This window comes from Lampris incognitus, chromosome 8 (assembly GCF_029633865.1).
Source record: "Lampris incognitus isolate fLamInc1 chromosome 8, fLamInc1.hap2, whole genome shotgun sequence".
In the NCBI taxonomy this organism is placed as follows: Eukaryota; Metazoa; Chordata; class Actinopteri; order Lampriformes; family Lampridae; genus Lampris; species Lampris incognitus.
This window is the reverse complement of record NC_079218.1, coordinates 28745517-28889695: the sequence shown is the minus strand read 5'-3', so window position 1 is coordinate 28889695 and position 144179 is coordinate 28745517. Positions and strand designations below refer to the sequence as shown.

The 144179-nt window shown below is 46.2% G+C and overlaps 2 protein-coding genes across 4 annotated transcripts; one reads left to right on the top strand and one right to left on the bottom strand.

Moving 5' to 3' along the window:
- Positions 1 to 684: 684 nt before the first annotated feature.
- On the top strand, positions 685 to 7585 carry arhgap35b (Rho GTPase activating protein 35b). The gene is made up of 6 exons (XM_056285380.1): positions 685 to 4407; positions 5237 to 5378; positions 5751 to 5828; positions 6006 to 6137; positions 6347 to 6452; positions 6609 to 7585. Exons 1-6 carry the CDS (start codon positions 685 to 687, stop codon positions 7018 to 7020), a joined length of 4593 nt encoding a protein of 1530 aa, XP_056141355.1. The 3' UTR covers positions 7021 to 7585.
- A 26757-nt stretch (positions 7586 to 34342) lies between these two features.
- On the bottom strand, positions 34343 to 103921 carry LOC130117201 (cell adhesion molecule DSCAML1-like). 3 transcript variants are annotated; one of them, XM_056285373.1, is made up of 34 exons: positions 103663 to 103852; positions 93713 to 94033; positions 88458 to 88604; positions 60805 to 60951; positions 60315 to 60593; positions 58584 to 58859; positions 57711 to 58007; positions 56788 to 57060; positions 54265 to 54549; positions 53943 to 54062; positions 53594 to 53770; positions 52738 to 52937; positions 52459 to 52555; positions 52078 to 52206; positions 51789 to 51956; positions 51236 to 51306; positions 50882 to 51122; positions 47931 to 48116; positions 47514 to 47669; positions 45012 to 45173; positions 44332 to 44369; positions 43536 to 43689; positions 42756 to 42873; positions 42423 to 42586; positions 42195 to 42293; positions 41650 to 41838; positions 39358 to 39645; positions 38899 to 39054; positions 38726 to 38756; positions 38412 to 38530; positions 37552 to 37704; positions 35631 to 35831; positions 34885 to 35196; positions 34343 to 34776 (listed from the first exon to the last, which is right to left on the bottom strand). In XM_056285373.1, the coding sequence occupies exons 1-34, from the start codon at positions 103850 to 103852 to the stop codon at positions 34343 to 34345; spliced, it is 6378 nt and encodes a 2125-aa protein (XP_056141348.1). The 3 variants fall into 3 exon arrangements, with proteins under 3 accessions (XP_056141348.1, XP_056141349.1, XP_056141350.1); XM_056285374.1 differs by lacking the exon at positions 44332 to 44369 and having other exon boundaries at positions 45034 to 45173; positions 103663 to 103921; XM_056285375.1 differs by lacking the exon at positions 44332 to 44369 and having other exon boundaries at positions 45034 to 45173; positions 47970 to 48116; positions 103663 to 103708.
- Between the last annotated feature and the right edge of the window lie 40258 nt (positions 103922 to 144179).

The window sequence follows — 144179 nt, the reverse complement described above, 5'->3', positions numbered from 1 at the left end:
AAGGAACAGTTGGCAACCCTACTCAGGAACTTCAGTGAGGATATGAAAGTTATAAATGTTGCTCTGTAGACAGTTTGTTGAATCTGGGAATGACCATATCCATGTCAGGAATAGATGGTTTCAGGATGCACTGAATTAAGTGTGGTCATTTATAAACTCATCACTCAATAGTCTAAAGGTAAAGTTACTGCTGTTGATTTTAAGCACATGTACAGATCTACAGCTAATTGGTTGTAAACCACCAATCTCCTCCTTGGTATGGTAAATGTTATTTTAGAGCCCAGCATGCATTTTGAAGTATGTTCATAGTCATGCCTTTATTTTCTTTGTCATGTGGGTATCTGTTTATTGTTTACAGAGGATTTTTTTTTCTCCTGGAATAATTATTATTTTAAAACAAGATGGCAATTTTATTTAATGGCCTATTCTAATATATTGTTCTTGCTCTTTTTTGTTTTTTGTTTTTTTGACAGGGCCAGAGCCATATAAGGAATGACTGAGACAAACCTCTGTTAATGCTGAGCTGCTGCATTGCTGTTTATCAAAGTAGGAGCTCAATAAGAGACATTTAAATATCTAAAATCCTCCTATATCTCTTCTGTGCATCAACTACTTTATGGACAAACATCAAAGTGTACTCCACTGTACAGTGCCTGTTTATGGCAGGATGAGTGTCAGCAAACGATGATGATGGCGAAGAAGCAAGATGCCCGAGCGCCAATTTACAACCTTATTGTGGTGGGTTTGTCAGGAACAGAGAAAGAGAAGGGCCAATGTGGGGTTGGCAAATCCTGCTTGTGTAACCGCTTTGTGCGGCCAAGCGCTGATGACTTTTATCTGGATCATACTTCAGTATTGAGTACCAGCGACTTTGGAGGACGAGTGGTTAATAATGATCACTTCCTGTTCTGGGGAGAGGTGTCTCGGGTTCTGGAGGAAGGACCAGAGTGCAGAATGCACGTTGTGGAGCAAACGGAATTCATTGATGACCAGACATTTCAGCCACACCGTAGCACTGCTATGCAGCCCTACATCAAACGGGCAGCCGCAACCAAGCTGGCTTCAGCAGAAAAGCTCATGTACTTTTGTACAGACCAGTTGGGCCTGGAGCAAGACTTCGAGCAGAAGCAGATGCCAGAGGGCAAGCTACAGGTTGACGGATTCCTGCTTTGTGTTGATGTCAGCCGGGGCATGAACCGCAACTTTGACGACCAACTGAAATTTGTCACTAATCTATATGGTCAACTTAGCAAGACCAAGAAGCCCGTTGTGTTAGTCCTCACAAAATGTGATGAAGGAGTTGAGCGCTATATCAAAGATTCACATACATTTGCCATCACTAAAAAGAGTCTGCCAGTGGTGGAAACATCTGCACGTTCAAATATCAATGTTGATCTCGCCTTCCTCACCTTGGTGCAACTTATTGATAAGAGCAGGGGTAAGCCCAAGATAATTCCTTACTTTGAAGCTCTCAAGCTCCAGAGTCAGCAAATAGCTTCTGCCAAGGATCGGTATGAATGGTTAGTCAACCGTATAGTGAAGAATCACAATGAAACATGGTTAAACACCAACCGACGCATGAACACCTCTGCAGAGTATAAAGACTATGTCTTCTTGGAGGGAACAGCAAAATGCAAAAAGCTCTTTCAACAGCATGTCTACCGTCTGAAGCAGGAGCATATTGAAAGGCGTCGTAAAATATACCTAAGCACTCTTCCTTTAGCACTTAGTTCTTTGGTGCCTGACCTGGATGAGATTGACCAGCTGAGCTGGTCTGGGGTACAGAAGGTTCTGGAGTCCAAACAGCACTTTGCCCACTGGTTTGTCGTTCTGGAGGATTCGCCCTGGGAGGACACATCTCATATTGATAACATGGAAGATGAGCGTATCCCCTCAGACCTGCTGGAGACCTCTGCAGCAGAGGCTATATTTGATGCCCATCTGGAACATTTACGCAATGAATGCAGACGGGCAGAGATTAGGCATGAGTTCAAACAAAAATTGGCTTCCTCACCCTTTGTCACACCTGGTAAACCTTGGGAAGAGGCCCGTAGTTTTATCATGAATGAAGAATTTTACCAGTGGCTGGAAGAGCCAGAGTACCTGGACCTCTATAACCGCCACCAGAAGGAGATCATTGACCACGCTAAAGAGGACTTTCAGGAGCTGTTGCTAGAGTACTCTGAGCTTTTCTATGAGCTTGAGGTGGATGCCAAGCCAAGCAAGGAAAAAATGGGAGCCATCCAGGAGGTTTTAGGGGAAGAACAGAGGTTCAAGGCCCTACAGAAGCTTCCAGCTGAGAGGGATGCTCTAGTGTTGAAACACATCCACTTTGTTTATCACCCTACCAAGGAGACCTGCCCCAGCAGTCCTCACTGTGGAGACTTTAAGATTGAGCAGATTTTGGCTTCGCATTTCCCTACATGCTACCCCTTTTTTGACATGAAATCTCACTTTGGGGACATTAAGGCTGACAGAATTAACCTTGTGATATTGGGAAAGGATGGACTGGCCAGGGAATTTGCCAATGAGATTAGGGCTCTCTGCACGAATGATGACCGGTACGTGCTAGATGGGAAGATGTATGAGCTCACTCTGCGGCCTATTGAGGGCAATGTGCGACTTCCTGTGAATTCTTTCTACACTCCCACCTTCACCCCCCTCGGATGCCTATGTCTGTATAATTCAAAAGAGTCCCTCTCATATGTGGTAGAAAGCCTTGAAAGACTGAGGGAATCAACACTAGGTAGAAGGGACAGCCAGCTAGCTCAGCTACCAACATCTTTGCTTTTAGTTACCAAAAGAGGTGTGGGGACATATGCAGATATTGGCGGAGAAACTGCCTTAACCTTAATAACACAGGGACAGCAAGTTGCAAGGAGATTGCAGTGTAGCTTCTTAGACCCTGCCTCCCCTGGAGTGGGCTATGGCCATAATGTTAATGAGACTCAAATTAACCAAGTGCTAAGGAGCCTCTTGGACGTTAGAAGGAGCACTTCTTTTAGTAGCAGCTCCCCACCACTCCCCCCAGAACCTCTAGGTCTCCGAGACTCTCCTCACCAACCCAGTCCAGAGGCAGATGTTCGCATCGTAATGTGCTTAATGTGTGGAGACTCCTATGATATTGAGCAGCTCTTATCCCCCTTCCTAATGCCCCAGCATTGCCGGCCCTTGTCTAATAGTGGTGCCTCTATAATGCTAGAGCAGACAGTTGGAGGACACAGGCTGGTTATAGAGCTTTCTCTGCTCTCCTACCATGCCTCCTTCTCTTTGCGGAAGAGCAGGTTAGTGCATGGCTACATTGCAGTGTACTCAGTCTCCAGAAAAGCCTCCCTGGAGACCCTTTGTGCATTTTTGTGTGAAGTTCAGGACATCATCCCGGTACAGCTGTTGGCTGTTGGGGATAACCAGGCAGAGCTTACAGACAGTGACTATGCCCGTGAACAGCTGGTCCAGGGGGAGGAGCTGGCCCATGAGATTGAGGGTCGCTTCAACAGTATTGTTTGTGGGTCGGGAGGGGTGGTGGGAGGTATGCACAGGATTGAGATGTTCCAGCCTTTCCTCATTGAGGTGGTTGAGAAAAGAAACATTGTGGAGGCAACTCACATGTATGATAATGTAGCCGAGGCCTGCACCAATGAGAACGTGTACTCCCCACGCTGCAGTTCTCCCAGTCCTGTCACCATGTTTCTGGACTCTGAGGATGACGTGGAGCCCTCTCCACCCTACTATGATGGCACACTCACCTCTCATAGTGGGGGCTTCAACTTACCTGACTTGGATTCTAGTGACATCTCTGTCATTTCTGATATTAGCTCCTTTGAAAGCAAACTGAACAACAAAGTATCTCCCCAGGTGAGAGCTAAACCAACTGTCACTTTTGACTTCCGAAAGGTTGGTCGTAACCCATACACTGATACAGTTGGCCATCGTCGTTCCTTGCCAACGGCTGTTACCTGGGTGCCTGGTGGGGATGTAGGCTATGATCCCTCAGACTATGCTGAGCCCATTGATGCTGTTTCAAAACCCCGTCCTAGTAATGAGGAGATCATCTACTCTGTGCCACATGATAGCACACAGGGCAAGATTATCACCATCCGTAACTCCAACAGGATGAACTCCAATGGCAATGGATCTGACAGTGAAGCTGACAGCAGTTCTTTGGAGCGAAGAAGAAAGTTCTCAGCAGCAGGAGTGAAGCCTCGCCTTTATCGTGACCGTTCCAAGCGCCTGGGCAAGTTCAGCAGCTTTCGTACAAGCTTCATAGGCAGCGATGATGAAATGGGAGCTCTTCCTAAATCCAAGGAGGATGAGTTTGGAACCCTAAAAGGAGAAAATCTTGTAAATGAGGAGAGTGAGGACCCAAAAAAGAGGAACATTCTGAAGAGTCTGCGGCGAACAGCCAAGGTGTGTATGCCTCCTTTTAAACAACTAATTAGGTAACAGATATTTTGTAATGCTGATTAATTGGACATAGTTTGTTGTATGGATGTCATATTGAAATAGTGATAGATAATCCACTCATTGTTGTGGGCTGGTGGGTTTTCTTTATTTTTTTGCTTCATTGTTGCCATATTTTTTTTGGGGGGCGGGGGGGTCCCCCCCCTTTTCTCCCCAATTGTATCCGGCCAATTACCTCACTCTTCCGAGCTGTCCCAGTCGCTGCTCCACCCCCTCTGCCGATCTGGGGAGGTCTGCAGATTACCACATGTCTCCTCCGATACATGTGGAGTCGCCAGCCGCTTCTTTTCACGTGACAGTGAGGAGTTTCACCAGGATCACGCTATTCCCCCAGTTTCCCCCGCCCCCCCCAAACAGGTGTCCCGACCGACCAGAGGAGGCACTAGTGGAGCGGCCGGGACATATACCCACATCCGGCTTCCCACCTGCAGACACGGCCAATTGTGTCTGTAGGGATGCCCGACCAAGCTGGAGGTAACACGGGGATTCGACCTATCGATCCCCGTGTTGGTAGGCAACGGAATCATATTAATTTTGTTGGCAGGCTTTTTGCATCTTTACAGCGTGAGTCAAAACTGTAGGGTGCTCTGAGCATTGATAAATGCATTCAGCCATTGATTCCGTCTGAGAAACACTTGGCAACCTTAGGTGCTGCCAGTGGTGTAAGACAGAAAGCATTTTCCATTTTTGGACAAATGAATGCCACTTGGCAACAAGATAATTAGCCCTATTAGAGTCATGCATTATTGTGCATCCTCCTTTCTTTGCCCTTCAGAAAACAAGACCAAAGCCCCGTCCAGCTATTCCCAAGCCCATGGAGAGCAATTACTTTGGGGTCCCCCTTGTGAATGTGGTATCCCCAGACAGACCAATCCCTTTCTTCATTGAGAAATGTGTCCGTTTTATTGAGACAACAGGTAAGTTGTTTCATTGATACATTTCCCCCTTTTCCCCCATTATTTGCTGTATGAAACTGTTTTTGTCGAGTTGGATGCTGTGCTGCATGTTTCAGGAGTCAAGTCAATTCATTTTATTTTCTGAAGGCGGCATACAGGGTCAGATGAAAATTGGGATGCAGAATAAAAATTGCATTATTGGTGTTATGATTTATGATTCATCATTTACACACGTGTCTTTGTAAGTCATCCTAAATGCCTACAATGTGCTGTGAATGTCATACAAGTTTTTATTCAATAACGAATGTACTAGAATTCTTGAGTGTTGGTATTGTTGTTTTCCAAAAAAGGCCAACACTGTTCAGTTTTCTCTCTCTCTCTCTCTCTCTCTAGGTCTCAATACAGAAGGTTTATACAGGGTAAGCGGGAACAAGTCAGAGATGGAGAGCATGCAGAGGCAGTTTGATCAGGGTGAGTGTGTTTCTCTGACCTGTCTGAGCCAACATTTAATTATGTGGTTGGCTAATCAATACATAGACTAGAGGTGACAAGGGAAATTGTGACGTACTGAGTATATTTAGCCCAGTCACAATGGCAAATAACTTCAACGCTCCCCTTCTTCTAATTTCCCTTCCCTTCCTTTTGCAGACCACGGATTAGACTTGGTTGAGAAGGACTTCTCCATCAACACTGTGGCAGGAGCCTTGAAGAGCTTCTTCTCTGAGCTGCCTGAGCCCCTGGTGCCTTGCGCCCTGCAGGTGGACCTACTGGACGCTTTCAGTAAGCAAACACCGCTGGGCTGGAAGGGTGTTAACCGAAAACATAATAAGAATGTTGTTTTTTTAGGAGGGAAGGGAATTGGAGAACGTTTTTGGGAAATATTTGCCAAGAATAATTTTCATAGTAGATGAAGTTAGTCTCTGATCACTGCACGTGATAATGCCAGGGTCTGAGCCAGATAGCTAATTTGGCATTCCTTGTTCCTGCAGAGATCAATGATAGAGAACAGAGGCTCTATACCATGAAGGATGTCCTGAGAAGATTCCCCAGGGAGAATTATGATGTCTTCAAGTATGTCACGAGCCACTTACACAAGTGAGTACATTCTAGTTTACTGTTTCGTTTAATTAGTGTGCGGTTTCTAGTTTACTGTTTTGTTCAATTAGTGTGCGGTGTGGTAGTAAAGTTTATTTGTGCAGCTCTTTGCTCTGCCGTCATCATTAATGGGTAAATTTATGTGTGTACTTCTAGAGTAAGCCAACTGAGCAGAGTGAACCTGATGACCAGTGAAAACCTGTCCATCTGTTTCTGGCCCACTCTCATGAGACCAGACTTCACCACTATGGATGCCCTGACTGCCACCCGCACTTATCAGACAATCATCGAGACCTTCATCCACCAGTGTGCATTCTTCTTCTACAACCAGCCCCTCCTCGACTCCCCCACGGGCCTAGCAGGCCTTCCCGCCTCGCCCACCACTACCCTGACGGGGGGCTCTGCCTATTCCTGCTACCGTTCCTCTCCACCCCATACCACCACGCACTTCAGCCCCCTGCAGCAGTCCCCACCCACCACCCCACAGTCCCCTTTGCAGTCCTTGCTGCCCCCTTTGCACCAACACCCCCATAGCCACCACTCCCCTGCTGAACAAGAGACACTGTGAGAGACGCTAAAACCACGTGTGCCCATGAGGATGCTGGACCTTATCACCAACACATACAAAAACACACACTTGTTCACACACACATACACACACACACACTACATTTTTTTTGGGAGGGGGGGTCATGGATAACTGAGGTAATGGAGAAAAGAGTCGAGGAGCATCTCAGAAACATGCCACTTGTAGTAACCATCATTAAGTGTGTCAGGTCAGGCTGTGGTGAATGACTCTTTCCTCTGCCCTCTAAGTCCCTGATAGCCTGGAATCTGATATTGGGCCTTCCTCAGATTAAGAGGAAAACAGGCGCTGTAAGTAACAATGAGCATTGCTCCTGTCAGCCTCCACTGACCCCGACACTACCAAGAAATCCCAACCTTCCATGTTGAGCTGGAAGACATGATTTGTGGCCACTATGGTTTCATTTGTGTGTAATTATTATTATTATTTTTAACTTTTTTTTTTTTTTTTTTTTTGCTCATGAAAGTACTGCCACTGGATTTACAGACTGTTCCTCTCTAGATCCTTTGAGCAGCAGTTTGCCCCATATAGCGGAAATGTCTCTGTCAGCCTGTGGGGTCTCTACTTGAGGGGTCAGAATGGGTTAGGGGGACATTCTGAGGGGTAGGGGGGTGGGATGTGCACATCCAGGGATGCACTTTAATGATCACTGTTTTTTTTTTCTCCCCAAAATGGGGATGTTTAGGACAGACTGTTTCTTTTTGTGGTTTAAGTTCACAGCTCAAACAGCCATACCCATTGCTTCAACAAAGCATTGGCAGGTCAAACTTTGTTTACATCAAACTTGTTTTTGTATCCACATACTTATCTGAAGCACTTTTTGATAGTGTAGTGTTAATTTCGATGATATGCCACATTGATCAATTGTCCATGTTGTTTGTGTAGTGGTTGAGTGTGGCACTAGTGCAGGCTTGTGAAACAAGATCCTTTTGTAAAAACTTGTGTTCTTAAGGTTGATCCAGAGATCCCTGTTTTAAGTTGATGGGAATTCTGAATCGACTTATAATCCTTGTTCATCCCAGCCGTGTCAAATATTGTTTCCTTTGAGCTTGTCCTCTTTCCAGCTGTTGTTGCTAGTCAGGGTGGTTACATTTACTTCAGTGTTACTTCAGCAGGTTGAGGTAATGAAGTTGGAATACCACTGAGAAGACTTGTCTCGCCATCAGTAAAGTTATCGATTTTCATTCGGCCAAGTTGGGCCTGAAAGAGGCTGAGCTTCAACTGTGTGACTTAGTCACACCATAACATGACTCTACATCGCCATCTGGTGTCTATGAAATCAGCAGGCTTGAACGGTGATAGGTGGCTGGATGTGCTGCTGTGGCTGCCTATCAAACCAAGCTTCTTTGTACTCATCTAATATTAAGGACCTTTTAACTCAGTTTGGTATTCTCAAAGCACTGTCACTGCTAGTCCTGCTACTTAATACGACCAGTACAAATGAAACCTGTGTGAAGGGGACTCATTCAGTGTGGGGCCACCAAGCATTTATTACCTGTTCTAGTAAAATAGTTTTGTGCTGCCATATTGTCTTCTCTGTCGTGGAAACAAAACTGCACAGCACAGTTCCAGTGGTAGCACTGTTAAATGAATGTCCCAAATATTTTCAATGCATTTCACAGGGGGAGGGGGGACAAGGGAGGATTCACCATGAGACATGGTAGCCCTGGATGACTGTGGTTTGTTTATGGTTTTCATTGGCATCTCTGTCCAGATTAGCTAGATTATTGGTTGTAGTTATATTTGGGATCATCACTTACTGGTACTTAACGGAATCTCAATGCTGTCAGAAGTCAGTCGTCTTTTTTTATCTTTGGCCAAAGGTGAGGGCTCTGCTCACACGTTTCAGAGCTGTAGACTGTAGCATTCTGATTGATAGAGAAGGTGGGTGAGGGAGGGGGGAACATCAACCAACTGTCCCACTAAAATGTGATCAATGGGAGGATATAATCATGCTGCATCACTTCACTTCTGACACAAAATTGGCAAATCTGCCACTCAATGAGCAAAAAGTGAGTGCATACTATTCTGTAATGGTTGTTTATTTGTATGTTGGGGAGGGGGGGTCCTAACACCTCCCTTTAGTCAATGGTAGAAAACATTTCTAGTGTGTTATTTCAATGATTGAAAGTCGATTTTTACGATTTTGTGAGTGGTTTATGGCCATTTAAGTTTAGTGCATGATTTAAGAACACGCCAAGGGAGGTTTAATGCCTTCCTGTTTAAAACACGAAATAAGTATGAGAGAATAAAAACATTACAAAAGTGAAATAGCTTAAAACAGAAAGGTAAAGTACTGTGCATCCAGAGCAAACCATGAAATTGGTCTGACCAAGTGGTGTCTGAAGATGAAGGCCTTATGTGAACTGTATAATAGTTAATAAATTAAATCTTGTAAAATTGTCCTCAGCCCTCTTGTGATGCCTGTGTGTTTGGGTCTTTTGAACAGACCGAAGTGTGTTTTGAAATTTTAATGGTTCAATTGAAATTGGGAATTACCAGCAAGGGGTCATTTTAACCAAAATCGTTATTTTAACTGTCAGTTCACTATACTTTTTTTGAAGCGTGGAAAGTTTACTAAGGCTGTTTTATCTATATTTTTCATGATTGGTTCCTAAGGTAAACCACACTAGATACTATTTAATTGACAAACACTTGACCACCACATCATTGCTGTGTAATACAACCTAATCTGCAGACTATAAGCTTTGACAATTTATCCAAGAAAAGGTTTGTTCAATGCAAAGCACATCCACAAATTCAACATATTCAACATTCTCTCATACGTGCAAATTCCTAAAATTAAATTAAACAATGAATAACTTAGGGCTCTGGGTCTTGCACAGAACCCACACATAGAAAGTACACCTATGCTGTCGTAACCAGAGGCTGTAGTAATTAGGGTTTGATGCAGGTGACTTTGAAAAAGCATTAATTATTCACAGGCTATCCGTCATGTATGACTGCTCCCTCTAGCTGGAATACTTTCATCACAGTATCTGTTTTAGCCTGTGGAGGGGCCGAGCTGTTCAGATGCTCTGCTGCTATCTTGTGGTCGTGTAAGTGTACTGCAGCGAATAGAGAGGGCCTTTTGTGTTGCACCCCGTTCTTCTTGCTCAGCCGATTCTGTCGTAGCGACCATTTGTGGCTTCCATCTGATAACACGTGCGTCTGGCTCAGTCAGTTTGCGTCCGATCAGTATTGTCAATGTCCCTTTTTGGACGCAAAGCACCTAATGAGCCTGGTTTCAACCAAGGGCGTCGCCTGATCTGGGCCTTCCATGCCACTTACGACTAATTTTTCAAATAAACCTTCTCAGTCAGAAACTGGCTGTCTAGTAAGTAGAATTTGTGCAAGTTGTTTGGTTGGCGTGAACATTCTCACACTAAAGATAGAAAAAAACTGCATGAAAACTGTCCATTTTAGAGGTTCCATCCATGCTTATCCTGCTCTCAGGGGAATGCTGGAGCCTATCCCAGCAGTCATTGGGCAACAGGCGGGGAGACACCCTGGACAGGCCGCCAGGCCATCACACAGGGCCGAGACACACACACACACACACACACACACACACACACACACACACACACACACACACACACACACACACACACACACACACACACACTTTCATACATAGGGCCGATTCACCTGACCTACATGTCTTTGGACTGTGGGAGGAAACCGGGAGGAAACCGGAGCACCCGGAGGAAACCCACGCAGACATGGGGAGAAGATGCAAACTCCACACAGAGGATGACCTGGGACGACCCCCCCAAGATTGGATTACCCCGGAGCTCAAACCCAGAACCTTCTTGCTGTGAGGCGACTGCATTAACCACTGTGCCACCATGCCACCCATTTCAGAGGTTAATTTTTCAGAATTTTCCACACCCCACCTGCAAGTTCAGCCAACACCCTGGCTTCATCCTACCCCAACACTCACAAAATGACATCATGTCTCATCTTTGGCTGTGCCATCTGACCCCCCCCCCCCCCGATTTATTTATTTTTTTAATCTCTATTTATTTGCTTGTGTTTTGAATTTGATTGTATTTTTAAAAAAACAAAAGTTATTTTTTAAAAATAAAAATCTCTCTCTCTCTCTCTCTCTCTCTCTCTCTCTCTCTCTCTCTCTCTCTCTCTCTCTCTCTCTCTCTCTCTCTCTCTCTCTCTCTCTCTCTCTCTCTCTCTCTCTCTCTCTCTCTCTCTCTCTCTCTCTCTCTCTCTCTCTCTCTCTCTCTCTCTCTCTCTCTCTCTCTCTCTCTCTCTCTCCAGCTGTATGGGCTCACCGGTGTGATTCTCTCCCTTTGACTTGCTGCATTGTCTTATTGCTGAAGCCATGACTTGGCCTGTACCCCTAGAAATGTCCTTTCAAAATTCAAATTGCTTTATTGGCATGACCATAACAAAATACAGTATTGCCAGTATTGCCTTTCTGTTAGTCTGTTTATGATTATTTTTTTGGGGGGGGGGGGCAGACTGGGTAAGTTGGTGTACCCTGTGCATTGTACATATATAGGTTTGCATTTTGTTAAGACCCTCGGTGAGAGTTGATTGCCTTCTTCTACATTTATGATTGGTAGTCAGTGTAGCCTTTTGTTCGTGTTGATTTCCTAGTAAGAAATCTTATAAGATTAGTTAGTGTTGCTTCTCTTTTATTTAGTGCTCTGATTTGGCAACACCTGTGCCCCACCTGTAGTGATATAACGCCATGAATATACACTGGAACTACACTAGGTGTTATGTACTACCCGGACTGTTATTATGGTTACACCACTACCATGTATGGTTATTACGTCTGCCTACTGAGCCACGATTAAACCTGAGTTCTATAACCCGTTGTGGTCATTGATCCTCGACCAATACTATCCCAAGTATTACTTCATGGTGGCAGCGGTAAAGTACTCTCTATGAAGAATGAAGATAGACTGATAAAATTGTCCGTGGATAATTTCTGTCATCATTCAAGCAAGAGTGCGCCGGAGCTGAGCTAGCCGCAAAGCTAACCAGCTAGCTAGTAACAGGAGACGTCATGGCATCGCATCTACCGACGATGAATTGGTCAGACCCGGACCTGGGTGAGGCAATTTCATTGTATAAACAGAAAATGACTCTGTATTTAGAAGATGAAGAAATAAATGGCGCAGCTAAACAAGCTAGGAAAATATGTCGTGGAATCGGAGATGAAGGATTAAAAAGACTGAACGCCAGTGGTCTCACCGATGATGAAAAGAAAAAGCCTGCCAAACTATGGGACTTCTTTGAAAAACAGCTAAAGTTGAACGTAAATTTCAGAATCCATAGACTGCAACTGATGCAACACAGACAGAAACCAGATGAGAATATTGATGATTTTGTGACCAGAGCCAGAACACTAGCACAGAAATGTCAGTTTTCAGACGAAGAGCTTAACGAGCGTATGATTGAGCTTATTATTGCGAGCACTCCCCATGATGCCCTGAGGAATGATCTATACAGCAAACCAAAAGGATATTCCTTAGCAGAGGTTCTGGCCGAGGGACAAAAAATATGAAGCCCTGACAGCAGGCAATGAACAGTTAGACAAACTTAGCCTGTCACACAATGAGAGAATCCACGCTGTGGACAGGGACCGCATATGTCATAACTGTGGGAGAAGCCACAAACCACGTCGATGTCCTGCATATGATGATGAATGCAATGCGTGTGGTGCAAAAGGTCACTGGGAGCGGTGCTGCAGGAAGGCCAAACGAGAGCGCCAGGAACACTCCAGCCAGAGCAGGAGCGGGGGAAGTAAGTCCCACACACCACAAGACAAACAGCACAAGCGCAAAACCTATATCGACAAAAAGCAACAGAGCAGGACTCGCATACATGCTGTAGAGAGTAGCAGTGAAACAGACAGTGAGAACGAAAGTACTTACCAGAAACAGTTCCGCTCCATAACTATCAGTGAAAAGTGCATGCATAGCATAGACAGCAAGCCGGCCAGAGAGGAGGCGTACACAGTCCTGAAGGTGACACCACCTGACCTACCTGGTCGTGGATACACACTACGTCTGAAGATAGACACAGGTGCGTCAGGCAACACACTCCCATTGCGTACCTTCAAGCAGATGTACGGTGAAAATGCATGCACCCAGAAACGACTGAAAAAAACCCAACAGGAGGCTATCTGCATACAGTGGTCACGCCATCCCCTGCCTAGGCACCATTGACATTCCATGCCAGTACAAAGAATCCAAATGGATCAATGCAAAGTTCTATGTTGTAGACGTACCAGGGCCAGCCATAGTTGGGCTGCCAACATGTGAACTGTTAAACCTAGTGACTGTCAATGTAGATGCAGTGACCGAGAAAGGACATGCAAACCAGAAAAAAGTCAACACAAGACAGACAAAACCCAAAATGACCATATCTAACAGTGCAGACCTAAAGACAGCATACCCAGACCAGTTTGACAAAATTGGCAACTTCAGTGGAAAGGCCAAGCTCTTCCTGAAAAAGGATGCTGAACCATTCATAGACCCACCACATAAGTGCAGCATTCACATCAAAGACAAACTGAAAGATGAACTGAATAACCTAGTCGAACAAGATGTGTTAAGAAAAGTAGAACAGCACACAGACTGGTGCTCGAGTCTGGCATACAGCACAAAGAAAGACGGTTCCCTTCGCATATGCTTAGACCCCCAAAAGCTTAATGCCAGCCTTAGGAGATGCCCACACAAGATTCCTACTGTGGAGGAACTGAACCCGAAGTTTGCAAATGCAAAAATATTCAGCAAACTTGACGCAAAAGCTGGATATTGGTCAATACACCTAGAGGAAGAGTCACAACTGCTAACCACATTCCGAACTCCATTTAGTAGATACTGCTGGAAACGTTTGCCATTTGGTCTCAGTGTCTCTCAAGATCTCTTCCAGGCAAAGATGGACCAAATCCTAGAGGGGCTCAACGGTGTCGTCAGCATAGCCGATGATATCGCAGTCTACGGAGCAAGCGAAGAGGAGCATGACAGGAACCTGACCAACCTGATGGAGAGAGCAGCCAAGACAGGTATTGTGTTCAACAGTGACAAGTGCACAATCAAACAGACAAGCATCTCATTCTTTGGCAATCCCTAGCTTCTGATCTATTCGAGATCGATGGACATCAGTATTTACTGATTGTGGACAGATATTCTAAGTTCCCTCTAGTGGATGAAATGCCCATGCCTGTGTCCAGCCGGGCAGTTGCACAAAAAATGGAAATGTACATGTCTCTTTTTGGAAGGCCTGACGAGATACTTACAGATAATGGACCCCAGTACACAGGGCACGCGTTCCAGAAATTCACGGCTGACTGGGGAATCAGGCACGTGACAAGCTCACCCCACTATCCAAAAAGCAATGGATTCATTGAGAGGCATGTGCGACACATCAAATCCATTGTGAAGAAAACCATGAGACAAGGAGGTAACATACAAGTTGCCTTACTACAGGTCAGAGCAACACCCATCGACAGTAAACTACCATCACCAGCAGAACTGATCTTCGGAAGGCCAGTCACCACCCTGCTGCCGAGTCGAGGGGACCCAGGCAAGGAGGAAAACCGACTGCACCTGGAGCAGAGAACAGCAAACATGAAGGAACATCATGACCGCAGCAGCGGCAGAGAACTACCTCGACTCGGTCCTGGACAGCACGTATCTGTCCTAAACAAGGAAAAAGGGACTTGGTATCCAGCCACCGTCATACAAAAGTGCGATGAGCCAAGGAGCTACATTGTGCAAACATCAAATGGGAACAAACTCAGACGTGGCAGGAGCCACCTGCAGGAAATTCACCACCCCCATGCACTGAGGAGCGCAAGAACCCGCTTCACAGAACCTCAACGGGACACTCATGCAGCTGGAACTTCTTCCAGCCAAACCTGTGAAACACACAAGACAGTACGCACAAGATATGGAAGAGCTGTTTCCAAACCAGCTCACTACAATGACTATGAGTAGAGACAATCACACACAAAAGGAGGGCTCTGAACATGTTTATATTTTGATACTGTAAAAATTGAAAACTAAACAGGGGGGATGTAGGGATATAACGCCATGTATATACACTGGAACTACACTAGGTGTTATGTACTACCCGGACTGTTATTATGGTTACACCACTACCATGTATGGTTATTACGTTTGCCTACTGAGCCACGATTAAACCTGAGTTCTATAACCCGTTGTGGTCATTGATCCTCGACCAATACTACCTCAAGTATTACTTCACCACCCTCCCATCTCTTTTGTGTTGTATAGTTCTTGTATCATTTGTATCATTATAGTAGTAGTAGTAGTTCTTGTATCATTTGATTAGTACTGGTCTTATGTGTTAATTGTAAACATGTACGTCTCGATGCATCCTCAATAATCCAGGTATAGAAATCCCAGAAAGGTTAAATCATTTTGTCTGGACATCAAGTTTAGTGGGAAAACGTTTCAGACTGCAGGTACCCCCACCCTTATAAACAGCACAGTTGCATAATGACTGAAACCGGAGATCTGACATCAGTTTGATATGTAGCAAGCATCCAGTCAGGATGTTATGTAAACTTGTACGTGTGAGTAGGCACAACAATTCATCATCATCATTATCGGCGGTCACTCAGGGTGGAGTATACTTTCTAGGTCCTTGTGGGTCTTCAGGTGGGATCCTTGCGGGTGGACACCTGCGTGTGACAGCTTTATATGTGGAGAGGCTGATGTGCCTGCAACCAGGGGCGGACTGGGAATGAAAAATGTCCCTGGACTTTTTGACTCAGACTGGCCCACCAACCCCCACCCCCCAACGATACACCCACACAAACCACACCACACTTTATGTAAACAACATTACTGAACAATATTTATAACAATAACTTTATTTAAATAGATGTAAAATAGAACAAGGGGAACGTGTTGCTCTTAGAAGCAGGCTGGCTAGAAGGAGCACATTTTGGTACAATGGCACTGGCAGCAAGGTGGCAAGAATCTCTGGAACCATCTGACCAGTAAAAGAAATAACACAGGAAGAAATGTGTTGGTGAAAAGACTGATAAAAATAAACATATTTCCTACCGGCAGCATGGAGGCGCGTGGTTAGCGCCGTCGCCTCACAGCAAGAAGGTCCTGGGTTTTAGCCCCAGGGTAGTCCAACCTTGGTGGGTCATCCTGGGTTGTCCTCTGTGTGGAGTTTGCATGTTCTCCCCATGTCTGCATGGGTTTCCTCTGGGGGCTCCGGTTTCCTCCCACAGTCCAAAGACATGTAGGTCAGGTGAATTAGCCGTACTAAATTGTCCCTAGGTATGAATGTGTGTGTGTCGGCCCTGTGATGGCCTGGCAGACTGTCCAGGGTGTTTCCCCGCCTGCCGCCCAATGACTGCTGGAATAGGCTTCAGCATCCCCACGACCCTGAGAGCAGGATAAGTGGTTCAGGTAATGGATGGATGGATATTTCCTACCTCCTTAAATTAGCAATTTCTACAGCAGCTTACTTCTCTCAGCAATGTCATCTATAACCAGGTCACTGTCCAGGGCCATTAAGTCTCACTAAGTAGCCATGAGCATAAACGCCCCCAGGTGCTGTTGAGGTAGAGTGCCCCTGAGCATTCTCTTGATGAATTTCGGAATAGAGAAGCTCCGCTCGCAAGCTACATGGGTTACTGACAGGGTAAGTAGGAACATGTAACCAAGGCCCAGGATGTGGTATGCGTCGGTCAATAGGCTGTAATGACTAAGAACACAGTAGCAACACACCGGACACTCCTTGCAAGATGAGCAGCTCTTGTTCACCATCTCCACCTCGTCTTCATTTCCTTCAGGTCCATGATCCTCCATAGTCCTGCTTGTATAGTCTTCAAATCCCATTTGTTTTAACCTAGTGTAAGGGTACAGATAGTGGCTATTTACTGGCTTGCTTGTCTCGCTCAGGACAGGTTGGCCTACCGGTGGTGACGGAGGCGGGGCTAGAGATGCGCGCAAGAGAAAGCGGAAAAGGAGAAAAAGGAAGCGCGTGTTCTGTTCGAGCAAGGCGGCGGTTAAGACGAGCGAGGGACTAAACAATAGGCTGTGGTATAAATACAGTTCGGGAAGACGGTTTGGCTGCTAAGCGACGCGTGGGTAGTAAATGAAGGGGTTTCGGGCTAAGGGGGCCCATAGAGCGTTGTTCCGGGCGGGAGGCTAGCGGTGTAGCGGAGGCTAGCGGTGTAGCGGCTAGCAGCACAACGGTGGGGCTGTGTCTGAAGCGTACAAGTGCAGCTGGCCGGGGGAGTTCCGAAGCAGAAGGCGGCAGTGTGGCCCTTCGATAGTCAAATTAAATCCCTTGTCGAACGGAAGTCGTCGTAGTTACAACACGATTAACCTGGTAATATATCATTGCTTGCGGAGCGGGAGACAGACGTACGCCATCTCACGAGCACGCGCTTGCAGCGTAAAGGAGTCGGCGGTACCAGGAACCGCTAGAAGAGTCCCTGCCATCCAAACGTCATCTCAGCGATTCACCCTGCCTCATCCGGCTGTACATGGTGTGACCTTGTGAGTTCCTGTCCTACGTGGCCTGGCATTTGGATTTTTATGTTTTTTGACCCTCATCAGAAACCGAGGTATGTTTTTGTTTTTTCTAACTCAACTGTGAATTCGGGGGAAGACCACAGTCACAACTAAGACTGATTTATATTAGTGAGCGGAGATCTGGTGAGAAGGTCCCGACGAACTGTGCGTAAAAAAAAACTGTTTGGATGTTCTTTTAATTTTTGTTAAATTTAGTGAAAGCGGGTTATTTTGTAAACCAGCTGTGTGTCATTGAGAAACTGTCAAACAATTTTGTTTTACTAAAACGCGTTTCGCCTCTGGTAGGTTTATGGTTTATTGATTCTGTGTATACATTTTGCGGAGTTGCTACTGCCCTGGAGAGGGGGGGGGGGGCGGAGGGATGGTGCTAAGCTAAGGGTTATGTCAGGAGCGCGCCACACTTCATAGGCATGTGCCGATAAGACCAAAACATCCTGAAGCCCACCTTGCCATACCTGTGTTGGCTCATATGGGATCAGAGGGCCAAGCCAGATAGGTAAAACACACCTACTATCGGTAGGTACTGGGGCTAATTGTACAAGGGGGCACAGATTTAGATTTGGCGTTCTAGACGTCTGGGGCAGGCCTGTACTAATTACACTCCTACATAGCGGGGCTCCTTCCCTGCTACACTAGTCCGCTGTTCTGCCAAACTCATGAGCTCACTCTGTAAATTGGCCACAGTTGCTCTGCTATGAAATTTGATCAAATCGTTGCTTAGTTCTTGAAGGGCTGTCTGTGGAAGGCCACTGTCGTTAGCTGACTAAAGCTTTTAGGGTTCAGAAGAGCCATATCGGCGTACAAAGTGCCATTACACAGAAATCGCCGATGGATGCTATCTCAGGGCTCCAGACTAACTTTTCCCACTAGGATCACTGGTGCTCCTTACTGAAAATTTTAGGAGCACCATTGAAATCGAAACGCAACGCAACACATTGATATTTTTCCGTCTTAACTGTATCGCTGATAAAGGCTTTGGTAATAAATAGACCACTTACAGAAATAACAATATGCTGTTTTATTTGAAATGTCACAAAGTGAGGTAGTGCTTAAGAGCAAAAAACAATAAGATAAATAAAATGTAAACTTTAAAGTGCTTTTTGTAAACATAGGCACCAAATAATACATTTATAAATGTAAACATAAGGTATGTGGTCAGTAACATAACTGTCATTACAGCACAAGAACCACAACAAAACAAGTGAACACTGAACTCATACAGTATGCCTCTCCTTCCCTTCACTTTAGCTTAGAGCACATCCCCCTGAGGACCACTAGGAGGCTCTAAGGGCCAACCCTTGTAATTCAGCCTTCTAGCTCTTACCCTGATTGAGCCACATATGTACAGCCTCCTTGGCATCAAACTCACTGTGGCACTGTAATAACCCTGGAACAGTAAAATACTCACTGTACCTACAAATAAATATTTTAGTAATAAAGTGCAATAAAAATGTCACTCGCATATCTGAACAAGCTGTATTATACTGTACGTAACCACCTATTTACTATAAAGTAATGCTTTTTTACATTATCATCACTCCTTCACTTCTTTGCACTATATCTTGTTGACATGTCACGTAAATGGTTTCAGCTGTACAGTGGTGCTTGAAAGTTTGTGAACCCTTTAGAATTTTTTATATTTCTGCATAAATATGACGTAAAACATCATCAGATTAAAAGATCAAATATTACATATCTGTGAGTGGCAAAAGTATGTGAACCTTTGCTTTCAGTATCTGGTGTGACCCCCATGCAGCAATAACTGCAACTAAACGTTTCTGGTAACTGTTGATCAATCCCGCACATCGGCTTGGAAGAATTTTAGCCCATTCCTCCGTACAGAACAGCTTCAACTCCGGTATGTTGGTGGGTTTCCTCACAGGAACTGCTCACTTCAGGTCCATCCACAACATTTTGATTGGATTAAGGTCAGGACTTTGACTTGGCCGTTCCAAAACATGAACTTTATTCTTCTTTAACCATTCTTTGGTAGAACAACTTGTGTGCTTAGGGTCGTTGTCTTGCTGCATGACCCATGCTCTCTTGAGATTCAGTTCACTGACAGATATCCTGACATTTTCCTTAAGAATTCGATGGTATAATTCAGAATTCATTGTTCCATCAATGATGGCAAGCCGTCCTGGCCCAGATGAAGCAAAACAGGCCCAAACCATGATACTACCACCACCATGTTTCACAGATGGGATAAGGTTCTTATGCTGGAATGCAGTGTTTTCCTTTCGCCAAACATAACACTTCTCATTTAAACCAAAAAGTTCTATTTTGGTCTCATCCTTCCACAAAATTTTTTTCCAGTAGCCTTTTGGCTTGTCCGCATGATCTTTAGCAAACTGCAGATGGGCAGCAATGTTCTTTTTGGAGAGCAGTGGCTTTCTCCTTGCAACCCTGCCATGCACACCATTGTTGTTCATTGCTCTCCCGATGATGTACTCATGAACATTAACATTAGTCAATGTGAGAGAAGCCTTTAGTTTCTTAGAAGTTACCCTGGGTTCCTTTGTGACTTGGCCGACTATTACACACCTTGCTCTTGGAGTGAACTTTGATGGTCGACCACTTCTGGGGAGGGTAACAGTGGTCTTGAATTTCCTCCTTTTGTACACAATCCGTCTGACTGTGGATTGGTGGAGTCCAAACTCTTTAGAGATGGTTTTGTAACCTTTTCCAGCTGGATGAGCATGAACAATGCTTTTTCTGAGGTCCTCAGAAATCTCCTTTGTTCTTGCCATGATACACTTCCACAAACATGTGTTGTGAAGATCAGACTTTGATAGATCCCTGTTCTTTAAATAAAACAGGGTGCCCACTCACACCTGATTGTCATCCCATTAATTGAAAACACCTGACTCTAATTTCACCTTCAAATTAACTGCTAATCCTAGGTTCACATACTGTTGCCACTCAGATATGTAATATTGGATCATTTTCCTCAATAAATAAATGACCGAGTATAATATTTTTGTCTCATTTGTTTAATTGAGTTCTCTTTATCTACTTTTAGGACGTGTGTGAAAATCTGATGATGTTTTAGGTCATATTTATGCAGAAATATAGAACATTCTAAAGGGTTCACAAACTTTCAAGCACCACTGTTTAAAGTCATTCCTAGTGTATATTTCTGAAGATTGTGTGTTCTGTGTACGAGTACAATGAGCCAATCCGGAGTCAAATTCTTTACATACCTTGAACATTTGCGTGCTGGACTTCCACGTGGCCAGTCAAAACATTCGCTGGCCTCCGTTGCTGCAGGATCCGTGCATACACAATCTCGCATATCTTGGTTGACACATCCGTGTTGCCATCAGTCATGAATGAGGGATACATGGAGTCCGCTATTTTTTATGTTTTATTTTTTGCCTGTCTTCTTTTTAAGTGTATCAGTTATCACTCCAATAAACTGGGCACATGCCGTGTCGTTGCTGTATGTGGGGTTAACTTTAACTCCGTTCTTTTTTTAATAAGTCCTGCAGCCCTGCAGTTTGTGCTTCAGGCTGTTGTGCTTAAAGATGGTGTCGTGCTTGAACGTTGCGGTGCCGGTTGAGGGGTCGGCAAACATGGTTTTCCCCGCAAAAGTGGGTCCACACTGAGGACAATACATGCAGTACATGGTGCCTTTTTTTCTTTTTTCTTTTTTTTTTTTGCTGAATCGCAGTCATGGCAGCCATCCCTGTCGGAAGGCATATGTCTTTGCCCTTTTCACACCACCTGCTGCTTCTGGTCTGAACCTAGATGGTGTTGAGTTGTATTTTGTTTTTCTGTGGAGTTTGAATTAATTGTGTTTTAGTACAACAATATAACTAGTGTTCCTGCAAATGAAGTCTGGTGGCTTTGCAGAGCAGCTGTTTCTATTTTTAAAATGATGTTATTAATTCACAGAAATGTCTATCTCTGAGGGACTCCTTCATAATGTTGTCCGACATAACAATATGAGCCGTTAAGGTACAGCCGTGCACATTTGCCCTCTGGAATTACATGCAACCCATTTCGTGGCTGCACAAACTCATCCACAAATTGTTGTCCGCATTAGTCACTAGACACAAAACGTTGGAAAATATGAGAAACTGTGTGTTACAGTTTTAAAAATACAGAAATTAATTTCCTTTTAAGCTGCAGTTCACTGTTAAATGCCGCATGTTACTCTGAACAGATACTCTCAGTGCTGCTGTGTTTTAGCTGTACGTAGCTGTAAGCTCTATTAGCTTTGTTAGCGGTTAGCTTCGTTAGCTGACATTAGCTCAGTTAGCTGTTAACGCTATGGAGCCATTGAGGGAAGCTCTGTCAAACACCGCAGGACTGTGTTGGCCACTGGCTACAAACAGCTAACAGCTAGCAGCCAACTAGCTCTCTGCAGCCTATTTCAACAGAGACTAACGTTAGCCACCCTTGTTGAGAATGAGTTTACAGCATCCTTTTCGGATTTTGACGTGACCTAGCAACTTCACTGCGATCGTAAGTACATAAAAAATACAATATAAAAACTGCGTTACATTCAATTACATGTGTACTTACCCCTTACCTCAGAGTTGGGGTTCTCAGGTGTATTGGTGGTTGTTAAAAGCGACGCAGCAGCGCCCTCTTGCTTTAACCACCGCAAAATGCAGAGGCCCTGCCAGCAAACTGACTGTGACTGAGGGGATAGGTGGACCGGTGCCGCGGGAACATTTCAGAATCTTCATCAGTCTCCTGCTGAGTAGCAAGCTAGTGATTGTGAGTGACCATAGTGACAGCATGAACAGACACGCTCTGATTAAAATTAAATCGGCATAAAGTTTAGTTTTCATTTGCAAAGCAACAGTTACTCAAACATACTGTACATACAAAAGTCCCCTCCGTCCCAGAGCGTCCCGGGGAAGATCTCTGATCATCCCAAACACATTTTCTATCGTCCCCGGGACAACGGGATGCCATTCATCTCGAGCCCTGGCAGCCCAACTGCTATAGATGTTGCAATCTCTTCCAGACACCTCAAGATCACTGTTAGACTGACAATCACAGCATTCACTGAATGCAGCTGGCATGCCCATCGGGTTTTAGACAGCTGAACAAATTCACTCTCCACTAAGCCCAGGACTTTCTCCATGTCAGTGAACGTCTGATGATTTACAAGAGAAATGCTGAAGAAACAATACAAACGCTCCAATTTTTCAAAAAGATCAGTGGCTTCTGGCTCAGCCCTGCAAGTGTGGCAGAGCACCAAATTCAGCTCATGTGCATAGCAATGCACATACACTGCTTTGGGATGTTTCCCACGGAAATGAGCCTGAACTCCACCGACTGGACCGCTCATAACCGATGCTCCATCATAGGCTTGAGCCACACATTGATGATCATTCAGTCCATTGGATTCTAGCACATGTTCAATTACATCTGTGACTGATGGTGCATCAAAACCCTTGAGGTTGCAAAGTTCAAGGAAACGATCTTTGACTGTTCTGTCTATGATTAGTAAGAGGTTGTGTACAAAGAGGCGGCATGGTGGCACAGTAGTAGGGCTGCAACTAACGATTATTTTGGTAGTCGACTAATCTGTCGATTATTTTTTCGATTAGTCGACTAATCTAACGATTATTTCTTTCACACCCTCCATCTCTGCTTCCTGAGGGCGCGGATCCTCTTCCGGGCTCCAGTGCATGTTTTACCTCACATGCTTAAGTCTGCACACCTGTGAATGTCGCCCTGTGTCTCTGCCTTAACATAACACGATCCCATAGTGAATTAAAATAATGACTCATGAAACATTTGAATTTGGAACTTGTTTTGGAGCTACTTGTTTAATCAAATGCATCATCAATCATAATGAAAACTAAATAAATACATTAAATAATACAAATGAAAGTAAATGCATTATCAATCATAATAAAAACAAAGTAAATAAATTAAATAATGCAAATTAAAGTGCAAGTCAAAACGTAAAGATAATGTGCAAATAATGTTTTAAAAGTAACTCAAAATAGCAGCCTCTGCCCCAGCACCGCGGTTCTGATGGGAATGTTAACCTGGTCCAGGAGGGGGACATGGAGCCACTCACTAGGCTCCACCATCTCCAACAGGAGGGGAGGATGAGTCAGATCAGACAGACTTGTAGGTCTTTTGTTTGCTGTGTGTGAGTGAGAGGAGCTGTGTGTGTGTATATGTGTCTTACTCTGATCTCCTGCAGTTCATAAACGCTTTAAATTGCAGTGCAGGAACGTGAGCATGTCGACGTACTCTGGAGTGAGGCTGGCTCTCTTCTTTGAGGCGATGTTCCCAGCTGCTGAGAAGAGACACTCAGAGGGAGTAGAAGTAGCTGGAATACACAAAAACGATTTGGCTTGTGATGCAAGGGTTGGATACTTTGCCTCATTCAATTTCCACCAAGACAGGGGACTTTCTGTCTTTGAGAGGGGCTGCTCTCCGAAGTACATCAGCACTTCATTACTGATCGCTTGGTTGCGTGCATCCTGTTCATCATTGGTCTCACTGTCACTGTCTGTTGAGTCACATCCAAGCAGTGAATCGAGAGCTGAAACAGACCTATTTGGAGTTCCCTCAGCTGAGTCTGTGGCATCCTTGTCAGCTGATGCTGCTGTGGCTTCTTCATTCCCACTGGTGTGCTGGTTATTCACAGTACTCCCATCCTTGGACTGTAGGGCCAGAGCTTGTACTTTATTCTGAACAGTAAACCTCTCCTCTGGTGTCAGGAATTTCAGTTTTCAAAATCGTGGGTCTAGTGCAGCTGCAATGATCTGTTTGCTTGGGTCATCATCTGCGATGGTGACCTCTCTTGACCAGCGTGCAGTGGTCTCTGAAGCAGCCGCCTGGAAGGCCTGCACAGGAGCTGTATCATAGGCAGTGTGGGTGGACTTCAAAAGCCCTCTGACTAGTGGAGGCAGGGCGGAGACTGTCACATAGCTTTCACCACTCAAGTAGACAGTGGCACATTCAAAGGCCTGGAGAGCTTTGGCCAGTTCATCTAGCAGGGTCCACTGATCAGCTTTGAGGTCTAGGTATTGTTTCCCTCTCTGTGTTACTGCCGGGTCAGACAGAGTCGCAGTCAGTGGCCATCTCTGTTCCAGCATGCGAGTCACCATATAATAGGTGCTGTTCCACCTGGTAGAGACATCTTGGACAAGTTTGTGTTCCGGGGTCCCCATCTGTTTCTGCTTTGTCTTAAGCTTGCTTGAAGCCAGTTCACTCCTTTTAAAGTGCTCGACGAGACACCTCGCTGCTCCCAGTGCTTTACTGATCTGAGGGTGTTTCAGTGCACGATTGATCACCAACTGTAAAGTGTGGCCTGCACAGCGGATAGACACCCACCCATGTTTTTCCTGCAAGATGTTTGCAGCCAGTATGACATTGGAGCCATTGTCATGAACAACTGCCACAATCTTGCTTGGAGGGATCTCAAACCTTTCCACAGCCTGCTCAATCCATGCAGCAATGTTGGGTCCAGTGTGCCGTTCTTCGAGTGGCATGGTTGTAAGGCAGAAGCTAGTGAGCTCCCAGTCATCACTTATAAAGTGACAGGTGATGCCAAGATATGCCTCTGTCGCGACACTGGTCCAGGCACCAGTTGTCAGGGCAATCTTGTTCTTGGTTTCTTTAAGAGCATCTTTAACCTTACCAAAAGTAGCTTCATACTTTCCCTCCATAAGCTTAGTAAAATGAGTTCTGGAAGGTACGGTGTAACCTGGATGGAATGTGGTGACCATCTGCTTAAATCCCCCATCTTCAACCATGGATATTGGTCTCATGTCATTGACAAGCATGTTGAGGATGCTCTCTGTTAAGACTCCAGCCATTTGAGGGGTGCATGAGCCTCTCTTCAGGATTAACTCATCCACACGCCTTTGCTTAGTACTAAAATAGAAAGAGAACAAAACAGAAAGCTGTATTAATTATCATCACAAGTTGTAGGCTATGGTATCAGTTTATCTTAGTGTACTGCACAATACCAATTAAACCAATTAAATGAATAAATATCTTACAACTGAATTATTGATATGCTCCAACCCAGTCTAACTAGCTAACGTTACGACAAGCTACAGCTGATTAGAGCGCACTGGGAAAGCTAGTTGACTGTCTAGGCTACAGACAGCTCACGTTAGCACCGTGTCGTGTTTTTGCAGACTGCAGATTGACTAGCTAAGTAAGATAGCTAGCTAATGTTAGATGGTGCTAACGTTCCCCGTCTCTGCAGTCTTGCCTGAGCTTTAGCCCAAAAAGTTCAATTTCTTTCAACTGAAAAAAAAAAGAAACCTAGAGCCCATAGCGCAGTAAGTTAGTGCAGAGTAAGTGAATGTTAGAACTCGTTAACATTTAGCTAACGTTAGCAATCTTAACTTAGCTAGTTAATACTCCAGTCTGCAAAAACACGACACTCGGTGATAAATGACGGAGCTAAACAACTCTAAGCTGTAGTGTGCTATGCTGCAAGCTTGGCACTGTTTAGCTAATGTTACATACAGCTCGTTGGTGGATACGCAGAATCCACATAACTGAAATAGCGTTCGCTTAGCAAGCATCACCCTTGAGACGTTCTGTTTTCCAACATGTAACTTAAGCTAACGGAAACATTACGATACTGTGGCTAACTAGCTAAACTTACCCATGATCCGAAGTAGCAATCATCGTGGCTCCAGGGTGCTTGCGTTTCAAATGCTCGTGCATCGCCGTAGTGCTGCTGTGGAATGCCAATTCGGCTTTGCATATTCTGCATTTAACTGACTTCTTTGGCTTGTCATCTGTGAAATACTCCCAGACTTTTGATAGTCTCGGTCTCGCTGGTTTTTGCTCTTCATTAGCCTCATTCGCTCTCCTTTCCGCCATCGTTCATACGCTTTCTTCTTCTCTTCGTCGTTCGTGCAAAATGCAGTTATATCAGACGATGGAAGCGATACTGCCCCCAGCACTTCCTATAGGGCATTGCAGTTACAAATGAACATTGTGCGGTTTTGAGTTAACGTTACTGGCTCTGATTGTTTTTATACGACGCGTCGAAGCTAAAATTCTGCGTCGACGAGTTTTTATGATCGACGTCGTCGATTATGTCGACTAACCGTTGCAGCCCGACACAGTAGAGCGGTCACCTCACAGTAAGAAGGTCAAGTCAATTTTATTTGTATAGCCCAATATGACATATTACAAATTTGCCTCAGTGGGCTTAACAGCAACACAACTTCCTGTCCTTAGACCCTCTCATGGGATAAGGAGCAACTCCCTAAAAAAAAAAATCTTTAACCGGGATAAAAAATAAGAAACCTCAGGGAGAGCAACAGAGGAGGGCTCTCTCTCCCAAGACGGCCAAAATGCAATGGATATTGTGTTTTGTGTTTACACAATTTACACAATACAACTTTGACGGAGGACAAACAGAATTATAATGGACTTCTAAAATTTATGAAGAATATGATGCGCAGAATGCCAAGCAGTGTCCAAATGCCACCGGAACAGTCCAGGACCCAAGCCATGTAACCAGCATCATCATGTAAGAAAAAAAAAGGATTTATAAGATATATAAAAAGAAAATGTGAGGAGGGGAATGCAAAGCAGCGTCAAAGTGGCGACCACCATCACCATGGAGACCGGGGAGGAGAACTGACTGCACGTGTACACAAGGGAGACTCACATGACACCATTCACACAGAAAAAGAGAATGGAGAAGACATCATTCAGAGAGAGAGAAAAGACATGTGAGAGAAGAGAACAGTTAGAAATAGTCAGTCAGGTCCTGGGTTCAAGCCCCGGGGTAGTCCAACCTTAGGGGTCGTCCCAGGTCGTCCTCTGTATGGAGTTTGCATGTGTGCAGGTTTCCTCCGGGTGCTCCGGTTTCCTCCCAAAGTCCAAAGACATAGGTCAGGTGAATCAGCCGACTAAATTGTCCCCAGGTGTAGGGATGCCCCCCGAAACCCGGTTCTAAACGGGAACCGGTTCTAAATTAGTAAAAACCGGAGCATTTTTAAGATCCGACGTTTTCGGTTCTGCTATCGGTAGTCGGTAGGTACTCAAGAAATCATGAAGTGAGATTTATATTGTGGCAATTGTGTTTTTCGAGGAATTTAAACGTCGCGAACATAATCTTGTTCGCCGTTTTCTCCATCTCTCTGTCTCTCTCTCTTACTGCACGAGGGGCGGGGCTGTGCTGTGCTCCACACACTCGCTCACACACGCACAGACAGCTCTGCTCAAGTGCTCATCATGGCGGAGAGAACTAAACGTTCAAAAGTTTGGGTATATTTTTCAAAAGTCGATGACAACAACGCTCGTTGCTACAAGTGCAACAAATCATTTGCCAGTAAGGGTGGCAATACAAGCAATCTGTCAAAACATCTTTTGTCGAAACATGGTATTAATCTGCAGAAATGCGGAGTTTTCCACTGCTTTGCTCGTAGTGTTCCATCCACGTCCACTGAAGGGAAGCTGTATGAGCCATAGATACGGAGTTAGCTAGGCTAATAAAGAATTATTACGAATAGGCCAATAAATAAAATATAATTGCTTAGCTAATTGTTTAGCTACAAATATATAAGCCATTGATACGGAGTTAGCTAGGCTAATAGCCGGGGACACTATAAGTCAGGAGAGATCACGACTCCTGCCGGAGAAGACAGATATGTTGATTTTTCTGCAGAAGAACTGTTAGGATAATGTTCTAGGTTCTTGTTTGTTTGAACTTCCGTTAGCCTTTTGCTGTAAAAATTTATTTTTAATATATTTTTTATCTTTATCTACTTTTATTTTTTATCTTATTTGTTGTTGTTGAATGTTGATTATAAAGTCTATAATTCAGACGCATTTAAAACATTGCTGCTGCTGTTGCTGCTGAATAAATATTTGTTTATATTTATATAAAGTTATATAACAGAATAATAAAGCAATGTCGATTCTGTTCTCAATTGTCTTTTTTTCTTGCATAATAATCAAAAAGAACCGATAAGAGTATCGATAAAGTACCGAACCGATAAGCAGTACCGATAAGAGTAGTAGTATCGATAAAATCCTAACGATACCCATCCCTACCCAGGTGTGAATGTGTGTTTGTGCAGCCTATCCCAGCAGTCATTGGGTGGCAGGTGGGGACACACCCTGGACAGGCCGCCAGGTCATCACAGGGCCAACACAATGAATAAATATGGGGATGCTGGACAACCCATATGGATGCCACGTTTTAAATCAAACCTCGGCAGGGTTCCTGCGGGGTCTTAAAAAGTCTTAAATTTGATAATCAGAATTTTAGGCCTTAGAAAGCCTTCAATTTGATCTAAAATATGTCTTTTGGTCTTAAATATAATTTTGATAGGTGTTAAAAATATAACTTTTCTGACAGGTTAAATGTGTTTGAGGGAAATGTCCGGGCTGAAACGTAAGCACTACAGTAATAGTCATTTCCGCTCCAATAATCCGTATTGAAAGAAAACAACATGGAACCAATAGTCATTACTTTGCAGCTCCCTGGTCAATTCATCGGAGAAGACCGAACTAGTGTTTTGTTTTTGTATCCTGTAGCGTGTGTCATGCTGTCAGTCCGAGCCAAGAGATAAATGAATGTTAAAGTCTTTTAACTTCTGTCTGTTACTTCTCTAACTTCATGAGGAAGTGCTGATCCGGGGAGGGCTGCAGACTACCACATGCCTCCTCCAATACATGTGGAGTCGCTAGCCGCTTCTTTTCACCTGACAATGATAGGCAAGGCCAGCGGGGGGAGCCAGTGGGTGGAACAGTACCAGTGACTGCCACCACAGGTGGAAGTGGAGGCTCCGGGAGGGAAACGTGGGACTTGAACAGTCAGTCACTGCAGACTACCACATGCCTCCTCCGATACATGTGGAGTCGCCAGCCACTTCTTTTCACCTGACAGTGAGGAGTTTCACCAGGGGGATGTAGCGCATGGGAGGATCACGCTATTCCCCACAGTTCCCCCTCCCCCCGAACAGGCGCCCCGACCAGAGGTGCTAGTGCAGTGACCAGGACACATACCCATAACGCCTACAGACACAATTTATTCTCCTCTACTCGTCTCTTCCCACTTTAACTTGTGTCATGTCACTCAGCGCTGACCATCAGACCTTTACACACACACACACACACACACACACACACACACACACACACAGTTAGTTTAGAGACCTGCATTTATTTTGACAAGCGGTTATTTTACGAAGACATTCACACACGTTACGTTTCTTTGTCGTGCTTCACATAGGCTTAAATTTAAAATTATATTTGGGGCTCTACTCAAACGTTCAGGGCTTAAGCCCCAGCGAAATGACCTGGCGACGCCAATGTCTTGCTCCACTCCACTGTTTATCCAAATGTCACCACTTAGCAGAGATGGGAAAGGGGCGTGGCCCAGGAAACATTAGAATGGACTGGACCAAAAATATTTAGCTGGGAGAGAGAGGCTGACAGATTTAATACCCAACTGCAGTGGGCCAGCAGCCCACTCGCCTGGGCCAGTCGGACACAAAACAAATAAAATAATTTAGGTGGGGGCTGGGGTTATTTATATTTTGCGTTGCATCGACCCCAATTGTCAAGCGGCCCACTGGGAAAACTCCCAGTGCTCCAGATGGCCAGTCCACTATTGCCTGCAGCCACCACATGATACTTGGCAGGGGGTGGCCAGAGCCCAATGGCATGGAGCACCGAGATGATTGGGGACCACCCACTGCAGCCTTCATCCACCGTCAATGACATTGTGACCTGGAGACATGTTCTGCCAGTTACACCATTGAGGTCTTTGTTGGATCACGCTTCACCTATCTGCCTTGAGCTACCCTACTAAGAGCCAAGCTCTGGACAGCATAGCTCTTGGGATCATTGGTACATGCAAGCTTCTCCACCACAGCGAGTTGGTGTTCCATGAGAAGGCACCACAATTAAAATCCACCAACACTAACTTTTTGTACTACAAGTGTCTTGTCTTTTTCTCATTCACCAGTCTCATTGTTACACCTGGCTAGTTGTCATGCTACCTCCTAGTTAATTCTCCCTAGACCCAACTAGGGGATGCAACAAGAATCCATTCACGATGTTATGTAAAATATACTAAGTGTGCAGTCAGTACACACATAATTTCAAATCAGGAATTTAAGGCAATAATCTTGTATCGTCTTCATTCAATAAAGTCACACAACAGGGTTCATGAGTGCCACTTAATTCTGCCCTGGTCAGTGCTACAAAGTAGCATGATGGGCCGCAATGCCAGGTCAGGGCTCAAATCAAATCAAATCAATTTTATTTGTATATCCCAGTATCACAAATTACAAATTTGCCTCAGTGGGCTCAGACAAGTGTTCCTCTGTGCCTTCTCAAACACAAAGACAATTCATAGGGTTTCCGGTCCTCAGATAAAGGTTTGTTATAACTCATCTGCAGCTGCAAGGTGCTTGAACAGATGACTATACAGCCGAGGTAAGGGCTCACATACTTGCTGCTGATGCTTTATATTTAAGCATTGTTGTGTCCGACAGCAGAGGACACGTAATGGTCTTCAACCAGAAGTTAATCCGTTGATGGAGACATATCCTAGCTTGCTCTGATATTTGCATGGTATCCTAGATGCCTCCATATCTCTCTCCTCTCTCCATCTTAGGTTTTTCATACGAGGATTTCCATTGTCCTGTCTTAGCTGGAAAAACTGCTTTCAATTCTTCTATCTGGTCACTGATGTACAAGCGACCTGTTGGGTGTTTTCAGGTTGTGTTGGTTAAAAATGACAGAAGCCATGGCATATGAAAGATAGCTTTATTGCACAAGGTGTTAGAATGTTTTTTGTTTGTTTGTTTTTTTTTGTTGGTTTTTTTGTTGGGTTTTTTTTTTTTTTTTTTTTTTTTGTTTTGTTTTTTTGCTTTCATTTGATAGAAAATGTTCTTTTGGAACACAAGCAATTGCTATAACAAGCAACTCAAACAAATGTTTGGGATACCCTCAACATGTTTTTTTTTTTTGTTGGAATTTTTGATTTTCATTCATTTTTTCTTTCAATTTTCCCTTTTAGCAAGCATGCAATGACTTTTTTTTGAGGATGAACAAAATACAAAATAATAAAAAAAGTAAATAGGACAAATGACAACATCAAAAAACCTTTAAAAAAAGAATAAAAATTCAACAAATTAGTATCAAAAACTTAAAGGGAAAGAAAATGTATTTTTGCCCATTTCAGATGTAAAATATTTCCATTGTTAATACAATTTGAATTTTGAAATTAGGGCATTGCACCCTGATGTATGCCCTGGTTTGCCCTGACGAAAATAGCTCTTCATACAAAACGCTGCTTTATGTACACGAGTTGCTGTAGAAACAACGAAGGGAGAGACGACGGGTCCGGTGTGTTTAGGTTTGTTAATTTTGACTTTAATTACTTGAACAGGGAGAGGTGATGGGAGCTTGAAAGCCTCAGGTTTACCTGATCCGGCCTAGTTTATTCACAATGTAAGTTTGGGTGACCAAAAAGAGCTACAAGTCCCTGATTTCATCTGGCTGAAATGGCCTTCGCCACAGGCCAAATGCCCAAATACTGTTTGGCCTCTGGAAGCGAGGTTTTAAACTAAAAAAATGAAATAAAAAATTAACAACAAATTAAAACAGATAGTACAGATCGAAATGAACAGACGGACTAGTACACCCCCAATAAATAAAGGAATAAATAAACAGACAAGAAAATTAATACATAAAAACAAATCACAAAACGCTATCCTGGAGATAATCCAAACGACACTCCAGTAGGTTCTTGTGTTAATGTACATTAGCGCAATAATGATGGGGTATGGAAATGGAGAAACAGGGACGGTAATACAGTACTTTGGACAGGGCAACTACAGAGATATTCACTGAGTGCACATTATATCATTTTTTTAAAAACTGGACTCCCTGACAAATATTCGCTTTCAGCTTTAGTATATCATTTTAATTCTCCCACATGATTGGGACTCTATGGACTGGTTGTCCATTTCTGTATAAGAGCAGGGACGGGCTGAACGACACCTGGACTGGCCAAGAGCTCAGTAGATTGTTATAATTGTGTTGCTGAGTCTGTGACCGCATGCATCGGTCAGTCTCTCTCATCTATGCCACCAGCAGAAACATCGATGACCTTACTTAATTCTGTGGCCATTGTCCAGCAGCCACTTTCCGTTCATCTCCAACACAGACTCATCTGGAGATGCAACATGGTGGGGCTGAAAGTAAACTGCACGGGAGAGCTGTGAGCAAATGCCAATGTGCCGAGTCGCAGAGGGAGAGGCAGACTACAGTATCTTATAGCGTTGATCAACCTGAATACACTTATACTCCTTTACAAAGGTTCGGTTTCCGAATCTAAGTCACCAATCACTAGTAAGCATGATGAAGAAATTAAGGGGGAAAAGAAGATTATCGTTTATGACTGGAGTCAAATTTTGCTGCTGGTATAATCGAAAGTCATGGAACCCATGTGTGATGATGGCACCAGTCAAAACACACAGAGGCATGAGTGGCTGACTGTTTTTCTGCAGGACGGCGAGTTGTTGGCCTGCTCAGCTAATGCAAACCGAACTCTGCCATTTTTGATAAGGCCTCCTCTCGAGGAGTGAAGGTAAAAAGAGGTGACCGATCTTGCTTTCCCCATGTAAGTAAAGGGGCCTCGAAACGGGTGCTTCCCTCTCATAGCCAGTCTACATACAGTACCATACAGAACATTCCTTATAATATAGTACACTTTCTCCCTCCTGAGTCCAACCTCTTATTAATTGCTCTTCACATGACAGCGATTGTCTCGTTCTTAAATCTGACATTGATATTAAAATTGTTGTGTACATACTACTATACTTTTGTAGTATATACCATTTATACTTCATCATAATTTCACTTAAATGTCAATAATATACCTACATAGAAATATATAAGTAAAATCTTTATAATACCAAATATTTTCTATTTGTATTGCGAGAAATGAAAGCTGGGGTCGTTTGGAGTTGTCTTGATTCAATCAGAAAAGCTATCAGAACTGTTGATTTGGAGAGAAGAGAGATGCGTGGAGGATGTCAGAATGACAGTAGAAATTTCGGCTCAAATTTCCATGAGCATAAATCTGATTCCTGCCTGGACATAAAAAAATGTTAAAAAAAAAAGATGTAGAGGGTGAGAGCTGAAAAGAAGACAGTTAATCGGTAGTCCTGCCAATTGACCTAACGTTGAGAAAATATGGAGGACGACGTGTGTGTGTGTGTGTGTGTGTGTGTGTGTGTGTGTGTGTGTGTGTGTGTGTGTGTGTGTGTGTGTGTGTGTGTGTGTGTGTGTGTGTGTGTGTGTGTGTGTGTGTGTATGTGGGCATGTATGCTCGCACGCGCACCAAAGAGCACGACTGCCCAGCTTCATAACATGGGCTTCACCATCATAAACACAGAGCTCTTAACTCGACAAATAATAGTCAACATTTCCAAATGACCATGTATTAGCCTCCTAGTTTCCTCAGTGTATGACTCCATGTGAGCTGAGCTAAGCTGACCTCCAGCTTTGTGGAACAGTTAGCTGGAGTCTGTTTTATTCTGTCCCAGGTGAGCATGAATCAGGAAGGTTACTGGATCTCTGTCTTAGAGAAAGCCTTTCCAGAGGAAAACTAGGCAGGACACCAGGCAGTTAGCCATTAGTTGGGTCTAAAGAAAGATGCTTGCATGCCCTTTCTGGCCCAGAATGCAGAGTACCAGAGTGGGGCTGGCTGAGGGGTGGGACAGCAGTGCAAGTCTGTGCCAGAGAATGGACTACACCAACGTATATGACTTGGAGTAGGCGCCCACACTCTGTTTCTGCAGTCTCCCCAGTGCTGAGGAGCTGCTTTCTAGCAGTGAGTCTCTGGAGCCCCCCACCTTGTTACTGTTGGTGGGGTTGCTGCTAGTGCTGGAAGTTGAAGCTGTGGCTGCAGTGTTGGAACCGGGCATGGTGAGTGTCCTCTGGGGCAGGGTGGCAGTGCCCGAGCTAACACCCAAGCTGCCCAACCCAGAGTGGCCAAGCGTCAGGGCCTGTTGCTTGGCAGGGTCTAGAGTCATGTGGCGGCCCTGGGTGTGGTACGCCCGCTGTGCCAGGCTGCGGATTGAGGCTTCTCGTGGTGGCACTGCCGGGCATGGATCATGCAGCTCCCCTTGCTTACGGAAGAATGGATCTGTTTTCATGTAGAGGGGTAGGTTGCAGAATTCGCCTGAGAAAGACAGAATTATGTCAGAGACATTAAATGTAAAAAAGGAAATTCAATTGAAAGCAGACTTTTGTGATGTTCTGTGTGCGGTTCCCCTCTGATTATGTTTACTTTTGTTGGCGCGGTGGGGAATCGGCACTGCCACATTTTTGCCACGGTCATAGTCCTGGGGTTTGGGTGGTGAGGCAGTGAAGCGGCAAATGCCTGGTTCAGAGGGTGTGCTGAGGGAGGTCATGCTGTCTGCTGGGTCATTGGTACCCGTGGTCATCTGGTCAGATGAGCTGTCAGATATGAAGCACTCTGTGATGGTGAATTTAGCATGCTGCAGGTGCTCCTCTAGCTTGGCATGCTCGTAGGCCCTGGCCAACTCCTCATAGGTGGAAGACGCGCTCTCTGTTGACACCATACTGTTACGGCCCTTATCTGCAAAACAAACAAATATCCCATGACATGTGGCACAACTATTCAATAACCTTGCCTCAACCATATTGTTCTTTCGCTTATGCAACAAACCAGGAACGTAACAACTGGGATATTGATCCTATCTCTTTAGAGAAACAGGTGAATTTTAAACTGCTTTAAATACCTTTTAACTCCCAAGAGTTCAATGATCTTGGGTGTGAAAAGCTCTGCAATATGAAAGTTCTTGATTGAAAGATGAACATCTTTTACTGTTTTTAAGTCTAGTTTAAAGGCAAAAGGTTTTCAAGTATGAAGTCTGAATCTTCTTTAAATACACAAGCAAAAATCCATTCTACGAAAAAAAAAAAAAACCCACTTTATTACCAGTTGCAACAGCAATAGTAGTAGCAGTAGTAGTAAAGTACTCTTATGTCAGTGGCGCTACCTTTACCCACCTGTGTCTTGGGAGAGACTAGCACTGTAGCTGTCACTCTCAGTGGCGGTGATGCCATGAGATCCCATTGTGCGCCAGTCAGAGGTCAGAGTTCGGGCGGAGGCTGTAGACTGGCTCTGACCTGGTCGGCTCAGCGTCCACTGGCTGGAGTACCTGTTCCTGGAGCTGTGAGCTGACTTTATACTCTTCCTGGAAACAGGGTCTGGCACAGAAAAATCAGGATATACAGTGGCTTGCAAAAGTATTCATACCCCTTGAACTTTTCCACATTTTGTCACGTTTCGACCACAAACATAAATATAATTTATTGGAATTTTATGTGAAAGACCAACACAAAGTGGCACACAATTGTGAAGTACAAAGAAAATTATACATGATTTAAAAAAAAATTTACAAATAAAAAACTGAAAAGTGCGGTGTGCAAAAGTATTCAGCCTCCCTGAATCAATACTTTGTGGAACCGCCTTTTGCTGCAATTACAGCTGCAAGTCTTTTGGGGTATGTCTCTACCAGCTTTGCACATCTAGAGACGGAAATGTTTGCCCATTCTTCTTTGCAAAACAGCTCAAGCCCAGTCAGATTAGATGGAGAGCGTTTGTGAATGGCGGTTTTCAGATCTTGCCACAGATTCTCAATTGGATTTAGGTCTGTACTTTGACTGGGCCATTCTAACACATGAATATGTTTTGTTTTAAACCATTCCATTGTAGCCCTGGCTTTATGTTTAGGGTCGTTGTCCTGCTGGAAGGTGAACCTCCGCCCCAGTCTCAAGTCTTTTGCAGACTCCAACAGGTTTTCTTCCAAGATTGCCCTGTATTTGGCTCCATCCATCTTCCCATCAACTCTGACCATCTTCCCTGTCCCTGCTGAAGAGAAGCACCCCCAGAGCACGATGCTGCCACCACCATGTTTGACAGTGGGGATGGTGTGTTCAGAGTGATGTGCAGTGTTAGTTTTCCGCCACACATAGCGTTTTGCATTTAGGCCAAAAAGTTCAATTTTGGTCTCATCTGACCAGAGCACCTTCTTCCACATGTTTGCTGTGCCCCTCTCATGGCTTCTGGCAAACTGCAAATGGGACTTCTTATGGTTTTCTTTTAACAATGGTTTTCTTCTTGCCACTCTTCCATAAAGGCCAAATTTGTGCAGTGCACGACCAGTAGTTGTCCTGTGGACAGATTCCCCCACCTGAGCTGTGGATCACTGCAGTTCGTCCAGAGTCACCATGGGCCTTTTGGCGGCATCTCTGATCAGTGCTCTCCTTGTTCGGCCTGTAAGTTTAGGTGGACAGCCGTGTCTTGGTAGGTATGCAGTTGTGCCATACTCTTTCCATTTCCGGATGATGGATTGAACAGTGCTCCGTGAGATGTTCAAAGCTTGGGAAATCTTTTTATAGCCTAACCCTACTTTAAACTTCTCCACAACTTTATCTCTGACCTGTCTGGTGTGTTCCTTGGACTTCATGATGCTGTTTGCTCCCCAATATTCTCTTAACAAACCTCTGAGGCCGTCACAGAACAGCTGTATTTGTCCTGAGATTAGATTACACACAGGTTGACTGTTTAGTCATTAGGTCAACATTCGATCATTCAGCAATCATCAGGCAACTTCTGAAGGCAATTGGTTGCACTCAGAGAAAAGGGGGCTGAATACTTTTGCACACCACACTTTTCAGTTTTTTATTTGTAAAAAAAATTTAACATCATGTATAATTTTCTTTGTACTTCACAATTGTGTGCCACGTTGTGTTGGTCTTTCACATAAAATTCCAATAAAATATATTTATGTTTGTGGTCGTAACGTGACAAAGTGTGGAAAAGTTCAAGGGGTATGAATACTTTTGCAAGCCACTGTACGTTGTAAAACACCACTGCATCTCATGCTACAAAAATAATTATTTCACTCAAAAGAAAAATGCTTACTTGTGCCCGGGCGGATGTCTGACATGTCGATCAAAGGCCCTGTATTCTGGATGAGGGCTTGGTGGTGCAGAGACACACCTGTGCAGAAGTTCTGGGGATTCACTGATTGGCTGAACTCGGTGTCAGTGACTGGCACTGCTGCCTTGTCCTCCCCTATTACAGGGAAGAGAGAAAACAATATAAACGTTGTTCAAAAACACCTTGGTTGACATACTAGAACAGCCATTCCCAAATTTAAGAATTCCATGGCACACTCAAAAATCTGGAAAAAAATCTGCAGCCCTCCAGCCCCCATTATACAGCAACTGCTGTATTATAACAATAACACAGGAGTAATATCTGGCCTGTTTCACGGTAACATTTTTCCTTCATCAACAGAGGCAAGTGTTCAATTGAAAGTCACATCTGGTCTTGTGAGCTCAGTGTAGCACAAATGAATAATTCACATCCATATAATCCAGAAACTGACAAATGAGCGTAAACTTTTTCAAATTTAGCACACATTTAACATTGCCACATCCATATCCTATGCAAAAGCCATTTGGCACTGGATTTAAAAACACATTTCCTGTGTTACACAAATTTGAAATAAAACATGTATTTATTTATTTTTTACAGTAGCAGGAGAATTTTCAGATTCAAAAATTTAATCCTATAATTTTAAGGGATTAAGATGTTTTGACAGCATGCAGTGGCTGGTCTTCCTGCAACGCCTTTACAGGCCACAAGAGGGCTGCAACTCACAAATCCGCACTACTAGACAGCATTAAAAAGAGACACTCACATTGATTTGGTTTTTTAATTGATATTATATTGTTCGATATTGTCTTTTGTTCTGACTGCAGTATGAAGCCACGAACCTATCTGCTTGATGCCCTCCTTGTCCTCGATAAGCAACTGAACCCGCGGGATGTCAATATGAAGCCTTGGGCCTTGAGGAGGACCTTTTACGGGAGTGTCCATGCTGCGGTTGTTTTTACTGTGCACACACACACACGCACACAAAGGAGATTGTTTTCTATTACGTTCATAGATTGACTTAAATTTGCTTGCTTTCTGAACTTATGTTCTTTATTATTTATCACCACTGTAACTTGCCAACAACAATTCATCCTCTGAAGGCTGACATAAAACCTGATGAAATATCAATATCAAACTGAAGTGAGGTTCTTACCTAATAAGCATCTCTGCAAGGCTCTTAGCATCTGTAGAGACAGAAAAACCTTGATCAGGCTGCAGCTGAGGGTGATTATCATCATTTCAACGTGTCTCAATGCGTTACATTCATTGCCTCACGCAGTAATGTTTGTCTCTACTTCCCACTTCTTGCCTCTCCCTTTCTCTCACCTCGGAGTCGTTTGAGCCTCTTTTCCTTGCGTTTCTTGCGGATAATGAAAAGCAAGGCAACACCAAGAGTAACCAGGATAACGGGAGAACCGATAGAGAACAATTTTTTCACGTCATCCCCCTCTCCACGAGCTGACTTAATGGGAGGGATGGTACCTAAAGTTGGAAAAGGAGAAAAATAGGGAGAGACAGAATTAGAAATGGGCACAACAATAAAAAGTAAAAAGGACAGTGAAAGTGAGGGAGAGATGACAGCGAGAATGGTTTGGTTGGTTTTCGGCAATAGACACTTGTAAGGACCATCCTAGAGAATGACAGACAACCCTTTAGGTAACTGTCAAGCTTCTTGTCATCATGTGAATTTGACTCTTGCAAATTACAGAAGGGTGACCTTGTTTTTTTTGTGAAAACTAAAGGGGTGAGACTGAAATAGTGACAAAGTAAATTAGAGATACTTACTGCCATCATAGTCAGTGGTGGCAAACTGGGAGCTCTGGTTGCCACACCCAGCGCTGTTGCAGGCCTTCATCTTAAGCTCATACCAGGTGGCTTCACGTAGCTCGCTGAGGAAGAGCTGACTGGTAGAGTTTGCCTTCAGGCTCTGCCAGGCCCAGGTGCCCTTGGGCCTGAAGTCAAGCATTAGGGCAGTGATGGGACAACCACCACTGGTCCACCCCTGCAAGTTAAGCCCTGCGTGGGTGGAATTGATGTGAGTGAGCAGCGGTTGGTCCTTGTTGAACACAGGCTCTGTAGAGAGGACAGGTAGACGACAGACAAGGACAGGTAATTAGGCAGGGTACTGTCAAATACAATAATACTCTCACCTCTTGGCCACTTCGTTAATCTGGGACATTGTTGGAAGTTATAACATTTGAGAAACACTCTCAGTAACACTGGGATATCAGAGATAAGAATGAAAGCCACTTTATTTGACATTGTATTCTTATGAAATTTGGTCTCTGCATTTAACCCATCCTATTGTATAGGAGCGCCTGGGTACCAACTCCAGTTCTTCTTTCCATTGCCTTGGTCAGGGGCACAGACAGGAGTAGTAACCCTAACATGCATGTCTTTTTGATGGTGGGAGGAAACCAGAGCACCCGGAGGAAACCCATGCACACGGGGAGAATATGCAAACTCCACACAGAAAGGACCTGGGACGGCCTGGGGCATCAAAATATATCCTAGTTAGAGTGAGATTTTAAAATTTTTAATACTCCAGCTAAAACTGTTCATTGCTTACCGTCAGTGCTGATAGATGGGGTCTTACGATGACAGAAAATCACAAGATAACATGTTATTTGTTTTTGTGCTTGCTGCAGTAGCTTCTGTTTAAAGTTGCTATTTTTGGATTTCTGTTGACTTTGGGTCCCCCTGTGGACAACAGCGGTTTCAAAGAACTACAGTTGTTGCAAAGCTTTACACTCACCCTCTGGTAACTCGTGCATTTGTTTTGAAAAGAATGTGAGCGATTTAGTGGTGTTTTGGAAAAACAGGCGTTTTGCAAGATATACAGCAATGAGGTAATGTGGCTGACTAAATTGTTTTGTCACATTTTGCCGGTAATCTGACCCCAGGGACAAACATTTGGAATCATTATATAGCAATATCTAGTCTTCTCACGGATGGTCTCATTTGCTTATGTCGGTCATGAAAATTAAATTGGGACTGATAAATAATGGATGAAAAACTCATTGCAGCTTTAAGTTAACTGGCAAACAACACACACACACACACAACAAAAAACCCAAACCAATAACTGCATAGCAATAATTTGGCACACCTGCATGTTATAGTATTGATTCTTGCTTTCAAAATGAACTTTCTCTCATGTAACGTTAAAGCAACCCCCCAGAGTTTAAGAAAGATACTTTTTCTTCATGGCCATCAGTGTTAATTCATCAGCATGTCCATTTTTTTTTTTTACCCACTTAGTTCTTTCGGGGTCATACTTTGGGCATACTTCTACCCAAAGTATGCCCATCGCAGCATACTTTGGGTAGAAGGCTGGAGATACCCTGGACAGGTCACATGTACACCACAGGATGGACAAATAAAATTACAATCACGATAACTTATATCTACGGGCAACTAGTGTTTACAGTTCAACATATGTGCATGTTCTTGGACTGTGGGAGGAAACAAGACCTAGATGAAAATGCACATGAACACAGGAAGAACATACTACAAACAGAGGGGCCATCTAACCTAGGGCCCTCTTGTTGTGGGGTGAACACTAAACCACTGAGCGGTGCAGCCACTTAGTTCGGGAGATTTGTGCGATCTCTCCCTTCTGAAACAACGTATGAGCAGGAAGAATTTTACTCTTATTGTGGTGCCACAGTTTGGAAAGAAAGAAAGCCACTTTATTTTGTCATTGTAAAGGTTAGAATGAAGTTTGTTCTCTGCGTTTAACCCATCCTGTTGAATAGGAGCAGTGGGCAGCTGCAGCGCCCGGTGAACAACTTCAGTTCTTCTTTCCATTGCCTTGCTCAGGGGCACAGGCAGGAGTATTAACCCTAACATGCATGTCTTTTTGATGGCGGGAGGAAACTGGAGCACCCGGAGAAAACCCACACAGACACAGGGAGAACATGCAAACTCCACACAGAAAGGACCTGGGACAGCCTGGGGTTCGAACCCAGGACCTTCTTGCTGTGAGGCAACAGTGCTAACCACTGGGCCACCATGCCGCCCTACGGGAAGTATCTCTCCCTAGTCCACTGCATTTCCTCTTTGACCTTTCCTCACCTCTTCCGTGGGTCTTGGCCTCAATGATTTCACTGATCCGTCCAGAGCCCACACTGTTCTTGGCGGCCAGCTTGACCTTGTACCAGGTACCACAGCGCAGATTGTCCAGCCTGAAGGAGCGTTCACTGGAGCTGATGAAGACATCCCTCCATTCCTCCGTGTTGTCAACAGAATACTGCAGTACAAAACCTGCAGATGCATACAAATACGGTTTTAAGGGTTGAATACAGGAATCACTGCTGTGGCACAAATACTCTACGTATCAGAAGACACTGATTTTGTTTTACTGCTGCTACAAAACTTGGACACTAGAGGGAAACAGATGTCTGTACATAAATTCATAATGGTCTCTTGCCAATTTTACCCAGAATCACAAAGCTTGGTGTTCATTTTAATAGGGTAAATTCATACTGCTATGACCAGAAGGTGAAGCACACCCAAAGAGACCCACAGAGCTACTAAGGAATGACAGTGAGGGTGGTCGTGTGTCGTTTTGCTGTGGTCTGTCCCCATAAAGTTAAGTGGCTTGGAAGGTGTCGGCTCACCTCTGATGGAGCTTCCACCATTGTCCCCCGGGATCCAAGCAAGGGTGATGGAGGAGGTGGAGGTAGTGGACACAGTCAGGCGTGGTTGGTCAGGAGGAACTGGATATACCCACACAGACAGATAAGTGAGTCCGTGACAGAGCAACCACACAAAACAATCACATAAAGACACAGGAAATCCATAAAAAGTCAATATTATCCAAACCCAGTGTCTGATTTTCTTCTCACCCTGCACCAGAAGATTGACTATGATGGTGTCAAATCCCAAGGTGTTGGTGGCTGTACAGGTATAGTACCCAGAATCCTCTGCCTTGACTGAACGCAACACCAGCGTACCATTGGACAAGATCTGACGTTGACTATCTGCTGTCACCGGGATGGCAGAGTCCTCACTGACAAGGGCCACATAGATTACACACATTAGTACCTGCATCCTAGAGTAACGTCTCAGGACAGTTTGTGGTGTAGTGCATTCATGTGCATATATCTGACGCACTATCTGTAGAAGTGAGCAATGATGTTGAAACTCTGCTGAAGTGGTGTGTGATGAGTTCTTGACACCTGTCTTTGGTCCATTTGATGTCAGGGTCAGGTTCTCCAACCGAGCCACAGGGCAGACGCACCTCCTTCATCCAGGGTGTGGTGACTGTGCCCCCGAAGGACAGGATCTTAGCTGGGGCTGTGCGCGTGCGCACACACACACACACACACACACACACACACACAACATACAGGTATTATAAACAAAAAGTACAAATAAACCTCTAATTTCTAACAGATACAAACACAACCATAAAAAATTCTCGCAGCTGAAGTGAAAATTTGCAGCCTTGTCTCTACAGCTCTCACACACCCTGATATCATATCTCTCCAAAACAAGGATGTCTAGCTCCCCGTGTGTGGTGTGGAGTTGGGAAGTCCACCTTCGTCTGGTGGAGAAAAGCCATAAAGCAGCGGTTTAACACAGCTCCTTCCTCATACTTTTTCTCTGTCTATCAACCGCCTACTCCACAGATCCTCCCCATTATCGACTCTCACCTCCCTACCCCTCTCCCCACGGGTCAGTTTATTGGATCGGCCCTGTTCATCACCACATAATTAACAACAACGCTTCTTACAACACAGCCAGCATTCAATCAATACTACAGCTGTCAATCAATAGCAGAGAGAGAGAGGGAGAATAAGACTGATGGGAACAAACTGTGTAAAGGAAACTATCTTTGCTTCATAGTCATCTTTTTTTCTTTTTCTTTTTTTTAAATAATGTGCTCCCTTGTAACTTTCATACAAAATCTACTCCACCCTTCCCCTCCACTCCAGGGTTCTCCTGGTGCACCCTACCTTTCCCAGCAGGCTCCACTGTGACCTTTTCGCTGATGTTGCCACGGCCGGCAGTTGTCACGGCTGCGGCCCAGATGTGGTACTGTTTGCCGCGTGTCAGGTGGGTAATGCGGTAGAACAGCATCTCTGGGTTGGCCTCGTACTCGCTGGGGGCCTGGTGCAGGGAGCACATAACTTCGTGTCAGTAGTAATATGGGGTCGCTTGTAAACACCGGGTACATGGTGGGTCACGTAAGGTAAGGTCCGTTAGGTATGATATTACAAGTTAGCAAACATGCACACACGCCTTCAGGAAAGGCATCCTCACGCTAATAAACACGTGATGGGCATAGATACTCGAGGGCACAACTGCTACTCACATCCGCTACCACACACCCGCTACCACACATGCTCAAATGTGCACCTGCTATTATTGTCTCTCACATCTCTATTTTCATTCTTGGAACGGTTCATCTTTCAATGTACAGAGTTCAGTTCCTTAACCGTATGCCCCCCCCATCCATCTATCTATCTATCTATCTATCTATCTATCTATCTATCTATCTATCTATCTATCTATCTATCTATCTATCTATCTATCTATCTATCTATCTTTGCCACTCTGTCTACCTAGCTGAAGAGGAGCAAATGATAGAAGAGGACAGGGGAGGGTGTGTGTGTGTGTGTGTGTGTTTGTGCGTACTAGTACATAAGAACATTCCTCCAGTACAGCATCAGGCAGTGTTGTGGTGATCCAGGGAATGATACGGGGAGATAATGAAAAGGGGGAACAAAAGCACTCTCATCTCAGTGTGACTGATATCTTCCTCTGTTCCTCCCTCCTTCCCTGTCTGTCTCTGTTTTTCCCTCTCCACTCATCTCTTCCTTCTCTCGCTCTCGCTCACTCTTCCTGCCTCTATGGGTCTCTCCTTCCCTCCCTCCCTCCCTCTCTTTTCCATGCCAATGCTCATCTGCATGGCGCTCATGCACAGAGAGGGAGGAGTATATGTGAATAATAAGAAGGCGAGGTTCTTCCCTGATGTCAGGTTTGTGTGTGTGTTGGTGTGCATGCATTTGTATGAGCATGGTCTAACTGTAGATGAGGTGCCGCTGGTGTGTGTATAAATAGAAAATGTTAAGTATATGTGTGTGTGTGTGTGTGTGTGTGTGTATACGTGTGTGAGCGCCCAAGCTTCAGATGTGGCAGTGTGCATGTGTGAGCTTGTTCGCTACTTCATTTGCATATCTACGTCTCATCACGTTGCCAAGACAACCTCATCTGTTCATCTGGGAGGGCAGGAAATAAAGCAATGGTGCAAACTGAGTGAAAGAGAGACACAACGAAAGACAGACAGACACACACACACCCACCTAAGGTTCATTGAACAATGGTGGTTACTAATATTTTATCCTTCAATCAGTACTAACTGGAAAATCCCCAACAAATTTTTCTGTCATGAGGTAGCATGTTACTTAAATACATATAACATTCCCAACCCACCTGTCTTGGGTGACTTACCGGCTGACCGGAGCCTGGGCTGGAGCAGTAGATAGTATACTTGCGAATGACCCCATTTGGTTTGTGGGGAGGCAGCCAGGACACAACCACACTACTGGGAGAGGATGGGACTGCCTTGATTCCAGCCGGTGGACCAGGAACTAGAAAACACATGCCAACAAAAACAAATAAAAAAGGCTGTCATGTGTTTGTGTGTGGGGTGGGGGGGTGGGGGTGTTGTGGTCTAGTAGGGAATCAAATGAGCAGTGTTGTTTAAAGATTGCCATTTTTATCCCGCCCACTAAGCCGCTCCGGGAAGACTTGGGGAAGCTCCCTGTGAGTTGCCAGCGGTGACATATGTTCATTCAGACACCGGTCAGCAGTTCTGACTCTGATACCCGTCACTCTCGAACACACCCGCAGATTATACACACTTGTAGAGACTGATCCCTCTGCTAGCCACTTGAGCTTGTCACTAGACACCACTTAATACTCTTGATTACAAGTAATCAAGCTGAGACCTTAAGAAGAGTTTCGATGACTGCACCAAATACAATATATTAGGAAAACAGGTCTATGGGGGGGGGGGGGGCTGAAACCTGACATATTATGGATCTCTTATTCTATCACTGGAGGCTCACATGCAGCCCCATGCCTACTCAGTGCTCACTATAAATATGTGTACTTGACAACGGGCCTTTTCTAGGGTCTCCAGATGGGGACAGTAAGAGGTCTATGGGCCCCTTTTCCTCCATCCATCCCCCAATCCATCTCTTCGTCCTATATGGGGCCTCCTGCTCCAGTCATCCAGTCAGTCAGTCAGTCAAGCCAGCCCATCCCCTCGGGCTCTCTCATTCTGCACATTACACAAGCTGGGATAAAAACAAGGGCCGTGGAGGGGGTACATGAGGGAGGCAGGTTTTAAGGGAGGGTCGAGGGAAGGCTTTAGGTGCAAACTCCTGGGGGAGAGGCGGGGGGGGGCATGAAGGCAGTCATCATTATCATAACCGGGGCCTTCATGTCAAAGTGTGGTGGTGGGAGGGGGGGAATTAAGCCCCATCTGGTGCCCAAAATCTGCCCGGGACTCCAGACAGACAGTCTGCTCCATGGCTAGCAGGGCCAACATGATGGGGCGGAACAGAGCGCATTGCTGTTGTCTGAACAGCTCAACCTACATGAAGCCACAGATGACCACACGGGATGCAGGGGCAGATGTAGAGGTGTCAACCAAACAATACGCACAACACTGCACTGGAGCTTACTGTATATACGTTGGCTCTGAGAATAAATCTCACAACACCGCGGTCAAATATCTGTTGTCCATGATGTGACTTTCCTGGCTTTTTTCCCCTGATTTTCACACGCTCACTCACTCTCACATCTAGCGATGCTATTGCCTCGCTCTTCTCTCAGTTCAGCTAAATTCTATTCAATTCAGTCCAATTCAGTTAATTCCAATGAGTTTTATTGGCATGATCCACGTGTAAATATTGCTAAAGCATAGATCATAAAATTGTCATCTTATTTCAAGTAAATTGAACAGTAAACCAACAGATTCTTCATGGAACAATGTTCTGTATAGTAAAGGATGATTTTAAGAAAAATAACAGTAAAATTCATATGCCTGTTAGGTAACAGAGATAAAAGAGTTTGTTTCTTTGATTATCACATGGCATTACATTTTGTGCACAGATATCACATGATTCAAGGTTTTCTCCAAGAAGAATACACACAAGAATACACAATCAACTCTTGGAACTTGATTATTTTTCAAAGACTTTTAACAAGTATTTGTTTCTAATCAGAACCTCTCATTCTCAGTTGGCGTCCCCCAGCCTCTCCAGGCCCCTCCTGTATCTCCTTCCCTTCAAGGGAGTGAAGGAGATACAGATCAGGCTGTAATCCCGGCTCCATGGTGTAAGCACTAAATTAATTCTCTCTAATCCAGGAGGAGTTAATCCCTCTGCCTATGGCTGCAGGTCTGGGTTGGTTGGTGGCTGGCCCCTGCATGCTATGGGCTCAGTGAAGAGCTCCTCTCCCTGCGTCTCTAGCCCGCCCTCAGCCCTGAGCCATGGACCCAAAGCCTCTTAATTCTCATTAGCACTGGTAATGGAGCTTCCCAGCATAAATGAGCTTTAGTCATGGGCTTGAGATACACCCCAACACTCTTTTTTTATCTGCCCCTATTCACCTCTCGTTTCTCTTTACCCCAATTCCCTTCCATAGAGTCAATGCCCTCAAAGCACTGGGTGTGTATGTGCATGTGTGCGTGTCTGTGTGTGTGTGTGTGTGGGGGGGGGGGTCCTGCAAAAATACTGATGATTCAGATGTTTTTTTCTAAAATGCAATGAATGAATGAGTGAAAGATTGAATAGACAGATGAGCAAAATAAACAAATACTGAGGTTTTTGTCTTTGTATTTATTTGTTTGCTGATGTGCACATAAAGTGTGTGTGTGTGCGTGTGTGTGTGTGTGTGTGTGTGTTGCCAATTGTACTCACGGTCCTCGCGGGTTTGTATGTAGAGGACGTTGCTGCGGACCCCGTCCCCGGCCTGTGTGTAGGCCAGGACCTGAACACTGTAGTTGGTGAACTTCTCCAGTCCCCGGAGCTCTACCTGTTCGCGGGTGGTGGTGATGTTCTGCATCTCTCCCCATTCTGTCCAAAAACCAAAACGGAGATGGGGAAAGGGACAGACAATCTTTTTAGGAAGTATTGTTGGTTTTACTGAAAAAAGAGGAATTGAAATGCAGTGTGTTTCAGGAGTTTAGCTGAATAGTGAGACACTTAAAATGCATTACAAATAAAATATTAGGGGCGCAGGTAAACAGACACACACACATACACACACACACACACAATATAAGAGAGGAGGGTAGCGGAGGGGTTGGTCAATAGAATGAGATAGGTGATAATTACTCTGCATTGGCCACTGGGCCCGGCCCCCACAGCACCCACCTCCGTCAGGGAAGAGGGACCAGAACACGACGCGGTAGCCTTTCAGCACACCGTGCAGCGTCAGCCGTGGAGGCTCCGCCCACGTGATCACCGCCTCGTCCGACGTCACCGAGATGGCTCTTACATTCTGGGGCGGCTCGCTGGGCACTGGAGACGGCACAGGGCATGGGATTAGTAAAACAGAAGTCCAACGCTTCAAATGTACACAATACATCCTACCCACTGGTAGGGTTCTGCGGTTGTCAGACAGGATTTCTTTGTTATCGACGATCAATTGTATACCATTTGTAAACGCCGTCGGAAACAAGCCTGTGTTTGTTTTTGATATATGCGTTTGACTTCGTCTGTCAGGCAGATTATTCATAATAAGATGCTTATTGTGCAGATTTTCCCTACCTACTTGCATCACTATATTGTCGCTTTTTTTGGGGGGGGGGTGATTTCCCCCCCCTTTTCCTCCCAAATTGTATCTGGCCAATCACCCCACCCCACTCCACCGAGCCGTCTGGGTCACTGCTCCACCCCCTCTGCCAATCCGGGAAGGGTTGTAGACTACCACATACCTGCTCCGATACATGTGGAGTCGCCAGCCGCTTCTTTTCACCTGACAGTTAGGAGTTTCACCAGGGGGAGGTAGTGTGTGGGAGGATCATGCTATTCCCCTCCAGTTCCCCCGACCCCCCCCCGAACAGGCGCCCCGACCGACCAGAGGAGGTGCTAGTGCAGCGACCAGGACACATACCCACATCCGGTTTCCCACCCGCAGACACGGCCAATAGGTTGTTTGCATATGATGTCACGAGCTACAGATGGAGGACAGGAAGTGGTTTTCTACATAGGAAGCACTATCACAAACTTTCAAAATGCCTGTGTTTGGCGTCATTAACTGAAAACCACAAGGAGTTATTATTGAGTACCAAAAGTTGTTGTTCACGAGGGGGGGAAAAATGCAAGAAATTGACCGAAAACGCCGGAAAAAATGGCTTGCGAACTGTCGTCTGCGGTCGGGAGGAGCAGAGTCGGATAATCCGCGTGAGTGCAGTGACCAATTCGTCAAAAAAAATCACTCTTCATAACATAAGGATCATGTCAAACATATCTTACTTTCTGTTTATACCTTTCTCTCATCATATCGTCTAAACTAGCACAGTTCGGGCTAAACTAGCTCCATCTCGTCCATTCAGCTTTTCACTTCCTGCCCTCCATCTGAATCTCGCGTGTCATCAGAATCACGTGACTGCAAACAAGCTATTGTGTCTGTAGGGACGCTCAACCAAGCCGGAAGTAACGCAGGGATTTGAACCGGCGATCCCCGTGGTGGTAGGCAACGAAATAGACTGCTACGCTACCCGGACGCCTGTTGTCACCTTTTTAAATGAGACAGCAGTCTCAATATATTGTGTCTTCCGTGTATAAATAAAGGTTAACCAATCAATAATTCACTCCCTACAGTTCTCACTTGGCACAACAAGCCAGTCAGTCGTTTCTAAAACACCTGTGAGGATCGTCTCTATAAAGCCCATTTGTTCATCCCCGGGATTTATAACACAGTGGTGTTTGGGGGAAGGTGTGGAACTGAGAAATGGCAACCTGAGGAGTACAGGGGTGCCCTTTGGGTTAATGCAGATAAACGGGTGGAGGGGTTGAGAGATGTGCAGGAGACGAGGCTAAAATATTAGAGGATGTATTCAATGGTGACACACATGTTGCTGGAACAGCCTCAGAGCATATATGTCTCCAGCATCACTGTTAATGTTATCACTGCCATGATCAGGGTCACCAGCTGGTTTGTCCAAATGTCTGTGTTTTGTTTTTTGTCTGTTTGAAAGAGCAGAATGGATTGATAAGGAAGAGGGATTATCATGTGTGAGGAAAAAGGGGATAACTATTTTGGTTGGGCATGAGTGAGAAAGAGAGAGGGGGGGGGAGAGGGGGAAGACAGAGAGAGAGAGAGAGAGGGGAGAGAGAGAGAGAGAGAGAGAGAGAGAGGGTTCTTTGGAAGGCTTTCAGAGTAATGGGGTTCCTTGTTCCTCTCTCTCTTTACCAGCCTAATGAGGGTGCTAATTAAAGTACAAGGAATGATGGGGGATGTGCAGCAAATTTATTCCTGCCATTTTGTGTGAGTGTGTGTCTGCGTGTGCAGCTCTACGAGTACGTTAGCACAAGGTTTGCTCCTCTTCTTCACAGCCCTTCCATTAGGTTCTGGCGTGTTGCTGTTTACCATTCTCTCTTACGAAGGACCGAGATGTGCCGTGACAATCCTTCCTTCTGACTCTCACACCCTCCTACCCTCTCTCATTTCCACCCCTACTTCTTTTTACATCATACCCCCCCCCAAACAGAACTGTTAAGTGTTGTCATCATTTAAGGGCTCTAAGACCACATCTACATCCATTTATTTTTTCCCCTATGGCAAAATGAATACAGTTTTTGGATCCTGTTTGCCAGTCATTCTGCTTTTGAAATATACTGAGTGATATAAGCTGAAGTGGCATATGACAAGGTTATTTCTTATGTCAATGTTAGTGATTTTAGCATGGTGCTGCTGTCTCATCATCGGGCTACAAGAGGGATCACTGGGAGTGTTGTGCACGTATTGTCAGTAACAAAGCTAAGCTAAGGTAACAAATGCCAATTATTTCTTAAAGTACCTTCCAAACCCATCAAAATCCACCTTAACCAGTGTAGAAATACATAATATCCTCAATGGCAAAAAGAGTCAGTAGTAGCATTATAGACCCCTATGCATTTTTTACTTTGGACTGAAACGGGTCGGATTTGAAACCCCTTTAGGTGTGAAATTTACGTCACACTTTAGAGATCTATGCTATTCTCCCATCCTCTGTCACTCGCCTCCCTCTTTTCCTCTCCTCCCCCATCACCCATTCATTCCTCTCTGCCGTGTCGCCTACCATCCTCCAGGGTTGTAGCGTTGATCTCGGTGCTGGAGGGCCCAGTCCCGGCTCTGTTGAAGGCCTGGACCACTACCCCGTATTGGGCAAACTTCTTCAGGTTGTCCAGGGTGTACACCTCGCTGTCACCAGTAGCCTTCATCTCCACAATGCTATACTGGCCATTGCTGCCTGGTCCATTCTCCCTGTAGCCGATCTGATAGCCTCGGATCACGCCGTTCTGTAGCTCCTTTTTGGGAGCCTGAGGGGTTGAGATAAAAGAGAAATGGAGTTTTACCATTTTATTTTAAACATTTTTAAGGATATTGGTGGGGTAATTGGAGAGTAATGATTCAGTAGTATCACGGCTTTTACCCTCCATGTGACCCGTATGCTCTGAGATGTCATTGGCTGGAGGACCACATCAATGGGTGGGCCGTCGGGCTCTGTTTGGAGCAAAGTGGGAATGAGATGCTACCCTGCAAATTATGGTTGCTGTTGTCCATTTGGCACAGTGTGATTGACAAAAGAATGAGAGGGACAAGAGCCTAGCTATGGGTTAAATAGTGCCACTGCCTAGTGGTGACCTCGGGAGAGGAATAGGCTACGGGAGTAAACCCCTACAGAAAATCAACGTCTACAGTGCTGTTGTTTGTCTTGCCCTTTTGTATCTGTCTAAGCCAGTGAGTACTGCTGGCGTCGTGTATGACTGCTGGCGTCGTGTATGGCTGCTGCTTCTCCCTCTCATAGCCCCCCTTCCCATCCACCCCTGTATGTTTGTGCTGTGTTTATTTGTTGTCTTGTTCCACCTCGTGCATTGTAAAGCGATTTTGAGTGTTAGATACGCGCTATATAATAATTGATTTATTATTATCAAGAGAGGAGGCAGGGCTTTTTATTTGGTGAATGACATAAACCCATCACTTACGTGCTTCCTCGGTGCTGATGGTGAGCTCTTTGCTGGGCAGGCTACGACCAATCTTGTTGAAGGAGTACATTCGGATGCTGTAGACACAGGCTGGGTGCAGTTCCACTATGTTAGCCTGGTTGTTGGTGGGGGAGATGTTCCTGGTTGTGTACATGTGGTCCCAAGAATCTATTGAATACAGAGAAACAACAGAGCCTCATCAGCCTGTGAAATCTGCTTTATACATTTGTTTAATATCCTTTCCAATAAAGTGTGAGTGTGGCGCTCACACGTTGAGCTGAAATCCCACCTGACTTGTTCTTGTACTCGATGTCGTAGCTGGTGATGATGCTGTTGCCATCAAACCTTTGGATCCAGCGCAGGTTCATGCTCCGGTCCTTCACCTCTCTCACCTCCAGCTCAGGTGGATCTGGGGGCTCTGTGTGTGTGTGTGTGTGTGTGTGTGTGTGTGTGTGTGTGTGTGTGTGTGTGTGTGTGTGTTTTGGGGATGAAAGAGACAGGTTTAAGGAAGTGAGGACTTTTTATCCATGTGGAATTGTAAGCCAATCCAGCCGTGTGTGTGCATGTGTGTACTCTATATGTTTAGTGTGTGCATGTGTGTGTCCATGTGTGTATCTTTTGTCATTTGTGTGTGTATCTGTGTGCCAGTGTCTGCTTGTGTGTGGCATACCTTGAACAGTGAGCTGAATAAGGCCTCGACCCTCTCCATAGGAGTTGATGGCGTGACAAGAGAAAAAAACAGAGTCTCCCCGTTCTGCTGGGTTTAGCTGGGGACACCAACACATATGACCAAGGGTCAACATCTGGTCCAAAAACTACCAGCACACAATAAAAGTGACATACAACTTTATGAACAAAAAAAACATTTTCCTTGTCCTCTATTATTTTTCGATATCGGGGTCAAGCTGACATATGTGAGATTAAGTGGGATCTGTGCGGTGCATCTGACCTTGAGGGTGGAAATGACTTCATCTCCTTTCTTGTTTATGGTGATAGAGTAGCGGGGGTTCCTCTCAGCATCAATGACGGTGTCTCCTCTTTCCCAGCGGATGATTATGGGCTGCTCGCCTCGTGCTGTGCAGTTCAGCTCCTTGGTCTGGCCCTTCTTCGCCATGGTGGTGTTGGGATGGCTGGTGATCATGGCGGGAACTGGGTGGAACCACAGACACGTGTCAACGTGATGAGAAGCATGATACAGAGCAAGGAAACAAGGGAATGGGGGTGTTGTATTAAAGGCAGAGAACATATCAGAGATGTATAGACATCTCTATTTCTGCCCCCTTGCCCCTCTCTGTTTTCATTTCATGCTTCAAGCCCCATTGGCCCTAACCCCCCCCATCCCCAACACACACACACACGCTCTACTCTCCTCTTCTCCTCCATTCTCCCATAGCCTTCCGTCTCCCCCTCCTCCTCACCGCAGACATACGATTATTGATCAGTGAAGTTCCTGTGGTTTTGTTTTCATCACTAATTCATAAGACCCTTTCGACACCAAACGTTCAGGGGTGGACGAGACAGGCTGCTGGAACAAATCAGTCGAGAGCAGAGATTCCCCCTTGTGAGGGAGATGCAGGAGGAGGACAACGGAGGTGGGGGGTGGGGTAGGTTGGGTGCAGAGGGGGTGTCTTAAGGTTCAGCCCTGGCCAGCCTCGCCCGGGGCTAAGGAGCAATTTAGAGAAGCCGGTTCCCCGCCGAAAGCTGAGCTCTTTGGTACAGTACAGACAATCCCTGAGATGTAGACACTGGCTGAAACTCAGAAAAGCGAGTGTGTTAAAGTGAGAAATCGGTTGATTGACACTCACTCTTGACGGTGAGGATCATGCTCTTACTGATGTCTGATCCTACTCCGTTGGAGGCCTGACAGAGGTAGTACCCCCGGTCGTCCTCCAGAACATGTCGGATCAGCAAGGAGCCGTTTGACATGATCTGGATACGGCCCGTTAGAGGGACTGGGTGGTACTGCTGTGGGTTGCCCACACCTGCAAGGCAGAACAATTGATGGCTTAGGAGGAGTTCAATATAGATATTTTAGTATGGCATCAAACCAGCGTCACAACTCCTAACAAAAAATGGCATGTTGCCTTCTTCATAATGCCTTGTACAAGGTCATCTTGCTACTAAAATGTTGTATGGATGGTTTGTTGACTTTACCCTTGGCATGTTTCCACATGACTTTTGGAGGCGGGTATCCCTCCACGGAGCAGTTGAGGACCCCTGCCTTGCCATAGATGCCATCTTGGTTGTTGGGCTGCACCACAAAACGTGGCGGGACTGAGAGTGAACAAGTTGTCATCAGGACAGAACACACATTTATCGAGTTCAAGGAATGAAATTAGAGATCTCTTACTAAAACAACATGCGAAAATACGTTTTAATCTCTGTCTTAGCTCCCACTGCACCTTCGGTTATCATGCCTGCCTCTGTGACCTAATTCCTCACTACTGTGTCGTTCACCTGTCCCTCGTTCCCTCACCAGTGACAATCAACTGTCTTTCCCAGCTGACCATTGCAGCGGCGTTGCTGGCGATGCAGGTGTAATTTCCGTTGTGCTTCAGGGTCACCTTGGAGATTTGCAGGGAGCTCATAAACTCTTTGGTCTCTATAGCGACGCCAGTGGAGGAGCCTGGCACGATGAGCTGTCCATCTTTGTGCCAGGTGATGCGTATGGGCATGTCCCCTGAAGACACCACGCAGGCGATGTACATGAGCTTCCCCACTGAGGTAGAAGGGATGTCGAAGGGCTGGATCAGCGGTGGCACTGGGTGGAAAAGGAGAAGTCAAAGGTCAGAGGAATGAAAGGGATATCAGAGACAAGTTTGGAAGAATGACGGTGTGACCATCTGGAGAAATGCTGAGTGAGTGAGTGAGTGAGTGAGTGAGTGAGTGAGTGAGTGAGAGAGAGAGAGAGAGAGAGAGAGAGAGAGAGAGAGAGAGAGAGAGAGAGAGAGAGAGAGAGGAGAGAGAGAGAGAGAGAGAGAGAGAGAGAGAGAGAGAGAGAGAGAGGTCATTGGGCGGTGGGTTTGTCAACTCTGGCCCCTCCCACTACCCATCTCCAGTTGCACATAATAGCTGCTCTGGTTAGACTCCAATTGGCAGGAGGAAGTCATTCTGTTGCCATAGTAATGGAGGTTGAGGTAGGGGGATACTACAGCTGAGACATCTGGGGGATTTAATCTAGGCCTCATTATTATTCATCTAATTAAATCAGAGACACACTTGCACGCAGGCACACATACACATACATAAACACCCTTGAACACCTCTGAGCTGCCCCAAAACCTTCCTTCCCCCCACACAATGAAAAATCAAGACACAGAAACACAACTATGATATAACATACGTTTATGCGCGCTTGCTATCCTGAAACAACATCTGCCTCTGTCATAAACATGTTGTATTACATATACATATAATATTTCTACTACCACTTTTAAAGGAAACAATCATGATTTTCAGCTTTATCTATATCTGTTTACAACTGTATATATTGTATGGATATCATTTCATTAGCAGCCATAATACTGAGCAGTCTTGTGCGTGTCTGAAATGCTGCTCAGATTGTGCATAAAAATATCCATCAGTGACGTCAATCATGGATCAATCCGTAAATGTAAAAACTACACTTACCTATACCTTGCCTATACCTTTGGTGGGCTACATCAAAATAGGCTACATTGTGTGAAGAAACGTGAATAGCGGGCATTCGGGTAGCATAGCAGTCGATTCTGTTGCCTACCAACACGGGGATCGCCAGTTCAAATCCCCGTGTTACCTACGGTTTGGTTGGGCATCCATCCCTACAGACACAATTGGCCGTATCTGCGGGTGGGAAGCCGGATGTGGGTATGTGTCCTGGTCGCTGCACTAGCGCCTCCTCTGGTCAGTTGAGGCACCTGTTCAGGGGAGAGGAGAAACTGGGAAGGAATAGTGTGATCCTCCCATACGCTACGTCCCCTTGGCGAAACTCCTCATTGTCAGGTGAAAAGAAGCGGCTGGTGACTCCACATGTATCGGAGGAAGCATGTGGTAGTCTGCAGCCCTCCCCGGATCGGCAGAGGGGGTGGAGCGATGACCGGGATGGCTCGGAAGAGTGGGGTAATTGGCCGGATACAATTGGGGAGAAAAAGGGGGGAAAGTCCAAAAAAAAAAAAGTGAATAGCAACCTATACAGGTGGTAGCAAATGCCACATAAATATGGCGATTCACGGATTGTCTGCCAGTGATGTCACGAGCAAGTACTTTTCTGCACAATTTCAGAGGCACACAGAAGACCACCCAGTATCATAGCTGCACATTACCAATCTGCCCATTTTCTATACCCACCCATCCTGGTCAGTGTCACTGGTGCCTATCCCAGCATATATTGGATGCAAGAGAGGATCAACCTCTGGAAAGGGCACCAGCCCATCCCAGGGTGAACACAGACACACCCACACCTAAAGACAAATTCAGTGTCTTCACACCACCTAACACGCATGACTTTGTACTGTTGGTGGAAACACACACAAACATGGAGGGTACATTCAAATTACAAACGGAAAAGACCAGGGCGCGTATTTGAATCCATGACCTTTTTTTTAAATATTTTTCTTTCATTGCCCTATTTTAATTGCTTTTATCATATTCCTTGTGATTTTATCCTGACTGTGTTTTACCTTGTTTTGTGGAGCAGATCTGACATTATGGCCTATATTTTTACTGTATTTTGATTTTTTATCTTGATTGTGTGCATTATTTTATCCTGTTGTGTAAGACACATTGTAACGTTATTTAGAAAGGTGCGATATAAATAAAGTTTATGATTATTATTACGACCTTATTGCGGTGAGGCAACAGCTTTAACCACTGAGACACTGTACAGCTGGAGTGTTATCCCTGCAACATATATCTATAGAGAGACTTTTGAACATCATGATTGTTTACCTTTCAATGCCTCTAAATGATTTGCTAGGCTTACATCTACCAACCCACACTGCTCCTTTCTCCGCTCACTTACCTTTGACGGTGACATGAACAGTCTGATTGATTGACAGCTGGGGTTGGATCAGAACGCTGCACAGGTAGGTGCCCTCGTCCGCACCCTTCTGCACATCTGTCAGCCTCAGGGTGCCATTCTCGAACACCACCTGACGATGGTTGTCAGGCAGCTGCATGCCATCTTTCAGCCACTTAATGGAATAATACGGGTAGCCAATCACACGGCATGTTATGTAGGTGTTCCTTCCTGCCACTGCTGTGATGTCACGCATGGGTCTAATTCTGGGTGGACCTGGAGACACAGGTAAAGGAGGGAGGGGGATGGAGGGAGTACAGAGACGGAGGTTGGGACAGAGGGATAGATGAAGAAAGGGAGAACATGGTGCGAAGGAGCGAGGGAGAGGCAACAGAGAGACGGGCCGGGGTGATAAAGGTTGGGGGGGTAGAGTGATTGGGGCAAATTGAGAGGTAGAGAGGGAGGTTAGTTGTGCTCCCTTAACTAAAATTAGATAGAGTAGATTTGTTACTGTTAAGTCTACCAAGTTATTCTGTGTATCTAAGTGTTTGTGTGCCTATGTGATGTAACTAATGCCACCTTCCTCTATGCTACACTGTTTGCATACTGTTTGTTATGCCCAGGACAAAGGCAATATATAGACAGAGATAGAGATGTGGAGGAAAAGTGAGTGAGAGAGAAATGGACAGCCACATATCCAGTCTGAGCTGATAGACAGCGATTGGACACGCGGTCTATCTTCTAGATAGATACAGATAGATAGACAATAGATAGTTCGAGCCTTGTGGTGAGTGTATGTGCATGTGTTTGCGGTCGAAATGCAAAACAAAGTACATTTGCCCTACCTCTCACTAGATAGCCTTGTGTATCTGTTTTTGTAGAGATGTGGGTGTGGAGTGCATGTATATTGAAAAGCAGACAGGCACCTCTTACGTTTATGCGCGCTTGGTACTCGGCGCTACCGGCCGAGTTGCGTGCAGCGCAACGATACACTCCCCCGTCGCGAATGAGCGGGCTGCTGACGTTGACATGCGACACCGTCAAGCCATCCGATAGGGTGTACTGGCTGGTCTTGTAGGCAGAGTCTCGCACCACAGGTTCGTCGTCCAGTGTCCAGGTGATGGAGGGGGGCGGGGCTCCTTTGGCAGCACACATGAGGGAGAAAGGCTCGCCGGGATTCACCACTCGCTCACTAAAGGACGATACAATACGAGGAGTACCATCTGAAAGAGAGCGAGAGAGATACAAAGAAAGAAAGAGAGAGAGAGAGGGGAAAAATACAAATGAGAAGGTCCCATAAAATCCTGCGATCTTCACCCAGGATATCACGTTTGCCTAACATTGAAATCATTATTAATTTTTAACTAACAACGTTTTAATTAATTCCTCCATTTCAAGAGTACAACAGTATTTAGGTGTGGTAAACAATTTAATGAATTTGTTCGATGTCAAAAAGCTTAGCAGTGCCTTACTTATAGCATTAATACTGGACTGTTAATTAGCAAACGGAAATCACATTTCTATGCAGACGATGTTGTCATCTATACTTTTAACTCCTCGATCCATCAGGCTGTTAAATGAACTACTTCTGCATGCAATTTGAACTGTCTACCATATGTATGGGACATTTAAGGTCTTTTCTTTCAAGTCAAAGGTAAAAACAACTTGCTGTTTATCTCCCAGTCAAGCATTTGATATCTATAGTAGTGCACACACACACACACACACCACACACACATACATACACACACACCCCTTTCCCCCTACCCCATCCATTTCTGCATGCTCTGTCCACATACCCTCTAGCAGAATAATGGAAAAGTCCTGAGCAGTGTGGCCCTTGCGGGAGGCAAAGCATTGATAGGCCCCAGAGTGAAACTTCTGTGCTGCAGTGATCTGAAGGGTGTCATTGTGCGATCCCTGAATGGAGATGTGCTGGTCAGAGATGATGGGCTCTGTGTTTCTGTACCAGGTGACAGTGTACTCTGGAGATCCCTCCACGGTGCAGGTGAAGAACAGGGTGCTGCTGATTCCCGTCTTCAGGCTCTTGGGGGACAAGGTCACTCGCAGGGGGTCTGAGAGAGGGACATGTGTTATATGAATATTTGTGAGGGCAGACAATGCGAAACCACCCAAATTTGCCAAAACATACGTAGAGCGTTCACAAGTACACGCACATGTACCACCAGGTCTCAAACGCAAAGACATATAACCCAAAACACGCCTGGAGGAAAAAAGACACCACAATCAGCACAAGTGACTCAGTCCGTTTGAAGCAACCATTGAAAAAAGCAGCTGGAGATATCTCTTCACATATCTGTCCACGTGTGTGTGTGTGTGTGTGTGTGTGTGTTTTGTGTGTGTGTGTGTGTGTGGAGAGAGAGGGAGGGAGAGAGAGAGAGAGAGAGAGAGAGAGAGAGTATGTATATGTGTGTCTAAATGTCAGTGAGCAATAAGGCAGCTGGTGGTGTGTGCTGGGGGGCATTATTGTACCCCCCCCACCCCCACCCTGTCACAGTCACAGTGTGTGCTGCTATGATGTGCCCACTGGCGAGGCCTGCTGCTACCAAGCTCTCACACACGATCTCTCACTTTCCCCATTTCTCTCTCTCATTTTTTGCCTTCTCAATACAATTTGTATTTGCGTTTCTCTCTCCTGGTTTCTTGTTGTGTCAGAAATGATGTAATTTCTAATTTGTGTTTCTGCAGTCATCCCTCTTAACCCCTCCTGTCCCATTTTCCTCTTCCTCTCTGACGGTGAACGGTGCTGGCAGCAGTGTTAAGGGTTGAGTCTCAGCGAGTTACTGCCTGGCTGTCCTTTTTGAGGCCTGACATGACAGGGCGTCATACAACACACACACACATTTGTTAAATAAGTATGTTATGTGAGACCCAAACATTGGTTTGTACGCCTCGAACCAAAAACACACACACAGAAAGCATATCTGTCTGTCTGCCAATCTGATTCAGTAAAGAGAGAGAGAACATGGATGTATGTCAGTCTTTTTTTCTTCTTCTTTCCCCCCACCCTTTTTCTCCCCAATTGTCAATTGTACCCATCCAATTACCCCACTCTTCCAAGCCATCCCGATCTCTGCTCCACCCCCTCTGCTGATCTAGGGAGGGCAGCAGACTACCGATATATGTGGAGTCGCCAGCCACTTCTTTTTACCTGACAGTGAGGAGTTTCATCAGGGGGATGTAGTGTGTGGGAGGATCACGTTATCTCCCCCCCCGAACAGGCGCCCTGACCGACCAGAGGAGGCGCTAGTGCAGCGATCAGGACGCATACCCACATCCGGCTTCCCACCTGCAGACACGGTCAATTGTGTCTGTAGGGATGCGCGACCAAGCCGGATGTAACACGGGGATTTGAACCAGCAATCCCCGTGTTGGTAGGCAACAGAATAGACCACTACACTACCCGGACGCCCCACTGTCAGTCTTTTTTGAGTAAGTTGGGTGTGTGTGTGTGTGTGTGTGTGTGTGTGTGTGTGTGTGTGTGTGTGTGTGTGTGCATAGACAAACACCTATAACGTGAAGTTGTCCGGACACCTCCTTGGAGCCAAAGCTGTTGGTGACCTCACAGGCATAGCTGCCGCTGTCCTCCTGCCTCAGGTCACTGATGGTAAGACCCGTCAGACGCCGTGTCCAGCGGGCGTCTGAAGGCAGCGGGCGGCCGTCCTTCAGCCAGCGCACTGTGGGGCTGGGGTACCCTCCCGCTATGCAGGGCAGCTCAACGTTCTGGCCTGCATACACCTCCCCAGCCTGGAAACTGTCCAGGATGGATGGAGAGGACTCGGTGGGATCTGTGGGATATCCAGAAATGTCCAGTGGAATAGACAGTTTCAGTTTCACATCATTTTGTCTTGGTAGATAGTAGACTTAATAGCGACAGGGTATATATATATATATATTTATATATATATATATATATATATATTGGTGATGATAAACGTGGTCACTGGCCAAGCATGAGTGAATAAGACGGAGAAGAATAGGGCATGCAAAACCACTTACCCATCACGGAGAGCCTGGCTCCATTGCTCTGCCGCGTCTCTCCGCTGTACTTGTGTTTGGTGATGCAGCGGTAGGTGGAGAGGGCGTCCTCCTTCTGGACATCCGAGATGTAAAGAGCCCCGAAGGAGGTCAGGGAGAACCTGTTGCCTGAGGGAGACACATTCGGTACAGCTTAATATCAACAAACCAAAAGGACAACAATTTGACTCAGAGAGAGACTGTAGGAATAGCAGTAGTAGTCTTTATTGATTCCACAGTATAGGGGAAACGCCAGTGTCGGTGAAATGCCACAGGTGTGATGATACTCACGACAAGACAACTTCAGGATAAAACAGTACACTTCGACAGAACAGAATATACTCTACATTGTGGGGTCCAATTGGTTTTTTGGAGAAAAACCAGGGACACCCTCCCACCCAAAAAAAAAAAAGGGCAACCTGCAAATCCTAATACAGTTTCTTTCTTTGTTTAAAGGTCAGATGAATGGGAATTCTACCTGCAGTTTGTTATCTGTCATTTTTGCTTTGTATTTTGATGCAGCCATTGCTAATCTCGATCGCAGTGACCTTGTGAGACTGTAATGTGAGTGAGAGGGTGCAAAGAGTGAGACAGGAACTTGAGTCACGCTTAGAGAGGCTTTCATGAGACTTTAAAAATCCCTTTGTGGGAGAATAAATATACTGAACTGTTAATTTTCTTTTATGAGTTTAAAAAAAAAGTCCAGGGGGACATTTCCGGGGACAGTGCCTGCTGCAGACAATGCACCCAATCCTGATGTTGTCCCCAGAAAACGGGGACGTCTGGTCACCTGGCTCTGAACAGATAGAACAACACACAGGATTAGAGTTGGTGCTGAAGGGAAGCCACACAAAGATGACAGGTCGGGTACCACTCCATTGTGATCATTGCCAAACCCAATTGCACTAGAAATGAATGACCACTTAAACATTTGGCACTACACAACCAAGGATGTTCTTTCCTGTTACCTGGCACTCTTTCAAGACCTGAAGGACACATAATGGTAGGTCACACCACGCATAGAAATCCAGATTCATCGTCCCTACACTAAAATGTAAAACACTGCGGTGGCACCTCATCAATCACAAACTAAATTTCCTCTCCATATGGAACAACCGTCTTCAAGACATAGTTGTTACTGCTTATAACGGCAATACACAGATTGAGGGCCGATGCCAAGGTTCCATTAAGCAAATGTGTGATGGGAGTTAACAGGCTTTGGCCTATTTTTCGGCCGAGCCAACATGATGGGGCTGCCTCCACTGACTGGAGGACCGGAGGGAAAGAGTGAGTTTTGGAAAGAGCAACAGCCACTTTTGAAAGGTATACTCAAAACTAGATGTACAATTCAGTTTTTCAAGAAAGACATAAACACACACACACACACACACACACACACACACACACACACACACACACACACACACACACACACACTACTGTACATACTGACTTAAATACACACATATTTCATATGCACAGGTGCACATGCTATCCTGCTTTCAGTCTCTTTCAGTCAATCTCACTATCTCTCTCATTTTCCCCTTCCTTTCTTTTTTATTTCCCCCCCTTTTTCTCCCCAATTGTACTTGGCCAATTACCCTATTTTCCGAGCCTCCCCGGTCGCTGCTCCACCCCGCTCTGCCGAGCCGAGGAGGGCTGCAGACTACCACATGCCTCCTCCGATACATGTGGAGTTGCCAGCCGCTTCTTTTCACCTGACAGTGAGGACTTTCGCAAAGGGGGACGTAGCACATGGGAGAATCATGCTATTCCCTCCAGTCCCCCCTCCACCCTGAACAGGTACCCCGACCAACCAGAGGAGGCGCTACTGCAGCGACCAGGACACATACCCACATCCGGCTTTCCACCCGCAGACACGGCCAATTGTGTCTGTAAGGATGCCCGACCAAGCCAGAGGTTACTCAGGGATTCGAACCGGTGAGCCCCACGTTGGTAGGCAATGGAATAGACCGCTACTCTACCTGGACACCCCTTCTCCTTCCTTTCTGTTGTCTCTGTTTTCTCTGTCTCTTGGATAGCCTGATAAGGCTTCCAGTCACAGTCCAACATATGAGCACTGCATGCACTCATGCAACCCTGTATGTTTCTCAGTACAAATATTTCAGAAGCGCTACTAAGTCAGATTTAGAGGGTTGAAATGTTTATGTGTGGATTATGTAGGTAGCAGTTATGTACAATGCGGTCCAGTTTCCCGGACACAGGTTAAGCCTAGTCCTGGACTAAATTGATGTTTGTACAGAGAATCGCCACTCAAAATTCTAATTCAATCTGTGTCCGGCAAACCGGCCCCACAGGCATCTGCAAAAAAACACCTGTGACCTGTGCTGAAACACAGGCTGCATTCACAGCAAGCCTTTGCTTGCACCCTAGAATGAAGCCTTACAGGATAATGAGCACTTTAAGACTGCTATTCCCACAACACTGACTACTCGCCTGTCACAACACTCTGACTCTGGGAGAGGGAGAGTGAGAGTGAGAGTGAGCGAGAGAGAGAGAGAGAGAGAGGGAGAGAGAGAGAAAGACAGTTTGACGGATATGTCAAAACCATACTTTGGCTCTTCAGCAGGGGACTGAATTCACCCCATCCGCAGGGATGCCGCTTAAACAACACTGATTTGATCACGTGATCTCCTTCACTATCCATCCTCCTCAGCCGAGTGGTTTGTTCATAGATTCTGTTTATCTTTGAGCCAGCTCCCTTCGTATATGTCTGAAGCCAGTTATTTCCTATCTCACTCCGTTTTTCTCTCTTCCTCTCCCTGCCTGTTTTGCTCTCAGTCTCTAAGCAGAGTGGCAGACAGAGTAAAATATTAATTACTAAATCACTGTGCTCCCTCAGCTTTTATTCATGCTGACTTGACTAGATAGGGAGAAACGGAGCCAATGGGCTTCACACATATACACTCACACTCAGCAACTCACTGACACTCACAGCCGTATGCATGTACGCGCACGCACACACACACACACACACACATACATACATACATACACACACACACACACACACACACACACACACACACACACACACACACACACACACACACGCACATGCCGTCTTCAGTCTGAGATGGAGTTTAACAATACTAAATGTTGGGCTTGTAATCACAAGGGAACAGTTTCACTTTCATATGGTATTCAGCAGAACCATTACACAAAAAACTTTTTAGTCTTTCTTGTTGGAACACATTCATCTAATATTTAGACAATGTGTTAGAGATTTATCAATGAAATTTTCAGCAGGGTGGAGCCCAAAGTCAGTCTGTTTCATCACTATACAGTACGAGTCATTTTCATTTATTGTACTTGATTTTTGTAAATTAATCACAGCAGAATCAACATATAGTTATGCAACAGTTATAAAAGTAACTAATTTGTAGTTATATGTACCTTTCGGTTCAATGCAGAACCACTGATGAACCAAGGAGCCACTGAAGAATCATTAATTTCAATATATAACAATGTGGTGCTACATAAACAATTATAGATTATTATATAGCTATGACCAATCATTAAGAGGCTCAGGCATTTTTTAATGCAGTAATGGTTTTTCTATAAAGAGCCACTTTGCTCATAAAAAGGTTTTTAGAAAGAACCTACCAAGAGAATCACAGACAAGGCTGTTGTATAAGCATATTCAGTTGAGGAGCTTCCAACTACTTGCCTACTTGACCCTTTACCAGCAAAATATTTTAAAGACCTCTGGCCTTTTCTAGGACCTACAATGCTGGACATTGTTAATTTAGATTTAGACAGCTTTTATTTGTCATTGCCTCATATGCATGTCTCATACATACAGGGGAACGAGATTATGAGTAATTTATCAATTACTACTGGTATTGTCCCCAGCAATTGCAAGACAGCTGTGGTCAAACCTTTAGTTAAGAAACCACACCTCAATCCAGGGTCTCTTAATAACTATCGACCAGTCTCTAATCTTCCACTCATTTCTAAAATACTAGAGAGAATTGTGTATCAACAACTATTAACCCATTAGACAGAACTATTACCATTAGACAGAATAAATTGTAATTTTGGTGTCTGTGCCTAGCTCTCCCTTGGCTTAAGTCCGACTTATTTGGAATAACACTATGTTTGATATAATATTACATTAAGATTCTCTGATGTTAAATATGACATAAGATTCTCTGATGTTAAATATGACATACCTCAGGGATCGGTTTTTGGCCCCCCACTTCTCTCTCATTATATTTCAACTCTTGGCTATATGCAGCCATGGAATAAATTTCCATTGGTATGCGAATGACACTTGGCTGTATGTGCCTATAAGGGCTGATGATCATACTCAAATTACTAATTTAGGTACCGCTCTGATGGCCGAGCGGAATAACCCGCCGTTCTTGCAACCCACTCGTCATGTGGCTGGGAAGTTCATATCCAAGACTCGCCGTAACCGGTCACGGCCAGAGCGTCCACGGGGTAAGGCATTCATTAGGCCACCCTTACCCGAGGGATAGTGGGTGTAGATCGGTGTAGTGTTCGGGGACTCGTCATTCTGCAGTGACCCCTCTGGCCCACCCGGGCGCCTGCAGCCAAGCAACCAAAAGCATTCTCCCTACGTCTCCTTCGCGGCCTGAGGGTAATGCAATCCATGCGAGGCTTCAGTGTGTAAAATGGCGAGAGCAGCCGACACGAGTTTGAAGGAAGCTGGTGTTACTACTATCTCTTTCCTGTGGAAACGTGAGCCAGGGGAGTTATTCAACAAGAGTTCCGGCCATATGCCATTGGGTTAATAAGGGGAAAAACTAGAAATAAATTTAGAATTATTTTTTTTACTAATTTAGAGGACTGCTTTGACTGCTGTGAAAAATTGGATGTCACTACATTTCCTGCTTTTAAATTCAGATAAAACTGAGATGCTGGTTGTTGGCCCTGATGGACACACACACTGATTTGATCAAGTAACAATAACAATCAGCAACCCTGTGATTTCACAAAGAGTGGCAGCCAAATATCTTGGTGTAACTTTCGATCCCAGACTATACCCATCCATCCATCCATTATCTTAACCATTTATCCTGTTCTCAGGGTCGAAGGGATGCTGGAGCCTATTCCAGCAGTCATTGGGTGGTAGGTGGGGAGACACCCTGGACAGGCCGCCAGGCCATCACAGGGCCAACGCCCACACACACACACACACACACACACATATCTAGGAACAATTTAGTATGGCCAATTCACCTGACCTACATGTCTTTGGACTGTGGGAGGAAACCGGAGCCCCCCGGAGGAAACCCATGCACACACAGGGAGAACACGCAAACTCCACACAGAGGACGACCTGGGATGACCCACCAAGATTGGACTACCCCAGGGCTTGAACCCAGGACCTTCTTTCCGTGAGGCGACCGTGCTAACCACTGCACCACCGTGCCGCCCCCAGGCTATACCATGCACTATAAATAAAGAGGCAAAATAATCATCAGTGTCAATACTAATCTATTTCTTCACAAAAAGTTGAACCAGTTCATCTGGACACAACATTTATTTAGAGATTTTTTTTTTCACTTACGTAACAACTAAAATTTGGTCTTTTCTGTCTATGGCTGCCGCAGGAACTCTAATACATGCATTTGTTTCATCCAGACTTGATTACTGTAATGTTCTGTTTTCAGGTCTGCCACATGCTAGTACTAAAAGTCTTCAGATGGTTCAAAATGCTGCAGCTAGAATTCAAACTAAAACATGAAAATTTGACCATATTACACCAATTTTTGCCTCCCTTTATTGGCTTCCTATCCATGTTAGATGAGAATACAAGATACTTCTGCTGACTTATAAAATCCTTAATGGGCTTGCCCCATCGCACCTGTTTGATCTCCTTGAACCATACATTCCATCTCGAGGTCTCCACTCTCAAAATACAGGACTCCTGTGTGCACCAAAAGTTAAAAATAAGTCAGCAGGGCCTTTTTCATTGGGCCTCGTTCTTGTGGAATAACCTGCCTGTTGATGTCAGAAAACAGGAAGGTCTGTTGTGTCCTTCAAATCCAAACTGAAAACTCGTCTTTGTGCCTTAACCTACAATAAGTTGCCTTTAAATCGAGTACTTTATGACCTGTACTGCATGGTGGGTCAGTTTCTGTCTCAATGAATTTACCAAGCACTGCTCTGCTGATGAGATTAGAGCATAGATTATTGACTATTGCAAACTGTTCTTTCTTTTCAATACTGTCTTTATCATTCTCTCTCTCCTGTGTGATTAATGTATTTTCTTGTCTCTTCTCCTGTGTTTGTGAATGGTGTGATGTGAGTCTTCCCTGTATGCATGTGTACTCTGTCCTCCTGCCAGGTCTCCATGGTGATGGTGGTCACCACCTGGACGATGCTTGTTGTCCTCATCATCATTCTTTTTGTATCTTATAAATCCATTATAATTTTGTTATCCTCTTTCAATGTTGTATTCTGTAAATTGTGTTCTATTCTGTACACACAACATCCATTGCACATCTGTCTGTCTTGAGAGAGAGATCCCTCTTCTGTTGCTCTCCTTCATGTTTCTTCCTATTTTTTCTCCCGTTAAAGGTTTTTTTTAGGGAGTTATCCTTATCTGAAGCGAGGGTCTAAGGACAGGATGTTGTATTGCTGTAAATCCCCTTCAGACAAATTTGTAATTTGTGATATTGGGCTATAACAAATTAAATTGACTTGATACCATAGCCAGGAAAATGGTGCGAAATGCATTTGTTTATACTAGCTGCAGTGATGTCTGGAAGGGGAGCTATTCATAATTTTCTGATCTGCTGAATGTAAAACTGAGAATGTATTTGGTCAATACTAGAAACGACAGAGACCTAGTTAAATATGGACACACGATGTCACAGATGCTAAGCACTTCTGTTTTTGAGTCAAGACAAGTAAGGACTTGGCGACTTTATGTTCAGTAGACTTAAGTCAATTGTCCACCAGAGACCTACAAAAAAGTGCTACATGTATTATTTTATTATTTTCTATGGAAAGGCCAAGCTTGTTCTACATTCGGTTGCTCACGGTCATATGCTCATGTCTGACCTTTTTCTTGTAGAGCCTAGCATCATAAGTGCATCTCCTCTTTCCAAAGTTGCAACGAGTTTAACTTTTGCTGAAGCGCAAAGCTCATTAATGTCACATGTATTTACACCAACCAATAGGAAACAAGAGCTACATCTACTTTGTCAAAGCAGAGAGGAGAAACAACAAGAACAAACAAAAACAAATGACAAACAAAAATGAATCAATGAATAGTGTCTATAACAGAAAACCCCCGTTTATTCAACATTTTAACGCAATTATTATAATGGTAAATATAAAAGGGAAGCAGGAGGAATACTACTTGTGTGGTGAAACTTCTCTAATTTTGCAGCAACAGCTATCGTAAATCTATTGCCAGTAGTCAGCATCTAGTTTTCACACAGCGCTATACAACTGCTCATCTGTAGCTCTAGCAATGTTTCTTTGAAAGGCATCTCCGGTGGACACAGTCTTAATCTATATGTGCTTGGTGACAGGGGAAATGATGTGATCTACCTGAGGGGGACTCACAGGGGGCCGTAAAATGAATTGTTCTTCTTTTTTTTTTTGGGCATTTTCCGCCTTTATTTGATAGCGATAGTAGCGCGAGACAGGATGACATGCAGCAAAGGACCCGGACTCAGCCTTATGTGGTATGCGCTCTACCAGGTGAGCCACCGGGACGATCCGAACTGTTAATTTTTAACTTGAAATTGTTAAATGTTTTTCTTAATTCTTTATCAGAACGCATATTAACTTGAGACCATCAATTTTATGGTTTCTTTGCCCTATCTGCCTTGCACTTATCAGATGCTCCAGTGGAGCTGCCAAGGAGCCATAGTAGAGCGCAATGGTTTTAAATGGCAGCTCCCAGGTCTGATTGCGTGTAACTGCACAAGATGTCAAACTGGACGTTGTTGTATAACAGCATGCACCCACAGTATTCCTCTCTTGAAAAAACAATTTAAAAAAAAACTTTGCAAAATATCCACAGCTGTGCAATACTGCAACAGGCCAAACCTGGCACTGTGCCAGTTGCTGTGGAAGAGGGGATGGAAAAGTACGGAAGCAGAATTGAGTGAGGGTGAAAATGGTAAAATGAAAGCACACAGAAAATCTATGAATAGGGTATGCATGTGTGTGTGTGTGTGTGTGCGTGTGCGTGCGCTCTTATGTGTGAGTTAGTAGCAGCCTTATTTTCTCACATGCAAATGAAGGCGTCGGTGCACAGATAACGAGGCCCATATTTCCACCTCCTCAGTGGGGCCATTATTTATTGATGTTCTGCATCTTTCCCCCTCCCTCCCACTCTCCTGCTTTCTTCATCTTCTCCCTGTTGCTAGGGGTCCTCTCGCTGTTGCTTAACATCCTGTTTGGATTTTGGTTCATTTTACTAGGCAAAAATATTAAAAACTGAGTCTATTTTTAAATAATTTTGACGCAACCTAAAGGTCATGAACTCATTGCCCATTGTGCAATGAGACTGTAATAATGCAGGCAAATGGGTGGTAGGAGCAATGCAAATTGGTGGTAGGAGATAGAGTAATTAATGATAAACTTAGTATGAAACAATAATATGTGGTCTTATGACAATCCCTTGCAGGACCTCACATCTGTCTGGCATCAGTTAATGAAACTTTAAACTCACAATCTACATTTACCTCTCATAGATAGGCAGTCCCCATCTTGCAGCGTGTTTCTCTCATTGTGGGGATGCCTTTAAATTTTGTGATTTAATTTATCATTTTTCATCTCCTAAGGCTCCTTGAATCTGTTAACGACTTACTGCTTTTGTTAGCAGTCCTCATTAAAGCATCAAAGAAAGAAAGGTATTGAGCCAAAGATTACTCAAATTTAGTCCCAATCCTAGTTGTAAATGGCAAGAGTAATGCTTATTTGTCACTTGTGATGTAACATGTGAGTATAAAACGTGGACTTGTAACTGTACACTTAAATGCATAAAGCAATAGGTGCAACATGTTTGCAAGATATGCCTACACATAGGCATAAAATGCACTTGGATCCAAATTGCGAATATGAGGAGATTGACTAAAAAACAAAACAAAAAAAACAAAAAAAAACCAAGAGCTTCTTTGCTTTGTCCAGTGCTCCTTTTACCTAAAGACCTGCTCAAAATAAACTACCATAGCAGCCAACTCATCAATCCTAATCTTTTAATCAAAAGTTCTCCCGTCATGGTGTCATCTTTCATTTTGACGTTTTCTCTTTGTTTCTTTTTTTGGAACCCCCCCCCCCCAATTGTATCCAGCCAATTACCCATCCCGGTTGCTGCTCCACCCCCCTCTGCCGATCTGGGGAGGGCTGCAGACTACCACATGCCTCCTCCGATACATGTGAAGTCGCCGGCCACTTCTTTTCACCTGACAGTGAGGAGTTTCACCAGGGGGACGTAGTGCATGGGAGGATCATGCTGCCCCCCCCCCCCAGTCCCCCCTCTCCCCTGAACAGGCGCCCTGACCGACCAGTAGAGGCGCTAGCGCAGCGACCAGGACACATACCCACAACCGGCTTCCCACCCGCAGACACGGCCGATTGTGTCTGTAGGGGCACCCGACCAAGCCGGAGGTAATACAGGGATTCGAACCGGCCATCGCCCTGTTGGTAGACAACGGAGTAGACCGCTATGCTACCTGGACGCCACAGGGAAAAGTCTGTTTGTCTGACTTAACATTTTATCATTATTATCTGAACTCACAAAAGCACCTACCACTGTTTTGCAAGGGTCAAATATTTAGTACGGTCAGGCTTTAGGATTATAAAAAAAGTACTGCTGATTTATAATAACAACAAAAAAACTATAAGGGCTTACTTTAAAAGAAGACAACAATTACTCACATAAAGTATTTATTGCACTGTGCCTGTTTCTCAGAGGCACCTTCTCTATCAAACTTGTGAAATGGAATAGGGTTAACTAAAGCTGAATCAAAATGTTTTATTCTGCATAAGGACTGTGAACAATGGAGGATGATAGCTGCAAATGTACTTACATTGATTGGAGGAGGGTAGTAATGTTGTTATTCAAACTAGGATGGGGTGTACGCTTCAAAATGGTCTTGTGTGGTGGCTCCTAAGTCTGCTTTATGGGTGGGCCAGCCTCGCTCCCATAAATACTGTGTGGTAATGTGGTCTGCAGTGCAGTCATCCCCATTGCCCTAACTCTGTGGGATAACATAACGTACGCTTGCAAACACACCAGTGCACGCGCTCAGGTTCACAGTGTGTGAAAGCTCATCTGTCTATTGGCATTTTGCAACTGATGGAACTGATAAGGCCGTTTCAGGAGGAACATCTGATTCTCGGCTTCTGGAAATATCCTAGTATAAATATTCTAAGTTTGACGTCAGACATTGTCTTCTGCACCTCTTCTGCCTGCTCCTCAGAACAGCAAGTCGGGGGGGAAGAATTTGAAATGAGGCGAGAAGAGATCGGAGGAGGAAGAACGGATCAAAGACAAGCGACTGTCACAGAGAGAAGAAGGGAGAAGAGACCGAGCGTGTTCAGGAGATATTCTCTGCGGTGCTAGAATATGCCCGCGCTCACAAATGCAGACAATGTTACGAACACCACACAGATGCGACTACCAGCTCCTCAATAGCACAAGAAAATGTCTTGCTGCTTCAACAAAACCACAATCAACACTAGGAAACAGGTTCCCCCGAAACAGTGGGTCCAGCAAGTGTTTAGTTCTCGAAGCAGAAAATCAGCCCTTTGGACCGAATGGCTTAAGAAGCAGATATATGAAGCAGGGACCGGTTTGAGAGTGGGTGGAGAGGAAGATGACACAGAGACAAGCAGGGGAGATGGAGCGCAGAGAGGGTAGCAACAGCTGAGGAAGAGATAACAGTCCATTTCTCTGTCCTCACCTCCTTTTTAAAGCCCCATGCAAAAGAGGGGTGCCGCATCTGTATTCAAAGCAACAGCCCACTCCACCCTCTGCTCTCTCCCCACTTTCCGCTGTGTACATTAAAAGCTCAAGTAGAGGCAGGTGCCGGCCAATTAAATATATACACTTCCATGGCTTCTCATTTTGCTGCGCACTTACTTAACATGTACGAATGGCCCCCTCTTAACTCCTTTCAATTCACATTCAGAGCGGGCTTTATTGGCACAACTGATGTCTGACAACTAATCCTGCAATGGGAGCCCACCCCACTGCATTTCCTCGATAAAAGAGTTTGTTAACACAACGGAGCAGTTCAGGCCAAGAACAAGTCACGGCGCCAGTTGCATCTGCAGCATGAGCAATATCGGACTCTTAACACTCATTGCTCTCTCTCTTTCTCGCCATCTTTCCATCTCTCTCTCACTGAGACCCTTCTCCCTCACTGTCTGTCTCTTGCTCCTTTCAGGCAGGCAGCATGAAAGCCGGGGGTTGGGGAGAGAACGGAGACAGAAAAGGAGGCCTGAGCTCTGTCATATTTTCATTAAAAAGCCACGCTTCACCGTCTCATCCCAACTGTGGTCCTTTTTCTAACCAATTGTGACTGCTTATCTCACCCCTCAATCATGTTCCCTCTGCCTGACCCTCTTCCACTTTTTGTTGTTGAGACAGCGACCTTCACACACACACACACACACACACACACACACACACACACACACACACACACACACACACACACACACACACACAGGAACGCACACTGCTCATCTCCAAGCCTAACAACAAGGAGCATTAGATGGTTTAACAGGCGAGGGTGGGGGGTGCCAGCGAAGGATGAGGTAGAGGTGGAGGAGAGGCAGACGGAGAGCTAAACAGATAAACTGGAATAGACACTGGGCAGAGTCCAGCATTTTCCACTGCGTTTGGGGACCGTGCCTCTTCTGCTCCACTGGCTACTCTGTCCTAATTTACCCCGAGTGACTTTAAACGGTAAACACTGGGGGAGGGGATGTTGTTGGGGTGGCGGTGGTGGTGTTTGGGTGTGAGGTGGAGTGTGTGTGTGTGTGTGTGTGTGTGTGTGTGGAGGCGGGGGGGCATCCAACTGAGAGGCTGAATGAACGGGAGAATATTATCGACAAACTGTTAAGTTGAGCGGAGAAAGAAACAAAGCGTCTCTTGAGAGGAACCGAATTTGGGGATAGCTGTCCACGTGGACGGAGCTCGGCGGAGCACCGCGGAGACGTCTGTGTTCCCATAAACTCATTCCAACAAGACAGACAGACTATACACTGCATAAAGCTAAATGGACCATCTTAAATGGAGGGAAGATGGGGAGATTAAGCATCACCGGGAACATCAGAGGAGACATGGGACACAGACACAGACACAGAACACACACACAGAGAGAGAGAGAGAGACAGAGAGAGAGAGAGAGAGAGACAGAGAGAGAGAGAGAGAGAGAGAGAGAGAGAGAGAGAGAGAGAGAGAGAGAGAGAGAGAGAGAGAGAGAGAGAGAGAGAGAGAAAGAAAGAAAGAAAAGAGTTAGAGAAAGAGAGATGTAGAAATAGGATTCCATTATTCATGATATGTGTTTCATGTGCTTGGTGACATCTGGGACAGCAGTGATAATGAGAGTCCCAGGGGAGATGCATCATATACTCACACACACACACAATAAATAAATATATATATATATATATATATATATAAAATCACACATCTCAACACACCACATGAATATGTGTAGGAGTGCCACTACGGTCCGAACACCTCCTCTCAAGTGAGTATTGCATTATCATTATCTCCATCAACTGTTAACGGCATGAACGGCAGGACTAAAGATGCTACCAGTCCTTCGGTTCTTCAGAAAACTCCCATCGGGTAATTTAAACAACCTGTGGCAGGACATTGGCACTGCCACCTTGTTTTGGTTTAGAGAAAGATACAGAAGCCCCAGAGAAGAGAAGGAGATGATAGCATAGCATGCTCTTATGTGTGTGTTTTGTTTGTCTGTTTATGTGCTGTGTGTGGGAGTGCCTTCCTGTGCCTGTGTGTGTGTGTGTGTGTGTGTGTGTGTGTGTGTGTGTGTGTGTGTGTGTGTGTGTGTGTGTGTGTGTGTGTGTGTGAGTGTGTGTGTGTGTGTTCCAGCTTAGCACATGTCCTGGGGCGGTGGACTGCATTAGAGGCACAGAGTGACTGACTGGTCCCTCCCTATTAGAACGCTGGTGGCAGAGGAGTGTCACTGCCCAACATGAAGAGACAGGGCTTAACTGGCACACACACACACACACACACACACACACACACACACACACACACACACACACACACACACACACACACAGTCAAGGTATACATTAACACTCCATAAAATTAAATATGAAAAGAACACTGATATCCACCCATTACATAATATTAAAAAGTATTTTTCTTTATTCACTCATTTTTTTTAAATGTTCTCTTCTGTTTTTTTTTTGTTTTTTTTAAATAATGCTATGCAAATAAAGATATTATTACCACACAGAAACATACCACACGGGGCAAAAAAGGGCATGGCGTACCAGAGGAGATGACAGAAGTCTGAAAAAAAAACATGACAACTTCCAATCAACTTTCAAAGGGGCATCAGAGGCCTTAAACCTACTACATCCAGTTGATGAATGAACATAAGCACCTTCATCATCATCACCATCATTATCATAAACAATGACAACAAAAACGTGTACAAATAGCTTTCCAGAGAAGCATAGCTCCGTCACTAGGAAAGATCATATCTACTGGTTATCTAATGGATTCGTTACAGTGCAAATGGGAAGGTGCAGGTGCTTCACTGCTGAGAGAGCGCGCCCTACACAATAACAACAATAATTGTTAGTTACACCTTAGTGTTCATCCAAATCTATTCAGCGGGTCAAATTTATGCCCGGTCAACTCCACTGCATCCCATTTGTTGTCATTATACGAATCCCAAGATTCTTTTTGGGGACTTGGATAAGAGGATCGTTCCTGTCTGGGTGGCGTAGTGGTCTATTCCGTTGCCTACCAACACGAGGATTGCCAGTTCGAATCCCCGTGTTACCTCCGGCTTGGCCGGGCATTCCTACAGACACAATTGGCCGTGTCTGTGGGTGGGAAGCAGCCGGATGTGGGTATGTGTCATGGTCGCTGCACTAGCAATTCCTCTGATCAGTCGGGGCATCTGGGGGGGGGGGTAGCGTGATCCTCCCACGCGCTATGTCTCCCTGGTGAAACTCCTCACTGTCAGGTGAAAAGAAGCAGTTGGTGACTCCACATTTATCGGAGGAGACATGTGGTAGTCTGCAGCTCTCCCCAGATCAGCAGAGGGGGTGGAGCAACAACCGGGACGGCTCAAAAGAGTGGAGTAATTGGCCATGGCCGCCGCATGTCCCATATTGATGTGCCATCAAGAAATGTGGGGGTGATAAAATCTACAGTTCTCGTTAAAAAATTTGAAGGGGATGAACAGGAAGGGGAATAAGGCCATCCCTTGGGTAAGGTGCCTCTGCCCATTACTTCTGACTCACTGTTGGAAAACATATAAATCTGTGCCTGCTGTGGAAAATACTAACAATCTTGATCCCTATGAAGACACCTACCTGAACTGCCCTAAGCATCTCACCTGAAAGAAAGACTGGATTACTGTCAGAGAATTTAATCTTCACCAGGCACACAGGCGCGTGTAGCTGAGAGTAAACCCAGTGATGAAGACGACATCATCCACTCATACGTAAACCTGAGAAGCAAATTACAAGGCCTTACTGGCCACTCCCTCCCCGATCTGCAGTGAGACAGGTGTCTTTGTGATGGAGGGTCTTAATGTCACAGGATTTAGTTCATAAAACAGTGTTGTCTTTTGTGGGAAAACAGTGCATTGGAGCTTGTACTGTGAGAGATAGATGGCTAGCAAGCCTAAACACACATGTTTAGGTTAATTCATTCATTCATCTTCAGCTACTTCTCCAGGGTAGGGTCGAGGTGGCAGCAAGCTAAGTAGGGCACTCCAGATGTCCCTCCCCAGCAACGCCCTCCAGCTCCTCCTGGGGGATCCCAAGGCGTTCCCAGGCCAGATTGGACATGTAGTCCCTCCAGCGAGTTCTGGGTCTACCCCTGGGGTCTCCTCTCAGTTGGCCATGCCATGTAAACCTCCAAAGGAAGGTGCACAGGAGGCATCCTAATCAGATGCCTGAACCACCTCAACTGGCTCCTTTCGACATCAAGGAGCAGTGGCTCTACTCCAAGCTCCCTCAGGATGTCCAAGCTCTTCACCCTATCTCTAAGGCTGAGCCCAGACACCCTACAGAGGAAACTCATTTCAGCCGCTTGTATCCGCAATCTCACCCTTTCGGTCACTACCCAAAGCTCATGACCATAGGTGAGGATTGGAACGAAGATTGACTGGTAAATTGAGAGCTTTGCCTTCCGGCTCAGCTCCCTCCTCACCACAGCGGTCCGGTACAACGTCCGCATTACTGCTGATGCTGCACCAATCCGCCTGTCAATGTCCCACTCCATCCTACCCTAACTTGTGAACAAGACTCTGAGATACTTGAACTCCTTCACTTGAGGCAACAACTCATCCCCAACCCAGAGGGAGCAATCCACCATTTTCCGGTAGAGAACCATGGCCTAAGACTTGGAGGTGCTGACTCTCATCCCAGCCATTTCACACTCAGCTGCAAATCACCCCAGTGCGCGATGGAGGTCGAGTTCTGATGAAACCAACAAAACCACATCATCTGCGAAGAGCAGAGATGCAATTCTGATGCAATTGACTTTGTGTCGAGAATGCGGACACAGCTTAGGTTCATCCCCAGTTTAAATTAAATTTAGAATTGAAATTTAATTTTTTTTAATTTTTCAAATTTCAAATTAAATTGAGAATTTTAATTATTTTTTAATTTACATTTAATTTTTTAAAATATTTTTAAAATTTTAATTAAATTTAAATTAAGTTAAATTTAAATGTGTTTAGATTTCAAATATGAATGCGGTTGCTAATAAAATGGCATACAGTTGGATTTGTCAAAAGAGAAAAAGCTGAACATAAGCTGAAATGGACAAATGGACAGGTGCACTCTCAGTATTCTCACTCTAGTACTCAGTGACACACACACACACACACACACACACACACACACACACACACACACACACACACACACACACACACACACACACACACACACACACACACTCTCTCTCTCTCTCTCTCTCTCCCCCCCAGAAATTAAACTCAACAAGATGAACAATACGTTTTTCAGTGTTCACATTTTCAAAACACATTGGCTTTGCAGGATGTAGGCAACAAAGTTATGCTCACCTTTGCATGCCCTGTTCTCAAAACGTCATCAAAACAGGATGTATCAATCCAGAGAGAAGCAAAGAACTGTTGCAATTAGTACTTTATCACCTACACTTTAATACTGAGTCACTGACTACCATCTGTTGGGTGAGAGAGAGAGAGAGAGAGAGAGAGAGAGAGAGAGAGAGAGAGAGAGAGAGAGAGAGAGAGAGAGAGAGAGAGAGAGAGAGAGCTCATAATCTATCTTCAGCTTGTGGACTTCTATGGTTGTGATAATTACCCTACACACTCTATATATTTATACTCAATATATATAAACAATGCCCTAAAAACTACAGGCTAATGTGTTAAATTAACCTCAGAGTACTGTCTCTCACCAGCACACACCTTCTTTTCCTCCATCTCTCATCGCCCTCACTCTTCCGCCTGCTCCAGTCAATCAGACGCCTGCCATGGTGATATGGCTTTTATGTGTGTTTGAACAGCTAATAGACAGTGAAATCAATAGGTCTGATTGAGAGGTCATGTAAGAACATGGCACTTGGATGACCACCAGGGATCCCCTGGGATCCCAGATCGTTTTTTTCTCTTGTCTCTGGACAACTGACTGCTTTCAATGGAGTGGGCGTGAGACCTTAGCGCAGTAAATATAAACAAACAAACAAACACATGAATAAATCTGAGAGGATCTCAGTGTGGAGCCTTAATGAGCATTGCTGCACTGTGACATTGGTGTGTGTAAGATAAAACCAATGTTAGTCTTTGGTATACATCGGTAATTTTCCGTACTTAAATCCTTCTACGAGTCCCTGAGCAGTCAACAGCTAATAAAAGCTGCCATGGTAACTAGTGATGCTGTCATTTGCGATCTGTTCTTCTCCTTCTTAATCTAGATGGGGGTGGGGGACAACAATGTTGGTTGTTAATCAACGATGAAGTCACTCCAGGTGAGCATTTTGGAAAAATGTAAAGTTTACAACAAAGTAAAATGTCACATTCAAGCAGCAAGTTGAGAAACCATAGAGAGGATTATACTATATATATATATATATATATATATATATATATATATATATATATATATATATATATATACACTACCGTTCAAAAGTTTGGGATCACCCAAACAATTTTGTGTTTTCCATGAAAAGTCACACTTATTCACCACCATATGTTGTGAAATGAATAGAAAATAGAGTCAAGACATTGACAAGGTTAGAAATAATGATTTGTATTTGAAATAAGATTTTTTTTACATCAAACTTTGCTTTCGTCAAAGAATCCTCCATTTGCAGCAATTACAGCATTGCAGACCTTTGGCATTCTAGCTGTTAATTTGTTGAGGTAATCTGGAGAAATTGCACCCCACGCTTCCAGAAGCAGCTCCCACAAGTTGGATTGGTTGGATGGGCACTTCTTTGAGCAGATTGAGTTTCCGGAGCATCACATTTGTGGGGTCAATTAAACGCTCAAAATGGCCAGAAAAAGAGAACTTTCATCTGAAACTCGACAGTCTATTCTTGTTCTTAGAAATGAAGGCTATTCCATGCGAGAAATTGCTAAGAAATTGAAGATTTCCTACACCGGTGTGTACTACTCCCTTCAGAGGACAGCACAAAGCGGCTCTAACAAGAGTAGAAAAAGAAGTGGGAGGCCGCGTTGCACAACTGAGCAAGAAGATAAGTACATTAGAGTCTCTAGTTTGAGAAACAGACGCCTCACAGGTCCCCAACTGGCATCTTCATTAAATAGTACCTGTTAGAGCCTGTTTGTGCTGTCCTCTGAAGGGAGTAGTACACACCGGTGTAGGAAATCTTCAATTTCTTAGCAATTTCTCGCATGGAATAGCCTTCATTTCTAAGAACAAGAATAGACTGTCGAGTTTCAGATGAAAGTTCTCTTTTTCTGGCCATTTTGAGCGTTTAATTGACCCCACAAATGTGATGCTCCAGAAACTCAATCTGCTCAAAGAAGTGCCCATCCAACCAATCCAACTTGTGGGAGCTGCTTCTGGAAGCGTGGGGTGCAATTTCTCCAGATTACCTCAACAAATTAACAGCTAGAATGCCAAAGGTCTGCAATGCTGTAATTGCTGCAAATGGAGGATTCTTTAACGAAAGCAAAGTTTGATGTAAAAAAAATCTTATTTCAAATAAAAATCATTATTTCTAACCTTGTCAATGTCTTGACTCTATTTTCTATTCATTTCACAACATATGGTGGTGAATAAGTGTGACTTTTCATGGAAAACACGAAATTGTTTGGGTGATCCCAAACTTTTGAACGGTAGTGTATATATATTCTCCTTCATCTTTCACTATGTGGGGAGAAAGGGATGAGCTGAAGAAGATGGGGGTAGGGGCTCGTGGTACTTCTTCATCCATTGCTGGTATAGCTGGCAACTAAATAACCAATTCCTAAAACACAATTTCTTAGTAGAGGCTGTTGTAATCTCCTTGCGCTAATCCTTCTTTAGCTAGCCTAAACAAAAAGGAGAGGAAAGCGGGAGAAAATGGGTAAACCCTCTTTACCCAAATCCCATTTCTTTACCCAAACCAGGCCATGTAAACCCTATCTATATACACTCAGAACAGCTCTGACCTCCCTAAGCCTTGAGACGTGCCAGCCTACTTTCACTTCTCTCCAGGCCGGTGGATGTAATTTCCAAGTACGGTGATGGGAAATGGGCAGTGCAGATTTAAATAAAACTATCTCTGCAAACAAGTTTGCGTAGCTGAGAGTTATGTGTGATGGACTTGGAGCGACAGTGCACTGTGGCGACTTCTATCTGGTGAACTGATTGAAACTAGATGGGCACTAACATTAAATTGACAACTTGGGTCATCCGGGTAGCGCAGCGGTCTATTCTGTTGCCAACATGGGGGATCTCGGTTCAAATCCCCGTGTTGCCTCCAAAGGGCCTCCCTACAGACACAATTGGCTGTGTCTGCGGGTGGGAAGCCGGATGTGGGTATGTATCCTGGTTGCTGCACTAGCACCTCCTCTGGTTGGTTGGGGCGCCTGTTCAGGGAGGACGGGGAACTGGAGGGAATAGTGTGATCCTCCCACGTGCTACCTCCCCCTGGTGAAAGTCTTCACTGCCAGGTGAAAAGAAGCGGCTGGCAACTCCATATGTATCGGAGGAGGCATGTGGTAGTCTGCAGCCCTCCCCGGATCAGCAGAGGGGGTGGAGCAGCGACCAAGACAGCTCGGAAGAGTGGGGTAATTGGCCAAGTGCAATTGGGGAGAAAAAAGGGGGGGGGAATATATCCACCCAAAAAAACCCAAAAAAACAAAAATCAAATTGACAACTTAAAAAAGGTGGTTTAAAGGCTGACCCTAGTATTGAAAGAGCCACTTACAGTACCTGTCAATGAAGTGGAATAGATTAATCTTAAAATGAGTATTGTTTGTAAAACTGGATTGACAAGACCATATGATATCACTCTGACCTCCCTGCCCTAATCCCACAATGCCTCTCATTCTTGGTTACACTACCGCAGTTTACCCTAGTTAGGGTTAGATGGTGAGATCGTGGGCCAGCGATCTGTCAGAGTGATGTGCTCGCAGGGGTTCACCCATCCCTCCTTGTTACACTGACTGACACTGATACACTGAGGTACTGCAATCATGGTTTACCGCTACTACTTTGTGTGCATGTACATGTGTGTGCCCGTGTGTGGGTGTGTGTGCATGTGTCTATTTGCATATCTATATGCATGAGGGGGGGGGGGACCCAGAGAAACAAAGAGAGAAAGACAGGGAGGAGAAAGCGGCAATATTGCTGTGCACATTTCTGTGTAAGTGCACGTGAATGTGTGTGTAATAGTAGTGTGTAAATAGTCAATAATAGCCGACACTTGTCAGCCCTCTGTTCTGTACACACAAAGCCCGTGGTTGGGTCATTGTTGAACTCCGCCCCTCTCTACTCCCTCTCCCGACACACACACACATATGCACGTACACACACGCGCACACACACATTCTCCTACCCTTTCGTGGGCCTCTCAAGCAAAGATAATTACGCCTATTGTGCCCCTTGTGAACACATGCAGGCGCGCACTTACACACTGACACACACACTCACAACACACACACTTATTTGTGCTAATTAACACACCCACCCATGTGCCTATTCAACCTAACTGAGTAAAAGATGGCTGCCAGCACCCCATCTGTTTCTGTCCTGCTCTCAGTCATTCACAGCCCACTGGCAGAGGCAAACATGAGGGGCAAAAAAGGAGGCAGTGGGAGAAGGGCAGGCAAAAGGACACAAAGTAGAACAATTAACAGAATTAGCAGTACTGTCCACTTTGTTGGCAGCATTAGAAATAATATCTGAATGTAAATGTTTAGAGTTTTTTTTATTGTGAAACATGCATCACAGGGCATTTTAATGGTGCTGCATAATTCCTTAGCTATTGCAGTAATAAGTAATATGCAGAGGTACTACTGTGAACCAGCCATGTCACAATGTGTGTGTGTGTGTGTGTGTGTGTGTGTGTGTGTGTGTGTGTGTGTTTAACATGCTTAGTATGGTTGGCTGCATAATTTAGCAATTGCTCCTGCCCCTCCCACTCCACCCCCAGTGGCCCTCCCATGTGCCACATGGGACAGGGGCAGGAGGGGAGGAGGGGGGGTGAGGGATGTTTGGTGTGAGACCGGAGTGGGTCCAGCACAGTGCATGTCCATGACAGTCGATTGAGTTATGTTCCATGAGCCCCCAGGGACACCACGTGCTGCTTGTCCTCCCCTGTCACACCATGTCCTATGCCCAGGCAGGACAGCCATCACCCATCAGACCAGACCAGACCAGACCAGAGCAGAGCAGAGACAGCAGAGCAGAGAAGGGCTCAGAGTTTAATGTATCCTGAGTTTAATGTTTAATGAGCACTTCACATTCAGGTTATTTAACACAAATCCAGAAAATGGCTTTATTGTGTTTTGTGAGAAAGGAGACAAAGTGAAATGTGTGTGTCTGCATGTTCGTGTGTGTGTGTGTATGTGTGTTTGTGTGTGTGTGTGTGTGAAGCCACGGGGGTGTTGTACATTTGTCCATTCAATAGGCAAGTGTACAGGCTGATGTTTACATGAGAAAGCGCAGTCCTAGACAAGTGTATCTGCTAATGTATTCCTGCAGTGAGTGCACATACCCAGATTTACAAACAGACATCCTGCGATACCACACCACTGGTCCAACATGAGGTCCCTCTCCCGTTGTTGGCTCTCCCTTTTTCTGTGCATTGTATCCCTGTGTGGCTCCCACTCTGACAGTGGATCTCTAACTTCGTCATCAGTGAGATATAATGTTCTGGTGAATAGACCATCAGCATCTCTGTATGTATTTGTGTGTGTGTGTGTGTGTGTGTGTTTGTACATGCATGATAAGGGGCACAAGAGCCATAATTCGGTCAGACCAATGAGCTGAGGGGATCCTTTGCATATCAGAAAGCATATATATATATATATATATATATATATATATATATATATATATATATATATATATATGTGTGTGTGTGTGTGTGTGTGTGTGTGTGTGTGTGTGTGTGTGTGTGTGTGTGTGTGTATGTGTGTGTGTGTGGGGGGGGGGGCTAGTTCCCAGCAGGGATCACAGGGGGCAAAGGATCGATCTGTAATGTAGCCTGTAAGTGACCTGGTTGCCTGGCCACATCCATTACAACCCTGCACATATTAGCACTAGAACTGCAAGTGAAAGACAATGGTAACTATTTGCAATGCAAGGTTTATGCATGGTCAAACGAGAGTTAAATCTACCCCCTTTTTAACCTTAAGAGGAACAGCAAACATGGACATTTTCAGATTTCATTATGCTTATTCTTCCAGGGACTGTAACTACTATAAAACATACAATGGAAATGTTTTTACATTAGCCGAAACAAATCAATGACCACATAATGTGCAACACATGCCTGCATGATGCACAGTGAAACCCGCCTTTAGAGCAAATGTGGGAGGAGGTCAGAAGGTGATTGAATTATGCGAGGTGAGGAGACAGCAGAGTGGAAAAAGGTCAGGAGGTGCATGTGTATTAAAGCCATATAATGAGGGAGGGCTATGGGTGTGCCTTCGCAGGCAAGGAAATTTGGCAATTCAGAGTATGGAAGCTGAGAAGATGAAGTGTTTATGTGTGTGATATATTATAAAACACTCCCCTTTTTACTCTCACCTGCACAAATTTGTCTCTTTTGGCTGGACTGGCCAGCAGGGCCAGCCTTACAAATGCAAGTGACCAGTTTGACATGACTGGGCCGCTGGATCAGGTGACCAACGACAGTTCCAGCAAGCAGTGACCAACGATGTCACTGAAGTTACACAATTGGAGGGGCGCTCGGGTAGTATAGCAGTCTATTCCGTTGCCTACCAACATGGAGATCGTAGGTTCGAATCTCTGTGTTACCCCCAGCTTGGTCAAGCGTGCCTATAGACACAATTGGCCGTATCTGCGGGTGGGAAGCCGGATATGGGTATGTGTCCTGGTCACTGCACTAATGCCTCCTCTGGTCAGTCTGGACACTTGTTCAGGGGGGAGGGGGAACTGGGGGGAATAGCGTGACCCTCCCACATGCTACGTCCCCCCTGGAGAAACTCCTCACTGTCAGGTGAAAAGAAGCAGCTGGCAACTCCACCTGTATCGGAGGAGGCATGTGGTAGTCTGCAGCCCTCCCTGGCTCGGCAGAGGGGGTGGAGCAGTGACCAGACAGCTCGGAAGAGCAGGGTAATTGACTGGACACAACTAGGGAGAAAAAGGAGTGGGGGGAGTTACACTTCTGGACAGCCCTACAACAGCAAATGTCTGTCAGTGATCATGACTGAGCGAAAAAGTTACACAACTGGACCGCTGAATCAGGTGACCAATGACATCACTGAAAGTACACGATTGATAAGCTGACCAACAATGTCACTGGTGAATACGGATTTATTATATCGAACATAGCTTAACCATGTCATGTGATATGCTACTTCAGTACACTTTAACAACAATTATTACTGGGACCACTACAGAAAATTGCAGATGAACAGTTAATATCCAAGGATTCACATTATAGACACTACTGCTGACTATCCCTCTAACAAATTGGCGACAATTTCAAATATTGACCATGCATGGCCCAGCCATTTACTAGGTTTGGACCTATTCTTGTTTTTACTTCTCATGTGTTGTTATGCTTTATGGCTGGTTTATCGCACCAATGCTGTGTCATCACAGCACAAATAAACTGCATGGCAGGTGGATTACACAGAGCGTAGTTGGGCTTCGTCTCTGGACCACCATGTGGCCACAGCCATCTGCTGGCCCACCAGCCTCTATTCATTGGAGCCACTCATTAGCTTTCTGCTGGGTAGGCTATGCCTGCCTCAATCTGCGGGCTCACTTTATCTGTGTTGCTGTGTTTACTCTTGCCCACAAGCCCCCCTCCTTCTTCCGGTCCCTCCTTCACCTCTCCTTCGTCAGATCGCTTTTCGGCCCAACAGGCCTTCGCTGTCACTCAGGGTGTCAAACGTATATGGAGGTTGGCTACAGCGATGGCATGGGACAAGGGAAGTGAGAGGTAAATAGGTCAGATTGTGCCCCTCCCTTGCTAAACCCCTCACTATCCTGGCTGGACAGAGAAGTGGGACAGGAAAGGGGTCACACACACACACACACACACACACACACACACACACACACACACACACACACACACACACACACACACACACACACACACACAGCATTATTAAAATAATGCTGCGGCTCCAGATGGGGAGCATGTGGGTCTGACAAAATGAGAACCTGTTGGGGTTCAGAGGCCAAGGCTGTATCGTGTTGTGTCATCAACTTTACCTTCATATCAGTATGTGAGTGAGCTGCTGATTAGCCCAGCCAGCCAATATGGGGTGAGATGACAATTTACATTTAAGGGTAGGCAGTCCGCTCACCTTTAGTATTTACTCCCTGATTCCAGCAATGAAAAAGTGGAGAGTAGAGAGAGGGATGGTGTGTAGGAGACACTCGAGAGAAAACACTGGTGGTACTCAAGTCAGGGTCAACAAAAAGGGCCCAAATGAGATTTCAAAGTTGAGAGACTGATGTACATGACTATATAGTCTGGTTTATGGGCACTGTTATAAATCTTAGCTTATTAACTTAATTTTAATGGAGATCTTTTGGGAGAGTGAAATGTTTACACCACATAAATATTGAAACATGTGATACAATATGGCTTAAATAGATGCAAAATTATGTGTAACCTTTTGGACTTTCTTCCTTGTTTGTCAATTAAAGCACCCAGTAGGACAAATTGTCATAGATTATAATCTGAATTTGGCTAAGAACGATAATGAGATCTTAACAACACACCACAGCAAAGCACAAAAAGCTGAGAGGTAAAATATTAAGAGACAGACTGAAGCTTTTGACAAGATAATATGAACAGAGGTAATTAGCTGAAGTTGAACTAGAAATCACGATTGGTGAATTTAGAGTAGGTTAAGGCTGTCAATGACATCACCCAGTTTTCTAAGATCCGTCTGGATGTTAATACAGCCTCATGTATCCTATGTGAATATCAAAAGTACATATGCGTGTGTAATGTGTGGGTATGAGCAGACCAGCATGCATGTGTGCACATGCGCTTGTTTTTTCCCTTGTTTATGTATGCATCCATGTGAGAGTACGAGAGATTGCAATGTTCAGATTGCATACCACTAGTATGTGCAGATTATGGATTTGTGCGGCAGATGTGGTGCATTTCTCAGACATGTTACATCGCACAGAGATTAGTGTGTTGCTTTGCTGTTATGTCGATTAGGTCATTGTCTCCTCTGTTTATTGGGGTGGACAGAAAAAAGAAAAAAAACTAGTGGGAAGGCTGTAAGCGGGCCGAGTGTGACACCTTGCTTTGGTGCTCTGTTGAGTCGTGAGCTTTGAGCTGCTCTTTTAAGGAGAGAGGAAAGCTCGAGCTCAGTGAGCAGCTCATCTTGTTCAACATCTGATCCTCACAGTCACTGCTCATCAACTGACCTATATACCCCAATTACAGACAGCAGCCACTATGATGGTATAGCCGGCAACACCACACACACACACACACACACACACACACACACAAACAGTAAATGCACACAGAAAAGGACACACAGACCATGTGATTTTCTGCAACAAAAACAAACTGTGATAACAGCGGCCATATTTTCACTCTCAGTCAAATGTGACGTAACAAAATAGTGTCATGACTCTGAGTCAAGCCAGAAGAAATCAAAAATGGGACCCATCCAGACTGCAAAGTTTATGTCTGAAATATTTCTTGAAGGCAACTTTCTTTCTGATACACTGAGGGAAAAGAAAAGCAGGGGGATGCCACACATTTGAAAACCACAGTTGGGTTGTGTGCGCGTTTGTTTTTGCATGGGGGGACATCAGTGAGACACATGAAAAAACTACTATGTCTCTGAGACTCACAATAATGTAACAGAACTTGAGGTAGTGAGATGGTTGGAGCTGAAATAACAGCGGGGCATTTGTATGACAACCACACCAGCTACAGTATCAGTGTTTAGCTCTAGATAACATACTGCAAAGCTACTTTTTACACATTTGGTTTGGTTCTTACAAGGAACTGAAACAGCAAACAACAGGGAGAAAGTAATACAAAACAAGAAACACCTAACAAGCAGAAGCTACACTGGAACTTGAAACTACACAAAATAAAAACCAAAACAAAATATGAAATAAACAGAAATATATGGAAAACACAGATGTGTGTGTGTGTGTGTGTGTGTGCCATCTGCTAGGACCTGAGGCCGTTCTTGCCCTACTACCCTGCTTGCTTCTCTTTCTCTAGTTCTTTCTTTCCTCCCTGTATTCTGTCTCCTCTAGGGTGTTCTTGTATGCATTTGAAATTGAAAAACTACAATGCCTTATTAAAAGACACATCTCATACATTTATAATGTTAAACAGGACATAATCACACAATAAACCACAAGTATACATTAAAAAAAGAGAAGCACAAAGAAATGCAAGCAAGCACACATGCGCGTGCACACACACACACACACACACACACACACACACACACACACACACAAATGAGGTTAATGAAGATGAATGTGGAGGCACAGTCCTATTGACATCCAGTGTGTCTAATTGTGTCACTATTCTTCAAGGACATGGTGCTGAGACAAGAAGGAGTGGAATAGAAATAGATCTGATGAAGAGGTCTCTATTTGAAAAGTGCAATGTGGAGGAGCTCCATTTAACGTGCCCAGATTTAATAAGACCTAAACTTTAAAACAGTTTGAACCAACCAGTCAGTGAAATGATAGACAGACAGTATCTGAGAGAGTGGAAAAAAAGATAGTGAAGACGATATAGAAAAGATCCTGTACAGAACGGAAGTGAGGAGAACCGTTCATAGGGAGGCAGTGAGGAGCAGGGTGGAGGGAGATAGGAGTGGGAGCATGGCTATATTATAGTAGAACTGGATACGGCGCCGCCGCTCAGCCTTGCAGACAATTTTTTCCAGTGGTCACTCGCGGTATTGCAGCGAAAAATCCCCTGCGGACCAAAAAGCATTTCACCCATAGACCACCACTGTAAATGAGCCCAGGTTTGTTTTTTTTTGCATGACGTCACGGCTGTGTACGAGCACTCTACGCGCGGTCATGTTGTGTCTCGGAAAACGAGGATCTTTGCTAGGTTAAACAAACGCTGTTTGATACGATCTTGCTTTTTGGAACATTATCTTCATTGTAGGTTGGTGTTGCCGTTTGTATAAATACATCCACGGTTTCAAGTCCCAAGTAAGTCCCATAGTAGTCTCATTATGCATCCATGAAGTCCGCTAGCATAGCATTCATGAACGCGCAGCGTCGGATCCTGAACGCGGTTCGCTCGTTCTCTTAGCCTCTAGAGGCATGATGGGGGTAACTCTACTGCGCATATTCAGTATTCAGTGGACCCCATGTACCCGGAAGTAACCCGGAAGCCAGAATTTTTTTCGGCGTATGCGCCAGGCGAGCAATTCTCATAGGAATGAACAGGCGCCATTTTTAGATCCGGCATCCAGTTCTACTATAATACGTCCATGAGTGGGGGTGGGAGAGAAGGAGCAGCGAGAGGAGGAAGGAGGGAGACTGGGTTAGTGATCCAGAACAGTGAGCAGACGGGAGACAAGAGTTAAGACTTCAGTCAAACATAAAGTAACACAGTACACCATTGTTGGCGCGCAAACACACACACAGAGGGAAAATGAGAGCGTAAATCAGACGAACCCGTTACCAAACAAGCCCCTATAAATGCTTCGATTGTGTCCACAAACATGTCTGCCAACGACATACACATGCAGACAGTGTTGTCCTACCTGGGACGATGGAAACGGTGTCTCTCTCCCAGGACACCACACTGACGTACTCCTGCACGGCGGTGGGGATGAGGCACTTGAACACAGCTACGTTGCCCCGCATAGAGCGTTGGTCTGCCACACGCACTGTATAGGGTTCCCTGAAAACTACACCAACGGAAAAAGAAACCAAAACCACATCACCGGTCTACGATCTGTGTACATGAGATTGAGTTACACAAACCTGACGAATCTAAGTTTTGCAGTTGACTAACGCTTGACTGAACATGAGAGAACAACACAACCAAACTAATCAAGTGTCTGTTGGACGGCAGGAACAGATCTGACTGGGGTTACAAAGAAATACACATAACAATTTATTGCTTGAACTTTGTATGTACCACTATCTGGACACACCTGGTTTTACGTGGTACTGTATTGTACCTTTTCTGCACAAGTATGTAATCTGGTTGTGGAAAAGTGACCTATAGTAAATGGGAAGGTTAAGACCAAACAACATTTACACTACAATATCAATATATTCATAATGATTAATAGCATCCAAACAACAACAAAACATGAACGTTGACATCGCTTTTCAACACATTATCACTGCAACACTGTTTTAAACTGGTGCCATGATGACACATGGTGAAAAAGTTTAAATATCAATCATATGCCGTGTGATTACGGTAAATAGGTACCTGCCTTCTTATAGAATATATTTACAATTTAATTCAGATAACATGTATCAAATATATATTCAAATATATTCTGTATAAATGTATATTTCCCATGATACTTAAAAGTTTTAATTTCATGCGATGATGTTTTTCGCATCGAGTTATGAATAAATTACTTTTAGCATAAACTGGCTAAAAACTCAAGGTATGAATTAATGTTGCGAAGGGAAATGAGCTAATTTAACTATTGAATGATATTCAATAATCAAAATACTTTCTTTGTACATATTTTGTCCCATTTTCCCCTTACTGTTTTTATTCAAAGACTAGCAAATTGACTGCGAATATACACTACCGTTCAAAAGTTTGGGATCACCCAAACAATTTCGTGTTTTCCATGAAAAGTCACACTTATTCACCACCATATGTTGTGAAATGAATAGAAAATAGAGTCAAGACATTGACAAGGTTAGAAATAATGATTTGTATTTGAAATAAGATTTTTTTTACATCAAACTTTGCTTTCGTCAAAGAATCCTCCATTTGCAGCAATTACAGCATTGCAGACCTTTGGCATTCTAGCTGTTAATTTGTTGAGGTAATCTGGAGAAATTGCACCCCACGCTTCCAGAAGCAGCTCCCACAAGTTGGATTGGTTGGATGGGCACTTCTTTGAGCAGATTGAGTTTCTGGAGCATCACATTTGTGGGGTCAATTAAACGCTCAAAATGGCCAGAAAAAGAGAACTTTCATCTGAAACTCGACAGTCTATTCTTGTTCTTAGAAATGAAGTCTATTCCATGCGAGAAATTGCTAAGAAATTGAAGATTTCCTACACCGGTGTGTACTACTCCCTTCAGAGGACAGCACAAACAGGCTCTAACAGGTACTATTTAATGAAGATGCCAGTTGGGGACCTGTGAGGCGTCTGTTTCTCAAACTAGAGACTCTAATGTACTTATCTTCTTGCTCAGTTGTGCAACGCGGCCTCCCACTTCTTTTTCTACTCTGGTTAGAGCCTGTTTGTGCTGTCCTCTGAAGGGAGTAGTACACACCGAGGTAGGAAATCTTCAATTTCTTAGCAATTTCTCGCATGGAATAGCCTTCATTTCTAAGAACAAGAATAGACTGTCGAGTTTCAGATGAAAGTTCTCTTTTTCTGGCCATTTTGAGCGTTTAATTGACCCCACAAATGTGATGCTCCAGAAACTCAATCTGCTCAAAGAAGTGCCCATCCAACCAATCCAACTTGTGGGAGCTGCTTCTGGAAGCGTGGGGTGCAATTTCTCCAGATTACCTCAACAAATTAACAGCTAGAATGCCAAAGATCTGCAATGCTGTAATTGCTGCAAATGGAGGATTCTTTGACGAAAGCAAAGTTTGATGTAAAAAAATCTTATTTCAAATACAAATCATTATTTCTAACCTTGTCAATGTCTTGACTCTATTTTCTATTCATTTCACAACATATGGTGGTGAATAAGTGTGACTTTTCATGGAAAACACGAAATTGTTTGGGTGATCCCAAACTTTTGAACGGTAGTGTATGTCTTTTAAGATGTTTCTGGGGGCGTCCATGTAGCATAGTGGTCTATTCCGTTGCCTACCAACGCGGGGATCACTTGTTTGAATCCCTGTTTTACCTCTGGCTTGGTTGGGCATCCCTACAGACACAATTGGCCATGTCTGCAGGTGGGAAGCTAGATGTGGGTATGTGTCCTGGTCGCTGCACTAGCGCCTCCTTTTAATGGACGGGGTGCCTGTTTGGGGGGGAATAGCTTGATCTTCCCACGCACTACATCCCCCTGGCAAAACTCTTCACTGTCAGGTGAAAAGAAGCGGCTGGTGACTCCACATGTATTGGAGGAGGCATGTGGTAGTCTGCAGCCCTCCCCGGATTGGCAGAGGGGGTGGAGCAGTGACCGGGATGGCTCGGAAGAGTCGGGTAATTGGCCAGGTACAATTGGAGATACTATAAAGGGGGAAAAAGCCACACACAAAAAAGATGTTTCTGCCCTGATTTTTCTCATCAGTTTTTCTCATAAAAGATACCTGTACTTAAAGAAATTGATTGAGGATACAGGGAAATGAGAATAAAACAATCCCTGTAAGCATTTTACTATATCCAGTATAGTTTCGAGACACAAGTTGAGGGGAAAAACACGGTGAACGTCATAAAATCAAATTTTGTTTACATCATGAAAAAAAACGAAAACAAAACATTACCAACCCAGAGCTACATGAACAACCCAGAGCTAAATACCTTTTCATCTATTACACATTATTTATACACTTATTCCTTGAAAATTACAGGTTCACACTAGCACATTGGTTGAGCTGTATCCTAACCCAGCATCTGTTTTCACATATGAAACGGGGCAAGCCGATTTCATGTAGGACAAACAGAATAAATGTGTTTCCTAGCTTTGGCCTGACGTCAGTCTGTTATTGATAATAATGGGTCAGAAAGCAGCACGAGAGACAAGGTGCCTCATTCTTAGAAAACTATGGGGTACCAGTGCCTCATAGTTTATGCAGGTTAATGCAAAATTTTAGCCTCCCCTGAATGAGCACCAACTCATTAGTGCAATCTTAAAACGGCTGAATAAATCTAAGGTTGCTAAGAAACTGGTGCCCTTTTTTTCTGACAGCAGAAATGATTGAGGCATGCCATTATACCCTACTGCATGTGTCATTAAAAAAAGCATGTTCTTTACAAAGCACATAGGGTAATAGACAGAAATAATTCATATCTTACAATTAAAAATACATTTTCAAATCAAGATGAAAAGATGTGACAGATATTATATGTGTTACAAAGCAAAAGACCACTGCTACAGAGCAAAGACCCCTAAAACTGTAACAACTCCCTGACCCTAACCTGCGGACCAGAGATGCAGGGCCCGACGGAGGCCCGTGGCTGCAGGATGTGTGGTTCATGCTAATCCCTTGTCTCCCGAGGTTCAGGCTTTTGCTTTTGGGTCATGTGGGAATGAAGGCAGCACCCGGCTGGCATGCAGCTCAGGGCCCTGGCTCAAATCCTCAACTTGGCGCTAGTATTAGTATTAGAATGAATATGAGTATTAGTTCAGGTCAGTGTTGGGAGGCAGAATATGGAAACAGATGTCGACAGCGGGGGGGGGGGGGGTGCACTGCCTGCTCTGATGTGAATGAATGATGGGCGGGGGCGAGGGGCAGGCAGAGGGCTCGGGGGTCATGACAAGTGAAGTGTGCACGAAATTATCATCTAGACGACACACCACACCTACAAGTTCGTTTGATAGGAACGCACGTGGGGTAAATTTGCATGAATTCTTTGATGACGGATGTGGTTTTCTGAGTTGAAGCTGCAAAACCCATGATATGGTATTTTATGTTGAATGCCGTCTAGTTTATTAAGGCGGCCTCACACAGTCTAATCAATGGAATGCACCAATTAGGTTTGTTAATGAGATATCATTAAAGAAGTGTGCTGTGACTATATTTAGCCTGGCACGAGAGGACAGAGTGAAGAACGAGGTAGCAGGGAGGAAAGGGAGAGGCGAGAGAACAAAATGGAGAACAAAATGGCAGGAGAGGCATTTCATATTAGAGGAAGATTATTCTGTAATCTGGGCTGCTCCATACAGTAAGCACCAATCCATGAAGAGGGCTCATTTACCAGTTCTTGATTACTAAAAATCAGAAAGTAAATGGTTATAGCTTAACTAGCAGATGGAGTAGATTGCCTCGGGCTTTGTGAGTTGGCCATGGGTTATTTTTTTGTAAGTTTATCTTCAACAATTCAAGTTTAAAAAAAATCTGTTTTGCAATGCAATGTATAATGATGGATTAAAATGACTAATATACAATATAGAAATTAAGACATCTTTGGCATTGAAATATGCATTAGGCTGCTGTCTGTTGTAGGTGTAGTTGTTAAAATGTTAAAATTGTCATTAGGTCACAACAGCTAAAGTCTATTGAACCCTGAAGGGACGTGAGTATGTGTCCCACCTGTTCAAGATGAGTTGCACGTGGCTTTTGTTGTTCTGATTGTTTAAAAAGAGAAGGCCTATTCGGGAGGACTAGCCAATAGTACAAGTATTACAGGAAAATGCCTTTCTTTTTTATCGCTTTTGGCCTCCCCGTTTTTTTTCTGCCATTTCCTTTGTTTGAAGTCGGATGGTAGGACTGATGGGTTTATTTCTCTGTTCAGTGTTTTATCAGCAATCTGTCCAAGCAGGTGCAGGAAAGGGCTATGCCCTGGCATGGCCTGTGTTACAGATGTTCTCTCAGTAGATTGTGTTCTAGGTCAATCTGTGTTCAGGCTATTTTAGGGGCAGGTGATTCTCTGTGTGGATTCTGGGTTGGGCTAGATGGGCTTTTTGCAGCTGCCAATCACATTTGCTCTACTTTTGTGTTTTCACATACTTTCTGTTGCTAACGCCATTCCCCCATCATCTTCCTCTATGACTTTTTGCTCTTGCACATCCCTTCTCTGTGTCCATCCTTCTGAAAGCCCTGCCCCCCCCTCTTTTCCTTTTTTTCTTAAGAATTGATGTTCCTCAAAGTGTCTCCCAATTCTTCTCTTATCCCCTCTGTCACACTCACCAGCTTTGATGCGGATATTGGGGCTGCGGATCTTGCCGGCCTGGTTTTCGGCGGTGCAGAAATAGTCGTTGTCATGGATGTAGCTGTTGTAGGCCGAGGGGGAGAATGGGTACAGCTGGAGGGTGCCGTTGGCATGGACGTGGCGGATGTGGGGCACGTCGTAAATGTCGTCGCCGGTGGCCAAATACCAGCGCAGGATGGCACTGGGGGTGCCTCCTGCCGGGCAGGGCAGGGACACCCCCACCGAGCTGGAGTAGGTCACCCTCTGCAGGGAGGCGTTCACAAAGTACAGCCTGGTAGAGCCCACATCCTCACTGTGTACTGCCAGGGCAAAAACAAAGCATAAGATCACTTCTGTGGCAAGATGGAGGAGTGGGGAAGAGAGAAAAATGGTGTGTAACTGCATACTTTGCTTAAACAGAAGAGGTATATAGTGTGTGTGTGTGTGTGTGTGTGTTACTTAGTTAACTGGTGACCTGTTCCACACAAACAAATTAATGGCTGTGAATTTGATGGACCAAGGGGAGGCGGAGTGGGAATGTCCTTCAAACATGTAGCGAAAATAATCATAACAACTGCATGTCAAACGTCCAGCTGCAAACATCCGTCATGTGATGCAGAAAGCCAGGGATTTGGGCTAAAGCCTTTGGTGGTTTAGGTGGATGGGGGAGGAGTCTCCTACCTCTGTGCACTGGCACATGTGCGCATGCACGCATACTTTAACACAGTGAGTGAGAGAGAGAGAGAGAGAGAGAGAGAGAGAGAGAGAGAGAAAGACAGAAAACATGCTGATAGGTTATGTGATTGGAATTTGTATGCCAGACGCAGAGATTTAAGTCTGTTTAATCTCCTTACATATTTAACACACACATACACACACACACACATACACACACACACACACACACACACACACACACACACACACACACACACACACACACACACACACACACACACACACATGCACACACACATGCACACACACAAAGAACACCGAGAAATGTTGTATTCTTCCTAGGTGCTCAGATTACAGACAGATCAATGGAAGGGGTGAAAGGAAAAGTGTGGGGGTGATGGGGTGATTGGGCATCCCCCAAGACTCAGGGTCAAAAAGGGAGGGATTGGAAGGGAGGAAAATGGGGGCACTGCGGATGGACAGATGTGGGATGTGGGCATTCGAACAGCCCCTCCTAAAATATGTAGCTTAATTCATAACCAATCCACCTTTATTCTGCCACAATTCCATTACAATACAAAGAGCACCCAGAATCTCACAGATCAAACCACCAAGAAGTGTAAGAATAATAGTTTGATGAAAGAATTGTTTAAATAAATTACATGGCGTACTGTAAATGTCACCACTGTTGTGCTAAAAGTGCATCGTTCAGTCATATCTACAATTTAAACTCTTTGGTCCAGAATTACAAATTCATGGACTTCCTTTCTTTGCCCCTGGTGAAAAAAGCTGGGCAGCTTACTAAACACACATGGTCCACCACCTTTCTCCTGCTTACAGTTTCAAATTTGCCAATATGCATGGCCATAATGCTTCTGCCCATTAAATAGGGAGGAGCTGGGCAGTAAACAAGTCACAGTAAAAAGTCTGCATTAAAAAGATTTAACAAGCACACTCTTTTGTTCATGGATTCAGGCCTCATGCAGCGGAGCAATAGAGCGAAATGTGCTAGATATGTTTTTGAACCCTCTATCGACCTTTTTTACAAGCTCTTATTTCAAATCAGGCAACATGTACAGTCAAAGCAACAGACTTTAATTCATGTGCTTTCTGTTGATATTAGTAGGCTGCATATGCTACTAGCTTAACACACCACACACACACACACACACACACACACACACACACACACACACACACACACACACACACACACAAAAAGCAGTATCACAGTTGTTTTAATCTATATTTTGGATCATAGAATTATTTTTCATACAAACCAGCTTTAGTCAGGTTGCAGCAAGTTGCCAGCATGAGCTTGTAAATTCGTAACCAGCTAACTAGAAATCAGCGTTAATATTCTAGCGAGAATTCAGAGGGCAGCCGGGAATCGAACCTGGATTCCCCACACCCCGGGCGACTGTGCTAACCAGCCAAGTAAAGGGTCCGACCCGTTAGTCAAGGGCTAGCAAGTCTACACATCCGTGGTCATTACACTGTTACAATATAATCAGAGAACACCGTTAATTGATTTCAGAAGAGGTATGTCACAATGTAGTTGTGTATGGTTCATAATATAGCGATCATTAAATATATCTGTGCCATTAACACAACTCAGGCAATCATAAGCTACTCCTGGTAATTATTAAGCATGACATTTAGAGAGAATTTTAAAACCACTTGAAATCTTCAAATTTTTCCGCACCTAACCACCTCTGGCTAATCAAAACTAAAGAACGAACACTAATTAAGTGATATTGTTTCAAATGTTTACAAAATTCACCAGATGTAGAGTGATTTAGACAAAAGAACCATCCACACGGTTCTGAAAACCAAGCCAAGCGCTTGTACCATCATCTTTAGATACCCAATGTGATCAAAAACCTCACTCTCTCCTTAACCCAACCAAGGTGGGAGTACCCAACCTTAATAACGTACCCATTATTCTGAACTTTACTTCAGAGACCCTAGACACCACGTATGTCTTTGCCGACCATTTTTGATGTAGTCATTGCACTGATATGCATTTGCAAGACTGTTTCTCACATGCATGTATCGTACTGTGCCTTTAAGCTACGGATGATGCTGACAGCAAAACATTGACAAATAAAGGCTCTCATCGCCATTAACAGAGTCACTGCTTTGGCACTAAACTTTCTAAAGTGGATCAAAGAACGATGCAGCCATGCAGTCCATCTGAGGAGCTGGTCAATATTTGCAGCACCCTTTCAAAATACTATTACTCTCCATGGCTGGGACCAGAGATTGATAAAGCTGGGCAGCATGTTACAGATGGTATATGAAATGTGTCTGGCAGTTCTGTGGTGGGCTGTTGAAACCAGGTCAGACTCCCTCCCCTCTGCAGATTACTGATAATGGCCCCTGAGCATAAAGCCCATATTAAAGATTGCAATATCTATAATCTCCCAATGGGGGGACGTTACTAAAGTGGAGGAGTGAAGGGGCTAAAGGCAGACTGGGGTCACCCTGAGAGCTTAGGGGGGCTGGGCACCAAGAGTACCTCTCATACAGTAGATTATGTAGCCTGGAGGCCAGGATACCAGGGGTTGGGGGGGGGGCACTGGACACTGATGGAGTGGGAAGTAGAATAGAAAGGGGATCAGAGCAAACTCCCACCACTCAGCGCCTGTCAAAACCAGACGCACCAAACATGGACACACAAACGCACACAGACATTTACTCAGACTAGGGGGAGAAAAAGGGGGTTGCCATGATGGCTATAGCGCTTGAGAGCTCCGACCGCGAAAAAAAAAAAGTAGCCCCATTGGCACGACACACTGAAAATTTACTGAGCAATTTAACCTCTCTTTACCACATCTTGAGCAAATACCAAATTTACTGTTTGCCAAAACATTTGTTGCATGACAAAACAGATGTATGCCCACGTCTAGCAAGATAAACATTAAAAAAACAGTATGCCCACGTCTAGCAAGATAAACATTAAAAAAACAACAACAACAACAACAAGTAAATTTGCTGCCTACACAATGAAGGGACAAAGCTTTTTTGCATGGAGACCACCATTAGAATCATCTACCAACAAACATGTCTTTTGTGTCCAACATGTTGAAACTCAGCCATCCGTGAATATATTGAGAACCTCCCGTTTATTCACATGTTGTTTGGCAGTTTGTCATAATCACATCCCATTATGGCCAGAGGTGCATTAGAACAGAGGACAGTAGTCTCAATAGCTTGGCAGCTTCACATGGTCTAACAGGCCAAATAGGTTAAATAGGTTAAGCAGGGCTGGTGTTAGCCCAAATGTTTACGCAAGGCTCAAATTCAACTCGGAGCCTTTTAAAACTCGGGCAAGTCACCATTATTTTGGGGCACGTTTAGCCAAAAAGAACTGACAACTCAGTGAAATCACCTCATACACTTTAGTGGTTGGTTGGTGAGAAAACCCGCATACTCCTGGCACCCCATGGCACAGGGTTGTCTGTTGCCTAGTCCACATGTACATGGGTATTTTAGAAACAGGATGGTTTCTTTGCCTTTTCGTCTTTCATCCACGCGCAAACTGCTTTTTAGATCACTGGAAACGGACCGTATCGGAAAACTCCTTCCAGGGTGAAGATTTCCAGAAACTCCATTTTCAGTGACGTGTAGACAGGTGGCGATATAATCCTACCCCTAAAGCTATGTTGGCCAACCAGAAGCCTGAAAACAAGCTAACAACAAGCCAAAACCCCCATTGTCAAAAACACCTGTGCACATGTGGACAAGGCATATGTCTCTCCTAACAAGTCATTCACTGTAGTATTCAGCCCTACCATGCATCTTCCTTGAAACAAGTGAAAATACCTGCCAATTGGGTACAGTAATTTGCTAATTCAAATACACCTGAACTTGTTTCAAGAACTTTCTTGAATCAATATCCTTATATAAATACCAGTGGAGTACTGTACCTTAATTCAAGATATTGTTGATTGTTTGTTAGACAATTTGTGGTGAAAACTGAGGAAATTTTCCCAGTCCATAAAAAAAGACTTTTTTTATAGATATTTAAAAATGGGTTCTAATGGTCAATATCAGACTAAATGACTAATATGAAATATGCAAATATTTTGTTGCAGTGTTGGCGCCTTTATGGTTGGTCCAAATGATGTTGGTCGGTTATTATCCTCTACCATGCAACCTGGTCCCTGAGGTGGCCATACGGGCAGCTTCACTCAGCTTGGTTGAAGCACAAAACTGCAGAAAAATGCATTTGCAACCATCTTTCATTGTGAACAGCTTCTTTTCCAAGCACCGAAGCCTTGTTATGGTGTCGCTTGAGCTGAGCACAGGCTGTCAGCGTCACAGCCACTATTTTATACATCCTACCAGAGCACCATGCATGAATATGTATGTCAGAGAGGCTGAAGTCATAACCTATGCAAGGCTTCATCATGCATAATGCAGCTGAGCTACGCCTCTCTGGCATGCGAGTGTGCATGAGAGTGCGAGCAAATGCAAACGCATTTACACATGACACTAAAAGCTATATTGTGATGAACAAATAAACAAATGCCAGCATTGGCATTGTTGCATACACACATTCTCATACCCACTGATCCCTGCACCCAACCAGATGCATAATACCTCCATACTCTTCCACTTCCCTCCCTCATCCCTGCCTTAACCCTCTGCTGATGTGCACACACATCAGCGCTCTCTGCTCTTTCTGCACCTACAATTCCACCTCTCCATATCTCTCCATATCTTTTTTTTTTACAACAATGTTGCCTTGGTATCTCTGCTGTTATAATTACCATTTTTAATAAAAAAGTTTATCAATTAAAATGTTTTGATCTTTATCCCCATTTCCTAAAATAAACATTCAGATGAAGTGCTTTACAATAGAGACAAACCAAAGAAAAACAGACGAGTTTAAATAAGAAAAGCACAAAGCTGTAATCCTAATGTAGGCGGTCCTGGTAAGCATATAGGGAGACAGTGCTTTATGTAATAGTTTACATTAGATAATGACTGGGAACACTGTGTGAGACCGGAAGGGTGGGAATCAAAGCCATTGTGCAACAGATACTAGGTGAGCACCTCAGGCGACTAGCCAACGAAGAGAGTTGGCGAGTCCAAGGCTCACCATCTCTCTGTTTCTCCCTTTCTCTCCGTCACACATCACAGGAGTCTCCTCTTATGGAAAGGGCTGTAGTGCCATTTGCTACCAGACTGTGAACTCCAGTGTTTTGCACTCCCCCCACCCCACCCCGACCCCATATTCACTATGGCTCCCTCAACCTCTTTCTAGTTTTCTCCAACTCTCACCTTACTTTGGCTCATTTTTTGGAGACTGATAAGGCGACTTGCAAAGTTGGGAGTTTTTTTTTTACAACAGAATGAAAACCATTCAAGTTGGACTTGTGTGTTTGCATCTATGAGTGTGTGCACGTGCATCCTCAAAACAGCGTAATAAGAGAATGCAGGAGGAGATGCAAAAAGGGGTGTGTGAACTGAATGTGGCCAAAAGCACAGAGGGAGCAGGGCACAGGCCGATAGAGCTAGGTGTAAACTCATGGATAATCCCTAGGGCTCTGGCATAAATAGGTGGTGTGTGCGTGTGTGTGGGGTTACATCTAATCAAGGCAGGGGTGTGCCCCCTCTCTTTCTCTACACACCCTGTCCCCCCACCCCCACCCCCAGACTGTGCTGTGTCAGTAAAAAAAAAAAAGAAAAAGAAGGGTGCTACTTCAGCAGTCTCCCGGGACCTGCTCCCCCTCACATCAAAGCAGCCAGTTTCTCTCTTAATGTGAATATCAGATCTGTGGATCACAAGTCCCAGTGCAGTCTGCATAAACTGCCCCTCCCCCAACCTTTAATTCTGCCTAGTGATGAGGGAGAGAGAGGGAGGGGAGTTACTGTGAGAGGAAGGGAGAGAGAGAGAGAGAGAGAGAGAGAGAGAGAGAGAGAGAGAGAGAGAGAGAGAGAGAGAGAGAGAGAGAGAGAGAGAGAGAGAGAGAGAGAGAGAGAGATTCAACCAAAACTATCGCTTGCTTGCTTTGGAAACTTGACATTTCCCGAATACAAACACACCGTCCATCCCAACATGCTGGTAGGACTGGGGAGGGAAAGGCTGCGGGTCACAGAGGACGGCCGCACCAGCATCATTCAGATTGGCTTATTCAAACTGCTTACTGATAAAAGCCAACCTGTGTTTGCAATACATGATATTTTGGACTGACAGTCCGTGATGGAGGCTTAACTCAGATCACTGACGGAATCACGATGGGATTTACTTCAAATGTTCAAATGTTTTTCAATTGTTCCGTTGATTTCACTGATTCAAGGTAGAGGAGAGGGAGGGAGAGGGAGAGGGAGGGGGGTGATGGGTGAGCGGGGATGCTGTGTGAGATCTGATTGGTTAGGTGAGATGTGTAACGTTACTCCGCTGTACCAGTGCACACTTCACACCTCTCCGCACCCCTCCCTCCCAAAAAAATATCATTAGGGTGCAGAAATTGATGTTTTGTCCAGCGCTGATAGTTAAATTAATATTTATATGGGGGGGGCAGTAATACGTGTAAATATATTTTAGCATTAATAAGCTGGGGCATTTCAGGTAGGTTGATAAGAAAATCACAACATAACATAAAACAATTTAAATAAACTAAACCATCTTATTTCAATTTCTAATTTTCCACTGCAAACCGCGAGGGTCTTTATACTACACGAACTACCTCTAACAAATTTCAACCGAAATGAAAATGTTAGACTCGGTAAAATGGACGTGTTTCCGTTGTAGGATCTGATGGGAGGACGGTTTTACTTCTGGACCCCGTCCACGGACCCCGTAGCCGCGCGCAGTCATCGCCGGCCATGTGGCCAGATCCCCGTCACTGGGTGGTGCCTCGGATTGCAGCACTAATTGCACAACCGAGGAAAGCCAACACGGATGGAGCGCGCGCGCGCCCGCGCGCGTGGGGTGGATTTAAATTCGCATATTTTGATTGGCGGAGGTTGAGGGTTAAAGTGGGGATAAATCTCGGGCTCGCCCATTTGCAGTTTTTTTCTTCTTCTTTAGTATTCAATCAATCAATTAGTTATGCGGGTTCGAACAAAGACGTGTGTACAGGTTGTTTGATGAATGACGTTTCAAACTGGAGCTGTGAACTGAGCTACACGCCGCTGCGCGAGGAATAAAGAGGGTTTCCCGGATGTGCTGCTTCATCTGACTGCCAATTAACACACTTAAGTGTCGGTGCATTTATTATCAATGCCGATTTAAAATGTTGCCCAAATAGACGGACTCCTGTTTTGTCATTTTAATGGTAGGGAAAGAAACTTGACCAACGACAAAGCCTACACTCAGACAGAAAACTCAACAGATTTGTTTTGTTTAAATGTTGCTCTGATAGGCCTCGTTATTAATAAAACACTCAGTGTAGCCTAATATTTCAGCTGTCAGTCTTACAAGTGATCTCAGTCAGAATTTGTAGATTTTCGTTAAATACCCGCACCCCAACTACCTACGCAAGCTTTCGTTTAACTAGTAATTGGCTCAAATTAGAGTAGATTTTTTAATGTAATGAATTTAATGTCGCATTGCTAAATGTCGACTTAATATATTCGGTCTAGTTTTGGCACCTATATGCGAAAAAAAACACCCCCCCCCCCAAGCTGAGCGTCTGTAAAATCGAACAAATCAAAATCGGGCGCAGGCTTTCTGTGTGTGTGTGTGCGTGTGTGTGTGTGTGTGTGTGTGTGTGTGTGTGTGTGTGCGCGCGCGCGCAGAGGGTCCAGGTGCGCTATTAGTGAGGAAACGCGGCCGGGCTCGTCTGTACGCACACACGCACCTGGAGCTCCTAATTTGGTCAAATATAATTAATCAAATTTGATATTGAAAAAGACCCACTGGATGAAACTGCAGTCCCCCCCCCCGCCCCCAAATACAGTGATCGTGGAGCCAGTGTGTGTCGGGTGTGACTGTGGTCGTTTGGGAGAGTTGACAGCGCAGCAGAAGCCCGGGGAACACACACACAGCACCGGTACACACACACACACGTATGGGCGCAATTCCCACTTGTCTGTAATACTGACATGTTTATTAGGCCATGCTAATATCAGAGAAGGCCACAACTTGGAACAGGCGTATTCTGCATAGCTATTCATCCCAGCGTTGACCAATAACAGCTTTTATCTCCTTAAAACCAGCGACATTTCCACTTCCATTCATTTCTATGTAGGCCCGACCGAATGAGGGAAAACGTAACGCGCGTCAAAAACAACGGCACAGAAAATTCTCTGGTTGACTTTCTCTTATCAACGCAGATTTGTTAAGGATTGTTATAACGCACCGAAGATCAACTTGGTAATATGGGGTCAGGGGTTTGCTTTATAGTACTGATAAAAATAAAATCAATCTGAAGCTGTGCTGAAACAACCAAAACGAAAAACATAAAAAAATGACTAGAAGACATCAAGTGAATCAATATTGGCAAACTCGAAATGCCCCCGATTGCTATTTAATCGTCAAGGCCTGTGGTGAAAATGTTTTTTTGGTTTTTGGTTTTTTTTGGGGGTCTTTTCGGTGCTCAATTTTTTTTGATAAAAAAAAATTGCATTGAAGCACAATCGAGAATACCCTCAAAATCCTCTCCCCCAAAAATACCAGTAGATATGCCTATGTGCCCATTGTGTCTGCGCTTAACCCAGTCCCTCAAAACATCTGCAATTAGCACCTAGGCTACACAATGTAGCCTGCTAGCACAAGAACACAAGACACGCGCACTGTGGAACTTTACAGCATAGGGTCCCTCGTGCTATCTTTACTATTAAACTGTAACCATGTTTCATCAAACATTGGTGGTGGTGTTTTCATTCTCTCGCTGTCCCTCTCTCTCTCGCTCTCTCTCGTTCTCCCTATTCATATTCAGCCATTTTACATATTCATAACTGTAGTTGGTAATGCGAAAACAATCAGCGCCGCCGTCTGTAGCATCGCGGAGCGCTACACGCGACCACATAGCGCTACAAAATAACCACTCCACACCTTCCAGCTCGTACACGCGTCCTGCCGCAATTTCAATTTAACAAATATTTCCTTTTTTTTTAAACCCTCATCATGTGGCTTCACATCGTAGAATATTTTCAAGCGCAAGGCCATTTCTGTTAGGCCTTATTAATTACGACTGATTATAGAGTTTATTTCATTTTTATGAACATTTTCCATTAAACAAAAAAAAGTCTTGAGTGATCTTATCATTAACCACCGTTGAAGGTATGGGGGAGCAAACCAGATCTCACTTACCTTCTTGAAAGGAGTACAGCAGGAGTAAAGTTACAAGCCACATGCCATAAATAGCAGGTATATTTTTCGGGAATATTTGGCAATCCTGGCAAATGCGCGGCGCAGCTTTTGGCCAGGCGGCTCTCCGTGCTGGACTGGCGAGTACTGGGCTCCCCGGAGGTCTCTCCAGCCCTGCTGCCCCGCTTACCATGGCGGGGAAATGAGAAGTGCTACAGCCCCGCCCATGGCCCCTCCTCTCACCGAGACCACCGTGCATACCAATCCATCAGCTCCCCCTGTTCCAATGAACCGGCGCGGCGCGATGCGTCACGGCGATATCGATAATAGGGTCGAGTTGAGCAAGACAGCGGATTTCACCTCATTTGTATCTACATAGGCCCTCCTTTCTTCCTCTTTCTTTTGCGTGAGAGGTGGACCGAACGCGGACGGACCCGCATACAGGCACCCTGGAGAGCGCACCCACCTGTGCGCCCCAGACTTGAATGCCTCCCTTTTGCGCAAAGCACCTATAGCCTGTACAGCATGTGACATGTTTCATTTCATCCACCTCACCCGTGACTTTTCAAAAGGGGGCCATCTAATTAGGCTCACGGAGTTGCATCGACGAAACAATAGCTCAATCATGACTTCTTTGTCACAGGGAGCCGCGGGAGACGTGCGTGTGGACTACACACCTGCGCACAAATGCACTGCAGAACTCCCCCCCCCCCCGTTGGGCGGAGATGGGGGTGGGGGGGCTGTCAGAGCATATTACGTCCGGCAAGCTATTAGTACTACGTGACAAATTGTAATGACCAAGTTGTGAAAGCCCTCTGTGAACCCTGGATGGAAATGGAAAAAAGTTTACACGCTTGTTGTTGTTTTGTTTTTGTCTATTCCGTTGATGGATTTGCCGTTGAAACGACTGTCTGCACCACTCTTTAGATCAATGGTAGATGCGGATCACATCCCACATTCATGAAACATTACCAGTCATGCCAAGAAGTGGAGGCTGTTGCATGTGTTGAATGACTAACCCGATGGGAGCCCCCATTCTCCTGCAAGGTGACCAAGTTGGCTGGCTAATAAACCGACAGAGCTTGTCCCGCAGGCCTGGATGAAATATGACGCACGACTGTGTCACGTCTTTACACACCTCTATCTTCTCGAAATGGATCCACATTTCACCTGAAACAGATGTAGGTGGATATGCAAAATTGCAAGATGTGGTCAGCAGGTTTTGCATCAGTAAGCTGGAACAGACATTTATGTAGCCAACAGAAAGAGACTGTGAAGTGAGTGATGCCAGGTTGTCTCGCCTTTAGTTTGACCCCTGTAGAAGCTTTTATGTTGAGATTAGTCCGTTTGGTTGAATATAAATGTGTATCATTGCTGCCACCTGCTGGTTGATATCACAAGGCCGCGTTATCTTGACAAAGTCAAGTTATTAAAGTAGACAAAACCACGACAGGCAGACAGGTATGCATGCTTGCCCTTGGGTCAGTATCCACCGGTTTTATTAATGACATCTATGCAAAATAAATACAAATCCAGATAAAGCTGAGCTCAATTAACTCTGATTCTGTAAAACGACAATGTTTATGATTTTAAGTAAGGGAGCTTAATTATCACATGCACATACTGTCCTATCCTATAAGTTTGCTCACTGTAAGTAAACAGTGTTGAATTAAATTAATCAGAGATTGTACCTTTCAAATATGCCATGGCTGCTTCATGGTAGTACAACACCATTGCCCTCAGGAGACACGCTATCCACCCACTTAATTGGGAAAAAAAGATAATCCGTCTTCTTTTTTCTTCTTCTTCATCTTTTTGTTGTTATGTTCAATATATTATAAACAAAAGATGATGTTCAAATCAGGGACGTGCGCAGGAATTGGAAATAAACCTCTCATGGGGGGGGGGCGCAAACAAACTATTGTAACTTGCATGGATAAGTAGACACGTTGGCCGCTAACAGACAGCTCTGACCGTTTAGTCGAGCGGTTAGCGATGTCTCCCGCGATGTAGGCGATACGGGTTTACGTGGCAGTTCCTGAGGTTGCCCCCCGAATTCGCTACACTATGTTAAACCACGGTGTGGTGGACACGTATTGGGGACAGAATTCAACCCAGGAACTAAGGGTTAAGTCATGGTTGCCCTGGCAGGTTAACGCAGGGTTAAGTTATGGTTGTCCAGCCAGTTTTCTGATTATTCTTGCCACCTCCGCTCAGTCGAGCTGTGGTTTGGTTGCTCTCTGATTTACCGTGGATTAAAGAAAGTTGCCTACACGGCTAAAGTGTGAACCTACGGTCTTCTCCGTTCCTTCGGCTCTACACTGGTGACCCCGACGTCGGTTTTCGGATAAGTTTTCTGAAACCACACACATTATGGCTACGAACGCCGTTGCAATTAAACTGCCGGAGTTTTGGGAGTCTTCCGCGGCTACATGGTTCGCGCAGGCTGAGGCACAGTTCGCGCTCAGAGACATAACAGCAGACGAGACCAGGTACTACTACGTAGTGGCAGCGCTGGGGTGCGCTACGGCTTCCAGGATAAGCGGTTTCATAACCAACCCACCGGCCGATGGTAAATACGCCGCACTTAAACATCTCCTCCTTGAAACTTTTGAACTGTCAACAACGGAGAGAGCACGTCGCCTCTTCGCAATTCAGGGCTTGGGAGATGGCAAACCATCGGAGCTAATGAGCAGGATGTTAAACCTACTGGGTCAAGAAAAGCCATGTTTCCTGTTTATGGAGCTGTTTCTGCGCAACATGCCGCCCCACGTCCAGACTGCGCTCGCTAACTCCACCATCACTGATCCCCGTGAGCTGGCAAAGGAGGCTGACCGATTCTTCGTCGCTACACAACGTTCCTCCCATGCCGGGGTGCTGGCTCCTACCTTCACTGGCCCCCCGCCGACATCGCGGGCGTGGCCCGACGGCGGCGCCACAGCATCAGACCGCTACAAGCCCTCTGGACTCTGTATGTACCACGCTCGATTTGGTGCGAAAGCTAAACGGTGCCGTTCCCCCTGCAACTACAGGCCGACGGGAAACGAGAGGGCCAACACTCAGTAGTGGCCATGAGTGTTGGCGATACGAGCAGGCTACTCTTCATCCTCGACACCATCTCCGGTCGGCGATTTCTTTGTGACACGGGCGCACAGAGAAGCGTGCTCCCTGCTACTGACGTCGACATCATGGGCGGGGAGCGGGGCCCCCAGTTGGCGACGGCTGACGGCAGCCCTATCCACACCTACGGCGTGCGGTCTGTAGAACTGTGTTTTGGTGGACAACGTTTCACGTGGGAGTTCGTCATGGCCAATGTAACGCTTCCCCTCCTCGGAGCTGATTTTTTGTGCGCTTACGGTTTGCTAGTGGACATTCAGAACAGCCGTCTGGTCGATGCCTTAACCTTCTCCTCCTTCGCATGTACGCGGAGGGAAGCGGCCTATGCAGGTCTAGCCAACTCTCTCTCAGAGGCAGACAAGTTCACCCGCCTCCTCGCTGAGTTCCCTGACCTCACCCAGCCTACCTTCTCTGCACCCACCGCTAAGCATGGGGTGGAGCATCACATTGCTACGAAGGGGCCCCCGGTCTACGCCAGAGCCAGGCGTCTCGACCCCGCCAAACTCGCCATTGCCAAGTCTGAGTTCGAGCACCTGGAACGCATGGGGATCATCCGCCGCTCTGACAGCCCGTGGGCGTCCCCACTCCACATCGTCGCTAAGCCTGATGGAGGTTGGCGCCCATGCGGGGACTACCGCCGACTAAATGACGCCACCACGCCCGACCGCTATCCTGTCCCGCATATCCAGGACTTTTCTGCAAACCTGTCTGGCAAATGCGTCTTCTCAAAAGTCGATCTGGTCCGTGGTTATCATCAAGTTCCCGTGCACCCCTCAGACATCCCCAAGACAGCGGTGACTACCCCATTCGGCCTATTTGAATTCCTACGAATGCCATTTGGACTCAAAAACGCGGCCCAGTCCTTTCAGCGGCTGATGGATTCAGTGCTCCGTGGCCTTCCTTTCCTCTTCGTCTATTTGGACGACATACTCATCGCCAGCGCCTCCAAGGAAGAACACCTGTCCCATCTTCATGCTCTCTTCACACGCCTCAGCCAGCATGGGCTGATCGTCAACCCGGCGAAGTGCCGGTTCGGGCTGACAGCCATTGATTTCCTCGGGCATCGCATCACTGGGGACGGGGCAGTCCCCCTGCCCTCAAAGGTGGAAGCGGTGGCGGCCTTTCCGCGCCCCCAAACAGCTCGTGCGCTCAGGGAGTTCATCGGGATGGTGACATTCTACCACCGCTTCATTCCCCGAGCCGCCTTTATCATCCGGCCACTGTACGAGGCGCTGAAAGGCATGTCCCCCAACCAGGCGGTCGACTGGACAGCAGAGCGGGACCGTGCGTTCACCGAGACTAAAGCTGCGCTCTCCCAGGCTACCCTGCTAGCGCATCCTTCACCTACAGCGCCTATTTCCATAACCACGGATGCATCGGACTATGCTGTTGGTGCGGTTCACGAACAGTGGGTGGGGGGGGCTTGGCAGCCTTTGGCCTTTTTCAGTCGCCAGCTTACACCCCGAGAGCGCAAGTATAGTACTTTTGACAGGGAACTCCTCGGTCTCTGGCTCGCTGTCCGGCATTTCCGTTTCCTGCTAGAGGGCCGCGAGTTTACTGCGTACGTGGACCACAAGCCCCTCACGTTTGCCATGTCCAAGACGGCCGAGCCATGGTCCGCTCGCCAGCAGCGACAACTCTCCTACATTTCGGAATTCACTACCGACATCCAGCACGTCGCTGGTAAGTCTAACCAGGTAGCTGACTGCCTCTCTAGGGCAGTGATTGGAGCGGTCCACCTAGGCCTTGACTATGCACAGATGGCCGTTGACCAGGCCACGGACCCGAGCATCCTCCGTCTCCGGGCCTCCGACACGGGGCTCCGCCTGCAGGACGTTCCTTTCAGCGACACAGGTGCCACCCTCCTGTGTGACGTCTCCACAGGACAGCCCAGGCCCATCGTCCCGCACAGCTGGAGACGCCCCGTATTTGAAGCTGTGCACGGCCTCTCTCATCCAGGCGGTAAGCCATCCGTGCGCCTGACCTCTGCTAAGTTTGTGTGGGAGGGACTTAAGAGAGACGTGAAAGCGTGGGCCGACTCGTGTGTTGCCTGTCAGCGGGCTAAGATACACCGCCACATTAAGGCGCCCCTGGAACGCTTCGCAGTGCCGGAGAGACGATTTGACCATGTCCACGTCGACCTGGTTGGTCCCCTACCCCCCTCCCATGGGTTCACCTACCTCTTCACTGTGGTGGACAGGACTACGCGCTGGCCTGAAGCTGTTCCCCTGGCATCCACGACGTCTGCTGATGTGGCCCGGGCTTTTATTGGGTCGTGGGTCTCACGTTTCGGTACGCCTTCCGACCTTTCATCTGACCGCGGGCCACAGTTTACCTCAGAGCTATGGAGTGCTGTGGGTGAGGCTCTGGGCGTCAAGCTTCATCGCACTACCGCCTACCACCCTCAGGCGAACGGCCTATGTGAGCGCTTCCACCGGTCCATGAAGGCTGCGCTTCGGGCTACTCTCAAGGACTGCAACTGGGTCGACAAGCTCCCATGGGTCATGCTGGGCCTGCGGACCGCCCCGAAGGAAGACCTACAAGCCTCCTCTGCGGAGCTGGTGTACGGCACGCCGCTGCGAGTCCCAGGCGATTTCATGCCCAATGCAACGCGTCCCTGGTCAGCTGTGGACCAACGAGCCTCCTTGCTGGACGGGGTCAGAGCTTTCACACCCGTCCCTACCGCCCAACACGGCGCGCCGGTGTCCCAGGTGCCCCCAGGTCTGCAGTCAGCGGACTACGTGTTCATCCGTCACGACGCACACCGCCCCCCTCTGCAACCCCCTTATGACGGCCCCTTCCGCGTCCTGGAACGGGGAACTAAGCACCTGGTGGTGGATTTTGGGGGCACGGCCGAGCATGTTTCAGTGGACCGAGTTAAACCCGCACACCTGGACTTGACGCAGCCGTTGGAGTTAGCCCAACCTCCTCGTCGCGGTCGTCCCCCGGCTCCGCCTCCTCCCCCCGTGGAGGCCCGAGCTGCCTCTTCTGCTCCTCAGGCCGACCTCCACAGGCCCGCGTCAATCCCTCCCAGAGACACTCCGGCCCCTGTTATCCGGAGCCGCCGCGGACGGCCTGTTGTCCCCCCGCGCCTGCCTGACTTCGATTACTAGGGCGAATTCTGGGGGGGCTCATGTGGTGGACACGTATTGGGGACAGAATTCAACCCAGGAACTAAGGGTTAAGTCATGGTTGCCCTGGCAGGTTAAGGCAGGGTTAAGTTATGGTTGTCCAGCCAGTTTTCTGATTATTCTTGCCACCTCCGCTCAGTCGAGCTGTGGTTTGGTTGCTCTCTGATTTACCGTGGATTAAAGAAAGTTGCCTACACGGCTAAAGTGTGAACCTACGGTCTTCTCCGTTCCTTCGGCTCTACAACGGCATATTTAACGTTTGTTTAGTAAGTACTCACATTTTAAACGAAAGGCATTGTAGTACATTGGTATATGTAAATGTAGCCATAATGGTGCATACAGTTTATATTAATGGTTGATTCCATGGTTGGTTTGTACGTTGTTTGTTCGTTGGTTGTTGGGTGACACATGGTTTGATTTGTTTGTGATTGTTTCCATGTGTGCATTTGGGTGTGGTCTCGCGTTGTTTGGGAGACGTGTTTTCGCCTTCGTTTCCGGTTGCGCGCTTCCGCCTGCTTCCTAGCGGAATGATGCATGGACAACCAGCAAGTTTTTTAGTCGAGCGGTTAGCGATGTCTCCTGCGGTGAGAGCGATGCGGGTTTGCTTCCCGGCCGCGGCAGTTCCGGTGGTTGCGTTGTCCCCCGAATTCGCTACATTGGTGTCAGAAGTGGGATGGAGCGACCGTAAGGCCATCGGAAGCGTATGCCCCCTGAGGCGTGAAGGAGCTGATATGCTTAAGCGCGGGGGCGCGCTTCTCGAAGGAGGGGGTATAGTGTAACGTGCATGAATAACAAGACTTGCTGGCGAGTCCAACCTTTTAGTCGAGCGGTTAGCGATGTCTCCTGCGGTGCGGGCGATACGGGTTCGTTTCCCGGCCGCGGCAGTTCCTGTGGTTGCGTTTCCCCCTAATTCGCTACAGTATTGTTCCGTTTTGTGTTACAAGTTTTCACGGTGTTGATGGAGATTTGGAGACTTCATTAAACCTGTTCAAGAAAGCTACTTGTGTTCGCCGTGCCTTGGGGGGATTTACAGTATATTATAGCATTATTGATAGAATTTGTATACTCACGTTATCTGCTGGGTGTGTTAGATAGAGAACGCTGGGAACGTTGCGTGAGTTAGGCCTATTTTGTGTTATGATAATGCATCAGATCAGATTGCGTATAAAAATATAAAGCACTCATTTGTCAGATAAACATTTGGAAAATAAATAATACAAACTAACATTGAAACAGTAGGCCTATTTAAAAAAATAATAGTAACACTCACCAGTCCAGAAGTCTACGCGACGAGGACGTTGAATGAAATAATCCACGGATTCCTCCAAATTGCTCTATACCAGAGCCCTAGAAGAGAGAGTTACGTCAACGAGGGGTCAGAACGCGAGAGGGTCACGTGGTTCATGAAGCCGCCGAATAGTTCCAAATGAAGCTTGGCGAGTCATTTAAATTAACTGCTTAGCCGCGATTTCTGGTAACTACTAACCAATATTTTCAGATTTTTACATTTATATATAGATATAAATATATTCCAACGTAACACATATTCTATGCGCATGTGTAGGGATTGACGAGCTGTCACGCTTTAAATTACATCGTTAATTTGATTCAAACGTGCTTGTAAAATGGTCATCATTAAAATGTCAACTGTAGGTTCTTACCTGTAAATTAACCTTTGATTAATGCGAGAAACATACCTTCGTCATAGAAATCCTATTGGCCCGGGGGGTCGCACTGTTTGGAACTATCCGGGGCTCCCATGATCCGCCATTGCTGTTAAATAATTGGCCCGTTGACGTAACGCTCTCTTTCTAGGGCTCTGCTCTATACTATCCATCTGCGTCCCGCATAAGACTACAGTGGGCGTGGATTGATAGAACGTCACCACTACAATCCACAGCCACCACCCACTAGGGTTAGGATTAGGGCAGGGGTCCCCAATAGGCGGCCCGCGGGCCACGTCCGGCCCGTGACGGGTTGATTTATGGTCCGCGAGAATTTTTGGAGAAATGCCAGAAGGAAGAATTTTTTTGATTTCCCTACCAAAAAAAAATTTTAAAAAAATTAATTTCTTAGTAAAAGTAAGACTAGTAATATATCGAAAAATAGATGGAAAAATCTCTGTTTAAATTATAATACCTGCAACGTATCGACACCAAAACAAACTAACGAACAACATGCTGCTGGAGGTTGAGTGGCCCGTGGTTTGAAAAGTGGCCCTAAAAGTGGCCCGCTATGAAAAGTAATTGGGGACCCCTGGATTAGGGTTAGGGATAATTACCGTTACGCGTTTGTTACAGTATGTACTGTTTACTGTGCAATACAAATGAAATTACTAAAACAAAACAAAAAACAAAACACTTCACTCGTTAAAACGTCTTACCTTTCCACGATCCTCCATTTTCACAAACTAAACATTTAAAACATCCCGCTTCATCATCTTCTTCTTTGGTGTCTTCTATTTTATGGCAGTTAGCAAACAATTTATGGCGCATTACCGCCACCTTCTGGATGAATTCTCCATTCTTGGCGTGATTTAGAAAAGTACAAGTTACACCTCCTGCTACTAATTACACCCCTACAAGTTACGCCCCTTCCTTGCAGTCCGCAGACAGACCCTTCTCCCAATTTGAGTGTGTTGGTCAAGTCGGTCTCCACTGTTAACAGCAGAAGTTGCTGCAGACGGCCTTGAGTCATGGTGCCACGAAGCCTAATTCAGCACCCGTTTCTTCGCACCGAAACATCGCTCTGCTGTTGCCACTGACACTGGGATAGTAGCTAGAAGCACCAGGAGGTCGAACATGTTTGGGTAAATTAAATCAATTTCCTGCATTTTGCATGACTTCAACAGGTCAGGGAAGCTGACACAGTCTGCTGCTCTCTCATCTGGGGGCGTACGATCCATGTAATGTCCGTAGACGCCTTGTCTTACTGACATAGAATAATTCAAGAACGAGCCGACTTCGTAGGTTCTTAACTGTGTAGCTTTTACTAGCGTTCATCCGACATACAACCTTCATGACATGCGCTTCTAACTTCCTGTATACGTCACACGCACTGCACGTACATCCGTGAGTGGGTCAAGTTAAACACGTGACCTTTCATTCATTACATCTCCCCCTCTAAGATGATTTTCTAACCTGTATACCACCCCCCTTTTCACAAAAAAAATAAAAAATCCCCCACAGTACACAAGTCCATACGCCTCACAAATCCAGCCGGATTGCTCACCCTGCCAGAGCGAGTAACATATGGTGTGGAAGTTGGCATTTCTGCTGCTCGGGACTCATCCGTGTTTCCACTCTCCCCTGGAGTGACATGGTCAGGATCCCTGCTGACAAAGGTGAGCGTTTTAGGTGTGGCCAACAGGTGGCGCCTGTTCCTTCTGTAATGTTCACCTTGAGCTGTCTCCACTATGTAGGATCTGGGAGTGGAGCTCTGACTGTGAACAACTGCTGGCATTGTCCATGTTTTCTGTCCATCAAGTTTGGTGAGTACTGCGTCACCCGAGTTCAGTGGGCGCAGTGTCCGCACGCCGTTCCTGCGGTTGTAGTAGAAAGCCTGCCTCGATTTGGCTGCCGCGTCAGCGGTTTTGATCAGTTCCTCTTTAGGCCAGGCCGGTTTCAGGTTATGCTGCAATGTGGGTAAGGTGGTTCTGAGTCTCCTACCCATGAGCAATTCCGCTGGACTGGCTCCAGTGGAAGAAGAGGGTGTAGCTCTGTATGTCAACAGGGCGAGGAGAGGGTCTTCCTGCCTAATATGCTTTTGGCTATCTGAACAGCCCTCTCTGCCTGTCCATTACTCTGGGGGTAGTGTGGGCTTGAAGTCACATGGATGAAATCATAATCCTCACTGAACCTCCTCATCTCTTCTGAAACTAGCTGTGGCCCATTATCACTAACTACAATTTCAGGGATACCAAAACGTGCAAATGTAGCCTTCAGCCTAGCTACAACCTGACTGCTAGTAGTTGTTGGTAGATTTAGGATCTCCAAAAACCTGGAATAATAGTCAGACACTATCAAGTAGTTTTGCTTTTTGTACTCACACAGGTCTATGCCAACTTTCTGCCATGGTCTGGATGGGAGCTCACTTGACATTAAAGGCTCTTTTCTCTGTGTGTTCTTGTGTTCTCTGCAGAATTGACATTGCTGTATCTTTGTTGTAATGTGCTCTGTCATTTTGGGCCACCACACTGACTGGCTAGCTCTCTCTCTGCACTTAACTATCCCCTGGTGCCCGTCGTGTATTCTGTCTAAGATCACCTCCCTCATCTCTGTGGGAATGACGATACGACTGCCTCTGATGACTAAACCATCTACCTCAGATAACTCCCCTCTCACCTGATAAAAGTCTCTGACTGTCTCCGGCACTTTATCGACATACTCAGGCCAGCCGTGTCTGATGAAGCCCAACACTGTCTGGAGCTGCAGATCCCCATCCGTGCTCTGTTTTATCTCCTGCATCCTTTGAGGTGTGGCAGGCACCTGGCACACGATGGCATCAATGTGCGCTGCAACATCATCATGAGAAGCACCATCTCCGTAGCGCTGCTCTGGGCCTCTGGAGAGTGCATCAGCCACAGCTAAAGTTTTGCCTGGTGCGTATTCAGCCACTGCATTGAAACGCATCAGCCTCATTAACAGTCTCTGGCACCTAATGGGCACATTATCCAAGTCTTTGCTGTTCATGAGAGGCACTAGTGGTTTATGATCGGTGACAAGTCTGAAATTGTCAAGCCCAAACAAGTACTTCTCGAACCTTTCACATGCCCAGACGCTGGCTAAGCACTCTTTCTCGATCTGTGCGTACCTTGTCTCTGCGTCACTCAGCCGTCGGGAGCAGTAGGCCACGGGCTTCCAGTGTTCCCCGTGCTGCTGGAGCAGAACGCCTCCCAGCCCGTAGCTGCTGGCATCTGCTGACACCACCGTAGCCTTAGTGACGTCATAAAAGGTGAGTACCGGGGCGGTGGCGAGTGCTGCTTTAAGGTCTTGGAATGCTGTGTTCTGTGCAGGTCCCCACAGCCACTCTGTCGTTGCTTTAAGCAGTCCATAAAGCGGCTGACCTACAGTGGACAGCTCTGGGACGTATTTTGCCAAATAGTTCACCATCCCGAGGAACCTCTTGAGTTCCGTCACGTTCTGGGGCTGAGGAAAGTTCTCTATTCCGGCCACTTTGTCCGGGTCAGGTCTGATGCCTGCCTCGTTGATGATATGACCAAGGAAGCGGACTTGTTTCTGTTTGAACTTGCATCTCGCTTGGTTCAGTTTGAGACCTGCTGTTTCAATGACCCCCAGCACCTCTGCTAGGCGCCGGTCATGGATTTCCTCAGTCTCTTCATGTATAAGGATGTCATCCATGTACACCTCTGTGCCCTCTAGCCCGGTCAGAGTTTCCGCCATCTTTCTCTGGAAAATCTCTGGAGCACTCGTTATACCAAATGGAAGGCGGCAGAAAGCATACCTCCCAAATGGGGTGATGAAAGTGGTGAGCCCCCTGCTGTCTTCATGCAAGGGGATCTGGTAAAACCCACTTGCTGCATCCAACGTTGTGAAGAACTTTGACCCTGCGAGCCTTGGCATTATTTCCTCCATAGTGGGCAGCACGTATTTCTCACGTTTCACCGCTCGATTCAGCCTCCTGAGGTCAGCGCAGCAGCGAACCTCTTTCTTGTTCGGTTTCAGCACCGGCACCATAGCGGCGCACCATTCTGTGGGCTGAGTCACTTTTTCAATAATGCCCTCATTTTCCATGCGCTGCAGTTCTTTCTTAACCAGTGGTACAAGTGGCAGCGGTATCCGTCTGGCTGTATGCACCGCGTATGGCTGGGCACCCTCCACCAGAGCTATTTTCACTGGGTCTGTTTTCAGCAGTCCACTTGAACCGAAAACTCCACTGACCTCATTCATCCGCTTCACTAGACCCATCTCCACTGCCTCTGGACGACTCAGCAGACAGCTGCCTTTCCCCTTGATCACATACACTGGAAAGGAGTATTGTTTCTCCTTGTAGTTGGTTGTGGCTTGAAACTGTCCTATGCAGCTGATGTTTCCACCTGGGCTTATGAAGCATGTGTCAGGAGGTCCCAGTTTTATGTTTGGCTTCAGCTTTTTAAATGTCCCTTGGTTGATAACAGTAGCGTCAGCCCCCGTGTCAATTTTAAAGGTTATTGGTACATCACTTATTGTTAAACTAACAGTCCAATCTTCCTGACTGCTCTCTTTGCCAACTTCTCCCAGAAAGTACAGCCGTTTAACCTCTTCAGTGACTTCTCTCACCGCTTTAGAGTGACATACACGCTCCCAATGTCCCTTTTTATGACACTTGTTGCACTTACTGTTCGTTGCAGGACACTTCCGCTCATCGGTGTGCTGCGTCTTGCCGCACCTCCCGCATTTATCTACTTTGTTGGTTGCAGGTCTGCTGCCACCATGACGCTGTCCGCCCTTTTTGTTTTGGCGTTCGTCCCGCCATCGGACAACATTGACGTTAGCCAGCTGGGCCTCTGGTTGGTTAGCTTGGAGGCTGAGCTGCTTTGTTATTGCCTCCGCCTGGCGCACTTGTTCAATGACTTTCACCAGAGTAAGGTCCGCTGTGAGCTGGAACTGACGGGAGAGCACCTTATCTTTTATGCCCACTACCAGACGATCTCTGATATGTTCATCCCTCTTGTCCCCAAACTCGCAGTGTTCAGACAACTCATACAATGTCCGGATGTACATCTCCGCTGTCTCTCCTGGCTGCTGGCTACGTTGATAGAAGCACGCCCTCTCATGTATGATGTTACGGCGGGGAATAAAGTAGTCGTCGAACTTTTTCAGTACGATATCATAGTCCACTTTATCACCCTCCGCCGCGAAGTCAAACGAGCTTAATATCTTTTCAGCCTCGCTTCCCATTGCATAAATCAGCGAACTCACTTGAATCTCCCCGTCGTCTTTATCCAGCTTTGTCGCGAGCCTGAAGCGCGAAAACCGTTGTTTCCACTCCGGCCATTCAACGGGGCAGTCAAACTTGAATTCACTCGGCGGATTAAACTTCGGCATGACCGCTCGTGTTCCGATACACAGACTATTCTGACACCATGTAATGTCCGTAGACGCCTTGTCTTACTGACATAGAATAATTCAAGAACGAGCCGACTTCGTAGGTTCTTAAATGTGTAGCTTTTACTAGCGTTCATCCGACATACAACCTTCATAACATGCGCTTCTAACTTCCTGTATACGTCACACGCACTGCACGTACATCCGTGAGTGGGTCAAGTTAAACACGTGACCTTTCATTCATTACAATCCAAGTGCCTCACGAACAGTTCATATTCCATTTCTGGCACTTTGCACTGGAATTCTGTGTTGAGTTTGATGAGTGCTTCTTTCCCCTTTGTAATCTCTGGTGTTTTAAGTCGCTTCCCCGTGAAGAAAGACGCGGCTGTGAAAATCGCTGTGCTTTTCTGATCAAATCTCTCAATCTCGATGACGGCTGCATCCTGTTGAAATGATCATGCAGATACATAGGTTTATGAAGCTTTACTTATAACTCCAGGACATTATACAGAACATGCCTTGTACGTTGGCGCAATCACTCTACTTCTCTTGTCTAGTAGATCACATATACGTAAGATGAACACAGTGTTGCCCCCTACAGGCCAACTCTCATAACATCGCCCTTCACATAATAAATGAAAGCGATTCTCTCAAGATAAAACTTAACAGTGAGTTCTTGCAGTGGCTACTCAATAAACAATTAACAGTAACTCGGATGATAAACACTACCTTATCAAACTTTTAGTCCTTGCAGTGGCTACCCAATAAACAATTAACAGTAAATCAGATGATAAACAGTACATTCTCATGCCCCCCCCCCCCCTCTCTCTCTCTTTTTTTAATAAATCCATGTTCAAGTCACATCGTCTTTGGTGCACCTCTCTGGAGGCCTGATGTTGTTCTTGGTCCTGGTTTGGCAGAGACCTTGAGGCTCAGGGTCTGCAGCCTGGACTGTGTTTTCAGCCAGTGCTGAAGCGTGACCCTCTGGATTGTCCACCCCAATTCCCCCAGTCATCATCCTCTTCAGGGTTCTCAGGCGGTGAATGTCTGAGTGTTTCGTCCACTGGGTGGATGTGTTTCCTGTTTCTTCGGTATGTTTTACCATGTACCAGCACCTCATATGATCTGTCACTGTTCTGGTCAGTGCAGATTCCAAGGGACCATGCACTGTTGGACACGTTGGGTCGTAGCAAGACTCGGACTGTCTCCCCTTGAATGATCACTAGCATGTTATGGGCATGTGCATCATAGTGGTGCTTGAAATAAGCCCCTTTCTGTGCTTCTTCGTGACCACATTTTGCACTACCCGAGGTTGAAGTAGAAGATCTTTGGAGGGCAGGTGTGTGCACGCGCGTGCACCTGGGCATGAGCTGCTGAGCCAGGGAGCTGTCAAGTCCTTCCGTTGGAGTATTTCTCCATGCTAACACTGCCTTCCATGGGTCCTCTCCTGCCAGCGCTGTGTCCTCCATTGACAGTATTGCTTCTGTGACTTTTTTCTTTAGCGGGATAGGAACCCACCGTGGTAGTTGTTGTACTGGCCATATGTTAGTGTTGAAATTCAGGTGAAGCTCACCAGGTAGGCAGCCAAGCCCCTCAAACACATCTTCATATTTGGACAGTATCTCCTCTGTCGTAGGTGCTGTGTGCGCTTCAGTAGGCGTTCATGAAGTTTCCACATGATGAACGACGCGTCTCTGATTTACCTTGAGCAATTTCAGCTTCTGACATGTGTCGGCTGACAGCAGAGGGATCTGAGATGATTCCGTGACCTGGAACTTGAGCTTGTGTGGCTTTCCATCATGTTCCACTTTGGGTTTGATTTCTCCTGTTGGCTTTATCAGTGATCCATCATATAGCTTGAGAGTGGCTTTGCTGGGATGGAGAGCTGGGTTGCTTTCCTGTGTTATGCGTTGTACATCTCGGTAGTTCAGTACATTGACAGTTGAGCCTGTGTCCAATTGACATTTCACTGTGTGGCTGGGGTCATATGTCACTTTTCCATGAATTGGCGGGGTCGGCTTCAGATTGACAACAGCTTATGAGCCTTGTCTTGTATAGAGTTTACATGTGAGATGTACCACATTTCATCTGTTGATTCATCATCTGGATCACTGTCTTCCTGCATTAGGTTAACATGAGGTTTGTGTTGTGCTTGTTTGCATACTTTGGCAAAATGGTTCTTCTTACCACAGGCTTTGCAGATGGCTCCGTGTGCTGGACATTTCAGTCTCTCAATGTGTGGACCCACAGTAGTGGCATGTGCCTTCTGGCTTCCTTTCTCTTTTTACAGCGCCCGTGGATTCTGTAGGCTTGTGACGGCGAGCAGAGGTTTACCCCTTTGAACGTCTTTCGCGTGATGCATAGTTCACAGTCTCTTGCTCCTCTCCGCTCATTCTCTTATCTTGGATCTGTGCTTGTTCGCTTGCCCTGCAAGTGTCTATGGCTGTCGCTGGCGTGAGGTTGGATTCCCTCTGCATGCGCGTGCGAGCGCCAACATCTTTTGTCCCGATGACAAGCCTGTCACGTATCATTTCCTCATTCAAAGCGCCAAAATCACAGGTGTGCGCTAATGTAACGACCCTCACTTGTGCAGGTGTTCTTGATAGAGATTCATACCAGGGGTTCCTAACAGTGGCTTTTATTGCCTGCATTCACAAATAAAGCAACAATCCATGAGATTTCTGCTGCAACGCGACTGCATACAAGTCTCCAGCGGAGATGGTCTAGCTCTCTCGTGTATGAGCTAGCAAACAATGTTTCTCCTGGCTAACCTCATGCGTTGCATAGCATACTAAACTTACATGGAAATCAAAATGCACAACTCATCAATCTTCGTGTAAACAAAAGTACAAAACAAAACAAACAAAAGGACAGACAGCACTGGCATAGCGCATTGAGTGATCGTACAGTTTTAACATTGAAATTCTTGACTCTTGCAATATTCATAACCAAGTTCTTGCACATTTACATTATACATAAACCACGTACCTGCATTCACAAATAAAACAACAATCCATGAGATTTCTGCTGCAACGCGACTGCATACAAGTCTAAAATAGCATAAAACCAAAATAAGAACAATGCTCTCCATAACGCACAGCGCAGCGTGGTTGCCGCCAAAATTACACTTTAACTCGGTTAAAACACTTACAAATCACTTTCTATCGTTACTTTTCGAGAGCATTAGTTAGTACAACGTGTATACATTTATATCCAACCCATAGTTTGCAGAGAAAAACATGTTCATTTATTAAAATATCAAATTATTCACGGAGCGCTCCCAAAGCCTGCTTACCACCAGCGGAAATGGTCTAGCTCTAAGGTACGGATAGCGCAAATGCCCAAAATGTGTCAAAGTGAGAATAAATAGACAAACAGTCGCGCAGCCTCATATTTAACCTTAGTGAATGCGGTACAACATCTGGGGTTTACACAAACCATCAAAAAGCATTGGATTACAATAACATGTTAAAATACAAATTTTGGGAGAATTCACTTTATCTGAGTGAGGTCATTTTCAACTCTGTTACACTAACTTCCTCAAGTTTGCAAGATATTGGTCTACTGATACACTGGCTCTGTTGATTGGTATTCAGGGACGTGCGGTCAGGGGAGGCAGGTAAGGCAGAGCCTCACCTTTCATCATGAAAAGAAAAAACAAATGATGATAAAATAAATAAATATTAATATTTTTCTACCGATCTGTGCTATAAATTTAATTTATGTACAATTCCAATAATTTAAATCATTTTTATTATTAAAATCGCTGAATTTGCATATTTCCTGTTCAATTAGAGGGGAGATACGCGAGTTGAGGCAGCAAGGAGTGGAGCCTCACCTCGGATTAGGCAATCCCTCACAAACTGGGTTGAGCGCATGCCTTTTGCTTTCTCACTGTTTGTCACCAATGTAATGTTTGTAGACGCTTTTATCATATGTCCTCACTTTCCTTAAAATAGTTAATGTATTTCATGTATGTGTATAACATATTAAGTCTTGCTGATCTAACATAAAACCGCGCTGAAAAAACATGAGATGAGGCAGCCAGTACCTCTGCCTCACTGAAGGGGGCGAATGCGTGAGCCCACGGGCTTACAGGACGGAAAGACTTCTAAAACTAAAAGAAGATAAGGAGGACTTTTACAACAAAGTCACGGAGATTTTTGTCCAGAAGGATAGGAGAATGGACTTCATTTTCATGTAAAGGTAAGCACATGCATACGCTGCAGTACATCCTTTTATTTGTATTGAATGAGTATGTAATTAATTAAATACTAATAGTAGTAGTAATAATAATAATACATTTTATTTATAAGCGCCTTTCTGGACACTCAAGGACACTGTACAAAGATAAAAAGCAACAACAGAAAAAAACTACACAATATAAAAAATAGTAATAGTAATTGTGGAATTACGATGGGAAATTAGGAAAACACGCACGGTGCAGAGCAAATGCGCTCTTTCTCTGAGCTGCTCCTTGTCCAAATATGTACCTTAATTATGTGTGTGTAAAGAATGCTGATGAGATATGAAACACAAGCAGTAGTCAATGTGCAAGCTGCCAAATGAATGGTGAATTGAAGCTACTATATTGGGTTCATATATTTGTAAGTCTGACTCTGAAAAAGTCAGTGCCTCACCAGCCACGAACATCACCGCACATCACTGGTGGTATTGAATATATAGCGCTCATAAATCACATTTCTGGATGGTTCCAACCAAGTGCTTTTCAAGTGCATCTAGAATCTTATCAGGTTTGCATCTGTCTACATCTGTCATGTGAAGGTGCCGTTGCAGCATATGGCATTCCTTACCCATCACAGTTCGCAGAGTAGCCACGCGGATTTTGTAATTCAGTCCAGTTGTAGTCTCGTAGTTTTCCCATTGTGCTCTAAAGAATGTCCAGTTGTTGAATACGTCTCCTTTCATGTCCATCCGTTCCGGTGTGGGTTCCATTTCTGCTCGGGTACAATATCGACTCGGGTACAATATCGACTCGGGGTCCTTCGACCACATATGACGTCACGGATTATGTTGCTGGCTAGCGTTGTTTAGCGCTAGCTTTATAGTTATTTAGCTGTGTTTTTTACAATCCACGTTGACATAGGGTTGGACGAGCGAACGCGCGCGAGAGCCGAAGGCCCGAGCTGCATCTAACGTCAATCTACTGTTTCCTGCTGTTCCTAAACTGAACTAGTCCCTACCCAATCATAATGCGTGAGGTACTGATGTTATCTGTAGTCGCAGGACCCCGAGCACATCCGGTAGGGCGAGTAGATCAAGTACCGACACCGGTACTGGAGTCGCCGGGAAATTAGCTTTTGTTTTTGCCATTGTAGCTAGCGCGGTCCTTCAGCAACGTTAGCTAGCTAGCTATCTCAATGTGGAAGTTTTCCGTCCTCAAATGTATTATTGTCTTCTTCTGTTGGTTGCCGCTGAGTCCAGTTCTGACACCATGTTGAAATGATCATGCAGATACGTATGTTTATGAAGCTTTACTTATAACTCTGGGACATAGAACAGAACATGCCTTGTACGTTGGCGCAATCACTCTACTTATCTTGTCTAGTAGATCACAGATTACATAAGATTAACACAGTGTTGCCATCTACAGGCCAACTCTCGTAACACATCCAATGAAGGTAAATACAATTCCACTCTGTATTTATCCTCCAATGTATCGAAGCTGTGGGGTGAACTAGTGGCACCGTAAAATGAATCCATAGTTTTAGGAGGACGTCTTTTACGCTGTGTTGGTGGTGGGCCTATTCCGCGTTTCAGTGTCTCAATTTTCTGTTTTCAGATAATAGTCGTGAAACTTCTTGGTTGTTCTCATTTTTCGTAGGACATTCCGACAGCTCTGAACCGCACAGACAGCACACGCGAAATTCAGGGTTTCTTTCTGTAAATACACACTGGCGAAATTCACGCAATTCAGGATGTCAATGTAACCGGTTATTTTCTTGCCCGGTGCGGGACTCGATACGGGGAGTACTGCACCACAAGGCGACATCACTAACCGCTCGGCTAAAGGGTCAGATCTGTTAGCTAGGGGCTAACGTGTCTTATTAGTAGTTTACAGTCATCACTCTCCGCGGAAGCGCGCCCTCGCGCTTTGTTATTCCCGCGCTCTGAAGAGACTTCTGAGGATCTGCACACTTCCGGATCCCACCGCTGCCACCAATGTAACCGGTTATTTTCTTGCCCCGTGCGGGATTCGATACGGAGTGTACTGCACCACAAGGCGACATCACTAACCGCTCGGCTAAAGGGTCAGACCCGTTAGCTAGGGGCTAACGTGTCTTATTAGTAGTTTACATCAATAAAGACCAACAGACAGAGAATCAACTCGAAATCCATCTGCACCTTCAACCCCTTTGCCTCTGATGACACATTTGATTTTGTTGGATAGTGTCTAATGTGCCCCTTATTGGGTCAAATTGTTCATCTATGACTTGCAGTGCGCGATTGTGAGAATACCACCGCACATCGTGTAGGGCTTGTAGCCTTCTCTCACGGCCAAGATACTTTCATTGCCAGTCACAGTGGAGCCACTGGAGTCAGCGCGACAGTCTCTTTGGATTTTTGTGAAAACTGTGTTGCGATGACTGCTGCCATGGATAAAGGTGTACAAATTCTGCACTAGTCCAAAAAAGCTATTTGGCCCAGTATTAGAGCCTACAGTATCGGCCACCATTAAATTTAAGCAATTCGCGTAACAGTGCGTAAATAAAGCAGAAGGCTGCTTTTCCAGGATGAGTGCTTGCAGACCAGCAACGTGACCACTTACATTTTTTTTGCCCCGTCGTAGCATTGTCCTCTGAGATTGTCGAATGTCACGTTTATTTTTGTCATTGTGATTGATTGATTGATTGTGTTTTCAAGTATGTTAAACAGCTGCTGTGCAGTGGTGCTGCTGTGTCTTGCAGTGCAACGATTCTCTCAATAATGTCGCAGCTTTCATTCACATATCGAAAGGCTACTGCTACCAGCTCGCTCCCTGCCACATCGCGTGTTTCGTCTAGAATGACACTGTTGTAGAGCCGAAGTAACGGAGAAGACCGTAGGTTCACACTTTAGCCGTGTAGGCAACTTTCTTTAATCCACGGTAAATCAGCGAGACAAACAAAACCCCAGCTCGACTGAGCGGAGGTGGCAAGAATAACCAGAAAACTGGCTGGACAACCATAACTTAACCCTGCGTTAACCTGCCAGGGCAACCATGACTTAACCCTTAGTTCCTGGGTTGAATTCTGTCCCCAATACGTGTCCACCACATGAGCCCCCCCAGAATTCACCCTAGTAATCGAAGTCAGGCAGGCGCGGGTGGACGACAGGCCGTCCGCGGCGGCTCCGGATAACAGGGGCCGGAGTGTCTCTGGGAGGCATTGACGCGGGCCTGTGGAGGTCGGCCTGAGGAGCAGACGAGGCAGCTCGGGCCTCCACGGGGGGAGGAGGCGGAGCCGGGGGACGACCGCGACGAGGAGGTTGGGCTAACTCCAACGGCTGCGTCAAGTCCAGGTGTGCGGGTTTAACTCGGTCCACTGAAACATGCTCGGCCGTGCCCCCAAAATCCACCACCAGGTGCTTAGTTCCCCGTTCCAGGACGCGGAAGGGGCCGTCATAAGGGGGTTGCAGAGGGGGGCGGTGTGCGTCGTGACGGATGAACACGTAGTCCGCTGACTGCAGACCTGGGGGCACCTGGGACACCGGAGCGCCGTGTTGGGCGGTAGGGACGGGTGTGAAAGCTCTGACCCCGTCCAGCAAGGAGGCTCGTTGGTCCACAGCTGACCAGGGACGCGTTGCATTGGGCATGAAATCGCCTGGGACTCGCAGCGGCGTGCCGTACACCAGCTCCGCAGAGGAGGCTTGTAGGTCTTCCTTCGGGGCGGTCCGCAGGCCCAGCATGACCCATGGGAGCTTGTCAACCCAGTTGCAGTCCTTGAGAGTAGCCCGAAGCGCAGCCTTCATGGACCGGTGGAAGCGCTCACATAGGCCGTTCGCCTGAGGGTGGTAGGCGGTAGTGCGATGAAGCTTGACGCCCAGAGCCTCACCCACAGCATTCCATAGCTCTGAGGTAAACTGTGGCCCACGGTCAGATGAAAGGTCGGAAGGCGTACCGAAACGTGAGACCCACGACCCAATAAAAGCCCGGGCCACATCAGCAGACGTCGTGGATGCCAGGGGAACAGCTTCAGGCCAGCGCGTAGTCCTGTCCACCACAGTGAAGAGGTAGGTGAACCCATGGGAGGGGGGTAGGGGACCAACCAGGTCGACGTGGACATGGTCAAATCGTCTCTCCGGCACTGCGAAGCGTTCCAGGGGCGCCTTAATGTGGCGGTGTATCTTAGCCCGCTGACAGGCAACACACGAGTCGGCCCACGCTTTCACGTCTCTCTTAAGTCCCTCCCACACAAACTTAGCAGAGGTCAGGCGCACGGATGGCTTACCGCCTGGATGAGAGAGGCCGTGCACAGCTTCAAATACGGGGCGTCTCCAGCTGTGCGGGACGATGGGCCTGGGCTGTCCTGTGGAGACGTCACACAGGAGGGTGACACCTGTGTCGCTGAAAGGAACGTCCTGCAGGCGGAGCCCCGTGTCGGAGGCCCGGAGACGGAGGATGCTCGGGTCCGTGGCCTGGTCAGCAGCCATCTGTGCATAGTCAAGGCCTAGGTGGACCGCTCCAATCACTGCCCTAGACAGGCAGTCAGCTACCTGGTTAGACTTACCAGCGACGTGCTGGATGTCGGTAGTGAATTCCGAAATGTAGGAGAGTTGTCGCTGCTGGCGAGCGGACCATGGCTCGGCCGTCTTGGACATGGCAAACGTGAGGGGCTTGTGGTCCACGTACGCAGTAAACTCGCGGCCCTCTAGCAGGAAACGGAAATGCCGGACGGCGAGCCAGAGACCGAGGAGTTCCCTGTCAAAAGTACTATACTTGCGCTCTCGGGGTGTAAGCTGGCGACTGAAAAAGGCCAAAGGCTGCCAAGCCCCCCCCACCCACTGTTCGTGAACCGCACCAACAGCATAGTCCGATGCATCCGTGGTTATGGAAATAGGCGCTGTAGGTGAAGGATGCGCTAGCAGGGTAGCCTGGGAGAGCGCAGCTTTAGTCTCGGTGAACGCACGGTCCCGCTCTGCTGTCCAGTCGACCGCCTGGTTGGGGGACATGCCTTTCAGCGCCTCGTACAGTGGCCGGATGATAAAGGCGGCTCGAGGAATGAAGCGGTGGTAGAATGTCACCATCCCGATGAACTCCCTGAGCGCACGAGCTGTTTGGGGGCGCGGAAAGGCCGCCACCGCTTCCACCTTTGAGGGCAGGGGGACTGCCCCGTCCCCAGTGATGCGGTGCCCGAGGAAATCCATGGCTGTCAGCCCGAACCGGCACTTCGCCGGGTTGACAATCAGCCCATGCTGGCTGAGGCGTGTGAAGAGGGCATGAAGATGGGACAGGTGTTCTTCCTCGGAGGCGCTGGCGATGAGTATGTCGTCCAAATAGATGAAGATGAAAGGAAGGCCACGGAGCACTGAATCCATCAGCCGCTGAAAGGACTGGGCCGCGTTTTTGAGTCCAAATGGCATTCGTAGGAATTCAAATAGGCCGAATGGGGTTGTCACCGCTGTCTTGGGGATGTCTGAGGGGTGCACGGGAACTTGATGATAACCACGGACCAGGTCGACTTTTGAGAAGACGCATTTGCCAGACAGGTTTGCAGAAAAGTCCTGGATATGCGGGACAGGATAGCGGTCGGGCGTGGTGGCGTCATTTAGTCGGCGGTAGTCCCCGCATGGGCGCCAACCTCCATCAGGCTTAGCGACGATGTGGAGTGGGGACGCCCACGGGCTGTCAGAGCGGCGGATGATCCCCATGCGTTCCAGGTGCTCGAACTCAGACTTGGCAATGGCGAGTTTGGCGGGGTCGAGACGCCTGGCTCTGGCGTAGACCGGGGGCCCCTTCGTAGCAATGTGATGCTCCACCCCATGCTTAGCGGTGGGTGCAGAGAAGGTAGGCTGGGTGAGGTCAGGGAACTCAGCGAGGAGGCGGGTGAACTTGTCTGCCTCTGAGAGAGAGTTGGCTAGACCTGCATAGGCCGCTTCCCTCCGCGTACATGCGAAGGAGGAGAAGGTTAAGGCATCGACCAGACGGCTGTTCTGAATGTCCACTAGTAAACCGTAAGCGCACAAAAAATCAGCTCCGAGGAGGGGAAGCGTTACATTGGCCATGACGAACTCCCACGTGAAACGTTGTCCACCAAAACACAGTTCTACAGACCGCACGCCGTAGGTGTGGATAGGGCTGCCGTCAGCCGTCGCCAACTGGGGGCCCCGCTCCCCGCCCATGATGTCGACGTCAGTAGCAGGGAGCACGCTTCTCTGTGCGCCCGTGTCACAAAGAAATCGCCGACCGGAGATGGTGTCGAGGATGAAGAGTAGCCTGCTCGTATCGCCAACACTCATGGCCACTACTGAGTGTTGGCCCTCTCGTTTCCCGTCGGCCTGTAGTTGCAGGGGGAACGGCACCGTTTAGCTTTCGCACCAAATCGAGCGTGGTACATACAGAGTCCAGAGGGCTTGTAGCGGTCTGATGCTGTGGCGCCACCGTCGGGCCACGCCCGCGATGTCGGCGGGGGGCCAGTGAAGGTAGGAGCCAGCACCCCGGCATGGGAGGAACGTTGTGTAGCGACGAAGAATCGGTCAGCCTCCTTTGCCAGCTCACGGGGATCAGTGATGGTGGAGTTAGCGAGCGCAGTCTGGACGTGGGGCGGCATGTTGCGCAGAAACAGCTCCATAAACAGGAAACATGGCTTTTCTTGACCCAGTAGGTTTAACATCCTGCTCATTAGCTCCGATGGTTTGCCATCTCCCAAGCCCTGAATTGCGAAGAGGCGACGTGCTCTCTCCGTTGCAGACAGTTCAAAAGTGTCAAGGAGGAGATGTTTAAGTGCGGCGTATTTACCATCGGCCGGTGGGTTGGTTATGAAACCGCTAATCCTGGAAGCCGTAGCGCACCCCAGCGCTGCCAATACGTAGTAGTACCTGGTCTCGTCTGCTGTTATGTCTCTGAGCGCGAACTGTGCCTCAGCCTGCGCGAACCATGTAGCCGCGGAAGACTCCCAAAACTCCGGCAGTTTAATTGCAACGGCGTTCGTAGCCATAATGTGTGTGGTTTCAGAAAACTTATCCGAAAACCGACGTCGGGGTCACCAGTGTAGAGCCGAAGTAACGGAGAAGACCGTAGGTTCACACTTTAGCCGTGTAGGCAACTTTCTTTAATCCACGGTAAATCAGCGAGACAAACAAAACCCCAGCTCGACTGAGCGGAGGTGGCAAGAATAACCAGAAAACTGGCTGGACAACCATAACTTAACCCTGCGTTAACCTGCCAGGGCAACCATGACTTAACCCTTAGTTCCTGGGTTGAATTCTGTCCCCAATACGTGTCCACCACACTGTAGTATTTAGCCTTAGGTAACTCGTCCCTGATCATTCATGTTCTCAAGTGTGGTGGCTAAAGCCGAAATCGTGTCATTCTGAGACCTATTTGACAAACAGGTGGCGTTGCTGGGCATTTGAATATCCCTCATGAATGGATCCCACCGCTTCAAATGGTCAACAATCTCCAGAAAAAAACTCCCTTATTCTCTACGTTTCTCGTTCGTCGTGGCCTCTGAAGGGTAAACCTGTTATGCTCAGTGTACGGCAAAGATCAATGAAACGAGTGAGATATTCCTTGTTTCTCTCATTTTCAATTTTGTGTCTCTTGTGCCGTTCAGTTGCTGCCTGGCTCAACATTAAGTCTACGTGCTTTTCGTCTCGTTTGAAATGACTGAGTTGAGACGTTGACGTTTTATGTTGATCCCCTGCTGCATGTTTTTTATTTTATTTTGGCAACCCCATTCTCCAGTACACCCTCTCGTTATTAAAGCGGCGTCATTAAATGCGGTTAAACTTACTCGACGCAATTAACCTGCATGCAAAGCAAAACATTCGGTCGCATTTTTCCGAGTATTCCAGCCACTGTTTAGCTTCTGGAATTTGATACCAGCTAGCTTGGAAAGAGCGTTTATCTGCCGTTTTTGGAAACTTGATAACAGGCTGGCAGGGTCCTTTTTTGACAATACGGAGCAACTCTACTCTGTCCTCGGAGAACGGCAGTCCATGTACGCACTCACCCCCGATGCTTTCATTCTCTTGGGCTGTTTCCAGGGCCTCATCACCATCGACCTGGTGATCCTCATAGCTAGCATCCGTTGGGGGATTTGTTCTCGTCGCCTCATCGTCATTATCCTGGTAGCTAGCATCGCCATCGACCTTGTGGTGGCTAGCGTCGCCATCATCCTCGTAGCTAGCATCCGATGGAAGATTTGTTCCCATTGCCTCTGCTCCTTCATTAGCATCGGTACTGCTGCTACCTGTAACATTTTGGTGGAACTTCTGGGGTGAAAAAATTACGTGTATCCATGGAAGCTACAATGACATTAAACCTTCAAAAAAAAGCGTGATGAACTGAATTCCAAACCTTCTGCGTGATACTGATCAGAGATATTGCGACTGCTGCCTGCAAACCCGCCAACTTGTACTGACGCATTATGTAACATAGAGTTTTAACATGTAACGTTAGACTATTAATCCTGTCAGTTGCTTGTTTATGATTTATTCTATTTTTAGTTGTATTAATTTGTGTTTAATTTATTATGGGCATTTGTTAAGAGGTGTTTAAATTATGATATTTTTTCTTAAAAATATTTTTTCCCCTTTTTTCCATGATTGCTGCCAATCATTGGGGGGCGACCGCCCCCCGCCGCCACAATGAGCGCACGCCCCTGATTCAAATACATATTGAAGTACCAGACACAAGTAACCCAACATAATTAAAAAGTCATGATGTGAAGTGGCTTACTTTACACAACATCAGAGCTACGTTACTAAAAGGGTTCAGGTATCAATGAAACAATGCATCCTAGATAATAAAGATGGACAAACGTAATTTGTCAACAGAAATTAAGTTTTATGTGTGACCTGCCCGGAGAAGAAAGTCGTGCCATCACCAGGGCTACAAAGAGTCACTAGGACTGTGCATCTTGGTCAATAAGAACAATGGCTTAAATACCCACTTTAGGCACTAAATTGTGTCTGTGGACATAAGGAGGCACTGACAACCATGTTGACCACCATGCTCAACATGGTTGTCAGTTATATGTCCGGATATTGACGTTAGCTCAACTTTTAATACGATGCAACAAATCTGTAGAAATTGTCAACTAAAAGTAGTATGTAGGAACACACATGGATTACTGACCTATGGTCTTCAGCAGACCATCAGTTTACACACAAACACATTCACACAGACATAGCTTGGCATACACAAACACACACAAATATGCAAACAACTACATACACGTATGCATATTTATTTAAGGCTGGGCTTACGCACACACACACAGCACCCTACATACACCACACACTATTTATTATTATTACTGATTTTTTTTTCTGTTTTGTTGTTATGTATTACTATTTTTGCTGCAGTGTTGAGGAGCTGAAACACAAGAATTTTACTCTCTTGTACTTGTATAATGAGACGTAATAAATAAAGAATCTTGAATCTTGGATGACAAATTGAGCTTCACGGACAATGTTGATTCTGTATATAAGAAAGCCAGTCAAAAGATTGTTTTTCTTTTTCGGGGGGATTTTCCCGCCTTTTCCCTCCCCAATTGTATCCGGCCAATTACCCAACTCTTCCGAGCCGTCCCGGTCGCTGCTCCACCCCCTCTGCTGATCCGGGGAGAGCTGCAAACTACCACATGCCTCCTCCGATACATGTGGAGTCGCCAGCCGCTTCTTTTCACCTGACAGTGAGGAGTTTCGCCAGGGGGACGTAGCGCGTGGGAAGATCACGCTATTCCCCCCAGTTCCCCCTCCCCCCTGAACAGACGGCCCAACCAGAGGAGGCGCTAGTGCAGCGACCAGGACACATACCCACATCTAGCTTCCCACTCGCAGACAGAGCCAATTGTGTCTGTAGGGACGCCTGACCAAGCCGAAGGTAACACGGGGATTCGAACAGATGATCCCTGTGTTGGTAGGCAACGGAAGAGACCACTACAATACCTGAACGCCCTCCGGCTAACCACCTCTACCTGTCCCCTATTTATGAAGGTAGGTGATGGGAGGCAGATGCCCTTCTGTGAAAGTCAGTAGCCATTTCTTTTGTCTTTGGTACATTGAGTTTAATAAGGGAATTGTCATACCACTGCAAGAACTCGATAACAATTGGACCATGGCAAGTCTCATCGTCTTTGAGTAGAATCACTATAACAGAGTTATCTGCACATTTGATGGTACGTTTGGACTCATGCTGGCTCATACAATCATTGCTGTACAAAACAAACAGTAGGGGTCAGAGAACACACCCTTGTGGTGAACCGGTGGAAGACTTGAGAACACTAGAGAGAGACTATTTATTTTCACCCTCTGGGACCAATCAGTTAAAAAGCTCATTATCCAGCATACAGCATTAAAAAGACAGCTGAACCAAAAGTTCACCTTCCAAGAGAAATACATGTCGTGCTCAGTGATAAACTGAAAGATGGGTTCTAGAGGATAGAATTGTGAAGAAAATTGATGAGCCCACTGAATGGGTGAGCCCTATCGTTGTTGTAAGCAAGCCAACTGGAAGCCTCAGAATCTGTCTTGATCCACAAGATCTAAATTCTGTGATAAAAAGAGAACAGTATCCGTTTCCAACTGTGGAGCAAATCCCATCCAAATCAGTAAATGTTAAATACCTCTCAGTCCTTGATGCAAGTTCTGATTTCTGGCAAATCAAACTCAATACAAAAGCTCTCACCTATGCACATTCAACACCCCATTTGGATACTATCGATTCTTAAGGCTTCCATTTAGGATAAGCTCTGCAACAGAGGTGTTCCATGGGACAATGAAACAGGTTTTTGAAGGGCTGGATAGTGTGGGAAAAATACATCGATGACATCCTAGTGTGGGGTGACACTAAAGAGCAACACTATAAGAGACTGAAACAAGTTTTGGAATGAGCCAAAGCTAAGAACCTGAAACTAAATTGAGAAAAATGCAGCATAGGACTTGAGGAAATTAAATATTTGGGACACATTCTAGCTAAAGATGGACTGAAACCAGACCAGAACAAGGTGGAGGCAATAAAGAACATGCCAACACCAGAGTGCAAAAAAAAACGTGGAAATATTATTGGGAATGGTAACTGTAGCATTCCAGCCGGACTTTATTCAGACGATGCACTCCAATAACGACTGATGGGTCCATGGTGCGGTATCAGACCATTTATTGCAGCATTTTACTAGTCACACCGTAGACACACCATAGAACCACCGTAAGAGCTGAAAGCATATACATAAAACAATCATTCAATTATATGTGCAACCACGTTTCCCCCATAGCTAGCCACCAGTACGGGGTGCATAGCACTAGTTAGCATTAGCTTATCATTAGCATTAGCATTTGCGATCTCCAAATCACAAAGAACACATTGTAAATAAAAACATAACGAAATTCGAATCAAACAGTCAATCAGCACTCATACCTGTTCGCCTTCCAGCTAGGTGCTAAATAAATGATGATGATCAATGAATTATAAGTTGTGAATTCGTTCTGTGCATAGCGAACATGACCATCGTGTCCAACTTTCAGTTTTGTTCTGCCGTTTTCTCGCAGCAGCGCACAGCATCATGGGAGACCAGAGTTTTTCAAAATAAAGGTCACATAACAAAAGGAAGTGTAATTCGCTGTTAATATATCAATCAGGACTGTACTTTAGGCACCAAATACAAATCAATAATGAGCACCATACAAATCAATAATAATAAAAAATATTATGACAAAATTATATGGGTCATTTACACTCCCACCAAATCATTAATGTTTTGAATCTAGAAAATCAAGCATAAGCAAAAACAAATGATTTCTCAACTCAAAATGACCATAAACCACAAGTATCGTGGGAAATGAGCGTCAAGTATTTTAAAACAAAATAAAAAACGCATCTCAAAAGATGCAAGGCATGTGTTAGTTAGTAACTAACTAGTCACTATCTAGTAACAAGACCAGTTTTTGAACTGGCCGTTCAAGCACTGTCTGCTTGGTGAGCTGTTCACCTTTTTTGCCTAGGTTTCTATCCCCTAGACAGATATTCACCCTCCTAACCAGTCCATCTCTATCTACCACAGTCTCTAAAACTCTACTCAACCTCCATTCATTTCTGAGTCTCAGATATGAACACTGTCCGTAGCCAGTCGTGCTTGCATCGGAGAAGTGGTGTAACTCCTGTCTGGTGACCCTCCCAAAGTTTGCAGGTGCATAGCTCCGGGGAATGTCTATCTTCTCCATGTTGGTAAGGTCATTTTTCCATCTCTCCCACCGTGGGCGAAGTTCATTAGTCAGAGGATCATCCCAACCCGTTCCATGTCTGCACATTTCCTGCTGTACTCCCTTTCCGATGAGCAAGAATGGGGTGACAAACCCTCGGGGGTCATACAAGGAGGCAACCGTAGACAGTATACCTCGGCGTGTTGCAGGTTAATCCTTGAGATTGACGTTGAACTTCAAGCAGTCTGACTCGATGTGCCATTGGATCCCCAACGCTCTTTCTGAAGGTAGGTCATCCAAGGTAAGGTTAAGATCTTTGATTTCTGATGCACGTTCAGATGACGGTATGCTTTCTATTACAGCTCTGTCGTTGGACACAGATTTGTGTAGTCTAAGGCCACCCAGGGCACAAAGTTCTCTGGCTTCTCGAGCGAGCTGAATAGCCTTCTCTGTACTGTCCATACTTGCGACACCATCATCGACATAAAAGTCTCTCAGAATGAACTGTGAACCTAGGGGGTATAGGTCTCTGTTCTCAGTAGCCAGGTACTTCAAGCCGTAGTTTGCACAACCAGGTGATGAGGCAGCACTGAAGATATGCACCCTCATTCGGTACTCTTGAGGTTGCGTGCTGAGATCTCCTTTCTTCCACCACAGGTAGCGCAGGTAATCCTGATCCGTCTCGCTCACGTGGAATTGGTGAAACATCTTTTCTATGACGCACATCAACGCAGTAGAATGCAGCCGGAAGCGAAGGAGAACACCATTGAGATTGTTCATCAAGTCGGGTCCGGTGAGCAGATGATCGTTTAGACTGGTTCCCTTGTATTTGGCAGAGCAGTCAAATACCACGAGCAGTTTGTCTGGCTTCTTGGCGTGGTAGACACCATGATGAGGTATGTACCATTTTTCTCCTTCCTTCCCATCATCATGTACTTCCTCTGCGTCCCCCTTTTCTATGACATCCTCCATGAACTTGATGTACTGTTCTATGTATCTTTCATCCTTTGACAGCTTCCTCTTCAGATGGCTGAGACGAACGATGGCAAGCTGTTTGTTGTCAGGTAGGTTGGGTCTCTCCTTAAAAGGTAAGGGCATTTCGTAGTGACCTTGACTGTTCTTCTGGATGCCGTTTTTGAGTTTGTCCAGGAACAAGATATCTTCCTGGGACACCGTCTTTTCATCCTCCTTGGCATCTTTGAAGTCGGACTCCAGAATGCGAATAGCATCTGCAGGGGTGACTGGCGGGAGCTCCTTCACAGCTACCCGGAAACACTGTCTCGCCACGCTTGGAGTGTCAAGGCACGGTGAAGAGCAACCCACGATGCTCGTATCCAAGGTCGGTTCGGATTGCGTAAGGCTCTTCATTTCCTCCTGCTATCACGTCTCTTGGTGCCATTGCCCTCGCACAGTTGTATCCTATTAAAAGACCAATATCACAATCTTGCAGCGGTAGAATCTCGTCTATGACTGCGGAGAGATGATTCCATTGTCTGGCTGTTCCACTTGTAGAAATGTGGGCGCGGTTCACCGGTATACCGTCCTTAGCGTAGGCAGGAGGAAGGTTGATGTGGAGGGAAGATCTGTAACCACGCACACGAAGCCCCGAGACTCGTTGGCTTTTCATGATCGTGTCACGTCCTATCATTGTCGTTAACTTCAGTTTCACTGGACAGGACTCTGCCTTTAGAGCGCTGCTCACTTCTTGGTCGACGAATGTGGTGTCACTCTGTGTATCCAGCAGGGCGTAGACAAGTTTTTCTGTTCCTGAGTTGTTCTTGGACGACACCCATACGGGCACAATCATTGATGTGTTGGTAGACTGTCCAGTCGTGACGGCATGTGACATTGCAGTCGCGGCAGCTTCTGATTCATTAGCGTTGCTTGGGGGAGTGTTTTCCCGAGCTGCAGACGGTTCCCTTTTCACGTGGTTGTCATTGTGAAGACAGGTGGGGTGTTTGCCTTTGCAGGTGTTGCAGGTATGTCTATGTCGACAGTCCTTCGCGCTATTAGCGGGTTTGGTGCAGCCATAGCAGAGCTTGTTCTCTTTCACGAATTCTCTTCTCTCCTCCAGAGTCTTGGCGATGAACTTGGGACATGCATGTAGCCCGTGTTGACTGTCTTGGCAGAACGCACAGGGTTTTTTTTTCTTTCCGCTGGCTGGCTTTTGCTTGTCACTGTCCGTTTCAGTTTGCGTACTCAGAACACTCGCCTTGTTCCTCTTAGGGTCCCTGTTATTCGGTTTCGCTGTGCTAGACTCGGAGTTGCGTAAGGCATAAGGTGAGGTGATCGGATTGCATGCGATCGCTGCCTCCTTTGCCATGAAGGTGGTGAAGTCCTTGAAGCTGGGGAATTCTTGATTCCTGTCCAAGGCTTCCGTAGCCTTCCTGTTCCATCGAGATGCTGCCCAGTCTGGCAGTTTGTGGACCAGCTTCATGTTCTCTTCACAGTCGTTCAATATTTCGAGGCTCTTCACATGAGACATTGCGTCTTGGCAGGCGTTCAAGAAGTCTGAAAAGTCTCTAAGTCCCTCTGCATCCCTTGGTTGGATTTTTGGCCACTTTGTGAGCCTGTCTCTGAAGGCTCTCTGTATGACGAAGGCCTGTCCGTATCGGTGATTCAGTTTGCTCCATGCGTCCTTGTAAGACTCGCCGTCGTTTCTGTAGAAGGTCCCTTCCAGTGTCTTACGAGCTGGGCCGCCTACATATTTCCTCAAGTAGTAAAGCTTGTCTACTGAGGAGATGGCCTTTGAGTCAATGAGTGACATGAATGAAGTTCTCCACTCAATGAACTGAATGGGGTCGCCATTAAATACCGATGGCTCTGGCACTGGAAGTCTATTCAGGGCTATACTATCTTGGAGGGCCCGGGCGAGGGACGACACGTTTACGTCAGATGACGATGCCGTTATATTGAGGGTTTGGTTGCTGGTAGCTGGGGAGCCGTGAAGATTTCTTTCGGGATCATTAGAGTGGACACTGCCGCCCTGTGATGTTCCCTGGTTATAGACTTGAAGTCTGGCCCGTGCAGCACTTAAGTCCTTTTTTGCCTGTAGACGTTCAAGAGCGCGTTTTTCAACTTCAAGCTGCCACCTTTGTTGCTCCTCTAGCGTCCTTCGTTGCTCCTCTAGTGTCCTTTGTTGCTCCTCCAAACGTTGTATCTTCTCCCTTTGCTTATCTTCTTCAAGCAACCCTTCGAACTCCGCTTCCTTCGCTGCAAGCTCTGCTGCCGCGTCCACACGTTTGACTGTTAAAGTGCTGCCTTCGTGGCTGTGGACTGACTTTGACACTCTTGAGACAGTGGATCCATAGATTGAGCGCGCATAGCCGCCCTTGAGTAGCTCCTTGAGACGTCGTTGTGCTTGTTCTGCATCAAAATCTAAATCGATGTCTACAATCCTCTCGTAGGCGATTTTCTTAATCTCTGTTGTAGCTGCCTCACATGCATCAACACGGCTTCTCATTTCGGCTGAGGGTGTGAAGTGACCTCGTATGTCATTATAGGTGTTCAACACAGCCTATCCTTCTCCAAAGTATCAAGCAGAGATGCCAGCTCAGTTTCCTTGAGGTCTTTCTTTAGCCACTCTCTTGACTTACGAGCTCGACTCTTCCATTTTTCGTACGCTGAGAGGAGCTAGTGTCAAAAACGATCCCAGCTTCAAGTTCACTGCAGACACGACACAGAAACCAGAGAAAGCAGCCTGGAATCCAAACAAACGTCGAGAAGTGTCTGTACACAAAACAGGTATCCCCTCAAACCAGCTCTGATAGTGAAAGACCCTCAAAAGCGGACGGCAGTGACAAACTATGTCTTATACACAAAAAATCACACCCTCTCTGGAAATGCCGCGCCTTTAGAGAGAAGCCCATCGAAGAACGCAAAGCATTCTTGAAAGAAAACAGGGTGTGCTTCAGATGTTGCGCCAGCACTACGCACGTCGCAAAGAACTGTAAATTTAAAGCTCCATGCAACGAGTCCAAAAGTGACTATCATCACACAGCGCTCCACAATGGCCCCGCCCGCTCTACCAAAGAAAAGAACCCTGGTTCAGAGCACGGCGGGGAGGATGTCACATCCGCACCCAACGTCTCCGCTGACTGTACACAGGTCGAGTCAGCACCCAACGTCACCTCCGAATGCACACAAGTCTGTGGCAGAGAACAAGCAGAGCGCTCTTGCTCCAAAATATGTCTTGCAAAAGTCTATCCGGCCGGGCACAGAGACAAAGCAGTGAAAGCATACGTAATACTAGATGAGCAAAGCAATAGATCATTGGCCCGGTCACAGCTCTTTGATATATTCAATGACAAAAATCCAAGCGCTCCTTACTCCTTGAGAACATGCGCTGGAGTGAAGGAGACAATCGGAAGGTGAGCCAGCGGATACAAGGTGGAATCTCTCGATGGAAAAATCAGCATTCCATTGCCTAGCCTCATCGAATGCAACGAGATCCCAAACAATAGGGATGAGAGCCCAACACCAAACGTCACCCTTCACCATCCTCACTTAAAGTCCATCTCACACCTTATCCCAGAGCTTGACCCGGACGCCCCAATCCTTCTTCTGCTCGGACGGGACAGTATCAGAGTTCATAAAGTCCGCAAGCAAGTCAATGGCCCACATGATCTATCCTACGCCCAGAAACTCGATCTGGGATGGGTTGTTATCGGCAACGTGTGTCTGGGCACTGTCCACACGCCACTCACAGTGAGTGCGTTCCACACCTACATCGGAGACAGAGAGCGCCCTACCTTATTCCAGCCCTGTCCCAATGTGTTCAACGTCAGAGAGAGATACAGTGACACTCTGACTCATGATTGTCCTACAGCATGTCCTAAAGGAAAACTTACCTGCGAAACTGACCACATAAGATGCACCATCTTCAGACAAACCAAGGACGACAACCAGGTTGCTCCATCAATCCAAGACGCGTCTTTCCTGAAAATAATGAATGAAAACCTGAGAAAAGATGAAAACAACAGTTGGGTAGCTCCCTTACCTTTCCAGAGCCCACGTAAGCGGCTCCCCAACAACAGATCTCAGGCTCTGAGCCGTCTCATGTCCCTCAAGCGCAACCTTGAGAAGAAACCTGAAATGAAAGAACATTTTCTTGTTTTCATGAATAAGATACTTCAAAATGGTCATGCTGAACTTGCTCCTCCTCTCGGCGAGGAAAAGGAGAGGTGGTACTTACCGATGTTTGGTGTGTATCATCCAAAGAAGCCAAATAAGATCAGAGTCGTCTTTGACTCCAGTGCACCCTATGATGGCGTGTCACTCAACGACGTGCTGTTAACCGGCCCTGACATGAACAACACACTTCTGGGCGTACTCATGCGCTACAGAAAGGAGGCAGTCGCCTTCTCAGCTGACATCAAACAGATGTTTTACTCATTCCTCGAGAGAGAAGAAGATCGAAACTTCTTACGCTTCCTATGGTTACAAGACAATGACCTCTCCAAGGACATTCAGGAGTTCAGGATGAAGGTGCATGTTTTTGGCAAGAGCCCATCCCAATCGGTAGCCATATATGGACTACACCAGTCGGTTCTGGAGAGCGAGCCGTGCACTGATCCAGATGTCAGACACTTTGTAACACGCAACTTCTATGTAGACGATGGTCTGACATCCGTCCCAACAGTCGACGCAGCCGTCAGCCTGCTTAAAAGGACACAAGCCACGCTCGCCAAATCAAATCTAAGGTTGCACAAAATAGCGGCCAACAACAAAGAGGTCATGGAGGCATTCCCGGCCAACGATCGTGCAACTGACCTGAAGGACCTGGACTTTGACGCAGAGAGCCTGCCAGCACAGCACAGTCTCGGGCTCAATTGGGACCTTCAGAAGGACAGTTTCCACTTCAAAGTCTCAGAAGAAGCAAAGCCCTATACACGACGCGGTGTTCTGTCAACCACCAACAGCCTTTATGGTCCTCTGGGCTTTGTAGCACCTGTCACTGTACATGGAAAATCTATCCTTCGAGAGCTCACCACAGAGAACAGTGACTGGGACGCTCCACTACCCCAAGAAATGGAGGAGACATGGACATCCTGGAGATCATCGTTGGAAGACCTGTCCAGTCTCTCGATTCACAGATCATACACTTACGATCCCGTTCATACTTACCCCAGCTGCTCTTCTTACACAGAAAGTGGACATTCTTTCTGCCCCCGCTGGCGAGTATGGGGCTTCTGATCTTTTTAAGCAACAATGGTGACAAGTCCAACACCTGTCCAACACGTTCTGGGACAGATGGAGGAAACAATTCCTCCCCACTCTACAAGCACGTCGGAAATGGCAGACAATCCAGCCTGACATTAAGTCAGGATCTGTTGTCCTCCTCAAGGACAGCCAAGCACCAAGAAACGAATGGCCTTTCGGACTGGTGACTCAGGTCTTTCCCAGTAAAGATGGGAGGATCCGAAAGGTGGAAGTAAAGGTCATATGTCCAGGAGGAAATAAACTTTTTCTTAGGCCTATCTCAGAGATAGTGCTCCTCCTTCCCCCAATGTAGTTTAGGCATAGACTATGTTGTTGAGTGGCGTTCAATCACGTCAGGCGGGGAGTATGCTGTTATAAGACAGTATTTATTTTATTTTATTGCATTATGTGCCATTCTGTTCATTATGTGACCACTGGAGTATGCTTCATTATTTGCTTTTAAGATTTTCATTGTCGGTCCATTTGCGCCGTCTAGTGGCAGAAGGTAGGAACTGTGTACAATAGGAAAACGTTCCCATGATCCCTCTATGACGGAGCTCAGTTCATTCAGTAGAAAGTTGGGAAAGTGTTCAGTCATAACGTGGTCCTGTTAGACATCGTCGATCATCATACATCTTGTACCTACACGTTGCATTGTTTGTATGTATCTTGTTGTTGATTTAGATATGCATCTGATTATTCTTGATAAACGTTATTATCCCTTCATTTTGATGTTTCAGACTGTTAAAATAGACATGTTGTCTGGCTGTAGCTTTCGTTGCTAGCAAGCTAGCAACGTTCACTAAATAGTTCACTAAAAACGGAGGATGATACTGTGGTGACCCACATCTATATAACTAGAGACATTCACCTAAGAGGACGGTGTACCTTTAAGGGAAGAGGCGAGGGGTCAGATAATGCACTTCCGCTTCCGGTACACAGTTCAGTGTCGTTGTCGAATGTATGACATGCAAAGTTGGAGCTAGTAAACTACCTTGACTACGTCTACTCTCACATCTCCTGTCTCGTTGTTTTCTAACTCCACATTGGTGACCCCGACATGATCGAACTACTAATACGAGTATGTCTGACAACGACGACACCGGTGCTAACAACATGGCTATTGCTAACGCTAGCATTTACACCGCTACTGTGAAGCTACCCGACTTTTGGCAGCATAATCCACGGCCGTGGTTTCAACATGTGGAAGCCCAGTTCCAGCTGAGAGGGATAACGCAGGATGCAACGCAGTACTTTCACGTAGTGGCGGCGTTAGACGCATCGACAACGGCGCGAGCAATGACACTGTTGGAAGCTCCGCCAGCTGCTGGCAAGTACGATGCTATAAAGACATTCCTCCTGAAGCTATTTGAACTGTCGGAGCTGGAGAAGGCAGACCGTCTGAGTTAATGGAAAAAATGCTGTCTGTGCTGGGATCGGCTGATCCGGCCTTTCTTTTCACACACATTTTTCTGAGGCAGCTCCCCGCACCTGTACGCACAACACTGGCCAGTTCTCCTCTCGCCGCCTCCAAGGACTACCGTTCTCTGGCTGCTGAAGCAGACAGGGTTTTCCTGGCCAACCGGCAACAGTTTGTGCACGCCCTGCTACCCCACAAGACCGCCCCACCACCACCTGTGTACGACTATATGGACACCGCGGCTGCGGTGACAGCCCGCCGCCAACCTGACGACGGGCTCTGTTATTACCATGCCAGATTTGGGGCAAAAGCAAAACAGTGTCGCAAACCCTGCAGTTACAGGGTTCAGGGAAACGCCAAGGCCGGCGCTCGTTAACGGCTATGGGCGCCGGCCGTGACTGCAAGCCGTTGTTCATCAGAGACTCCTTGTCGGGCCGGCGGCTGCTGGTTGACTCTGGCGCTCAACACAGCATACTACCAGCACAAGCTGTGGACACGATGACCGACAGTGACGGCCCCAAGATGGACGCCGCCAACGGCACGTCCATTCGGACGTACGGTATCAGACATGTGGACGTGTGTTTTGGCGGCCGACGTTTCGGCTGGGACTTTGTGATGGCTGCTGTATCCACCCCGCTCCTAGGTGCAGATTTCCTCTGTGCTTTCAACCTGCTGGTGGATGTTAAAAACTGTCGCGTGATTGATGCCGTCTCTTTTGCGTCATACCCCTGCACGCTTGGGGGGGCTGGAGCGCTGTGCCTCGCTAACACACTCTCCACCGGGGATCCATACCAACGCCTGCTCGCAAATTTCCCCGAGCTCACCACACCCACCTTCTCCTCGGCAGTGGCCAAGCACGGCGTGGAACATCAAATCACCACAGTAGGCCCCCCAGTTTACGCCCGGGCCCGACGCCTCGACTCGGCCAAGCTCGCAATAGCCAGGGAGGAGTTTTCGAATATGGAGCGCCTCGGCATTGTCCGCCGTTCTGACAGCCCGTGGGCTTCCCCTCTTCACATGGTTACTAAGGCCAATGGGGGTTGGCGCCCGTGCGGGGACTACCGTCGCCTAAACAATGCCACGACCCCCGACCGGTACCCCATACCGCACATACAAGATTTCTCTACCCACCTGGCGGGCGCTGCCATCTATTCCAAAATCGACTTAGTGCGGGGGTATCACCAAGTGCCGGTCCACCCACTGGATGTCCCAAAAACGGCTGTCATCACACCCTTTGGGCTGTTTTGAGTTTTTACGTATGCCTTTCGGCCTTAAAGGGGCGGCGCAGACGTTTCAGCGCCTTATGGATTCTGTGCTCCGCGACATGCCATTTTTGTTTGTCTACTTAGACGACATCCTCGTGGCCAGCGCGTCGGCGGAGGAACACATGACGCACCTCAGACAGCTGTTCGACAGGCTCAGCGAACACGGCCTCATCATCAACCCAGCTAAGTGTCAGTTCGGGGAGTCGTCCATCACCTTCCTCGGGCACCACATCACTCCACAGGGGGCCGTTCCCCTCCCTGCCAGGGTTGAGGCTGTCACCATGTTCCCCCGCCCCCGCACTGTACAGTCGCTGCAGGAATTCCTGGGCATGGTGAACTTTTATAACCGTTTCCTGCCCCGTGTCGCCCACATCATGCGTCCCCTGTATGAGGCCCTGCGGGGTAAGAAGTCTAAGGACGAGCTGGACTGGTCTTCGGGGATGGACGAGGCTTTTGTGGCCACCAAGACCGCGCTGGCCAACGCTGCGCTGCTAGCTCACCCGTCGCCTGCCGCCCCCATAGCCCTTACAACGGATGCCTCCGACTACGCCGTGGGGGCCGTGTGTGAGCAGTGGGTGGGGGGGGGGGGCTGGCAGCCGTTGGCGTTCTTCAGTAAACAACTCCGTGAGAGCGAGCGCAAATACAGCACCTTTGATAGGGAACTACTGGGTCTCTTCCTCGCAACCAGACACTTTAGGTTCCTATTGGAGGGCCGACAGTTTACCGCTTTCGTGGACCACAAACCGCTGACGTTCTGTATGGCCAAAACCTCAGAACCGTGGTCTGGGCATCAGCAGCGCCATCTCGCGGCGGTTTCCGAGTTTACCACGGACATACAACACGTGTCGGGCAAGGATAACTTCGTCGCCGACTGCCTTTCACGGGCGGTTGTTAACGCCGTTCACTTGGGACTCGACTACGCCGCTATGGCAGCGGACCAAGCCAAGGACGCGACCGTTCAAGACTACCGGTCGACCCCTACGGCGCTACGGCTGGAGGACGTGACGTTTGACGCGGCCAACACCACCCTCCTCTGTGACATCGCCACCGGTCAACCGCGCCCCCTTGTGCCTACTTCCTGGCGGCGCCGAGTTTTCGACACCGTCCACGGTCTTTCCCACCCGGGAGTGAAGGCCTCGACCAAGCTGGTGAGCGTCAAGTTCGTTTGGCCCGGGCTCCGTAAGGATGTTAGAGCCTGGGCCGGCTTGTGTGTGGCGTGCCAACGCGCCAAGGTGCACCGCCATACCAAGGCCCCTTTGGCGCCGTTTGTGGTTCCAGAGAGGCGGTTTGACCACGTCAATGTTGACCTGGTGGGTCCCCTGCCCCCCTCCCGTGGTTATACGTTCCTCCTCACTATTGTGGACAGGGCCACCAGGTGGCCAGAGGCTATTCCCTTGTCCTCCACGACGGCAGCAGAGGTAGCACGGGCGTTCATCGGCTGCTGGGTGGCCCGTTTCGGCACGCCGGGTGACATCATGAGCGACCGGGGCTCCCAGTTTACCTCGGAGCTCTGGACGGCGGTCGCTGAGCACCTGGGGGTGAAGATCCACCGCACTACGGCGTACAACCCGCAGAGCAACGGACTTTGTGAGCGGTTCCATCGGGACATGAAAGCCGCTCTGCGGGCAAGCCTCACTGGCTGCGACTGGATGGACCGGCTCCTGTGGGTCATGCTCGGCCTGCGTTCGGCCCTGAAGGAAGACCTCCAGACCTCCTCCGCTGAGCTGGTGTATGGCCAGCCCCTGGGGTTCCGGGGGAGTTTCTTCCGGATGCTACGGCTCCCTGGTCGGCCGCCTCTCACCTCAGTGCGTCCCGGAGCGCTGCCGGTGCCTTCGCTCCCCTTCCGATGTCTCAACACTGCCTCTCCCAGTCCTATGTCCCCAAGGATCTGCCATCGGCGAGGTACGTCTTCATTAGGCACGACAGCCATCGGTCCCCGCTGCAGCCCCCATACGACGGGCCCTTCCGCGTCCTG

Bases quoted from the DNA above. Each gene is read 5' to 3' on its own strand.
- arhgap35b (XM_056285380.1), top strand. From the start codon at position 685: ATGATGATGGCGAAGAAGCAAGATGCCCGAGCGCCAATTTACAACCTT. The intron at 5,379-5,750 runs GTAAGTTGTTTC...CTCTCTCTCTAG, and splicing joins CCGTTTTATTGAGACAACAG to GTCTCAATACAGAAGGTTTA. The intron at 6,138-6,346 runs GTAAGCAAACAC...TTGTTCCTGCAG, and splicing joins GGACCTACTGGACGCTTTCA to AGATCAATGATAGAGAACAG.
- LOC130117201 (XM_056285374.1), bottom strand. From the start codon at position 103,918: ATGCACGGTGGTCTCGGTGAGAGGAGGGGCCATGGGCGGGGCTGTAGC. The intron at 51,123-51,235 runs GTAAAAGCCGTG...TCAACCCCTCAG, and splicing joins GCATACGGGTCACATGGAGG to GCTCCCAAAAAGGAGCTACA. The intron at 45,174-47,513 runs GTGAGTACAATT...TGTGTTTTCTAG, and splicing joins CATACAAACCCGCGAGGACC to TTCCTGGTCCACCGGCTGGA.